The sequence below is a fragment of the Periophthalmus magnuspinnatus genome, chromosome 21 (assembly GCF_009829125.3).
Source record: "Periophthalmus magnuspinnatus isolate fPerMag1 chromosome 21, fPerMag1.2.pri, whole genome shotgun sequence".
NCBI lineage: Eukaryota > Metazoa > Chordata > Actinopteri > Gobiiformes > Gobiidae > Periophthalmus > Periophthalmus magnuspinnatus.
Window position 1 is genome coordinate 4,549,292 of NC_047146.1, and position 136,574 is coordinate 4,685,865.

At 43.4% G+C, this 136,574-nt stretch overlaps 5 protein-coding genes and 1 long non-coding RNA gene across 7 annotated transcripts; 2 read left to right on the top strand and 4 right to left on the bottom strand.

Annotated features, from left to right (window-relative positions):
* Positions 1-1,822: 1,822 nt before the first annotated feature.
* On the bottom strand, positions 1,823-17,837 carry rif1 (replication timing regulatory factor 1). 2 transcript variants are annotated; one of them, XM_055230571.1, is made up of 35 exons: positions 17,603-17,837; positions 15,892-16,036; positions 15,715-15,793; positions 15,540-15,636; positions 15,327-15,457; positions 15,151-15,245; positions 14,327-14,516; positions 14,162-14,254; positions 13,811-13,949; positions 13,572-13,723; positions 12,256-12,370; positions 11,991-12,167; positions 11,070-11,180; positions 10,732-10,794; positions 10,267-10,370; positions 9,630-9,716; positions 9,482-9,555; positions 9,231-9,411; positions 9,056-9,163; positions 8,836-8,985; positions 8,651-8,750; positions 8,294-8,583; positions 8,018-8,220; positions 7,858-7,951; positions 7,551-7,682; positions 7,297-7,439; positions 7,144-7,230; positions 7,007-7,067; positions 4,817-6,799; positions 4,613-4,747; positions 4,449-4,535; positions 4,255-4,370; positions 3,160-3,310; positions 2,961-3,090; positions 1,823-2,647 (listed from the first exon to the last, which is right to left on the bottom strand). In XM_055230571.1, exons 2-35 carry the CDS (start codon positions 16,005-16,007, stop codon positions 2,307-2,309), a joined length of 6,315 nt encoding a protein of 2,104 aa, XP_055086546.1. In that variant the 5' UTR covers positions 16,008-16,036; positions 17,603-17,837; the 3' UTR covers positions 1,823-2,306. The 2 variants fall into 2 exon arrangements, with proteins under 2 accessions (XP_055086546.1, XP_055086545.1); XM_055230570.1 differs by having other exon boundaries at positions 11,991-12,170.
* A 1,627-nt stretch (positions 17,838-19,464) lies between these two features.
* tnfaip6 (tumor necrosis factor, alpha-induced protein 6) lies at positions 19,465-26,705 on the bottom strand. The gene is made up of 6 exons (XM_055230613.1): positions 26,588-26,705; positions 24,551-24,688; positions 22,898-23,059; positions 20,786-21,014; positions 19,886-19,926; positions 19,465-19,628 (listed from the first exon to the last, which is right to left on the bottom strand). Exons 1-6 carry the CDS (start codon positions 26,697-26,699, stop codon positions 19,510-19,512), a joined length of 801 nt encoding a protein of 266 aa, XP_055086588.1. The 5' UTR covers positions 26,700-26,705; the 3' UTR covers positions 19,465-19,509.
* Positions 26,706-41,561: 14,856 nt separating this feature from the next.
* Positions 41,562-75,560, top strand: LOC117389502 (scavenger receptor cysteine-rich type 1 protein M160-like). The gene is made up of 12 exons (XM_055230718.1): positions 41,562-41,844; positions 42,417-42,695; positions 42,789-43,085; positions 44,377-44,655; positions 44,750-45,046; positions 45,626-45,904; positions 69,095-69,391; positions 69,979-70,257; positions 70,351-70,647; positions 74,416-74,742; positions 74,995-75,083; positions 75,495-75,560. Exons 1-12 carry the CDS (start codon positions 41,625-41,627, stop codon positions 75,558-75,560), a joined length of 3,006 nt encoding a protein of 1,001 aa, XP_055086693.1. The 5' UTR covers positions 41,562-41,624.
* Positions 46,968-47,633, top strand: LOC129457303 (uncharacterized). The gene is made up of 3 exons (XR_008649186.1): positions 46,968-47,058; positions 47,272-47,360; positions 47,590-47,633. It is a non-coding gene; the product is annotated as an uncharacterized LOC129457303 (long non-coding RNA).
* A 10,292-nt stretch (positions 75,561-85,852) lies between the features above and the next one.
* On the bottom strand, positions 85,853-130,220 carry itgb5 (integrin, beta 5). Its single transcript, XM_055230450.1, has 16 exons — positions 129,725-130,220; positions 129,382-129,467; positions 129,010-129,217; positions 128,686-128,935; positions 128,026-128,194; positions 126,015-126,176; positions 123,337-123,432; positions 123,165-123,254; positions 121,579-121,713; positions 118,713-118,887; positions 117,691-117,945; positions 98,401-98,623; positions 95,811-95,911; positions 92,350-92,469; positions 90,635-90,801; positions 85,853-89,756 (listed from the first exon to the last, which is right to left on the bottom strand). The coding sequence occupies exons 1-16, from the start codon at positions 129,795-129,797 to the stop codon at positions 89,658-89,660; spliced, it is 2,409 nt and encodes an 802-aa protein (XP_055086425.1). The 5' UTR covers positions 129,798-130,220; the 3' UTR covers positions 85,853-89,657.
* Positions 130,221-132,053: 1,833 nt separating this feature from the next.
* Positions 132,054-133,802, bottom strand: LOC117389503 (uncharacterized). Its single transcript, XM_055230723.1, has 8 exons — positions 133,752-133,802; positions 133,500-133,642; positions 132,802-133,120; positions 132,668-132,726; positions 132,411-132,561; positions 132,310-132,341; positions 132,139-132,215; positions 132,054-132,070 (listed from the first exon to the last, which is right to left on the bottom strand). The coding sequence occupies exons 1-8, from the start codon at positions 133,800-133,802 to the stop codon at positions 132,054-132,056; spliced, it is 849 nt and encodes a 282-aa protein (XP_055086698.1).
* Positions 133,803-136,574: the final 2,772 nt, after the last annotated feature.

A 136,574-nucleotide genomic window follows, 5' to 3' on the forward strand; every position in this document is an offset into this window, starting at 1 on the left:
CAGCCACATCGTCTCAATGTTTTATTTTTACTCCTTTCTACATTTTAAAAAACAGAAGACATCAAATATATGAAGTAAAACATGTAGAATTATGTAGTAATGGAAAAAATTAAAGTATCCACCCTTTGCTTTATCGAGTTATTTGAGGATTTAAACATAAAATATAAAAAAAAATACATAGATATTTAGAGTTACTTAAGTTGTTTTCATAATTCTATATTTCTTACTTGTATATTTGATGTCTTCTGTGTCCAAACATTTGCCTGGTCGTGTATTTTATTATAAACAGCACAAACGTGTACAAAGACGGGTAACGTGTCTTGCCAAAGGACACAACAACAGAATGAACCGTGCAGAGCTGGAATCAAACCACCAACCTGCAGTTCGTGTTTTCCTTTTCCACAAGTCTTGACGTACAGTTTAGCATTTTGTGAACACGGTAACACCAGGACTAAGTTTTTTCTAGAATGTGCTCGGGTTATATTTAGGCTGAGCTCTTCTTTAAAACACAAAAACACTCCATTCCACCTTGTGATGTCATCATGTGGTGATACAGGAAGTGCTCCACTGTGTTTTTTAACTGCAAACGCCTTCACTAGAGTCATCTGGATATTTATATTTCAGCTCTGGAAATGTCAATCTACAACTGAACTAAAGGTAAAAAAAAAAAAGGAGCTGTTCATTCTGAAAACGACCACTTCATGACATCACAAGGTGGAACGCAACGTTTTGAGCTTTGCAGATGGATGTTTTTGATCAGATAACAGCATAAAAACATAGATTAAAGCTCAAAGAGTCAATTTTGCGTGATATTGGACCTTTAAACTAACAGAACACGCATGTACAGAGCAGGAAACATTAGTAAAAAGATCCATTTTGTACATTATATATTTAAACGTGTGCTTTCTTACCTCGGACGTCCCTCCACAGAGCCGCTGACCGGTCCCTGCAGTGGCTGCTGGCGGTCCTGGTCCAGTCCCGTCCAAAGTGCTGGGCTTGCACACTCTGCCAACGCTAACTTCTCTGTGGAAAAGCAGCGCAGTGGCTGGCAGCTCTCTGCAGAAATAATCAGATAATTACCTTTACACTGAGCCAAACAGAAGCGCCAGGCTGAGAGACGAGACACTGGAATAAGTCAAGTAATCTGCTCCTACTGTACTTCCATTAAACCACAGGCACGAGGCCAAAAAAATAAATAAATAAATAAACCCATACCCTCCACCTTCTGCTGTCCAAACCAGCTTTAAAATTAAATACGTTTGTTTAGTTTCGACCCAAGAGGAAGGCTTACTTTAAGACGAGCATCTGACAGTCCAATGAAAAACTGATCGATACAGCTCAGGTCATCAATCAATCAACGATCCGTCACCGAAGACCCGGATGTGAGCGCGGCGTGGGACTGGGCGCAAACACAAACCCAAAGCTCCAGGGTTTAATTACACTAAGTACAGGAAATCTGCAAAAGCCAGCGGGATTTACATCGTGAGAACAAAGAAAGTGACAAGGACTGAGGAAGGTTTAATGAACATGAGCTCGTCAAGACGTCGGGATTTACCAAATATTAATGTTTTAGTGGTGAGTGGGTCATGGTCGGCGCGTTTTCACCTTCAAGACTCAAAGCGATTTTCACACAGATTCATACACAGACACTGGGGAGAGGGGGTTAAGTGTTTGGCCCAATAACACAACGACAGCGTTCATCTGTGGGACGGAAAACCTTCAGATCAGTGGACAAACAAACACTCGACCAACTGAGCCACTGTCGCCTGGACGTTTGTAGTAAAAATAATGAAAAATGAAAGTTTTTTTACAACATGGATTTGAAAAGTCAAGTAACAAACAACATCTTTTATTGAAATATTTAATAGTTTAAAATCCTGAAGCAGCAAATCTACAGCTGTGACAGTAAAAGGGCAATCAGGTTTATAAGAGCAGACATTTACATTCATACAGACAGCGGCGTGTGTGTTCACATGTAAAAACACACGTAAACACACACGTAAACGCACAGGGAGCAGGTCATTATTTACAGGAGTTTGAACAGTTATTCTATCATTCATTTGTGGTTTGTCTTATAAAATGTCACTGTTCAAATTTGTATTAAAATATCCAAGACAATCAGCTGTGCTTCAATTCTTTTCTAAAAAAATATTCATCTTTTTTTTAGCCAAATAAAAATTCAATCTTACCTAAAAAAAAAAAAAAAAAGATTAAAATGAGCAGTTCCTAATGAGCTGGAAATAGAAAATGGATAAAGGACAGATGTGCCTCAGTGATTGTTTGAATAAAAGTCCTTTAGATGAGTCTTATTGTGAGTGGCTGTTGGACAGACGCGAGTGCATCTCCAGCACCACGGCCTTCATCATGTCACCGAGCCGCTGGTGAACGACGAGGAGCTGCTGAGGAGAGCAGCGGCTCAGAGCCTCCAGGCTGCTCCTGCTCTGGAGGAGCTCCAACCCAGTCACAAGGTCCACACCGGGAACCAGGTCTCCAGAGGTCAGAGGGTCAGGAGGAGGGTGCGTGTGGTTGGGCTCCAACTCCGACACGAGGCCTGGGTCTGCAGAGGTCTGAGGGGCCGGGGGGGCGGGCACCGAAGAGTCCTGCTCCATCTTCTCAGCGGAAACGGCGTCAAACACCAGCTCTGTGGCTACAGGAGAGACACAGGTTTGAAATGAGTCCAACTTGAACGTCACACGATCACATTCTTAAACCCATTTCAAATTACTCCAGCAGAAAGCCTTGTCCAGCTCCCATCATCTGTAAATATGATGTTTTATAGTTCGTAACATTAACCTGGGCGTCTGCAGATGGAAACGAGCCCAAGACCATAACCTGGCATTTGTCTAAACATTCATTGACAAACTCTTCCCATTTTCACAGTTTATTTAAAAAGTGTGTCATAGGAGTCGTTTTCTTCATCCTGATTCAGACCAAATAAAACATTTCTATCTCAAACAAACCTAACGCATCTGAGGCGAGAGTTTTCTGGTCCTCGTCCTGGTTTTGGGCAGCGCTGGTCTCGTCCACCTCTGAGGTCATCAGCTCCGTCTCATCAAAACTCTTCAGCTCATCTCCACCTCTGCCTTTGCGCTACATAAGAACAGCCGGACGTCAGACAAATCACTGGATATATTTTAACGTGCGCCTTCGTTTACAAACCTGCTGCTCGTAGATTTTCAGAGCCTTCTTCACGTTGGAGATTTTTGGCGATCGAATGGGCAGAACTTTGACTTCGGTCGGTGTAAGTGCGCTGAGGTCACCAACGGTTTTGATGTTTCTGGCTCTAACTATTTGTCCAAAACCTCTGGACCTGAAAAATAAACAGATTCCCTGGGTTTTTAACAAAATAAATCCACATGGGTGAGCACAGAGTAAAACGATAAACTCTGTAAAGAAGTGGACATGTGACAGAAGTGTTTTTTGTTTTTATTTAACCTTTAGTAATCTCAATGGGACTTTCCTGGTTAAACAATTTCTTTTTCAAAGGAGTCCTGGCCAAGACAGCAGCACAGTTACAGCTACATCACACACACACACACACATTTCAACACATCATAAAATGGATTCTTAAAAGCAATTATAAAACAGACTTTATTTCCAAACTTTTCAACATAGATTAAACTGAACTATTGAAGTCAGTTCTTGTAATTTCAAGACTTTTTGTAAATTATTCCATGTTGAAGGAGCAGAATATTGAAATGCCACTTTACCAGTCTCTGTGCGGACACTCGGGACAGAAAGAAGCTGCAGTTTTGTGATGGCAGAGCAGATGCGGAGCAGACCCATAATCCCTTTATAAATGAACATGTACCAGTGACTTGGCCTGAGTGTCCAGTGCTGCCAACATGTCTGTACAGTTCACAGTGGTGTGTCTTACAGTTTGTGATAAATCGCAGAGAGACATGATGGTAAACGGGGTCGGGGCATTCATATAAATAACATCTCCACAATCTAGAATGGGTAAAAACGTTGCAACAAGTCTCTTCTTTGCATTAAAATAGAAAAATAACTTTGTTCCTAAAATAAAAGCCAATTTTCAGTCTTAGTCTTTCTTTTAAAACACACGTTGAACAATTGATTAAAAAGCTAAGTATTTAAATGATTTCACTGCTTCTATTTTTGTCCCTTGAAGAGCAACAACAGGAGGAATGTTCTGAGAATTATTAGTGTGAGGTGAGCGTGTCCATGATCACTTTGTATTATAAATGGACATAGCTATAGCCGCTACGCTCCAAATACAGTCTATGCACTCACCACACGGTCGAGGCGATCCGAGGCAGCACCGCCTCCACAGGAGCCGTGCAGCCGACCAGCGCGGGGTAAATACAGTCTTTAGACACAGGACGAGGCTCTTGACCCATTTCAGAAATCTAAAAATGAAAACAGACAAATGTCACCGGGTTTGTGCTGATAAAGTGCGTGAATCTTAAAGTCACGTGGGTAATTACCAGGCACTTCTTGGAGCTCTTGTATCCTGGACTATTCAGATTTCTTGGACTCAAAGTGATTAAGCCTTTCGTAGGTGTAGTGACAAACTGAAAGACAGAAAGAAACCATTTTGAAAATCAAGTCTTTTTCTTTGTTAATACAGGACACGTCAGCTGTTTTTTACTTTAGGCTGAGGGATGCTGCCGATGCCCATCCTGGTTCTTCTTGGGGAGCTGGTTCTGAGAGCAGGACTGCGGCGGTCGATGTCATCGGCCAGCTCCTGATGCTGGATCGGATCAGCAAACGACACTCTCCTGGACTAAAAAGCAATATATAGTTAGTTTATTTAATTGAAAAATGATATTCTACACAAAATGGAGGAATTTACCTTGACCAGGGGTGAGGGAGTTTCCACCTCTAGCGCCCTCTTCTGGGCTTTCTTGAGAATACTGGTGGATGGCGATGCCGTGGGAGACCATGTTCCTTTGGTCAGGCTGCTCGGGCTCTGTCCCGCCTCTGGCCCCGCGGGTGTCTCCGGGTCCATCTGCTTCACGGGGGAGGCCGGGAGCGCGTCGTCTTCAGCTGTAGCGCACGCCTCCCCTTCAGCATCTGTTTCTGTTACTTTAAGCTCCTCCGACGGGTGAACCACATGGTCTTCGGGCTTCTCCTCACCCTCCATCACCTCGGCATTGTCTTCAGAGATGTCGTGAATGGCTGTAGCACCTTCACTGGCCTCTAGGGGTTGGTCCTGTGGCTCTTCTGTTGTTTTGGTCTCCTCCTCCTCTGACAGTCCATCTGCAGTGGGGTCAGAGGGCGACTCCAAAGGTTCAGTTATTTGCATCTGCGTTTCTGCATCTTGAGGCTCATTTTGGGCACTGCAACTTTGAGAATCGACTTGCGGTTCGGAGACATCACCGACCGCATCCTCCTGATTTACATCGAGAACATTAGCGTCTTCAGCTTGCGTACAATCAGGCGGACATTTTTCAAGTTCTTTTTCAAGCTCAACTTTGACCTCAGATAAAACGCTGCTATCTGGTGTGGCACTGGGGCTCGGCTGTAATTCGCCGTCTATTTTTTTCAAGACGACCACGGCCTGTGAGTCTGGTGATGACTGAAGGGAAGACGTGACGGAACCGTTTGAATTTGGTTCATCCTTTGCCATTTCAGTTTTTTCCTTCACTTCATCCTTCTCCTTTTCAGGTGTTACTTTGCTTTTACGCGGAGGTCTTCCCACCGGCCGACTTTCCTTCTCAGACTGTGACTCCGAGTCGCTTTGCCTAGTCTCCCTCAAACTCCTCCTCCGTCCAGGTTTCTCTACGAAGTCCTGAGAACCACTGAAGCGTCTCCTCCTTTTCCCAGAGCCAGTTTGACTCGACTCCTCCTTCTCCGCTTGAGATCTTGTCCTCCGCCTGTCTTTGGTACCGTCTTCCTCCGCACATTTGCTTCTTGTGTAATGTTTAACTTGAACTTCTTCTTTGACATCTTCGGCGGTGCGTCTTCTTTTGAGCTGTGCAAATTTCTCATCGCGCTCTCCGGGATCTTCTCCGGGAAGCAGGGGGCGGACCCTCTGACGGCTGGATCGTCTCGGCTCTCCCTGAGATAACTGAGAGTCGACATCTGATTCTTCCGAGTGTTTTGAGGACTGGCTTTCCTGAGAGCTGGATTCTTCTTTAGTTGGAGTATCAGCTGCTGTTTCCGTTGGTGTTTCAGTTGGAGTATCAGCTGCTGTTTCAGTTGGAGTATCAGTTGGAGTATCAGATGGCATTTCGGTTTGTGTTTTCTTTTCTGTTGGGGTTTCAGCTTGCGTTTCTGTTTGCGTGTCCGGGATCATGTCCTCATCCTCGGTGGTGTCACTAGGAAGTCTGTCAGTCAGCTTCACTCCTTTTAGTTCTTTCCCGTCTTTCGGCAAACGAGGAGACTCTGGTGTCGTATCAACTGAGGTCGTTGGCTTCTCCGTTTGAGAGCTTTGGGAGTTCAAACTGTCCGCTGTAGAAGGAGTAGAGGGAGAAATCTTTTGGCTATTTGACGTTTTAACCTTTGACCCGGTGAATACACTGCTGGGGCTCGAGGGTTTGCCATCTCCATACTGCTCCAGAGTGATGAAGGGCTGACGTCTGCTTTTCTGCGGTGTACCCGATGCCACCTGTGACGTATTTGGACTGACATTAGCTTGTGAGTTCGTGTCTTTATTCGTTTCCTCATTCTGGACCTCCTCCTCCATAGACACATCCGTGGAGTCCGGGACAACCTCGTCCTGCTGGTCACATGACTTCTGCTCTTCTGCTCTTGGACTAACAAAGTCTTGGGTCTCCTCTGGCACAGCTTCAGTTGTTTTCCCAGCTCCATCTGTCGCCTCAGGTGCAGAAGTCTACGAAACACAAGGAAACCATCAGAGGCTGAGTACAGGAAATTCTTGGAAAATGCCCACCCCCCACATGACCCCGTCCAGTCCGACCCAAACAAGCTGGAACCATTAAACAGAAAACACCAAAATGGGCTTTACTCTCAGCACTGTCAATACACAACAACTGGAGGGGGAAAAATGACAAAACACAAAAATATTAGTGCCAAAAACCTTGACAGACGCCTCCTCTTCTTTGGTAACTTCACCCTTTTGCTCTGACGGCAACATGTCCCTGAAAACAACAGAACTCATTGAATGTCATGAGATTTTTATAAGAATCCAGATGAATGTGAAGAGCTTCATCTTACGCTGAGTCCTGGCTCTGTGTGTACTGTGTGAACGCTGTGCTGTCCAAAGACGCGTCCAGGTTGTTGTACATGGCGGGAATGTCCACCCTGGAATTTATAAAATGACATTGAAAAACTAGGTTTCATTTGTGTGAATGAACAGTGAAATCTGACCTTTTAGTTCGCTTCACTTCCTTTTGATGTTCAGTCAAAACTCGCTCTTTTGTCTCTGGAGGAATAAACACAAAGTCCACAGACGCCTCCTCCTCCAGGACGCTTCGGCAAGGAGCTTTGGGAGAGCCAAAGTCCAGCTTTGTCTGAGAGGAAACAAGAAAGGTTAATAAATGATGAAGGTTACAGACGACAGATTGAAACCCTTTTGTAAAACGATCACAGATCAGAACCTGGGGAAATGGTTTAGGACTCACAGAAACGAGTTTTGATGTTTTGCTGGAGGTCCGATCCTTTGCCTCAGGTGTCTTTCCCAAAAGTGAATCCCTCTTTCCCAAAGAGGAGATGGGAATGCCACTGAGCTTTGTTTCTAGCTGAGAGCATTCAGACTGGAAAATCAAAATGACAAATTAAAGCCACAAGCGGCGATGATGACCCTCGCCATGAGCACATCCCTCCCATGTGCCTGACACGGACTCGTGCCCACTCGGTCACTTCTTTACTGGCTCGGGCCAATTAGTCCAAAATTTTGATGCAAGAAAACATTGCGAGTAACAGACTTACCAAATCCTGTCCACTGAGGTCATCAGGGACACTGACCACTTCAAAACCAGGAAGGATGATGGGAGTTTTCTGCTTCACCTGACTCAGAATAGGCCTGTAACATCATCACAGATGAGCATCTCTCAAAGTCTTTTAACTTCACCTGCACAAGTTCACTCACCTGAGCTCCTCCGGGTAAACGAGGCTGATGGAGTTTGCAAAGGAAGCGTTCCAGAAGTGTGTGACAGTGGTTCTGAGCTGCTTGTTTTTGTGAGAGAAGAGGACACAGAGCAGAGGACACAGCAGCTCCAGCAGCTCAGAGTTAAAGGCCAAAGTGGAGCGAGACTGTAGGGAGCTCAGGGCCTCAGAGATGAACTTCTCCAACTGAACAGAATGAAAAGTGTAAACTTTAAAATCTGTTACTTAATAGATCAAAGCTCCTGAACGTGAGACTTACTTTAGTCACAAACTGTGAGCTGAACGTGGCTGGTTCAGTAGCAGTCTGTCTGTAGAGCCGTGTGAGCGGCTGGACCACAGTGGACAGCAGCTCTTGCACTGCACTGGCCAGAACCAGATTTGAGAAGAGAGTGGACAGGACGGACACGAGAGCGACGCCCGGGGCCTCAGATGAGGCGCCACATTCGTCCAAAAACACGTTTAGACACTGAACCACCAGAGACTGAAACGTCGACAGGTTCCCCAAAACCTTGTTCCTCTTTTTCATCCAGTTCACTGGAGTGTGAGGAGCTGAACACACAAAACAAAAAATAAAATACACATTTTATGACAAACATCTTTAACTTTAAACACTTACATTTAACCTTCTGCTGAAAATGGGGCGTGTAGGGCGTGAAGTCCACACTATCAACAAGCACTTGGAGAATGTTCGAAACCACATTTAATGTTGAAGGAACCTGACACAGACAGATCACAAATAATCCAAACTGATTCCGACAAATATGTGGCTATGCAGAACATTAACAGTGTCCTCCATTTTACCAGGAGAGCGTCCTTGTCCACTGCAGCGGCCATCTTGGCACAGAGCTCCTCACAGCAGATGTTCTCCTCTGCCGTGATCACCAGAGCAGAGCAGCGGGCGAAGACCTTGTACAGCTTGGACCATGTGGACAACAGTGACTTTTGTGACGCCTGCACAAGAAGTGAAAAAGGTTCAGATCAGTTTAGTTGAAAGGCTGACGTTCCCTCCGATTGGTCAGACCTGTTGGAGGGGCGGGGCCTGTAGGAGGTGGGTCATCGGAAACATCAGAGCGGAGTACATGGCGCTGAAGTTGTGCTCCAAAGCATCTCCTTGGTTGACCTCATTCGACTGTAAAAGGGTTTTATTTTAACAAAGCCACTTGAAATTCTATAGAACCAGTTTAAACAAAACATACGTGTGTGACCGTGTCCGTTAGGCAGCTGACCACGACGCTCCACATCTTCCACAGCTGCTCTTTGTTCTGAACGGTCCCCGAGCTGCGTTTGATGGCGCTCATCACGGCCTCTGCAAACGCCAGAGGGGAGGCGGGCCCGGACAGACCACAGCTCACCAGAGTCTGAAGGCACTGCACAAATCTACAAACCATTTCAGTTACAATATGAGACGATACCGTGTCATTAAAGTTTGTCAATCTAACAAACCCACCTCTCATCTTCAACATACGCAGACAACATGCTGCTGTCATAGAGGAGTTGAATGAGAAACAGAGCTGGTGTTCCCTGTGAAAAGACGTACGAAATTACATTTAATATTGACAGACACATTAATGTTTCACTACAAAGACGACGCTCACGTTCAAAACATCCATTTTCCCGACTTGATACGAGGCGGAGGCAAGAACTCTCGGAGGAATGGCCTTTACAGTCGCCTCAATCAAAAACTGCGGGAGAACACGTAGAAAAGTGTATTAAAAACATTTCAAAAGTAATACAGGGCGTCCATACAGTGTCTTATCAACGGCCTTTGTAATGAGATTTGTTCTGTTGTACTCGGTGGTTACAAAAGTTTTTAATCACGTTGCATTTTTGTATTTCATCCTGTTGATTAAAGAGGCATCGTTTTGAATGAAGCTCTAAGAAATGGCTCCTCCTCAAGAGAAGCGACAGCGCGGATCATGGGTTTTATGGGGCTGTGTTAAAGATATTGTATATGGAACAAAAGAAACTGAACTAAAGCAAAAGATACAGATGAGACTGAACCGTTGATGAAGCTCTGTTAAAAAGAAAATAGTGAGAAAATCCAGTCCTGTCTTCATGATTGAGCCTAAATAGAGACACTTTGGAAACCACTGAGTACAATAGAGCAAGTCTGATTAAGATATCTGACCAACTGCCTTTATAATTTTTTTTGTTTTGTTTTTTTAATTGTAGAGACTGTTCGGACGCCCTGTATGATGCAAAGTAAAGTTAAAAAGCTCCACGGCGTCTTACCAGGACTCGTTTTGACGGTAAAGCTTCAGACAGGACAACACTCTGAAGCGCCTGAAGAGTGAGGCCTAGCACTTCACAACCCTGACGGTCTTTTTTAGAACCAACTGAATGAAAAATAAACAGAAACAATCATCATAACACACTTCAGGAAATTATGAACAAGAAATATTACCACACAGCCAGAAAAGCATCATCGGGGACAGGCCCCTCAGACTTTCACGTCGTCACAAAGTCCATCAGAACACGGACTCTCGGACTTAAACTGATGATAACGATGTCAGTGGCGGCTCGTCGGATGAGGATGAGGTCTTAATTGATCTTCATCTCGGACAAGAGCGCACTGTGAATGCTCTAGGTGGCGCTGCCAGGCAGGACTCAGGGTTTCGAGAGGCTACACACGCAGCAGGAGCCACACCGCGATACTTAAAGAGTAAATACGCAGGTAATAAAAAAAAAAAGACTCACCCGATTCGATGGAGACGTTAACAAACCGGAGAAGATTAGCCCATAAAAGTGTAAGAAGAGGCTCTGTGGGGCGAAACAAAAGGTTGAGTCGAGTCCCGCTCTAAACATAATCATCACTATAAAAAAAAACAAAAAAACAAATCTGGCCTTTGACGCTGTTTGAGACGTTGGCGTTTTACCAAAGTGAAGAAGTGCAAAAGTATAAATGTATAAATAAAAGCTGCTGATTATGAACACATCCAAACAGCAGTTCCCAGAGCACTAAATCCAGGCTTCATTAGCTAAAGTGATTTCGATTTGAGTTTCTACGTATATATATAAAAGTCAAAAGAATTTACCAGGCGCGTCTTTGCCGATCCCGATCAGTCCATCTCTGACACATGTGATGAGCACAGCAGCGTGTTTAGTAAAGGAAGAAGCGCCAGACAGAAACGGGGTCTTCAGGGGCTCTGGGAAAATAAACATTCAAGAGTTTAATCAAAGATCTAGACATTTTCTTCTGCTTCTCCAGGGCCAGGGCTAAACGGGGACTCACAGACACCTCCCCCATCCCAGACACAACAACAACACCACAAAGCTTTGACTAGTATCTATCCTGCTCTGTGTGTGTGTGTGTGTATTTATTGTATTTATTCTGTTGTGTGTGTATCATAATCTGTATAAAGAAGTGGACTGAGTGAGTGCGACGTCACCCACGCCGTTCGGCTCCAGTCAAATGAAGCTCATCGAGTCCAGAGCAGTTACGGCGGCGAATTTGGAGCAGAGTTGCCATTTGGAAATCCATCCACGAGTACCATAGCAACCAAAGAGCCAATCCAGAGTGAGGCTGTCGAAGGCAACGCCCTCTTCAACACCCTTAGCAACGATGTCAGTCAAACCTGCTCCTAACGTGAGCGGGAGCAACCTCAGGAAAAGAAAACGCCTGATTTGTCTGTTTTTAATGTTCATATCTTGATTTACAGACACAATAGTGAAATAAAAAACCCCAGGATCATGTAGAGCGGGTTAATACGAACATTTTAAGACCAAACCAGCAGTTATAGAGAGAGGACACAGTTTTTTCAATAGAAAGTGAATTGAAGCCAGAGTCGATGGAGCTGGAAATGCACTAATGATCACTTCTTATTTAGAACGTGGTGACTAGCAGGTTGGCCATGTCCGTTTATAAATACAGTCAATGGTGTGTACGTGTATACATTTACCCTGTTCTGTACCTGTATATATTTATTTTACTCTGTCTTGTGTATTTATTCTCGTACCAAGGCTGAGTTTGAGCTTGTTTTGTGCTGCAGCAGCCACAACCTCAGGCCCCATGAAGTAGTGGAGGAGCATTTCCAGGCCGAGCAGCTGGATGGAGGGGAAGCTGGAGGAGACGCTGACGCTGGAGTTTAGGTTCATGCGGGGAGTGGCCAGGGAGGCGTTCAGCGCGGCGCCACCTGCTGCAGCACACAGGCAGTACCTTAGTCTCAGACGCTACAGCTTACACGAACGTAAATCTTTAAATGTCGTTATAGGAGTTCAAACCGTTCTTGGGAGTGCCGGGTGCGTGCCCTCCGTTTTGAATTCCGCCTCTAGAGGGCGTTCCAGGGACTGACACGGATTCACAGCCGATGGTGCTTTGGAGAAGAGGAACGGAAACCTGCAAATTCAATGTACAACATACCTTTTTAAGCACGGACAACATGTAACTTTTCTGACCTGCTTCAAGTTGCCGCCTTACCAGGAATGTTCCACAGTACGGTATTAAGATGAAAATTCTAACTTGCATTTATTGAATTGTGAGAAATATGAATGCTCAGGGCGAGTGGATTCACCTCTCCACAAATCGGACTCTTAACGTGGCCTAAAGGCGTCTCCGCGGTGATATATATACACACACACGTTTAATGCCGTTCGATGAAACATTCCAGGCAGAGCAATAACATCTCCATGGAAACTAGTAGGTGGTGAACCCTGCACCAGAAAAGTTATATAGTGGAAGTTTAAAGATACAAACTATTTTAAATCAAGAACAAACGCGTCCATTGCAGTTCATCTGGTTTCTGTGAATTATTTTATTTTATTATTTTTCCAGACCAAGGTTTAGTTTGTTTTCATACCTGGATTAAAAAGGGCGATTAAAATACAGAAACATGCCCACGGGACTTTAAACCGGGACGAGGGGGCCTTAGTTACTCTCACACACCTGGGATACTGTCCTGAAGAAGTCGGACTGCAGATGGCGCCGTCGTCCTGCCTCCACCGGTAGGAAGACGGCGCCAAAATATGTTTAAATCAGCTGACAAATAACATCACAGCAACATCACGTGACCACTCTGAGGCGCTAGTGAGCAGTCTAAACTGTCAGGGATGAAGACAAACTGAACTTTGGTCTGGAAAAAGAATCTATTAAAATAAAATACAAGAATAAACCAGTCTAGATAAAAATGTAATGAAATAAAAGCAGTAAAGTACTGTACTGTATACTTTTACTTCACTACATTTGAGAGCAGTATCTGTACTTTCTACTTCAAATTATGAACATGTGAAAAATAAACTCTCAGCCTTTTCAGTCTAGTTCAAAAATATAGTGAACAAAACTAAAATATAAAAATAAAAACAGCTAGAAAAAAGCTGCTCGTTTCTGCTGAACAAAAAATCAGCTCAAATCTTTCTCAAAATCACCACATTTGAAGCTTTAAAAGACATTAAAATCCACATTTAATACTTTTACTCAAGTAGGTTTTTTCATGTGATACTTTTACTCAAGTATTTTTTTCTCCAGTATCAGTACTTTTACGTAACAAAACTTCTTCCACTACTGAGTAAAAAACAGCCATTGTAGTGCAGATATTACTGACCACATCAAAGTTCGGAGCCAAGTTTGGACCAAGCTGCACCACCAGGTACCACCAGACCTCCACCTTGGTGAGCAGCAGCGGCTCCGTCCGGACGTTGATGGATGAGAGCGGCTGCATGAGGAGCTTCATACGCTTTGAGCTGCACAGAATATCTTAAGATTTTGAGAAATAGGTTAAAACCCGTAAGAATAATGTGTATTAAATATAATAATCTGCCCTTTCAAAACTTTATCTCACACCTGGATTAAGGGCAAAGTTGTCAATCAAACTCTTCCAGGCGAGGAAAGCTATTTTCTTGATGGTCGGAGATGAGCTACGGAAGCCCTGCTCCTCCAAATGTAACAATGAGTTTATAAAAGGACCTCCTTTATGTAAAAGCTGAAAACAGAGTAAAGAGAAAGTTTAATTAAATGCTCCAAGTAACAATGGTCTGTGTAATCCCTCAGTCCAGGTCTGGTCCATAGTAAAAGAAAAATTTAAATCTGTAACTGGACTAAAAGTTGTAGGAGTGAAGACGTTTCACCGCTCATCCAGTTCTGAAGAATTAATTATTATTCATTAACATTATTACAAACGAAAACCAGGCTTACCTTTCCAAGTAATCTCACAAATAAAGGCCAAAGTTTTAGAACATTCGTTTCATTCTTGGTCATGAAAAGCTTCTGCAGCTCTGGGATCAATTTCTATAAAAAAACAAAAATCAAACATGTTGGGTAATAGGACAAAATATAAATGTTTCCATGTGTGAGTCGTACAGTGGACATCATCGGCTCTATTATAGCAGCCACTTCTGTCTGTTTCTCCAGCAGCAGAGACAGGCCCATCTCCAGAGCAGCTGCTGCCCTGAGCCGCACTTTAGAGGCAGAATGCACCACCAGAGGCAGGACCAGCTTGGCCCAGCGCACTGCCCCCTCGCCCATCTGAGCGGGCACCTGCTCCAGCAGCCTGAACACACAAGGTGAGGTTTAAGGTGAGACGCTGCAGGTGAACGGGAACAAATCTTACATTTAGAAATATAAATTCTAAACTTCTGATGTAGTTTACGCAAAGACAAATGTGAAAAAAGTTTTCCCATTATATAAAGGTCAAAATTTACTATTTTTGTTGTCATATTAAATATTAAAAATATACTATAAGGGATTTTAGGATCTTATTTAGTATTTCAATAAACTATACCTGACTGAAAATATGCCAAAAAAATTCTAACGTTGCCAAAATTTTTGGGAGTTAAAGCTTTAATAAATCAGACTTGAAATTAGATTTCAAAAAGTCCTTCTGTAAGATTCTTCAAAACCGTGTTAAATCCAAGATTGTAAAGTTAGGTTTTAAAGTAGCACCGACCCACACCAGATTTTTATGTCCCTGTGGGGAGAAATGCATTTGGAGAAAAGAGCCTTTCAAGTCACAATGCCCCATTTACTCTATGGAGACAGGTTTATTTAATTCAATATTAAAACCTCTTTTGGTGCAGAGTGGATCATTTTGGTGTTTCCACGTGAAAGCTTATATGCCACGGGGTTAAAACATCTACCCGTTGTATGTAAATAATGATTTTAAGGCAAGACACACACCCACTGACCTGATGACAACATTGAGAGCTTCGTGCTCCATTACCACAGACTGGATGTCGTCTCTGCTCCAAACACTTTCCAACGCACTTAACACTGACGGTACCTACAGAGCAAAGTCACACCACTACATGTTAAACTCAAGATAACAGATTACTACATTACACTCATCAAAACACACACTTACTTTTGCTGCTACTATTTTTGAAGGGAAGTTCTGTTTGGAGATTACCCATAATGCTCTGGTGCATGTATTCTTGTCTGTCGACTTCACCACCAACGAGCAAAGTGCTGAGAGTATTTCTTCTGCTAAGGTTTCTGGAAATCAAAAACAGTACAACATTTAGATGCATTTGACATTTCAAAAGATAAATAGATCAAATATGTTTATATAAAAGACCTGAGGCTCCCGAGGCGACGTTGGAGTGATAGACGCAGAAGCCCAGAGCCTGAAGTGCAGCTTGGCTTAACTCCACATTTGTACTGGTTATATGAGCCTTGAAAACAGAAAAAAAACATTAGAAATATTCAAAATCCACTCCTGCTTAAATGTGTAAATAAAACGTGATGCTTACCAAAATAATTTTACCCAAACGGGAAAAGTGCTTTTCAACAGCAGGCAGAAAATGACGCCCTTCATCTCCACTCAGTCGACTAAAATAAAAACATCAAAATCAGTTGAAACGTTTGGTAAACAGTTTGTGACGTTTTCTGACAGATCTGGGGGGGGGGGGGGGGGGGGGAGGTCGTACTTGGCGATGGTGAGGTAGGCGTCGGTCTGACCGGACGTCCCCGCGGCGCCGTCCTCCAGAGACTCAAGGAGAGGCAGGAAACTGGAGCTACCTGGAGGGACCGCTGTCGCCATCATTATGCCCGTATGCCCGCTCTCACCTCACCCTGGACAAGAATAAACGGTTTGGGTCAATAGACAAAATACAGTTATGTGTGTAATCCCTGGGGAGGTGTTCCGGGTGTGTCCCACTGGGAGGAGGCGCCGGGGACACACTGGAGGGACACGCTGGAGTGACTGTGTCTCTCAGCTGGCCTGGGAACGCCTTGGGGTCCCAAGTGTCTGGGGTGTGGGTAGTCTGGGTTGTCCCCGCTTACACTGCTGCCCCCACAACCCAGCCCAGGATAGGGATGCGATTTAATACATTTTCTTCTCACCACTCCTTTTCGAGCTTAAATAAGAAAAGAAAATAGTGGAAAAATAGCTTAAAATAAATAATTGAAAAAAAAAAAGAAAAATAAAAAAGGATAAGTGGAAGAAAATGGATGAATTTTGTTATGTAATTGCATTTCATAAAACAAGTAACAATAACGGACAGACAGAAGGCAGCATAAATTGACTATTGTTTTGTGATGATGCCAATGTAAATAGTTCAGGAACCCAATTCAGAAAACGGGTAAACAAGCGACGAGACTGAAGACATTTGTTGAGCATTTTTAACAAAGCAAAAAAAATACACAACAAAACAATATTACTCTTTCGCACAAGTGAAATGATCCACAGGAGTTGAATGAAAAGAAAAGTCCTAGTTTCCTATGAGCTAACTGGAGGACATGTCTGGGGTGAGAGAAGTCTGGGAGTCCCTGCTTAGACTGCTGCCCTCAGGATAAGCACAAGAAAAGAGATGGATGGACTGATGCTGTTATGTCATTGCATTTGATGAAACAAGTAACAACAATGGACACACAGAAAATAGGATAAATTACATAAAATGGCTATTGTTTTGTGACTCTTGCCCCCTGGATAAGCAGAAGAAAATGGATGGATGCATGGATTGATAGATGGATGGATTCTGTTATGTCACTGCATTTCATGAAACAATTAACAATAATGGACACACAGATGACAGCATAAAATTGGTATAAACTGTCTATTGTTTTATGATTTGGCCAATGGTGCCAATGTAAATAGAAGTTCAGGAATCCATTTCAGAAAAGTTTGTAAACAAGAGAGGAGACTGAAGAGTTAGATCAGCATTTGTTTAACATTTAGCAACAATTTTAACCAAAAAAAAAACAAGTGAAACGACGCAGACGGGCTGACTGAAAAGAAAAGGCCACATCACATGGAGCAGACTGTGGCCTGAGAGCAGCTAGTGCAAACACCACAAACATCACCATCAACACAAGTTTCCTTCGAGCCAACTGCGGTTTAAGACTCGTGTGGCATCGGCATGAATCTCTGGGTGATATTCGCTGCAGACTGATCCATAAAAGCTCGGTAAAGTTACATGATGCGTCCTGTTCTGTGTGTAGCTCTGTGTGTAGCAGCGTTAGCAGCTTCAGCCCTGGTTTCAGCGATCAACACCGTCTCTGTGAAGCTTCTACACGTCCACAGCTCACCTCGGGAGTGTTTTCTAAAGCTTCTGCACTTTGTTTATTTGCAGTAAAGTTGTATATAGAGCCAAACAGCAGCAAAAGGCGGTGATGTGATGGCGCATGCGCGGTACTTACACGAGCTGTTTTGGGAACACTACATACGACGCAGCTTCCCCCGAGTCTAAAAGCTCAAACAGCGCAGCTCCACGTCCGGTAAAACTCACGGAGAATCTGCTTTGGATAAATTAAGTTTCGTGGTGTTTTGCGTCTTTCTGTGGCGTCTTTTCGCCTCCTTCTCTTGATCCCCGCGAAACCTCTGGCGCCAAAGCAGCACGCCGACGTACAAAATGACCTCTGACCCCCGTGCGTCAAAACGGGCCCGCCCACTTTACCTTATATGGTGCTTAGAGACCGCCCACTTCCCTCCGATCCCGGAAGTAAATTTCAATTTCTTTTAATTTCATTTTATTTTATATATTTGATTTATTTTAGGTTAGTTTATTATTATTATTTATTTATTTTATTTTAGTTTAATTTATTATTTTATTTTAGCTTAGTTTATTATTTTAGTTTAGTTTAGTACTTTTAGTTTGGTTTAATTTAGTTTAGTATTTTAGTTTAGTACTTTATTTTATTTTATTTTATTATTTTTAGTTTAGTTTAGGTTATTATTTTAGTTTGGGTTAGTTTAGTTTATTATTTTAGTTTAGTTGAGTATAGTTTAGTTAAACGTTATCGTTACAAAATCTTGTGGTAATGACATATAAACAAAAAATATCGGAATCACAGCTTTTGTAAGGCATAAAAAAGGAGCACATAAAACCAAAATTAAAACAAAAGGACTCACTTTTCCATAGACTTCACACAAAAAAAAAGTATATTAAAAGTGGAAAGCTCAGGGTTAATCAGCTCCGTTCTATAAATAACCACAAGAACTATAATTTTATTTCAAATCTGTTTCTGAAACTTTATTAATTGCTGAGATATTAAAGCATTTCATAGAATTTTGTGTTTTAAATGTACTTTTTTTGAGTTACTTCTGGAACCAGAGCTCTCAACATAAACATCATTGGTTGAGCGGTCAAGTCCACTGACCCATAGGTTGGCGGTGTGATTCCAGCTCCCACAGATGAATGTTGTTGTTGTGTCCTTGGGCAAGAAACTTAATCCACTTTGTCTGTGTACACCGGTGTGTGTGTGTGTGTATGTGTGTATGGGTGAGTGGTGTCTTGAAAGGTAGAAAAGTGCTGTATAAAAATGTGAACATCATGACCCATGTCCAGAAAGAAAACACTGCTGATGTACGAAGCACATTTCTGCAGAAAGTTCTAGTGATATTTTAGCATCCATTTTCAATCATATAGTTTACCATTTGCCTCTTGTTTATCCTGGAGCCCAATGAGAGCACTCAGACTCTTTTTCATGGCCACCCTGTTTAAAACGCATAACAAACATAAAAACAGTATACAAGTCCATATAAAGTCAAGTCTCTCCATGGCCCAGCCCCAAAGTACATCTCAGACATGTTAGTGCCACGTGAACCACGGACTCACTCACGGACTTCAGGGACCGGCCTCCTGCTGGTCCCAGAGTCAGGACTAAACATATGAAATCAGCGTTTGTTTTATGCAGCTAAAAGCTGGAACATTCTTCCTGAAGATGTGAGACAGGCCTCTACTTTGACAATGTTTAAATCCAGGCTCAAACGGTTGTTTAGCTGTGAATATGACTAAAAGGGTTTTATTCTGCACTTTACTCCTTTAATTTGATGATTATGTTTTGATTTGTTGTACCGTATTGTGATTTTAATATCCTTCTTATTTTATAAAGCACTTTGAATTACCTTGTGTACAAATTGTGCTATACAAATAAACTTGCCTTGTCTAAATATATTGTGATATTCTGTTTACATAACCTAAATGATAAGGAAGATTTTTTTTTGCAAATAGGTCTTTATTATTAAAGCACCAAACCAACCATCTGCATTATAAATAGGTTTTAAACAGATAAAACAGTACAGTAAGCTGCATATTCAAACAGTATCAGTTAAAATAATCCTTGTTGTGTGAAACCATTGATGCATTGACAGCTTTGTACAGCAGCTGGAAGCCTCCTCCAGTGACTGAAGCATCGGACAGAAACTTCAGTGTCATCACGTTTCCTAAAAATATACAAAAAAATAGAACAATATGGTTGAATTGGAAAAAAAAATATTATTATTATTATTATATTTACTATTTTTTACCAGATTATGAACATTTGTTACCAAAGCAGAAGACATTTGAACTCATTAAGAGGTAAAAGGGTTCAGTGTGTCACATACGGCTGGAAGTGTGTGGTTATATAAGATAATGTAATGTAATATAGACCTACTCTGTCTGTGATGTTACTAATAATTATGTCAAACTGGAAACTCACCTGTGCTTAAAATATCATATGGCAGATAATCCCCACAGAATCTGAAAGCAGAGCAGAATTAAATAGTTTGAAGATATACTGTGTAACATTTTTTATGGCAGTGCTTGGATGGAATGTTCCCCCCGTATGTCCTAAAATGTATTTATCTGTATTCAGTCCTAGTTTTTTATCGCTAAAAATGCCTTTAAAAAACAGCGTTCTTCCTGTGAGCGGGTTGCCCTTGGCCTCATCTCCATGGAGATATTTAATCTTAATGCTAAACGTTGGTCACCTGCCCATCCAGAACCACACGCCGTGGACAAAACTACACAAAGACGAGCGGGTCTGGAGCCGTATCACGTCTCCCCGATTTCAGAGGGCGTGACTGACAGGCGGAGTAACCAATCGGAGAGACGTGTGCTCCGTTCGTGTCAAAAAACAAACACGGCTGTTTACCGGAGGCAGCACCGTGGAGGGGTTTTGAGGGGGCACCCACTTTCATAGCACATCCAATCTTGATTAAAATGTTTAAAATGAGACTCCAGTAAAAACAGAATTCCATAGTAGCTCTATAAATCGTTACAGGGGATAATTATATTTAAACATGGTGGGGAGTGGGAGGACGCTCCACTGTAAAAGGCCATAAATTAACATGTTAAGTGAGCCCCCACACTGAAGACCTTAGCCCCGCCTTAGCTCCTCCAACCGAAAATATCTGGCGCCGCCCCTGCTGCTCACACATAAAAAACGGATACACACATAAAAAAGGGGAACACTCTGTAACATTCCAGGCAAAGCTATAACATGAGACACATGAGAACGTGCCGTACCGTCGCCAGAAAAATCACATAAAATCTGTATATTTGTATGTTTTTTTGTTTGATTTTTGGTTTTGATGTCTGTACCGTCTTCCTCACTGACCTGCCAACAAATCCAGTCACGTCGTCATAGCTGTCGTAGATCTCGAGATAGTCGGCCAGGCAGTCTGTGTCGTCCTCCACGTCAAACTCGAGGAAGCGAACGTGAATCCTCTGCCCCAGTTTGACCCGAATGTGCCAGTAACAGATCTGCTCATCCTGGTACTCCTCGGGGAAACCGGGGGACTGGATCACCCTCTCCGGCTCGGTCAGGACGCCTCCGCACTCTTTGGCTGCAACAAAACATGACATCAGACCCCAGGAGACCAACTAAACAAAGAAGCTGTTGATGACTGTGAAACGCTGCTAGCATTTAAGTATCTCAGATTAAGGTCTATTGATACTTTGCAGCTGATTTCATCGATATTCCCCAGGGGTGTGATGCTAACTAAAGGCACAACTGTGTCTGAAGCTTTCTTGCTCCAATTTGACTTTAACCTAAGCTTTGTTTCAACATAATCTGACCATAAAAAATGACTTATCTGAACTACAACAGGCGAGATGATTTGTGCTGTTAAACCCTAAACAGGACCATGAATGCTCAGATTGACCACAGGCTCCTGAAAACGTGCTCTTTAAATCCATTTTGTATTTTTTCTAGATGATCTTGAGACTTTTTTGGCAGTGTTTGCTAATGAGTGCATTGTGTCTCCAGTGTGTAGAGATAGACGTAGAACCCCCCCCCCAGTGTGACGTCAATAGTTGTTTTTTTGTACAGATCGGATCCAGATTTACAACTGTACGACAGCTATGAGAATTCAACATGTGTCTTGGATTATTTCTTCTTGACAAACACTTGCGATTTATGCGTTGTTGTAATCTCTGGACTTGTCCTGTTTACGTCCAACTCTCTGGAGTCGGACTGCGGGGGGTGAACTGAATTATCTGGAATTCTGCAGGATTTATTTAAACTTCTATGAAAGACTCTGCTGTTTTTATCAAATCGAAGACATATGGAGAATTAAAAAACGATTGTGTTAAAAAGAACTGGTCAGAAGGGAACACCTGCTCTGAATTATGGGCTCAACACACGAGGAGCGACTAACGACAGCGTGCAGCGACACTCATCGCATGGGCTTTAAAATCGAACACACGGGCAGCGACTAGCGGCAGCTTGTCACGTCACGCTCTGTTCCAGAGCGGATCGCGAGCCTCCGAATTTTGAGGTTGCAATAGCGGTAGATGGGAAAAAGATGCTAAAATGAAATCTCAGAAAGTTTTACTTCATTTGAGATTTCAGTTGTATTTGATTTGCAGCAGTGAGCGGTGCATCTGACCTCTGACCTCTCTTTAGCTGAAGATTGAGAGTTTGTGGTACATTTGTTCAGTTTTACTAATAACAGCCAGGAGTTTTTCTTTGTTTATACAGGGAGAGCCCCGTGTTTGTTAGCACTACACAGCACAAACAGCTGTTTGTTCAACTTTTTTTGAACATCTGCCGTCAAAGCTGATCTGATCTAAAATAATAATAAAAAAAAAGGACCATGATCCATTCACTTGGTTATATACATTTTCTTTGTGGAGCAGAGCGGTGTAAAGGCCCGGGACCCCCCGCCTCTGTCTCCTTAGTCTTATCCTCTCTGTGGCTCTGGTTTTATTTTGGGTCCAAGATATGGGACTGGGAGGAACTTTGGTTACAACTTCACAACAAGAATCCTGGTCCATCCAACACAAGCTCTCATCCTCCTTAAATGTATAAAATGAGCCATATTTACAAGTCCATTTCTATTTGTATATTCAACGCTAAAGTACTTAAGTAAAAGTACACACATAAAATAGTACTGCAACCTACACGACCAGTCAAAAGTTTGGACACACCCTCCCATTCAGTGTTTTATCTTTATTTTTACTACTTTATACATTTTATATACACACAGAAGATGCCAAATATGAAGCAAGAAAAAAAGTCAAATAACTAAAAGTCAATTACATAAATAAATACATTTAATAAATTAAAAAAACACTGAATGGAAGGGCGTGTCCAAACTTTTGACTGGTTGTGTACCACTCTGCCAAACGACCCTTAAAAGAATGTCTTTTTCTGGAGTTGATAAACTAAAGGACATTTTTAAGTTTCATCTCAAACCTAAACCCAAATCCCTTTTCAAACCCTCACCGTCGGGGTTGTAGCAGTACACGTCCCATCTCTCGCTCTTGTTCAGCCTGTATCCGTAGTCGATGATGCCGATTTTCCCAAATCCACAGTTTGCTCCGGCCTTGACTATGGGATATCCGACTCTGCCTTTATCGAACCATCCAGCTGAGCACACATGGAAACCTGCACCGGAGAGGAAGCATTCTGTCACTGGGTTTGTGTAATAATGTTTCAAACTGGTCAAATAAATACTTCAGGTATGTTTCTATCTAAAACCTGTCTACTGTCTAAACCAGACTTGGAGAGACTTATCTCCAAGTGAACAACTCCTGTGATATTTTCCAGTCAGGTTTTAGACCCACCACAGCACTGAGACTGCTCTTATCAAGGTGACTAATGACATCCGCCTGAACACTGACGCAGGCAAAGTCTTGATCCTGTTAGATCTGAGTTCTGCCTTAGACACTGTGGATCACGGGAGCCTCTTACAGAGACTGGTAGGGCATTTCTGGCACTGCACTAAACAGGTTCAAGTCCTATCTAGAAGATCGGGTAGGCAGTACTTTGTTGAAAATGAGAGACATGTCTCAGATAAAATGTCCTGTGGGGTGCCCCAGGGGTCAATCCTGGGACCCCTGTTTTTTCAATCTCTACATGCTGCTGTTAGACCAGTTAATACTTAGCAATAATGTGTCCCACCTGAATATGGACCAGTGGACTCACTCTGCCACTGCATCCAACAGATCAGTGTGTGGAGGCAAAACAACTTTCTCCAGCTAAACTCAGTCAAGGCTGAAGTCATAGTCTTTGGCCCACAGACACAGAGAAAGTGTCAGCAGTCACCTCCAGTCTCTCTAAAACCTTCAAATCAGGCTAGAAATCTAGGGGTAATAATGGACTCAGACTTGAACTTTAACAGCCACATCAAATCAATAACATCTGCAGCTTTTTACCATCTAAAAACATGTTCAAAAAAAAATCAAAGGTAAACTGTCAAAACCAGACTTAGAGAGACTTATCCTGCATTTGTCTCCTGTAGGTTAGACGACTGTAATGTCCTGCTCACTGGCCTCTCCAAACGAGCCTTAACACAGAACAGTACATCCAGAACATTGCTGCTCGGGTCAGGACTAGAACCAGGACGTACGAGCACATAGGTCCTGTGCTCAGGTCTCTGCACGGTTCTGTTTAGCTGTGCATATGACTTTTAATGTTAATTTTATGATGATTATTTATGTTTTGATTTGCTGTATGGTGATTTTAACATCTTTCTTATTCTGTAAACACTTTGAATTACTTTGTGATTGTGCTGTACAGATAAACTTGCCTTGTCTGTCTGCCAGTTTAAAGAGTTTTTTCTCTTTTTTTTCCTTGTTCTCATGTCTTAACCAGAGCAGGCCTGTTACAAGTCTGACTCGTCCACTTTAACCTGCCCACAGCGTGATGTAACACACTTGTGGAAAGACGTTTTACAGTCTGCTTTACAGTGACCTTTGACCTTAGGACTCCAGAAACTCTCCCTGAAAGCATTCCACACCTGAACACATGTATTAATTAGAACGCTGCAGTAAAACATGAAACGAGGTCGAATCTATAATCATCTAAAATCTAAAAACACAGAAGAAATAATCAACCACCAAACGTTCTGTCGTGTGCCGCTGTGTGAGTCCAGACCTATCTGTCGCGCTGCCTCCAGCTGGTCGTAAGTGGCCAGTGCGCCCCCCTCGTATTTGCACACGGCGATGGCTTCTTTATACGTCAGCTGGTACCTCCCTTTGCGTGACTCTCGATGGTAGACTCCAGCTGCCTGCTCTGTCCAAACACACAGAACACGTTACTATAAAAGAGGGAGAGAACACGACAGAGAGAACAGGACGGAGAGAACAAGAGGGAGAGAACAAAAAGAGAGAACAGGAGGGAGAGAAAAGGACAGAGAGAGCAAAAAGACAACAGGAGGGAGAGAACAGGAGGAAGAGAACAGGACAGAGAGAACAGGATGGGGAGAACAAGAGGGAGAGAACAGGATGGAGAGAACAGGACAGAGAGAACAGAACAGAGAGAACAGGAGGGAGAGAACAAAAAGAGAACAGGAGGGAGAGAACAGGACGGAGAGAACAGGATGGAGAGAACAGGAGGAAGAGAACAAAAAGAGAGAACAGGAGGGAGAGAAAAGGACAGAGAGAGCAAAAAGACAACAGGAGGGAGAGAACAGGAGGAAGAGAACAGGACAGAGAGAACAGGATGGGGAGAGCAAGAGGGAGAGAACAGGATGGAGAGAACAGGACAGAGAGAACAGAACAGAGAGAACAGGAGGGAGAGAACAAAAAGAGAACAGGAGGGAGAGAACAGGACGGAGAGAACAGGATGGAGAGAACAGGAGGAAGAGAACAGGACGGAGAGAACAAGAGGGAGAGAGAACAGAAAGAGAGAACAGGAGGAAGAGAACAGAAGGAAGAGAACAGAAGGAAGAGAACAGGACAGAGAGAGCAAAAAGAGAACAGGACAGAGAGAACAAGAGGGAGAGAGAACAAAAAGAGAACAGGACAGAGAGAACAGGAGGGAGAGAACAGGAGGGAGAGAACAGGAGGAAGAGAACAGGACGGAGACAACAAGAGGGAGAGAACAAAAAGAGAGAACAGGAGGAAGAAAACAGGACGGAGAGAACAAGAGAGAGAGAACAAAAAGAGAGAACAGGAGGAAGAGAACAGGGCAGAGAGCAAAAAGAGAACAGGACGGAGAGAACAGGAGGGAGAGAACAGGAGGAAGAGAACATGACGGAAAAAAACAGTACGGAGAGAACAGGATGGAGAGAGAACAAAAAGAGAGAACAGGAGGAAGAGAATACGACAGAGAGAGCAAAAAGAGAACAGGAGGGAGAGAACAGGAGGAAGAGAACAGGACAGAGAACAGGATGGGGAGAACAAGAGGGAGAGAACAGGATGGAGAGAACAGGATGGAGAGAACAAGAGGGAGAGAACAAGACAGAGAGAGCAAAAAGAAAACAGGATGGAGAGAACAGGGGGAAGACAACAAGAGGGAGAAAACAGGATGGAGAGAACAAGAGGGAGAGAACAAGACAGAGAGAGCAAAAAGAAAACAGGATGGAGAGAACCGGGGGAGAGAACAAGAGGGAGAGAAGAGAAGGAGGAAAGAAAGAAAGAACAGGAGGGAGAGAACAGAAGAGAGGCTGGTCTATTCACTGTAGCTTTATTTGTCTATAGGGGTTTAAACTTAGACGATATTCCTCTAGAGAAAACACCTACTGCAAAGCCCACGTGTTAATAATCAAAAGGCTGTAGGACAAACGGACAAACCTCGAAATTTAAAATATTGTGTTTTTCCTTTTGTATTTGAGACTCGTGAACAGCAGAAGATCAGACAGAAGAGCACACACAGCTCGTATCATCTCAATACAACAGTTTAATTAAATGGTAGAAGTAAAACAGTCAAGTCATTCCCTTTTACTGGCACCTCTCACATTAGGACTCAGAAACGAGCTGCTGGGCACAAGACACAGCTGGACTCGTGTTTAGACGATTAAAGACCCTGTAATGAGTGTATAAATAAACCCGTCCTGCAGACACGTGTGCACATCAGGTCTAAACCAACGCTAACGACAACGGGAGGTAGTTATGAGCCCTTTATCCTAAAATACAAGAACTGAGGGAACTATCTCGGCGTAAAGTTAAAAGTAAAAATAAGTGTACTCACCTAACCAGATGGAGTTGTGGAATATGCCGTTTTGGTAGCTCCAGGTCTGGACCTCCTTCAGCAGCAGCCCCAGAGTCCACAGCAGCGTCCACAGCAGAGTCCAGACCCTCATGACGTCGTCCACAGCTGTGCTCTGCAGATGTGTGAGACGCTCTGTTATATACTCAGCCCCCACAGAGGAGGCACACACACTCTATACACACACACACTCTATACACACACACAGAGGAGGCACACACACTCTATACACACACACACACACCCCCACCCCATACACACACACACACACACAGAGGAGGCACACACACTCTATACACACACACAGAGGCACACACACACACACACACCCACAGGAGTCACGCACACACTCTATACATACACACACACACACAAATTAAATTTATTTTTGTAAAGCCCAAAATCACAACAGCCGTTGCCCTTAACATGAGAATTTAACCAACAGAATGTTAGAAAATCAAATGAAAGAGAAACAGACAAATTAATCAACAGAAAACAAGCAAATGGAGAACACACACACTATACACACACTATACAAAAACATAGGACATTTATAGTAGTTCTGATTCCATCGTGTTTGTATGTTTAATGTTTCAGTGATTTACTTTGTGTGACTTTGTATTAAAGCTAAATCTGTTTATAAAGTCGTCTTGTGTCTCACAGCGCGGAGAATGTTTTAAACCCACAGCCTGTCACTGTCAGTGATGGAACGGAAGTACCAATGTTTATGCAGCTGTACTTCAGTACATTTAATATATATAATAAAGTATACTTTTTACTTCTACTTCAGTACATTTGAGAGCAGTATCTGTACTTTCTACTCCACTACATTTTGAACTGGACTGAAAAGTAAAAGTATTTTTTTTATTATAGTTTGAGACCTGCTGAAAAGGCTGGTCTCCTCCCGGAAAACACAAACTGTTTAAGCAACAAAAATATACAGATAGTTTAGCCTTTATTTAAGGGACCATGTACAGAGACATTAAGCATAAAACAGAGATGTTCTGCACCAGATTAAAGCTAAGTAGCTAATTTCCATCTGCAGTCCCTGGTTTACAGAGACAAAATACACTAGATAAAAAGAGCTGGGGGAAAGAAACTGATTCAGCTGTTTCTGCTGATCAAAATTCAGCTCAAATCACCACATTTGAAGCTTTATAAGACTTAAAATCTGTGTGAAATACTTTTACTTTTTACTCTTTCAGTACATTTTTATACAGGTACTATTATACTTTTACTACTACTACTTTTTACTTTATTAGTAGATTTTTTCACCCCTGTATCTATACTGTTACTTAAGTAACAAAATGAAGTACTTCTTCCACACGGGACTTTGTGGAAGTTGTTCATGTTTAAAGTACAAAAGTATCTGTCCTTTACTTTTAAAAACTGGATTCAGGTCAAATCTGAACCTGGACTGAGGGATCACACAGACACATGTGGAGCTGCACAAAATACTTTCTCTCCAAGTACATTTTTTCATGTCATACTTTTAATTGAGTCCAGTATCTGTTCTTTTACTTCAGTAACAAACTTGACGTTGTTCACTCATGTTCTGTTTCCTTCAGATAAAATTGAGCTCAACCCTCATTTGAAGTAATCTAAAGTAATCTGAAGTAATCTAAAGTAATCTTTCCCCCTGATGACACGAGGTGTATTTAAAACACCTGATATCTTCTGCTGTAGATTGTAAGTCTCGCAGAGGAGCCATATCGTTCACTTGTTTGGCTCCTGCTGCGGCTCCAGTCTGTTACATCACAGACCACAGCAGAGCCGGTGATTCCCAAAGAACAGTAGGCTTCAGTCCTGAGCCAAAACAAGTTTTTTCCAGATGTTTCAAATCCCCTCGAAGCTCAGTGTACAAACACACAAGAAACAGGGGCCATGCACCACTTTTCAGAGCAGCTCCGCACAAGGACGAGGGGAATATACGAGATCATCTGAAATGTGAGGTCAGGGTGGACACGCGGAGAAGAAAAGGCTGCTGGGTAAAAACTGGGGTGAATTGGTTCCAGACGCAGTGATGAGGTCTTAGGTCTCATTGATATTTAACACACGGAAAGTGCCGCCCGTGAGACGCTTTAAAGACGCGCCTGGTCCGCTTTAAAGACGCGCCTGGTCCGCTTTAAAGACGCGCCTGGTCCGCTTTAAAGACGCGCCTGGTCCGCTTTAAAGACGCGCCTGGTCCGCTTTAAAGACGCGCCTGGTCCGATTCGCATGCGCTGGGAGTCTGTGATAATGAGGGCGCAGGGTGGAGTAGGAGGTTGGTAGCACGATTACACAGATACAAGTGAGATCATGTCTGTTGAACGAGTCACTTTTCATACAGTGGTCTTTGTTAAACTGATGAAGCGCGAGTTACTGGAAGCGCGGGCTGAACTGCTGCCTGTAATTATCTCAGTAATGGTGACACATTTACCACTTACCACAATTACAAATGTTTTGTTTTTGAGCATTTATGTTTTTTCCCAGGTCGCCCAGGCCACTGTGACTCAGTGCGTTTGGAAGCACAGTCAAACACACGTCATATTATCCCCAGGGCCGGCCCTACTCTTTAAGGGGCCCTGAGCTGAATTTGGGGCCCTTGTCACTTCAGTGCCATGTATTCATATTTAACAATATCAAGACCTCATCACAACCAGTTGTAAAAAGGCTGAAAATGATAGAGGCTCACAACAGCAAAAAACACAAATATAACAGTATAAAATATGTAAGGAGGGGGTCTGTCAGAAAAATGAAACTGGTGCATTTTAATGTGTTCTAGTTGACTAAAGTGGACTTACATTTATCAATACTTTATGTCGTAAAATGCTGAAATTAGACAGAGTAAACAAAAGATGTACTTAAGCAAGAGTACACTTACTTCAAAATCATATCACTCAAGAAGTACAAAGTAGTGATCCAAGTTAAGAGAAACATCCTGGACAGAACATCAGATTTATAATCATCAGATCATTTGGACTGAACATTGAATAAGAGGATTTTAGGATCACATCATTGTTGTTTGTCAGGCTTTGAATGCAGAGTTGAGTTACGAGACATAAATTTGGATACAAATTAGCGGAGATTTCACGTAAATGTGCATATTAATAATTAGGGGATGCTCAGATATCAATACCAGTACCGGGTGCCAGTACTAATACTCGTCAATGTGCTGCCGATTCCAAGAGACGATACCACTGTATCTGAGCTGAGCACTGAGCCGAGGTGACCATATAGACGCACATTAACTGTTCTGCTAGCAATTTGTACAAGATGGAGCAGTGATTAGGTTCAGAAGGAGGGTTACAAAGGCAAAGAGCCAAAAAAGTACTGGAGCCACAGGTAAAGCTTAGGTGAAATGTATTGAAAATAACATTAAGAGTAACATTCACTCACAAAACAAAACTAAATATACCCTTGTATCTCTATCTGAGCTCAGTTTATATAAAGTCCTGCCGGCTTAGTAGTCAGTTATTAGTTAGTCAAGTCAAAACTCCTTTGATGCAGCGTGGCACAATCCTACCACACTTCAATTGTCCGTAGTGGTGGGAGAACAGGCTGCTCTCTCTGAAGCAAACTTTGGTTTGGTTCAGCTCATTTCAGGCTCGCCATCCTCCTCGTCAGGGAGAAATCCAGTTCCAAAGTCCCCTCTAAAAACCTCCTCCTGTATGGAGAACAGAGCTGTTACAATAGAGTTCGTATTTCTAGCTTATTATTATGGCCATAGTATTAATGCAAGTAGTTTAAAACTAACACTTTAACATTAACAATTATTTCTAACAATTCTGTTCTTCAAATAGGTCTTCTCAGTGTAGCTTATAATCATGAGATGTAAACAATATATCTCATAAAAGCATATTCAAACATCAAAACTTTCATTTTAAACAATTAAACATGTTTAAACCAAACTATGGTAAACTCTACTTTTATAGTACAGCAGCTTTAAAAATGTACTGAAAACCATTGTAATAAACCATTACTCTGAATCCTGCAAAATAACATTTACATTTCTTTGCAATATAATACATTTGTATTTGCAATATAACCAAATAAAAATAAACACCTCAATCTGTGTTTTTACAGTGCAATATTAGCAAATGACGACAACATAACAGAAGAAAAATTAAATCTCTTTATATTATTGAACTAGCTTAGCTTCAATGGTGTATTTTATTGTTCTCAGGTTCTTATTTTCCATAATACTAAATTCTCCATAATCACACATTTTAGACGTGCCCGTGCGACACGTAACAGCTCGGGGGGAGACCCCGAGCATTTTTCCCCATGGCCAAAACATTTAGCTTAGCTTTAGCTGCTAAGTTAGCCGCTAATTAGCACACACTCCAGCTCTGTACAAAGTCACTCACCGAGACGTCGATGGTATATTTCATTGACAGTCCAGTTCCCTGCACATCTAAAACAGTGGATTTGTTTTTAGCTTAACATTTAACTTAACATTAGCATGTTAGCTCTCCAGTTAGCGCTTTGTTTCCACTCACCAGGTTGATTCAAATCCACAGTGGTTACAGAGATGGGTCAGGTCATTTCCTCTGATCTCTCGATTCTCAGTTCAATATTGATGTGTTTAGATTTAGTACATTGGTTCTAGCTCAGGTTCTAGTTGTGTGTGTGCTCTGCGGCGTGTCCCAATTCGCCAAATACACCGTTCTAAAGTTCCTTTCGAAGCACCGGGCCGAGAATGTGTCCTCCTCAGTGCAGCCGCCATCTTGTCCAAATGGGACAGGCCTAAACCACGGGCCGCACTTCCACCGCTATGATACGAACATTACGTACGTTATTTTTAATTATTTATTATTTAATAGAAGAAAAGTCAAGGTGTCGTCGTCACAGCCGTTTATTTCTGTTTAGACTGAATATCAATAGGAAAATATAACGTTCGAGGTGATTTTTTACCCCCAATTGTTACTTCATTACTTTAACAAAATAAACCTTGTGAAAATGTAATAACAGAGACGGAGGTAACAGTGTCATTTTACATTCATAGTCTATAAACCACAGAACATTGATTATTTGTACATAAAGTGGGATATTGCAGTTTAACATTTCAGTATTTGGGCCAAGTTTAATTTGATCTGTGGGTAAATCCCTTTTATACCAGTAGAGGGCGCTGTTTACCTTCTATGCCATGTGCCAGTTCATTCCATCTTATTATTATAAAGTATTTTCTAGCAGTGCAGCACTAAACTGTTGTCTTGATTGACTAACACTGAGGTAAATGACACGTGCCAACAGGGGGGTGCGGACCAATGGAATGAACCTGAGCTCATAAAGATGTTACTCGACTCATAAAAGCTGTCACAGTCACATCTCAGGACTCTCTTCTGTCCTTTCCCGAGTCTGTTGCTTCATTGTTCACTTTACCCATGGAACTCATGAAACCTTCTGACTTTATGTTTCAGTCTTTTGGTTCTTACATTATTCTTATTATTGCAGTAATAATTTCTAATGATAAAAATGTCTCTTATTGTCTAGGAATAACTGCACATTCCTTTATTCCATGTAACTTCCCTCTTTTTTAGTCATCAAACACACTGTACAGATCTTTATTCAGATTTAACAGTTTCATGTCGCTCTGTTGTAGATGAGATAAACCAGTACAAACATTTGAGCGTGTACTGCGCAGCGGACTCCATTTTCTTCTCTTTTTTGCGTGTCCTACCACAACTCTGCAGATGACACTCAGATCTATGTCTCACTGCAGCAGGTGAATATGACCAGTGTGTGGATTCAAAACTGCTTTCTCCAGCTAAACTCAGAAAGACTCAAGTCATCATCTTTGGCCCTGTGAACAATATACAAATATAGTACAGAGCTTACAAAATGTTCTGTTTCCCACAAAACAGTGTCATTTCTTGTCATCACAGAAAACTCAGACATAACGTTACATTTTGGCCAAGCTCACATTTCGCACTTCTTCACAATAGCTTCTTTCTCTGGGATGATTTAAAACACTGGTGTAATCTCAAATTGTTGGACTCTGCATAGACTTTGCATTTGATTCTGCTTTGAATTTTGCTGTACGCTGCTTTTAATCCGACTGTACAATAAAGATCTGCAGAACGATTCCCGAGCCTCTGCGCCTGTTCTTTATACAACAGAACAGAAACTGACAGGGCCTCAGACATAATTCCTCCCCCTGCTTAAACCCAATCTTCAGATCCAATAAAACAACAGGAGGGTCACACATACAAGTAAAAGTGGCCATGGATAATGTATATGACACGTGAAAATAGATGGTTAACATCAGACATCTGAGGAAATAGAAAGTCGTCTTAAAGAGGTGTAAACAAATGATTGTGTCAATAAAATGTCAAGGACAAGTAGGACGGGCTTGAGACATAATAATAAAAATATATATATTTACATCAGTGGATCTGCAGAGAAAACAGTGACGCTGGACGTGTAGAATTCTGCACAGGACACACCTCAGAGGGACAGAGGACACACCTCAGAGGGACAGAGGACAGAGAGGACACACCTCAGAGGGACAGAGGACACACCTCAGAGGGACAGAGGACAGAGAGGACACACCTCAGAGGGACAGAGGACACACCTCAGAGGGACAGAGGACAGCAGGTGAGTCTGTTTATTACATTGGCTGTTTTTGGTTGTGGCTCGTCCTTTTGTGGTAATTTATTTAGACAAACATCTGGATTTAATATTTCCCACTTCCTCTTTGCTCCGTGCTAACTGCTAACGCGCTAACTGCTAACGCGCTAAGTGTTAAGAGCCACTGTTAGCATAACAGTGACTGTTGTGTTACTTTTACCAAGGCCACACTTTCACACTTACGTTCATGCTGTTCGTCTTTTAAAAGCTCCGACTCTGTTCAGTCGCTAAATGTGTTTGTTAAGTTCAGTAAGTTACAACGTATGTACAAGCAAATAATCACCAGCGCTACTGTACTATTACTACTATTGTAAACACAGCATTGTGCTGATGTCCTCTGTGAAATATAAAAACCTGTTAGAATCCTGAATATTTATATATTTCATGTGTCACAGCTGAGTTTAATGTGCAAAACAGTGAATGTGCAGCTTTATGTCCAGAGCGGCTCTGTGGAGAGATGAGCCGTGAGCCTCAAACAAGAGCCGCACCGACACAGTGGTATCGGCTCTTGGTATCAGCAGTCCATTGACGAGTATGAGTACTGGCACCTGATACTGGTATCAGTATCTGTGCATCTCTACTCATTAATATGTGAATTTAGGCAAAATCACAGCATCCAAATCCTGACAATAAACATAAAAATGATGTGATCCTAAAATCCTCTTATTTAATGTTCAGTCCAAATGATCTGATGATTATAAATCTGATGTTCTGTCCAGGCTGTTTCTCTTAACTTGGATCACTACTTTGTATTTCTCAGTCCCTCTGAGGTGTGTCCTGTCTGTATGACCGGAGCAGGAGCTGTGTTCGCATTGCCGGCAGTAAGTCAGACCTGTTCCCGGTGCATGTTGGACTCCACCAGGGCTGCCCTTTGTCACTGGTTCTGTTCATTATATTTATGGACAGAATTTCTAGGCACAGCCAGGGGCCGGAGGGGGTCCGGTTCGGGATCCACAGGATTTCATCTCTGCTGTTTGCAGATGATGTTGTCCTGATGCTTCATCGAGCCAGGACCTGCAGCACTGGGGCAGTTTGCAGCCGAGTGTGAAGCGGCTGGGATGAGAATCAGCTCCTCCAAATCCGAGGCCATGGTTCTCGACCGGAAAAAGGTGGTTTGCTCTCTCCGGGTGGTGGACAGTCTCTGCCTCAAGTGGAGGAGTTTAAGTATCTTGGGGTCTTGTTCACGAGTGAGGGAAGGATGGAGCGGGAGATTGACAGGAGGAGCTGATTCTCATCCCAGCCGCTTCACACTCGGCTGCAAACTGCCCCAGTGCTGCAGGTCCTGATTCGATGAAGCCATCAGGACAACATCATCTGCAAACAGCAGAGATGAGATCCTGTGGTCCCCAAACCGGACCCCCTCCGGCCCCTGGCTGAACCTAGAAATTCTGTCCATAAATATAATGAACAGTACGTGATCGAGGACAGTGTGGATGTTTGTAAAACTTAAACTAGAGGCATCTCTGACCTGGAGCGGTTCGTGCCAGAGTAAAATCCCTCAGAGGACTCAGGAGGAGAGGACATTATGTTTTGATGGATTGGGTGCTGTTCTCGATCGGTAAGTGTGGTTTATTTGTAGGTTAAATATATCGTATGTAATCATTAGCTTTGCTTCTGTGCACATAGTGCTCATTCGGACCATGCTCTGGCACATTTGTGTATCTGTATGAATTAGACATCGTGTTGTTTTATTCTGCAGTTTGCATTATTGTAGGTAAAAATATAAGATGTGCACACATTAGCATCTCATCTGTGCACATGGGGGAGGCTCTGGCACGTTCCTGTGGAGAGTTACGGATCAGACTTTATTTATTGTTGATATCTGGCAGAATATAGTTCAGACAGAGATAAGCACAGAAGCTACAAGTGTCATTGCTATTGTATTGTATAGTGTATTGCTATCTCTATTTCTGTCCATTTTAAAAAGCTTTGGTGACTAAAATTCATAATATTGTGTCAGTTATGGACTGTACCACCAAACTACATCACTTACAAGATGTGTGTCAGAAGGACCTGGGCATGATCATTACTGATATTCACTGGACAAAAGCTCCAGAGAATGAGCACTCCTCCTCTGTTTGTATTTGACTCAATCTTATTCAGTTTAAAGTGTTGCATAGACTGCATCTATCAAAACTCACACTGTCCTTTATGTGACACATGTAAACAGCAGTCAGCCTCATTAGCTCACATGTTTTGGAACTGTTCTAGTATTATATTTTACTGGAAAAGCCTATTTGATATTTTGTCCAAAACTCTTAAAAAAACACTGAAGTTGCTCCAATAGTTTCTCTTTGGAGTGAAGTCGGCAGCTGTCGAACTATCAAACCCTCAAGTCTGTGGTGCATTTTGTGATACTTTTAAATTAATAAACTGGAAACAAAAAACACCCCCATCTCATTTGATCTTAATGAAACACGTCATGAAACATCTACAATTACAAAAAATAAGGTTTAACTCAACTGAACTGAACAGATAATATTGGATGAATCCTCTTGTTGTTCACTCTTCACTTTTTGTTTTGTTTTATTTATTTTTTTATAACCTATTCTATATTGTATAATCTATATATTTGCTTGACTTATGGAAAAACACAGTAAGAGTGTGAAATATGAGAGCGTGATACTGGCTGATAGTGAGTTTCCTTCACTCTGATAAAATGGGCCTTTGTGGTTCAATTCTCAGAACAGCAGCTCTGAGCTGCACACGCTTCAAAACATGTCAGATCTCAAACTGATTTCAACTGCAGACCATGTTCTGTAAAAATGTTAAATGGCCCCTGTTTTCATATTTATGACCAACTCAAGACGACATCACTGCTGCACATAATGCTCCTCATTAACGAGCGGACGAACCTTAACCCTAACGAGCAGACTTCAGAGCACACGGAGCACACGGCCCTCGTGCTACAGTCACACCACAAAAATATTATATTGTTAAACCTTTGGCCAATGGGCCGGATTTGGCCCGCGGGCCGCCTATTGATGACCCCTGTCATATCAGCTCTCCCTGAATAGAAACAGGCCACTGTGTGTGAGCACAGGCCTATTCTACACTACAGGACTCCAACTCCTGTTATAGTCCTGGTCTGGACCTGGTCTGGACCTGGTCTGGTCCTGGTCTGGTCCTGGTCTGGTCCTGGTCTGGTCCTGGTCTGGTCCTGGTCTGGACCTGGTCTGGTCCTGGCCTGGTCCTGGTCTGGTCCTGGTCTGGTCCTGGTCTGGTCCTGGTTTGGTTATTTTATGATCTATGTTATAATGTTCTTCTTCTCTCTCACAGAAAACACTCTGTTCCACTCTGTGATGTCATGTGGTAAAACAGGAAGTGCTCTGCTGTGTTTTTAAACTTTCACTTGAATCATTTGGATAATTTCAGACCTGGATTTGTCGATCTCTACAGAACTAAAGGTAAAAGGAGCTGTTCACTTGACAACTACCACTTCATGACATCACAAGGTGGAACAGAGCATTTTGAGCTTTGGAGATGTAACAGACTAATAATAAAGTGTTACTCAAACATGTGTGAATGAAACAAAACACAACTCCAGGTCTGTTTTTGATGAAAAAACAACATCCTAACACGTCTTACAGCTCACATGAATCCATTTTGTGTAATATAGGACCTTTAATCACATCAGCAAATGGTCCAAACGCAGAGACTGACCGTGGGGGACATCTGGACACAGACACACTGGACATCGCTCCTCACTGGTTTAGTTTAGTCACAGTTTTAAAAAAGTGAACATTCAAACACATATTTGAATTATAAAAAACATCAGATTATGACGATGTTATTTAGTTTTACCAAGAAAACCCACAAACGATGAAGAGACAAGAATGTGTTTGAAACAGGAAACTCTTAAAGACACGTCTCAGTGCTGGTTTAGACCTGGTTTAGACCTGGTTCAGTCCTGGTTCAGTCCTGGTTCAGTCCTGGTTCAGTTCTTGTTTAGTCCTGGTTCGGTCCTGGTTCAGTCCTGGTTCGGTCCTGGTTCAGTCCTGGTTCAGTCCTGGTTCGTTCCTGGTTATGGCTCTGGGAGCACTGGTCCTGGTCTGGTTCGTCTACACTTTGGGTAAGTGAGACTTGTTTGTCTTTGATTTATTTCCAAAAATATAAAACGACATGAACAGTGTCATAAAGTGAAACATACGAGACATGAATGAAACGGAGGAGAAAGAGCCGTTTGGTTTCATATGTTTCTTAAATCTCATTATTGTTGTGGATCCTGGTCTTTGTCCAGATGACTCTGTAGCACCTTAAAGTGTTAACTACTGGGGAATAACAAGTAAATTATGCAAAACTCTTCTATGGAGCTGTGAATTTGGGTTAGATTCGACTACTGGAGAAATTGTTCTCGAACTCGAGCAATAAGAAGAACCACAGACCAGTGAAATAAGTTTAAATTTTCGTCTTATATTGAACAGTTTGTAAATGGACAAATACATGGACAGACATTAACGTTAAACATACAATTATTCAATTCTTAAACCCTTTACTTTAAACCTTTCTTTTGATTTAAAGATTCTAAATTAATCCGTTGCAACCTTTTTAGTTAGTTCTAGTTTAAGTTTCTCTTATCTGTTTTATTGTTACGACGGAGTATAAGGATCAGTTAAATAAAATAAATTATGCAGGCGCTACAAGAATAAAGCATTTCAACATTAAAGACGTAATTTTACGAGAATAAACTCATAGTACTACGAGAATAACGTTGTATTTTTATTAGAATAAAGTTGTATTTTTATTAGAATAACGTTGTATTTTTATTTGAGTACAGTCTGCTGTGCGTGAATGAGTGACCAGTGCGTTATGAAGAATTTGGAGCATTTTGTTCAGATAAAGCATTTTCTTCCAAATCTGTCTGGTTCCTCCGACTAAACAAACTCAAACTCTTGCAGTGTCCCTTCAAAGTACTTATACTGATGATAGTGCGGTGATGGTGGACTAAAAGACACAGTATTTCATCCTGCGTAAACCCCAGTTGAAAGTTTATCTGAACAAAATGCTCCAAATTCTCCATAAGACACAACGCACTGGTCACTCACTCACACACAGCAGCCTGTATTATCATAAAAATATGACTTTATTCTCGTAATATTACGACTTTTTCAGGCTTCAACTCGTAAAATTACGACGTTAATGTCGAAATGCTTCGACTTTATTCTCGTAGCGCTCGCATAATTTATTTTATTTAAGTGACCCTCATACTCCATGTATACTGTCGAGTTAATTCTGTTTAATTTAAATCATCTTTAGTTCTTTTCTATTCTGTTCAAAATTACCCTTTAAGTCTAAACCATTTTGTTTTGTTGTTTACGACCAAGAATAACCATCATTGTAAAATTCCCTTTCACAACCGTTCGTTATGGTCAGACAAATAAAAAGGTAAAATTGTACAAAACTAAAATGAATTCAGCAAAAGGCTGAATCACTCTGTATTGCACAGAATAAAGTCTCTTTCTCCTACGTATTAATCCAGTGTCCGTTGTGCAGGAGTTTGGGTAAATCCTCCCAGTTCTGATGAAAACTCTGCAGTGTCCAGTAGAAAGCACAGGGTTCCTGGCGCATGCACAGCTCAGAAGGTCCGTGGGAGACTCTCCATCTTGTTTCACACATGTGGTTCCCAAAGTTATTATTTAGCTGGATTCTTTCAAACCATACTTTAAAATCCTGTCATAGACAACATAAAATATGTGTAAGCTCTCACACAGCTACGTGAATTTCAAAATAAAAGTCTAAAGACAAATAAATTAACATATTTTTAACTTTGTAACATACTTTAGCATGAAATGAAGTATTATACACTTTTTTAATTAATTTGAACCATATCACAGATTTATTGACTTTTTAATCAAAGCATTTATTACTGTTTTTATCAACATTCTTTTACTTTGAAGATCACTATGTTAACCTGGGTTACAACTCCATAAATGAACTCCTTTCACTGTTTCGTTCCATATTCTTGGTTCTGAATCTGTTTGAACACTTTTGTTCGTTTTTGGCTGTAGTAACTTGTTCTTATCTCAGAGTCTTTGAATGTTTACAGGTGATACATGGCACTTTGCTTTATACATGACTTTAGGATACTTAAATCAACAATATCATGACCTTAGTGTTTGACAAAGGGTTAGATGGCTCTCTATAAAGAGAGAGAGCCATTTCATGTGATACTTTTACTCGAGTATTTCTTTGCTCTGGTGTCTGTACTTTTACTTAATTAAAAAGAAAGTACTTCTTCCACCACTGTTTCTTTGTCAAAGTGTCTTTTGGCCTCACTCTGCAGCTACTTCAGTCTTAGGGGAACTGGCTCGTGTGTGTCTGAAACTGTCTCAGAACATGTGAAAATAAATGTACATTTATTTAATAAAAAAGTGTTTCTAAACTCAAACACAGCCTGATCAGACCAGGCCTGTTTCCTGTTTCCATCAGACGTATGAAACCAGCCTGTGGCTTTAATGAGCCCAACAGCCGCCATTTTGTGTGAAGCTCTGTGTCATGTGACCAACAACCGCCATTTTGTGACATGACTTTTGTGTGTGCAGGGCTCCTGGCAGAAGACAACAGCTCAGGTAAAGACACTCACACACCAGGATAACCACTCTGCCACAGTAACACAGGGAGAACATGCACACTCCACTCAGATCAGGAGTCTAACCCACAACCTCCTGGTGAGAGGGAGGATAACCACTCTGCCACAGAGTCTGTGTGATCCCTCAGTCGTCCAGGTGGGATCCAGGGCAAAAGAAAAATTCAATTCTGTCACTGGACAAAAAGTTTTGAGTGAAGACGTTTGGCTGCTCGTCCAAGCTGCTTCTTCAGTTGTGGTCAGATTTCTGGTGGACACTGCCTTATATGTGTCTGAAGGGAGGAGCTAACTACTGTTTCAGGGGAGTTAGCTCCTCCCTCAGGGAGGCTCAAAGTATTTTCTACATAAAAATAGGTAACACGCTAGCGACCACGTTCCAGACAGGGAGTGATCATGGGCGTACTTCTGGCTCCATCACTTTACATTGAAAAACTGTGTCCCCTCTCTCTGCACCTGCTGCTGTCAGACTCGTCATTTTGGTTTTATAATATTCGTATTAACCCGCTCTACATGATCCTGGGGTTTTTTATTTGACTATTGTGTCTGTAAATCCAGAAATATTAATAACAGATAAATGAGGCGTCTTCTTTCCCCGACGTCTCTCTCACTAGCGTTAGCAACAGGTTTGATTGACAGTGTTGCTAAGCGCCTGCTCCCTGTTACGCTGTGGTGCAGACAGGAAGGGGCGTTACCTTCAACAGCCTCATTTCTGATTGGCTCTTTGGTTGCTATGATACTCACAGTCGTAATTCCCAATACGGAACATGGCTCCAAATTGGCCCCTATAACTGCAGGCCTCGATGAGCTTCATTTGACTGGAGCTGGTGATGTGACATTTCTTTTTAATTTATATGGATTTTTACACTGATGCTGAACCGACACAAGAATCAGAACAGAATCAGAGCGACACGAGCGAGAGACTTGTGCAGAAAAACAGATCATCATATGAACAGTAACAGATTCTTCGTTATTATTAATATTGTAGTCCAACATTTAGTTTAGATGTTCATAATTCCAAAGTGTAAACTCTCCCACTCTCAGTTTGAACCGTCTTAAACACATCTGAGCCTTGGTCTCACTTTTCTCTGTCATTAGTTTGTATAAAATGAGTTCTCACATTGGCTTCTGTCATAGAAATAAATAATAAAAGAGCCAGTCTTTTGAACGGCTCTTTGAAATGAACAGATCCAAAAGATTCAGATCCCATGAAAGAGCCAAAAGTCCCATCACTAAGTGGAGCCAAACGCTGTGGGTGACGTCACACACATTTAGTCTATTTCTTTATACAGTCTGTGGTTTCTCTGCAAACAAATATATGATTTAAAAATGAGGAAATCCACAGGACTGTCCTCCTTCCATCTCCTGACAGTCTTTTCACGACAAAACTGAATCAAAACAGATCATTTTTAAAATCTCAGAGCCCCCTTGTGGCCTAAATTAGAGCCCCTGGAGGGCCTAGTTTGGCTCGTGGGCCCCACTTTGCCACAACTGCACTAAAGCTTTTGTTCAGGTGACAGAAGTGAAACTTTTGTTTTGCTCTGCCCCAGTAACAAAGAAAGATATACTCAGGTAAAGGGGCGGGGCCACGATGCTCAGGTAAAGGGGCGGGGTTTCACTGCTCAGGTAGAGGGGCGGGGCCTCACCTGCTCAGTTAAAGGGGCGGGGTCTCACCTGCTCAGGTAAAGGGGCGGGGCTCACTGCTCAGGTAAAGGGGCGGGGCTCACTCTGTCTCTTGTCTGTTCAGAGCCGCTCAGGCTGGTGGGAGGGGCCAGTCGCTGTGCTGGGACTGTGGAGGTGAGACACAGAGGAGAGTGGAGACGGATGGAGCCCTATGGACCCTGGCTCCAGGAGGACACAGCTGCTGTGTGCAGAGACCTGGACTGTGGCTCTGCTGTTTATGGAGAACAGAGAAAGGATTTTCCACAGAGTCCAGTGTGGAGAGTCTCACCTGACTGTGTGGAGAAGTCTGCAGTGAGACACTGTGTCTATGATTCTTCCTCCTCTTCCTCCTCTTCCTGGGGTCTGGAGGTGAAGTGTTCAGGTAAAAGTCTGATCTTACATTTTTATGTTCCTCAGATGTTTTTTCTCGTCTTATTCTTATTTATTTCTTTGTAAAGGGACAGCTCATATTAATGAACATTTAAAAATGTAAATATGTAAAGATTAAAGCCAACGTGGAACATTTCCATCTTCAGTCCCTCGACAGCTTGATGTAAAATAGTCGACAACAGAGAAAAGAACAACAACAATCACACAAAAGCAAATGTAACACACAACACACTCACTACACACACACACACACACACACAGTTTAGACTGGTGTCTGTCATGTTTACTGTGAAAACTACAGAGATTCACTTCTCACGTGTTTAGTAACAAGTGAACCAGGACTGAATTGGGACTAAACCAGGACTGAACCAGGACTAAACCAGGACTAAACAAGGACTCAACCAGGACTCAACCAGAACTGAACCAGGACTGAACCAGGACTAAAGAGGACGACGTCTCTCAGATGAATGCAGCATGTGTCCTATTGGCTCAGAGCAGTGATGTCACAGCCCTGTGTGTGTCCTATTGGCTCAGAGCGGTGATGTCACACATGTGTGTCCACAGACTCGGTGCGTCTGGTCTCGGGGCCCAGTCTGTGCTCAGGATCAGTGCAGATCTGGGACCAGTCCTGGACCTGGGTCTGTGAAGGGGCCTTGGACCAGCAGGGGGCAGAGGTGCTGTGCAGGGAGCTGGGCTGTGGGGCTCCTTCTCTCCTCCAGGGGGCGCTCTCTCCTCTGGAGCAGACGTTCCACTGTGAGGGCCATGAGTCTGCTCTGATGGACTGTCCCCGCTCCGGCTCAGAGACCTGCTCCTCTGGAGCCGCTGTCAACCTCACCTGCTCAGGTAAAGGGGCGGGGCTTTACTGCTCAGGTAAAGGGGCGGGGCCTCACTGCTCAGGTAAAGGGGCGGGGCTCACTCTGTCTCTTGTCTGTTCAGAGCCGCTCAGGCTGGTGGGAGGGGCCAGTCGCTGTGCTGGGACTGTGGAGGTGAGACACAGAGGAGAGTGGAGACAGATGGAGATCTATACAATCTATGGACCCTGGGTCCTGGAGGACACAGCTGTTGTGTGCAGAGACCTGGACTGTGGCTCTGCTGTTTATGGAGAAAAGAGAAAGGATTTTCCACAGAGTCCAATGTGGGGAGTCTCATCTGACTGTGTGAAGAAGTCTGCAGTGAGAGACTGTGTCTATGGTTTATCCTCCTCTTCCTCGGGTCTGGAGGTGAAGTGTTCAGGTAAAAGTCTGATCTTACTTTTTTTTTTATTAATTTATTTATTCAATGTTTAACCAGGTGGGTCAATTGAGAACAACTTCTCATTTACAATGACGACCTGGATAGGCAGCAACAATGAAACAGATAAAACACAAACACAATTCACAAATCAAAGAATAAAACATTAAAAGGGGAGGGTAAAATAGTGGTTAAAAACATGTGCAATGATCTTTTAAAATTAAACAGATTGAGCTTTTAAAAACAGAGAGAGAAACAAAAGAACCAAGTTTTAAATCCTGCTGTAGATGGTTCCAGTCACTTGCTGCAGAGAACTGAAATGAGTTTTTGCCTAAGGCTGTGCGAGCTTTTGGTACTGACAGCTGTATGTATCTGTTGGAGCGGAGTGCACGACTGGAGCTGTGGATATTTAGCAGTGAACTGAGATATGAGGGGGTCATACCCACTAAAACTTTGTAAATGAAAATGAACCAGTGAGTTTGTCTGCGGGTGTGAAGAGATGGCCACTTGAGCAGAGAGTAAAGCCGACAGTGGTGAATGTTAAATGCTGCACCAGTAACAAAACGAATGGCTGAATGATAAAGAACATCCAGCTTGTGGAGCAAAGTTTTTGATGCTGATCTATAAAGTATGTCACCATAATCTAAAATAGGAAGGACTGTAGCTTTAACTAGCAGCTCTTTAGCAGAGTGTGTGAAGGATTTTTATGTTCCTCAGATGTTTTTTCTCGTCTTATTCTTATTTATTTCTTTGTAAAGGGACAGCTCATATTAAATGTAAATATGTAAAGATTAAAGCTAACGTGGAACATTTCCATCTTCAGTCCCTCGACAGCTTGATGTAAAATAGTCGACAACAGAGAAAAGAACAACAATCACATAAAAGCAAATGTAACACACACACACACACGCACAGTTTAGACTGGTGTCTGTCATGTTTACTGTGAAAACTACAGAGAGATTCACTTCACACGTGTTTAGTAACAAGTGAACCAGGACTAAACCAGGACTAAACCAGGACTAAACCAGGACTGAATTGGGACTAAACCAGGACTAAACCAGGACTGAACCAGGACTGAACCAGGACTAAACCAGGACTAAACCAGGACTAAACCAGGACTAAACCAGGACTCAAGAGGAGGACGTCTCTCAGATGAATGCAGCATGTGTCCTATTGGCTCAGAGCGGTGATGTCACAGCCCTGTGTGTGTCCTATTGGCTCAGAGCGGTGATGTCACAGCCCTGTGTGTGTCCTATTGGCTCAGAGCGGTGATGTCACACATGTGTGTCCACAGACTCGGTGCGTCTGGTCTCGGGGCCCAGTCTGTGCTCAGGATCAGTGCAGATCTGGGACCAGTCCTGGACCTGGGTCTGTGAAGGGGCCTTGGACCAGCAGGGGGCAGAGGTGCTGTGCAGGGAGCTGGGCTGTGGGGCTCCTTCTCTCCTCCAGGGGGCGCTCTCTCCTCTGGAGCAGACGTTCCACTGTGAGGGCCATGAGTCTGCTCTGATGGACTGTCCCCGCTCCGGCTCAGAGACCTGCTCCTCTGGAGCCGCTGTCAACCTCACCTGCTCAGGTAAAGGGGCGGGGTTTCACTGCTCAGGTAAAGGGGCGGAGCCACACTACTCAGATAAAAGGGCGGGGCTTCACTCTGTCTCTTGTCTGTTCAGAGCCGCTCAGGCTGGTGGGAGGGGCCAGTCGCTGTGCTGGGACTGTGGAGATGAGACACAGAGGAGAGTGGAGACGAATGAGGCCCTTTGAATATAATAGAGACTGGCTCCTGGAGCACACAGCTGCTGTGTGCAGAGACCTGGACTGTGGCTCTGCTGTTTATGGAGAAAAGAGAGAGGATTTTCCACAGAGTCCAGTGTGGAGAGTCTCACCTGACTGTGTGGAGAAGTCTGCAGTGAGAGACTGTGTCTATGATTCTTCCTCCTCTTCCTCGGGTCTGGAGGTGAAGTGTTCAGGTAAAAGTCTGATCTTACATTTTTATGTTCCTCAGATGTTTTTTCTCGTCTTATTCTTATTTATTTCTTTGTAAAGGGACAGCTCATATTAATGAACATTTAAAAATGTAAATATGTAAAGATTAAAGCCAACGTGGAACATTTCCATCTTCAGTCCCTCGACAGCTTGATGTAAAATAGTCGACAACAGAGAAAAGAACAACAATCACACAAAAGCAAATGTAACACACAACACACTCACTACACACACACACACACAGTTTAGACTGGTGTCTGTCATGTTTACTGTGAAAACTACAGAGAGATTCACTTCTCACGTGTTTAGTAACAAGTGAACCAGGACTGAACCAGGACTAAACCAGGACTGAACCAGGACTGAACCAGGACTAAACCAGGACTAAACCAGGATTAAACCAGGACTAAACCAGGACTAAACCAGGACTGAACCATGACTGAACCAGGACTAAACCAGGACTGAACAAGGACTAAACCAGAACTAAAGAGGAGGACGTCTCTCAGATGAATGCAGCATGTGTCCTATTGGCTCAGAGCGGTGATGTCACACATGTGTGTCCACAGACTCGGTGCGTCTGGTCTCGGGGCCCAGTCTGTGCTCAGGATCAGTGCAGATCTGGGACCAGTCCTGGACCTGGGTCTGTGAAGGGGCCTTGGACCAGCAGGGGGCAGAGGTGCTGTGCAGGGAGCTGGGCTGTGGGGCTCCTTCTCTCCTCCAGGGGGCGCTCTCTCCTCTGGAGCAGACATTCCACTGTGAGGGCCATGAGTCTGCTCTGATGGACTGTCCCCGCTCTGGCTCAGAGACCTGCTCCTCTGGAGCCACTGTCAACCTCACCTGCTCAGGTAAAGGGGCGGAGCTTCAGTGCTCAGATAAAGGGGCAGGGCCTCACTCTGTCTCTTGTCTGTTCAGAGCCGCTCAGGCTGGAGGGAGGGGCCAGTCGCTGTGCTGGGACTGTGGAGGTGAGACACAGAGGAGAGTGGAGACGGGTGCAGCCCTATGAATATAAGAGACTCTGGCTCCTGGAGCACATATCTGCTGTGTGCAGAGACCTGGACTGTGGCTCTGCTGTTTATGGAGAAAACAGAGAGGATTTTCCACAGAGTCCAGTGTGGAGAGTCACATCTTACTGTGTGAAGAAGTCTGCAGTGAGAGACTGTGTCTTTGATTCTTCCTCCTCTTCCTCCTCTTCCTCGGGTCTGGAGGTGAAGTGTTCAGGTAAAAGTCTGATCTTACATTTTTATGTTTCTCAGATGTTTTTTCTCGTCTTATTTTAATTTATTTCTTTGTAAAGGGACAGCTCATATTAATGAACATTTACATTACATTTCTCCTCAGATGTTTTTGCTACAGAGGAGTGTCGGGTGTAAAATGTGTATCACACACACTCGTCTGCGTCGCGCACACTCGTCTGCGTCGCGCACACTCGTCTGCGTCGCGCACACTCGTCTGCGTCGCGCACACTCGCCTGCGTCGCGCACACTCCTCTGCGTCACACACACTCCTCTGCGTCACACACACACTTCTCTGCGTCACACACACACTTCTCTGCGTCACACACACACTTCTCTGCGTCACACACACACTCCTCTGCGTCACACACACTCCTCTCCGTCACACACACTCCTCTCCGTCACACTCCTCTTCACTGTCCAATCATCTCTCTCCACAGACTTACTGAATCGTCCGATCATCTCTCTGTCTGTGTCTGACGGGGTTTCCGAGGCCCTGCCGCAGGGGGTCCGGGTGCTGCTGGGGTCAAAGTTCAGGGTCAAATGCTCTGTGGAGCCACAGTACCCGGGAGGCTCCTTCCAGCTCCTCTCTCCCACGGCGCCCCTCGGTCAGAACCACACCCTGCCCGCTGTCAATCACTCCGCACACTTCCTGTTCTCTGACACTGGCCCCGCCCACAAAGGAAACTACACCTGTGTTTACCACCTGCATGTGTTCAACCACAACTTCTCCTCTCAGAGCCCCAGCCTCCAGCTCTCTCTGGGAGGTACGTCCAGCAACAACCTCATGTGAGGGTCAAGGGTCACACAGGGTCATGTGAGGGTCAAGTCATCACACAAACTTATCCTGCTTTTGATCCTGATTCTTGGTCCTGGTTCTTGGTCCTGGTTCTTGTTCTGGTCCTGGTCCTGGTCTTGGTCCTGGTCTTGGTCCTGGTCTTGGTCCTGGTCTGGACTGATCTGGGTCTTTTGTGTTGCAGCTTCAGACTCAGCCCTGATCTTCAGAGTCCTGCTCATTCTACTGTTGAAGCTCCTCTACATCCTTCCAATGCTCTACTACTACTGCAAGGTACTGGACCTTTAGACCTGGTTTAGACCAGGTTTAGTCCTGGTTTAGTCCTGGTTTAGTCCTGGTTTAGTCCTGGTTCAAACCTGGTTCAGACCTGGTTTCAAGTTGGTGTAGTACTGGTTTAGAGCTGGTTAAGTCCTGGTTTAGTCCTGGTTAAGGTTTACGGTCTGGTTTAAAATCTGGTTTACACTTTTGTGACCTGTGGATGTGCTGTTTCCTGTTGTTTCAGGTCCGGGCCAGAGGGGGCGCTAGAGAGAGGACCTCATAGGACCTTAGACTGGTTCAGATCCACATGAGACCTGGACTTAGACCGGTCCAGATGTGAGCTCCTGGTGCTCAGGACATTTGTGTAAATACAGAGTGACTTCTGGGAAGTGAGAAGTGAAAGTGAGAATTCTTTTGCTTGTGTTTATTTTTGTATAGGACACTTTAGCAGATTTTTGATAAACTTTTTAATCCTCATCCTTTTGTGAATTTAAACTTGTCCTGAGTTGCTCTGTACTTTGGTTAAACCGGCCTGGTACGTGTGTGTTCTATACAGATATTACATATACATGTGTCCATATTATCCTTATAACTCCATGAATAAGAATAACTCCAATGTTTATTAAATGTGTAGTAAACGTCTGTATCACACAAACCTGTGGATTTTCAAAATAAATGAGTTGTAAAACAAATAAAACATTTAAATATGGCATTTGAACTTCTGTGTGTGTCGTTCTTTGCTCCAGCAGCAGGGGGCATAAATGTATTATAAAGGCTAGACAGATTTCTTTTTTTTTTTTTTTTTTTTTTTAAGATAACTCTGTGAAATACTGTGATTATGACAATTTTTCATGTTTATTTATTTTATAATCTTGTTCTAATGTTTTATCTAATGTGGAAACTCATGTGAAGAAATATTGAACAATTATAAATATTTCCTTTTAGGTCAAAAATGTTATAAATATGTCATCTACATACCCTGGGAGTGAGATGCTAACTGTAAGCACTGCTCTGTCTGAGGCTTGTTTAGACTTTAATCTGAATTGCTAGCATTAGCTAGCTACCATGAGCCAACAGTTTTTCACTTTTTTCACTTTGTCACAAGCACCTAGCATTAGCCAACAGGACTTGCCCATGTGGGTAATGACATTGACACCTGGAGGGGTGTGATTGGGAAGAATGGCCTCCCTGATCTGAACCCAAGTGTTGTTTTGTTATTGGACTTCTGTGCTAGTCACAGTTGAGGTGTCAACTGGATCCACTGGTGGAGGAGGAAGCCAGACAGACCTGGCAGTGTAAGTGTATTGTGAGGGTCTGCTGGGAACATCTGGCAGAGCCCTCTGTCAGGGGGGTCCAGGAGAGCTTCTTCCTGATCCCGGGGGAGGCTGGGGACATGGACTGCGAGTGGGCCATGTTCTCCACCTCTATTGTCGATGCGGCTGCTCGTAGCTGTGGTTGTAAGGTCTGCGGTGCTTGTCGCAGTAGCAACCCCTGAACCTGGTGGAGGACACCGGAAGTAAGGGATGCCGTCAGGCTGAAGAAGGAGTCGGGCCTTGTTGGCTTGTGGGACTCCTGAGGTAGGCCAAGTGTGCCACGGCTTGTGGGGTCGCAGAGGCAAAAACTCGGGGTTGGGAAGAGTTCGGAGAGGTCATGGAGGAGGACTATCAAATGGCCTCAAAGAGATTTTGGCAAACTGTCCGACGCCTCAGGAGGGGGAAGCAGTGCTTCACAAACACTGTTTACAGTGCGGGTTGAGAGCTGTTGAACTGGACTGGGAATGTTGTCGGGCGGTGGAAGGAATACGTTGAGGATCTCCTCAACCCCACTGTCACGTCTTCTGAGGAGGAATCAGAGACTGGGGACTCGTCCATCACCCTGGCTGAAGTCACTGAGGTGATTGGTAAGCTCCTCTGTGGCAAGGCTCTAGGGGTGGACTAGATCCGTCGCGAGTAACTCAAGTCTCTGGGTGTTGTGGGGCTGTCTTGGCTTGTCTTGATCTGGAGAAGGCATTCAACCGTCTCCCTCGTGGTGTCCTTTGGGGGGTGCTCCGTGAGTATGGGGTCCGGGGCCCTTTGCTAAGGGCTGTCCAGTCCTGGTATGACCGGAGCAGGAGCTGCGTTCATTGCCGGCAGTAAGTCAGACCTGTTCCCGGTGCATGTTGGACTCCACCAGCGCTGCCCTTTGTCACCGGTTCTGTTCATCATATTTATGGACAGAATTTCTAGGTACAGCTAGGGGCCGGAGGGGGTCCAGTTCGGGGACCACAGGATTTCATCTCTGCTGTTTGCAGATGATGTTGTCCTGATGGCTTCATCGAGACAGGACCTGCAGCACTGGGGCGGTTTGCAGCCGAGTGTGAAGCGGCTGGGATGAGAATCAGCTCCTCCAAATCCGAGGCCATGGTTCTCGACCAGAAAAAGATGGTTTGCCCTCTCCGGGTGGTGGACAGTCTCTGCCTGAAGTGGAGGAGTTCAAGTATCTTGGGGTCTTGTTCACGAGTGAGGGAAGGATGGAGCATGAGATTGACAGTTGGATCGGTGCAGCGTCTGCAGTGATGCAGTCTCTGTATTGGTCTGTTGTGGTGAAGAAGGAGCTGAGTGTAACCCACGTGACCTAGATTGCCCCCACCCATTAACGCACCGGTGAGCGTTTAAGTACCTGGCACGCCCCTGTCACTTCCTGCTCTGGTGCTCTTGCTGTGTGCTCACTGTGGCTCGTGCTGGTCCTGCTCTGGAGTCGGCGTGCTCATCATTCGTCGTTCAAAATCCGAATCAGCTGCTTGCATTCTACGCATTCAACCATCCGCTCAGCGGTGAGTCTTGCTCTTGTTTTAACCGCTGTTCAATTGAGAAAAAAACGCGCTCTAGTACTACGCTAAGCTGTGACGAACCCCCATAGAGGTACGCTAAACACGCAAATGCTAGCGCGTATGACGAGTGCAACCTGATTTGCGTCAGTATTGATTAAATACAAACTAAATCAAGTTTTTACTTATGCCGAATTAAAGGCCAAACCTTTAACGTCAAAGGACACTTTTAGTTTTCTGAGTCACCCCCGTTTTGATGTTTATTTGTTATTTTGATATGGGTGATTTGTTGGCCAATGTAGCTACGTTTTGTTTGTTTGTTGTGCAACTTTAAAGAACTTTGATACATTTCATTTCAGTTAATAGCCTAAAACAGAGGAAGTTAACTTAAAGGTGCACTATGTTTTTGGAAATGTGAAATATTATCTAATGAATAATTTATAATATTTTGATATGAATAATATTGCAATTCATACTAATTGTAACTGTATGTATTATTGTTTAGCTTATAGCCTGTAAGCTACATAATGCGAGTTTAATTTGGGTTTTTCCTTTTTGACCATGTACAGGTCAGGTTTTTTTTCACCCCTTCAGTCTGATGATTCTAACTTCACCTGTGATGGCGAGCTGCCCATACACCACTCTGTGGTAGGAAATTGAACTCTTCTTCTCTATCGCTGGATTTTATACAAACTTTGAAACTTGGTCTGAAAGACTTTGCTCACCCACACACACAAACTCATGGACTAAATATTCACATGAACAATCGGATTTCACGGGTCTGAAGTTGTCATTCATTTATTTTCTTTATTTTGATTGATCAGATTGATCACATCACTATTGTATACCTGTTTAATATAAATGTTGATTATTATAAGTATTATTGAATTTCTGACTATATATAGAAAAAAATATATATTAATACAATCATTCCTATAATCAACTTTATTTTTGACTTTGTTCTTTCACTTACTGGCTCCCTACCGAATCTAGTCTGAGACGTCTTTTGCAGTCAGTCCACCTAGCCTACAACGGGTTACATGAGTCTAAAGGCAAAGCTCTCGATTTACTAGTCAATCTACTTTCCTGCCCTCACCTATGGTCATGAGCTCTGGGTAATGACCAAAAGGACAAGATTGCGGCTACAAGCGGCCGAAATGGGATTCCTCCGTAGGGTGGCTGGGCGCACCCGTAGGGATAGGATGAGGAGCTCGGTCACACGGGAGGGGCTCGGAGTAGAGCCGGTGCTCCTACACGTCGAGAGGAACCAGTTGAGGCTCGGACATCATCTCTCTGGCCTAGGAACACCTTGGGGTCCCAACGGAGGAGCTGGAGGACGTGTCTGGGATGAGGGAAGTCTGGAAGTCCCTGCTTAGACTGCTGCCCCCGTGACCCAGCCCCAGATAAGTGGAAGAAAATGGATGGATGGATGGAATGTTAATGGAAAAACATTCCTTTAACATTCCATCCATCCAGACTCAGAGTAGTATTTAATGAACAACTAACAGAAACAAAAGTACAGGGTTTACAATTACACAAAACAAATCAGTCTCAGAGCTAATTCAAAGGACCCAATATACCAAGGCACAAAGACTAAAAAGGCACAGGGGGCAGGTCCTTTAAAGGCGTTGCTGCCGCAGGTGAAGGCCCAGGATTGGCCAAGCTCTAGGGCGTTGCACCAACACAGGGTCCAGGAGCCAATCAGGTGTCAGCTTGTGAGCAAAAGCTCCAATCAGGAGAGAGCTCTGTCAGATCAAAGCTTCCACAAAGAAGCAGGGATCAGCTGCAGGGACTTGATGTATATGACACTAGGAGCTAGAACAGTCTTGAATCAAAGAGTCTGATTTATTAAAGCCACAAAGAGCCACCTGTCCCTGAGCTGTGTCAGTGTCAGGACATACAACATATTTATACGACACAGATGAGAATCACATGAACCACAAAACCAGTTTAGAGCCGATAAAGGAGCAACAAGGTCAAAACACTTCTCAGGACATAAACACTAAGACAGTAGACACAGAGCACAGCACTGGATCAAAGGTCAAATAGATAAGATACATATGAACTAAGAGTTAGGAAGAAACTAAGAGATCTGCAAACCAGTAAGCACGGAAAGTTTATTTGTACAGCACAGTTCATACCCAAAGTAATTAAAAAGGGATTTACAGAAAAAGAAATACATTAAAATCACAATACAACAAATCAAAACATAAAAATGATCATAAAATAAACATTAAAAGAGAAGAGGAGAGTAAAAGCCTTTCAGTCAGATCTGTTTGAGCCTGGATTTAAACATTGTCAAAGTCGAGGTCTGTCTCACATCTTCAGGAAGAATGTTTCAGGTTTTAGCTGCAGAAAACTCAAACGCTGATTCCCCATGTTTAGTCCTGGTTTACTCCTGACTCTGGGACCAGCAGAAGACTAAACCGGGACTAAACCAGGACTAAACATGGGGAATCAGTGTTTCAGTTTTCTGCAGTTAAAACCTGGAACATTCTTCCTGAAGATGTGAGACTTTGAGCCTCGACTTTGACAATATTTAAATCCAGGCTCTCAACAGTTCTTTTTAGATGTGCATATGACTAAAAGGGTTTTATTCTGCACTTTTCTCCTTTAATATTAATTTTATGATGATTATTTGTGACTATTTATGTGTCAGTTTGTTGTACTGAGATTTTAATGTGTTTATTATTCTGTAAAGCACTTTGAATTACCTCGTGTAAAGTGTAAAAATACGTAAAAAGTAGGAAAAAAAGATTCAGTTCTTTTAAAAAAATGATACGATTCCAACAGTTCAACATTAAGGAACCGTTCAAAAGAGCAGACTCGTTCTTGAACGTCACATCACCAGTTTAAACTGATTCTTTTGCCAATCAGGAAGAACAAATCAGGATTTGGTTTGTCATTGTCAAGAATAAGAATATTAAAAACAGAATCACTGAAATAAAAGTATTTCCAGTGAAAAACACTGAGGTAAACTGGAGGGAAGGCAGTGACTTTTTCTAACCACTGGATGGCGCCATCGCAGTGTGAAAAGTCCAAGCACTGACCTCTTTCCCCTGTAAATAATACTGTTGTCATGTGGTGTCCTGCAGGGGGCGCTAATGTTCTAATATGTTTAACCCTGTGGACCTGCAGGGGGCGCTCATGTTCTAATGTGTTTGACCCTGTGGACCTGCAGGGGGCGCTCTTGTTCCAGCGGTTGGACCTTCATCCTGGTGTTTGTGGATCTGTTTCTTTTGACTCTGGAGAAAAGGCGCCTTATTCCAAATGTTTCATCAGAAACGTCAAAGTGCAGCAGTTTGTTTTAAGTCTCAGCACCACGTCACAGCTCGAGCTTTGAATCACATCAGGATGTGTGTTTTACACCGGATGCTCCGCCGAGCCGCAGAGGCACCGTGTGAGGCGCGTTTGATTAAACACGTGACAATAGGCGCATTGAGCAGCCGGGGTCATAGGTCAAAGCACACAGACTTTTTGACAAAGTGCTCACACAGGCAGGTGGAGCTTTAGTGATGCAGATCCTCCTGAATGTGCTGCAGTGGAGCAGTGTGTGGGGTCAGGGTGGAGGAGCCGCTGTCACCGGTTTAGACCAAACGCCCAAAAGCATCAAAAACGACCCTGCTCCACCACCGCAGCAGCGTCTGCACAAAATATGAACATTTTAGACTTACAAGACAAAAGCTCCATCAGCTCCATCAGCCCCATCAGCCCCTGCTCCATCAGCCCCTGCTCCATCAGCCCCTGCTCCATCAGCCCCTGCTCCATCAGCCTGAGCTCCATCAGCCCCTGCTCCATCAGCCCCCAGAGCGTTAAGTGAAATGGAACCAATTGTGTCCTTTTATCCCACACGTGTCAAACTCAAGACCCTCCACATCATTTTATGTGGCCCTCGACAGGGTAAATTTAAAAAAAAGTTTTTAAAATGTCAATGTATCAGGAGATATGCAGTTACACATCCATATTTTTACATCTAGGCCAGTGGTTCTTAACCTGGGTTAGATCGAACCCTAGGGGTTCAGTGAGTCAGTCTCAGGGGTTCGGCGCAGGTCAAGACACGCACCCGACTCATATGATTCACAGACTGAACGTCTCCAGACTCTGGCCGTGTCCCAATTCGACAAATGCACCTTTGATGTGCCTATCGAAGTACCTGCCCGACTTAAATGAGCCGTTCGAACGGCATAAAAACATAAAACGACATAAAAACGAAGAAAAGGAACAGACTTTGCGCTGAAAATGACATGAGAGTGGCCAAGGTGAAGCCATGTGTTTCTGACCTGGTCTCTCAAAGGAAACAGCAGAAGTCACTGATTTGCAGTAAATATTCATTATTATTCAAGCCTGATGGAAATTAGGTGATGGGTGTGTGTTAAAATGTTAAAAATAATAAATAGCATAAATACATTAAGTTCATTATTGGAATACATAAGGTTAAAAATTTAAAAATAAATAATTTATTTGTGGTAGAATTAAAAAAGGTCATGTCTGTAAAAAGGTATGTATGTAATTTGTTGTGAGTTCATGTATTGTACTGGTTTTATTCTTTGAACACAGTGATGTTAATGCACGGTTCATTTTGTGCACCAGTAAAACAAACATATGTCTTGAATATGAAAAGAAAAATATTTTATTTTTCAATAAAGAAGGGTTCGGTGCAAATGAAACCGTTGGGGTTCAGCACCTCCAACAAGATTAAGAGCCACTGATCCAGGCAAATGCGTATGCAATATTTGTAATTTGCATAAGTAATAAATACAGAAACAGTTAATGAAAAAGTTAAAAAACTAGTTAATTTATTTTACATCTGGCCCTTTGAGAGCAGTCATTTTGCTGATGTGGCCCTTGGTGAAAATGCGTTTGACTCCCCTGTTTTATCCTAAAGGCTCCACATGTGACACAGGGAATCTGAGCTTTTAACTTTTGTTGACAGTTGATGCTGGAAACGTCACTCTGGATAAAGACCATAGTCTGTGGCTGTAGTGGACACACCCGCGCGTGGACAGGACAGGTCTGGTCCCCGGACGGAGCAGCCGCTGCTGAACATTTGAACATGTCACAAACACATGAAGCAGTGACACTGACTGCACTGTTGCATTGTGGGTATTTTAGGACCCTGCCAGATGCAGTTTAACATAGAAAAGGTTTAAACACATTATTTAAAATCTGTCACATTAAACACAGCTCTGTGTCTGCAGCTTCACTTCCTCCTGTTTGACTCCAATTCATCACAAACACACGGGAAACACACAGGAAACACACACAGCACACAGACACACACAGCACACACTCAGCGCACACACACACTCAGCACACACACACAGCGCGCACACACACAGTGCACACTCAGCACACACACATTCAGTACACACATACACTCAGCACACACACACACTCAGCACACACATACACACATACACACACACCCCGCACACACGCACACACTCTCAGCACACACATACACACCCCCACACCCCTACAAACACACTCAGCACACACACACCCCCACACAGCACACACACAACACACACACACTCAGTACACACACACACACACTCAGCACACACACACAGCACACACACACACACACACACACACCCCGTACACACATACACACACACACAGCACACACACACACTCAGCACACACACCCCCACACACTCAGTACACACATACACACTCAGTACACACATACAAACACACTCAGCACACACACACACACACAGTACGAGCTCATGTGATCATCAACATCAAGTCACATTATGAGCTCTTTAAGGTTGCCGTTTTTAACCAGGGCTCGTAGTATAATATCACATCTGGGATTATTGTTCTGACAATGCAATAAGCCACAGTATGTTAACATATGTCTCAAATATTCCTCGGCAATTGACATATGGAAAGTTTATGCATACTCCTTTTAGTCAATAACTATTACTTGGGACGCTACTAGCGATAGTAGTAATAATAAGCTCTGATACTGGAGCACAGTTCAAAGGGACAATATGCACTTATTTCCACAGACAACTTGTGTCACAACTGGCTCTGCATCTTCACAATTGGCACTACTTCTTTGTCAAATCAGCGGGACAGATGGTTGGCTGTCCTCTTCAGTACACATTACACACACAGTGGAGGCACCCAGAATTATTCTCATATTTCATTTCAAAAACAAGTGTCTTTATTCAGAGACTGCACTCTCATTATCAAGGCAGGGTGACTGAATCTCGCTTGGTCTAAGCATATTAGTCAGACCCGCTGTGTGCAGGAGCCCACCAATCTGAGATTTTAGATCCAGACCAGGCTGCCCTGCAATGGCGTGTCATGTATGGATTTCGACCAATAAGATCGGAGGGCAACTGCTTCGTGGGAGCCAAGTTTCACATTAATAGATCGTGCCCCATGACAATACCCTATTTATATTTATAGATGTAGTTTATGTTATTTTAATGTTAGTATTTTGGTTTGCATAGAACGATGTAGTCTATGCTGTTAGATATTAATTTTAGGTTACATTGATGTAGTTTTGCTGTTTTAATGTTGATATTAGGTTACATTGCTGTAGTAATATTGTAATTGCTAAAGTTGGTTTATATTAAAGTAGTTGTGTGGTTTAATATTAATATTAGTTATTGATGTAGTTTATGTTATCATATTAGGTTAATATGATGTAGTTTATGCTGTTAATGTTATATTAATAGACGCACTCATGTTATTTACAGTTAATGTTGGTTATACTTGGAAAGGCCATACCAGTTGCTGGCATTAGGATAGATTTTGCAACTATCTTGGAGTTGTCATTGTACGAGACACACACAATATCGTCACTCCAAACGCTGGAGCGCGCATGCAGGAGAAAAGCACGAGCAGCGAGATCCTGCAAAGGCATGGAGGCAGTGCACAAGATACCGCCAAGTAAGTTTATATCATAGTGTTGCTTATTTATTGTTGAGTTGCTTCACTGAATACTTATGTAAGGATGCAACCTGTGAATCAATTTGCTGCAATCAAGTCACGGGAACGCGCAACTGCTCCGACGCTTGGAGCTCAGGCCACGGGAGACAAACACGCCTCCCGCCAAGAAGCGCCACCACTGGAACCTCACTTCCAACTGCCCTGCACGCCAGGCGTACGGACCAAAGGTAAGCAAACACATTTTCATTTCAAAACATCACAATTAGGCATTTTACTACAAGAGCCTAATAATACTCTCCGTTCAGAAGCGCCTCAACTCAGACGTCCGCTTCCCACCACTCCGCAGGTTAATACATTACTATTTAAAGCACATATCACTATAATACCTCACATAACTAAGACAACACCTACCTGAAGATGTGAGGCACTTATAAGCACCAGCCTCAAAGTCAAACTCTTTTTACATGTCATTATTCATACGAGAACGCGCATTTGCTCCGACGCCTGGAGCTCAGACAGCGAGGAGCCCAAACACTCTATCCGCTCAGCAGCGCCACAACTCGGACACCCACCCCCAACCACTCCGTACGCTCACGGAGGTCAAATATCACTTTTAAAGTATAGTAATTCACATTTCACTATAATACATCAAATAATTAAACGTAAACCTACCTGAAGATGAGAGGCACTTACAAAACGTCCGCCTCAAGGTCAAACCAATTTTACATGTTATTATTCACATTTCGACCGAGACATTTCAATATATCCACACAAACCTAAACACATTGACATTTTCACACTTAATACTTAATCTTTTTGCATTTTAGTCACATATATTCATGTATATACACATATTAAACCCGTGCCGCTGAACTTACCCACAGTTACACTAACCGTTGGCCGTCAATTAGTTACTAATTAAGCTAAACACCAAATTTACCCCTTTTACCCCACACAGACCCCCTTTACAATAAAACACATTGACATTTTCACACTTAATACTTTATCTTTTTGCATTTTAGTTACACATATTCATGTATATACACATATTAAACCCGTGCCGTGCCTTTGAAATTACCGTTACACTAACCGTTGCGCTAACAGTAACTAGCTACGAGTTAAGCTAAACACTAAATTCACCCCTTTTACCCCACACAGACCCACTTTATAATAAAATACAGTCAGATATTACTCACAGTTCAGACGGGCAGACCACCACTGGAGGAGAAGACACCTACCGCCACCGGACACTCGGACAAACAGGGCTCCACCGCCGCCGAACACCGCAGGGACGCACCGCGCACCCTCCCAGGCCACACAGCTCGGTCCTCAGGTCCCGCAGCTCGGTCCTCTTCATGGACATCCCGTGGAAGCGCTTACATTCATTCACCAACGGATAACAAAAACTCTATTTGTCTTCTCCTCCTCAAAAACTTCACGCAACTCAAAAACTACACGGAACTCCAGACGCAACTTCAGACGAAACTCCACGGAGCCACCATCTTCACCAAATTGGATTTACGGAACGCCTATCACCTGGTGCGCATTAGGGAGGGGGACGAGTGGAAGACCGCTTTCAAAACCTCTCTAGCCTCCTGAGACCCGGCCCATTCATTTGTGTCCTTTACAATGGACATTTTGTTCACCTGTATCTTTCTTAAGTATTTTGAGTAACTCTCCCAAGTCCTACGGTATTCTGTAGGGGACATCTTGGGCTTTCTAGTGATATGTCATGTGATGGGTTTGCATGCTGGGAACTTTACTGTTTTCCTCTATCAAGATGGCTGCCATACCAACAACCACATTTTATGGAAAGAGGAGAGGTAAGTTAAATATTCTTTATCTATTGCTATTTTTACCATGATAATTATATATTTTCTTGTTCATAAACATGTTAAGAACAACATTTTTACATCTGAAAACAGTTTCATTATTTCTGTTTTGAAATAACAGACATTTAATGAATGTCAACTGTAATGGACACCAGGACCATTTTAATGTATTTAATGACTGCACATTGTTGCAGGTGAAAGAAGTGAAGCAGAGAGGATTCTATACCCGATAGTAGAGGGAGATTCAGATTTGGAGCTTTCAGATGAGGAAAAGGATGAGAATGAGGAGTATCAGCCTGTGATAGGTGAAGATGATGATGAAGGAGAGGAAGAAGATGCAGGAGAATCTGATGAGACAGAGTCAGAGGCAGAGAGGGAGCAGCAAAGTCGTCATGCTCTGTGGGCCAGGAGTAACTTGTATGTTTTATTTAGTTTCAGGCTAATGTATTATATTTTATGATCATGCTAGATGATTGTAGTATTTGTAATAGGTGTAAATGCTGTTAAATATATGCAAGTTACCTAAAAATATGCTTATAAAGTTTGTTGGTCAATAGGGAGTCATATCACATCCATGACACTGAAATTACTGCATTAATCCAAATTGATATGAAAAAATAACTCCTTTTATTGACTTGTTTTTTCCCCCATCATAACAGATTCACACCTGTGCTACCTGGGCTTCCTGCCTATCAAGATGACCCTACAATCCGTGAATACTGGAGTCCAATTCAGTACTTTTCACAGTACATCGATAACAGAATCTATGAGGATCTGGCAGCTTTTACAAATCAAAGACAGCTGCAAACTACAGGAGTGTCACTGAATACTACTGCCCAAGAAATTAAGATTTTTTCGGCATATCAGTACATATGGCCTGCCTTGGCTATCCCAGAGTCAAAATGTTTTGGGCTAAAAAGACTAAAGTGCCAGTTATTTGCAGGAAAATGACAAGCGATAGGTTCTACAAGCTGAGGAGATCACTCAAGATTGTCAGTAACCTGGATGTAACTGAAGAGGCAAAGGAGTCAGACATTCTTTGGAGAGTCAGACCATTGCTTGACCGTGTGAGGCAAGGTTGTCTCAGCCTTTCAAGGAGTGACAAGGTGTGCGCTGACGAGCAAATCATCCCATTCCCAGGCCGCTGCCCAGTTAGGCAGTATATGCCAGGAAAGCCAAACCCTACTGGCCTAAAGGTTTTTGTGCTTGCCTCTCCAAACGGTTTAGTCCTGGATTTCGAGGTCTATCAGGGCAAGAACACCTTTATGGGCCAAAGACTGGGAGTTGGAGCTGCCAGGAGATAAGCAGCTGAGAAAAGAAGGGAGAGGGGCTTCAGTGACATTGGTCCGGAGGGGACCTGAGCTGGCAGTGACAAAATGGTTTGATAATAAACCAGTTTTGATGGCCTCCACTGTCTATGGTAAAGATCCAGAGAATATCTGCAGCAGATGGTCCAACAAAGACAAAGGTCATGTACAGGTGAGACGGCCAGGAGTAGTCAGGGAATATAATAACAACATGGGTGGCGTAGACCTCTGTGACCGAATGCTGAGCTTCTACCGCATCTCAACCAGGACCAAGAAGTGGACGTCACATGTGATGACACATTTCTTTGATGTTGCCATCACAAACACTTGGATCCAGTACAAGTCTGACAGCAAAGCACTGAATCGAGCAGCTAAGAACACACAGCAGTACCTGGACTTCAAATTGCACCTGGCTGAAGAGCAGTGAAGGCAGTGAGGAAGAGTATCAGCCACCAACAAAAACAAGGATCCCACAACCAGAGCCATCTGTACGCAGGCTAGGAGCCAGACACATGCCAGAGATGTTGGATATCAAACATGCAGAAAGATGCTGGAACAAGGGTTGCAATGGTAAGACATACATCAGGTGCTCCAAATGCAAGATGTTCCTCTGCATAACCAAAAAGAAAGCATGCTTCAACGATAACCACAGCTAAAATATCCAGAAGAAGAAAAGCAGAACTACTATGTTCTATGTCTTATAGTTCACTGTTGAACTGAATACATATTTTACATTATACTGTAATGTATTATTACAAACATTTTGTTCTTGCAAGCAACAGCTAACAGAAGAGTGTTACAGTTTTATTGTTTTTGTTCAAATTGAATTTGTTCTTGAGAGAATATCACTCTAAAGATTTAATCTGCTCTTTTTTTCTCATTTTGTAAATTCACTTCTATTTTCACATAGATATCGTCCTGTTGTACTCTACAGTGGACATGCTGTGAAATTAAAATAAAAAATATTTTGAAAAAAATTTAAATTGTAAGGTGTTTTTTTAGGCTCAAATAGATAGGAAATCACACAAAAACAGTAATTTTAGGACACTTTTTTCCCTTGGTTCTCAGGAGGCTAGGCCATTTTGAATATCTGATAATGCCTTTTGGTCTGACTAACACTCCCGCAGTTTTCCAGGCGTTAATTAATGACGTCCTTCGGGACTTCCTGAACCGTTTTGTGTTTGTTTACCTAGATGACATTCTTATTTTCTCCCAGTCTCCGCAGGACCACCAGCACCATGTCCGTTTGGTTCTCCAACGCCTCCTCGAGAATAAACTGTATGTAAAAGCAGTGAGTTCCATGCTGAGGAGGTTAGCTTTTTGGGGTTTATTGTAGGGCGGGGCCAGGTGAGAGCAGACCTGGAAAAGATTAAGGTGGTTACCAATTGGCCCACTCCTACTTAACCGTAAACGGCTCCAACGGTTTATTTGGTTCACCAACTTTTATAGGAGGTTCATCTGGGATTTTAGCCGAGTTATTTCACCCCTCACTAAACTCACTTCTCCTTCCCAGCAGTTTATCTGGTCCCCTGAAGCCCAATCAGCCATTGATCGTCTGAAGAGCCTGTTCACTTCCACCCCCATCCTGCACCAGCCCGACCCCTCTCGCCAGTTCATCGTGGAGGTAGACGCATCGGACACCGGCGTGGGAGCCATCCTCTCCCAGAGGTTTGAACCTAAAAACTGCCTTTTTCCATGTGCCTTCTTTTCTCGTTGTTTATCCCCGGCAGAAAGCAATTACGACGTGGGGGATCGTGAACTGCTAGTGGTTAAACTCGTCTTGGAGGAATGGCACCACTGGCTGGAGGGGGTGGAGCAACCTTTTTTGGTATTGACAGACCATAAAAATCTCTCGTACATTCAGTCGCCTAAACGTCTTAACTCTCACCAAGCCCGTTGGTCCCTGTTCTTCAGTTGATTTGATTTTACCCTCACTTACCGCCCGGGGACTCGCAATGTGAAGCCCGACGCCCTGTCCTGTCAGTTCGCCCAGGAGGAGAGTTCCACCGCCCTGGAGCCCATCATTCCGTCCTCCCGAGTCGTAGCGGCCGTCCGGTGGGAGATTGAGGACCTGGTCCGGAAGGCCCAACGGAATGACCCCGACCCAGGTAATGGCCCACCTGGCACATTATTTGTCCCTGATCCTGTGCGTTCCCAGGTCCTGGAATTGATCCACTGCTCCCGGTTCGCCTGTCACCCCGGAACCAACCGCACACACACCCTGTTGAAACGACACTTCTGGTGGCCCACCGTCGACAAGGATACTAGGGCCTACGTTTCCGCATGCCAGGTGTGCGCCAGGGGTAAGGCCTCCCATTCCCATGTCCGACCGAGGCATGCAATTCACCTCCCAGGTGTGGCGGGCCTTCTGCGAGGGCCTGGGCGCGTCCGTGAGACTCACGTCGGGGTTTCATCCCCAGTGCAACGGGCAGAACAAGCGAGCCAACCAGGACCTGGAGACGGCCTTATGGTGTGTGGTGTCCTCCAACCCTTCAGCCTGGAACTCTTTCCTGCCCTGGATAGAGTACGCCCACAACTCCCTTGTCAGTTCGGCTAAAGGCATGTCACCATTTGAGGCCTCCCTTGGCTACCAGCCCCCGCTCTTCCCGTCAGAAGAGAAAGACCTGGCTGTCCCCTCAGTTCAGCACCACTTCCAGCACTGCTGCAGGGTCTGGGGGAAAACTAGAGCTGCACTGCTCCGAACCGGGATACGCACCAAGATGGCAACAGGCCGATATCCCTGCTCCCAGTTACCAATCTGGTCAGTTGGTGTGGCTGTCTTCTAAGACCATTCCCCTCAAGACGGACTCCCGTAAACTTTCTCCCTGCTTCCTAGGTCCTTTCCCCATCACGAAAATTATCAACCTGTCTGCGGTGCAGCTCCAGCTTCCCCCTTCTCTCTGCATCCACCCGACCTTCCATGTCTCCCAGATTAAGCCTGTCCGCAACAGTGACCACCCCCATCTCATTAGATCTTAATGAAAGACGTCATGAAACATCTACAATTAGAAAAAATAAGGTTTAACTCAAGGGAAATTTAAGAACATTTTCTTCTACTGGGCAACAGTTTATAGATTCTGTAACTTCACAAATGTGTAGAAAATGAACTGAACAGATAATATTGGATGTTCACTCTTCACTTTTTGTTTTATTTTATTTATTTATTTTTTTATAACCTATTCTATATTGTATAATCTATATATTTGCTTGACTTATGGAAAAACACAGTAAGAGTGTGAAATATGAGAGCGTGATACTGGCTGATAGTGAGTTTCCTTCACTCTGATAAAATGTACCTTTGTGCATCAATTCTCAGAACAGCAGCTCTGAGCTGCACACGCTTCAAAACATGTCAGATCTCAAACTGATTTCAACTGCAGACCATGTTCTGTAAAAATGTTAAATGGCCCCTGTTTTCATATTTATGACCAACTCAAGACGACATCACTGCTGCACATAATGCTCCTCATTAACGAGCGGACGAACCTTAACCCTAACGAGCAGACTTCAGAGCACACGGAGCACACGGCCCTCGTGCTACAGTCACACCACAAAAATATTATATTGTTAAACCTTTGGCCATGGGCCGGATTTGGCCCGCGGGCCGCCTATTGATGACCCCTGTCATATCAGCTCTCCCTGAATAGAAACAGGCCACTGTGTGTGAGCACAGGCCTATTCTACACTACAGGACTCCAACTCCTGTTATAGTCCTGGTCTGGACCTGGTCTGAACCTGGTCTGGACCTGGTCTGGACCTGGTCTGGACCTGGTCTGGTCCTGGTCTGGACCTGGTCTGGTCCTGGTCTGGACATGGTCTGGACATGGTCTGGTTATTTTATGATCTATGTTATAATGTTCTTCTTCTCTCACAGAAAACACTCTGTTCCACTCTGTGATGTCATGTGGTAAAACAGGAAGTGCTCTGCTGTGTTTTTAAACTTTCACTTGAATCATTTGGATCATTTCAGACCTGGATTTGTCGATCTCTACAGAACTAAAGGTAAAAGGAGCTGTTCACTTGACAACTACCACTTCATGACATCACAAGGTGGAACAGAGCATTTTGAGCTTTGGAGATGTAACAGACTAATAATAAAGTGTTACTCAAACATGTGTGAATGAAACAAAACACAACTCCAGGTCTGTTTTTGATGAAAAAACAACATCCTAACACGTCTTACAGCTCACATGAATCCATTTTGTGTAATATAGGACCTTTAATCACATCAGCAAATGGTCCAAACGCAGAGACTGACCGTGGGGGACATCTGGACACAGACACACTGGACATCGCTCCTCACTGGTTTAGTTTAGTCACAGTTTTAAAAAAGTGAACATTCAAACACATGTTTGAATTATAAAAAACATCAGATTATGACGATGTTATTTAGTTTTACCAAGAAAACCCACAAACGATGAAGAGATAAGAATGTGTTTAAAACAGGAAACTCTTAAAGACACGTCTCAGTTCTTGTTTAGTCCTGGTTCGGTCCTGGTTCGGTCCTGTTTCAGTCCTGGTTCAATCCTGGTTCGGTCCTGGTTCAGTCCTGGTTCAGTGCTGGTTCAGTCCTGGTTCAGTCCTGGTTCAGTCCTGGTTCGTTCCTGGTTATGGCTCTGGGAGCACTGGTCCTGGTCTGGTTCGTCTACACTTTGGGTAAGTGAGACTTGTTTGTCTTTGATTTATTTCCAAAAATATAAAACGACATGAACAGTGTCATAAAGTGAAACATACGAGACATGAATGAAACGGAGGAGAAAGAGCCGTTTGGTTTCATATGTTTCTTAAATCTCATTATTGTTGTGGATCCTGGTCTTTGTCCAGATGACTCTGTAGCACCTTAAAGTGTTAACTACTGGGGAATAACAAGTAAATTATGCAAAACTCTTCTATGGAGCTGTGAATTTGGGTTAGATTCGACTACTGGAGAAATTGTTGAAAGAACTCGAGCAATAAGAAGAACCACAGACCAGTGAAATAAGTTTAAATTTTCGTCTTATATTGAACAGTTTGTAAATGGACAAATACATGGACAGACATTAACGTTAAACATACAATTATTCAATTCTTACACCCTTTTTTACTTTAAACCTTTCTTTTGATTTAAAGATTCTAAATTAATCCGTTGCAACCTTTTTAGTTAGTTCTAGTTTAAGTTTCTCTTATCTGTTTTATTGTTACGACGGAGTATAAGGACCAGTTAAATAAAATAAATTATGCAGGCGCTACAAGAATAAAGCATTTCAACATTAAAGACGTAATTTTACGAGAATAAACTCATAGTACTACGAGAATAACGTTGTATTTTTATTAGAATAAAGTTGTATTTTTATTAGAATAACGTTGTATTTTTATTTGAGTACAGTCTGCTGTGCGTGAATGAGTGACCAGTGCGTTATGAAGAATTTGGAGCATTTTGTTCAGATAAAGCATTTTCTTCCAAATCTGTCTGGTTCCTCCGACTAAACAAACTCAAACTCTTGCAGTGTCCCTTCAAAGTACTTATACTGATGATAGTGCGGTGATGGTGGACTAAAAGACACAGTATTTCATCCTGCGTAAACCCCAGTTGAAAGTTTATCTGAACAAAATGCTCCAAATTCTCCATAAGACACAACGCACTGGTCACTCACTCACACACAGCAGCCTATAGTCTCATAAAAATATGACTTTATTCTCGTAAAATTACGACCTTAATGTCGAAATGCTACGACTTTATTCTCGTAGCGCTCGCATAATTTATTTTATTTAAGTGACCCTCATACTCCATGTATACTGTCGAGTTAATTCTGTTTAATTTAAATCATCTTTAGTTCTTTTCTATTCTGTTCAAAATTACCCTTTAAGTCTAAACCATTTTGTTTTGTTGTTTACGACCAAGAATAACCATCATTGTAAAATTCCCTTTCACAACCGTTCGTTATGGTCAGACAAATAAAAAGGTAAAATTGTACAAAACTAAAATGAATTCAGCAAAAGGCTGAATCACTCTGTATTGCACAGAATAAAGTCTCTTTCTCCTACGTATTAATCCAGTGTCCGTTGTGCAGGAGTTTGGGTAAATCCTCCCAGTTCTGATGAAAACTCTGCAGTGTCCAGTAGAAAGCACAGGGTTCCTGGCGCATGCACAGCTCAGAAGGTCCGTGGGAGACTCTCCATCTTGTTTCACACATGTGGTTCCCAAAGTTATTATTTAGCTGGATTCTTTCAAACCATACTTTAAAATCCTGTCATAGACAACATAAAATATGTGTAAGCTCTCACACAGCTACGTGAATTTCAAAATAAAAGTCTAAAGACAAATAAATTAACATATTTTTAACTTTGTAACATACTTTAGCATGAAATGAAGTATTATACACTTTTTAAATTAATTTGAACCATATCACAGATTTATTGACTTTTTAATCAAAGCATTTATTACTGTTTTTATCAACATTCTTTTACTTTGAAGATCACTATGTTAACCTGGGTTACAACTCCATAAATGAACTCCTTTCACTGTTTCGTTCCATATTCTTGGTTCTGAATCTGTTTGAACACTTTTGTTCGTTTTTGGCTGTAGTAACTTGTTCTTATCTCAGAGTCTTTGAATGTTTACAGGTGATACATGGCACTTTGCTTTATACATGACTTTAGGATACTTAAATCAACAATATCATGACCTTAGTGTTTGACAAAGGGTTAGATGGCTCTCTATAAAGAGAGAGAGCCATTTCATGTGATACTTTTACTTTTACTTGAGTATTTCTTTGCTCTGGTGTCTGTACTTTTACTTAATTAAAAGAAAGTACTTCTTCCACCACTGTTTCTTTGTCAAAGTGTCTTTTGGCCTCACTCTGCAGCTACTTCAGTCTTAGGGGAACTGGCTCGTGTGTGTCTGAAACTGTCTCAGAACATGTGAAAATAAATGTACATTTATTTAATAAAAAAGTGTTTCTAAACTCAAACACAGCCTGATCAGACCAGGCCTGTTTCCTGTTTCCATCAGACGTATGAAACCAGCCTGTGGCTTTAATGAGCCCGACAGCCGCCATTTTGTGTGAAGCTCTGTGTCATGTGACCAACAACCGCCATTTTGTGACATGACTTTTGTGTGTGCAGGGCTCCTGGCAGAAGACAACAGCTCAGGTAAAGACACTCACACACCAGGATAACCACTCTGTCACAGTAACACAGAGAGAACATGCACACTCCACTCAGATCAGGAGTCTAACCCACAACCTCCTGGTGAGAGGGAGGATAACCACTCTGCCACAGAGTCTGTGTGATCCCTCAGTCGTCCAGGTGGGATCCAGGGCAAAAGAAAAATTCAATTCTGTCACTGGACAAAAAGTTTTGAGTGAAGACGTTTGGCTGCTCGTCCAAGCTGCTTCTTCAGTTGTGGTCAGATTTCTGGTGGACACTGCCTTATATGTGTCTGAAGGGAGGAGCTAACTACTGTTTCAGGGGAGTTAGCTCCTCCCTCAGGGAGGCTCAAAGTATTTTCTACATAAAAATAGGTAACACGCTAGCGACCACGTTCCAGACAGGGAGTGATCATGGGCGTACTTCTGGCTCCATCACTTTACATTGAAAAACTGTGTCCCCTCTCTCTGCACCTGCTGCTGTCAGACTCGTCATTTTGGTTTTATAATATTCGTATTAACCCGCTCTACATGATCCTGGGGTTTTTTATTTGACTATTGTGTCTGTAAATCCAGAAATATTAATAACAGATAAATGAGGCGTCTTCTTTCCCCGACGTCTCTCTCACTAGCGTTAGCAACAGGTTTGATTGACAGTGTTGCTAAGCGCCTGCTCCCTGTTACGCTGTGGTGCAGACAGGAAGGGGCGTTACCTTCAACAGCCTCATTTCTGATTGGCTCTTTGGTTGCTATGATACTCACAGTCGTAATTCCCAATACGGAACATGGCTCCAAATTGGCCCCTATATCTGCAGGCCTCAATGAGCTTCATTTGACTGGAGCTGGTGATGTGACATTTCTTTTTAATTTATATGGATTTTTACACTGATGCTGAACCGACACAAGAATCAGAACAGAATCAGAGCGACACGAGCGAGAGACTTGTGCAGAAAAACAGATCATCATATGAACAGTAACAGATTCTTCGTTATTATTAATATTGTAGTCCAACATTTAGTTTAGATGTTCATAATTCCAAAGTGTAAACTCTCCCACTCTCAGTTTGAACCGTCTTAAACACATCTGAGCCTTGGTCTCACTTTTCTCTGTCATTAGTTTGTATAAAATGAGTTCTCACATTGGCTTCTGTCATAGAAATAAATAATAAAAGAGCCAGTCTTTTGAACGGCTCTTTGAAATGAACAGATCCAAAAGATTCAGATCCCATGAAAGAGCCAAAAGTCCCATCACTAAGTGGAGCCAAACGCTGTGGGTGACGTCACACACATTTAGTCTATTTCTTTATACAGTCTGTGCTTTCTCTGCAAACAAATATATGATTTAAAAATGAGGAAATCCACAGGACTGTCCTCCTTCCATCTCCTGACAGTCTTTTCACGACAAAACTGAATCAAAACAGATCATTTTTAAAATCTCAGAGCCCCCTTGTGGCCTAAATTAGAGCCCCTGGAGGGCCTAGTTTGGCTCGTGGGCCCCACTTTGCCACAACTGCACTAAAGCTTTTGTTCAGGTGACAGAAGTGAAACTTTTGTTTTGCTCTGCCCCAGTAACAAAGAAAGATATACTCAGGTAAAGGGGCGGGGCCACGATGCTCAGGTAAAGGGGCGGGGTTTCACTGCTCAGGTAGAGGGGCGGGGCCTCACCTGCTCAGTTAAAGGGGCGGGGTCTCACCTGCTCAGGTAAAGGGGCGGGGCTCACTGCTCAGGTAAAGGGGCGGGGCTCACTCTGTCTCTTGTCTGTTCAGAGCCGCTCAGGCTGGTGGGAGGGGCCAGTCGCTGTGCTGGGACTGTGGAGGTGAGACACAGAGGAGAGTGGAGACGGATGGAGCCCAATGGACCCTGGCTCCAGGAGGACACAGCTGCTGTGTGCAGAGACCTGGACTGTGGCTCTGCTGTTTATGGAGAACAGAGAAAGGATTTTCCACAGAGTCCAGTGTGGAGAGTCTCACCTGACTGTGTGGAGAAGTCTGCAGTGAGACACTGTGTCTATGATTCTTCCTCCTCTTCCTCCTCTTCCTGGGGTCTGGAGGTGAAGTGTTCAGGTAAAAGTCTGATCTTACATTTTTATGTTCCTCAGATGTTTTTTCTCGTCTTATTCTTATTTATTTCTTTGTAAAGGGACAGCTCATATTAATGAACATTTAAAAATGTAAATATGTAAAGATTAAAGCCAACGTGGAACATTTCCATCTTCAGTCCCTCGACAGCTTGATGTAAAATAGTCGACAACAGAGAAAAGAACAACAACAATCACACAAAAGCAAATGTAACACACAACACACTCACTACACACACACACACACACACACACACAGTTTAGACTGGTGTCTGTCATGTTTACTGTGAAAACTACAGAGATTCACTTCTCACGTGTTTAGTAACAAGTGAACCAGGACTGAATTGGGACTAAACCAGGACTGAACCAGGACTAAACCAGGACTAAACAAGGACTCAACCAGGACTCAACCAGAACTGAACCAGGACTGAACCAGGACTGAACCAGGACTAAAGAGGACGACGTCTCTCAGATGAATGCAGCATGTGTCCTATTGGCTCAGAGCAGTGATGTCACAGCCCTGTGTGTGTCCTATTGGCTCAGAGCGGTGATGTCACACATGTGTGTCCACAGACTCGGTGCGTCTGGTCTCGGGGCCCAGTCTGTGCTCAGGATCAGTGCAGATCTGGGACCAGTCCTGGACCTGGGTCTGTGAAGGGGCCTTGGACCAGCAGGGGGCAGAGGTGCTGTGCAGGGAGCTGGGCTGTGGGGCTCCTTCTCTCCTCCAGGGGGCGCTCTCTCCTCTGGAGCAGACGTTCCACTGTGAGGGCCATGAGTCTGCTCTGATGGACTGTCCCCGCTCCGGCTCAGAGACCTGCTCCTCTGGAGCCGCTGTCAACCTCACCTGCTCAGGTAAAGGGGCGGGGCTTTACTGCTCAGGTAAAGGGGCGGGGCCTCACTGCTCAGGTAAAGGGGCGGGGCTCACTCTGTCTCTTGTCTGTTCAGAGCCGCTCAGGCTGGTGGGAGGGGCCAGTCGCTGTGCTGGGACTGTGGAGGTGAGACACAGAGGAGAGTGGAGACAGATGGAGATCTATACAATCTATGGACCCTGGGTCCTGGAGGACACAGCTGTTGTGTGCAGAGACCTGGACTGTGGCTCTGCTGTTTATGGAGAAAAGAGAAAGGATTTTCCACAGAGTCCAATGTGGGGAGTCTCATCTGACTGTGTGAAGAAGTCTGCAGTGAGAGACTGTGTCTATGGTTTATCCTCCTCTTCCTCGGGTCTGGAGGTGAAGTGTTCAGGTAAAAGTCTGATCTTACTTTTTTTTTTATTAATTTATTTATTCAATGTTTAACCAGGTGGGTCAATTGAGAACAACTTCTCATTTACAATGACGACCTGGATAGGCAGCAACAATGAAACAGATAAAACACAAACACAATTCACAAATCAAAGAATAAAACATTAAAAGGGGAGGGTAAAATAGTGGTTAAAAACATGTGCAATGATCTTTTAAAATTAAACAGATTGAGCTTTTAAAAACAGAGAGAGAAACAAAAGAACCAAGTTTTAAATCCTGCTGTAGATGGTTCCAGTCACTTGCTGCAGAGAACTGAAATGAGTTTTTGCCTAAGGCTGTGCGAGCTTTTGGTACTGACAGCTGTATGTATCTGTTGGAGCGGAGTGCACGACTGGAGCTGTGGATATTTAGCAGTGAACTGAGATATGAGGGGGTCATACCCACTAAAACTTTGTAAATGAAAATGAACCAGTGAGTTTGTCTGCGGGTGTGAAGAGATGGCCACTTGAGCAGAGAGTAAAGCCGACAGTGGTGAATGTTAAATGCTGCACCAGTAACAAAACGAATGGCTGAATGATAAAGAACATCCAGCTTGTGGAGCAAAGTTTTTGATGCTGATCTATAAAGTATGTCACCATAATCTAAAATAGGAAGGACTGTAGCTTTAACTAGCAGCTCTTTAGCAGAGTGTGTGAAGGATTTTTATGTTCCTCAGATGTTTTTTCTCGTCTTATTCTTATTTATTTCTTTGTAAAGGGACAGCTCATATTAAATGTAAATATGTAAAGATTAAAGCTAACGTGGAACATTTCCATCTTCAGTCCCTCGACAGCTTGATGTAAAATAGTCGACAACAGAGAAAAGAACAACAATCACATAAAAGCAAATGTAACACACACACACACACACGCACAGTTTAGACTGGTGTCTGTCATGTTTACTGTGAAAACTACAGAGAGATTCACTTCACACGTGTTTAGTAACAAGTGAACCAGGACTAAACCAGGACTAAACCAGGACTAAACCAGGACTGAATTGGGACTAAACCAGGACTAAACCAGGACTGAACCAGGACTGAACCAGGACTAAACCAGGACTAAACCAGGACTAAACCAGGACTAAACCAGGACTCAAGAGGAGGACGTCTCTCAGATGAATGCAGCATGTGTCCTATTGGCTCAGAGCGGTGATGTCACAGCCCTGTGTGTGTCCTATTGGCTCAGAGCGGTGATGTCACAGCCCTGTGTGTGTCCTATTGGCTCAGAGCGGTGATGTCACACATGTGTGTCCACAGACTCGGTGCGTCTGGTCTCGGGGCCCAGTCTGTGCTCAGGATCAGTTCAGATCTGGGACCAGTCCTGGACCTGGGTCTGTGAAGGGGCCTTGGACCAGCAGGGGGCAGAGGTGCTGTGCAGGGAGCTGGGCTGTGGGGCTCCTTCTCTCCTCCAGGGGGCGCTCTCTCCTCTGGAGCAGACGTTCCACTGTGAGGGCCATGAGTCTGCTCTGATGGACTGTCCCCGCTCCGGCTCAGAGACCTGCTCCTCTGGAGCCGCTGTCAACCTCACCTGCTCAGGTAAAGGGGCGGGGTTTCACTGCTCAGGTAAAGGGGCGGAGCCACACTACTCAGATAAAAGGGCGGGGCTTCACTCTGTCTCTTGTCTGTTCAGAGCCGCTCAGGCTGGTGGGAGGGGCCAGTCGCTGTGCTGGGACTGTGGAGATGAGACACAGAGGAGAGTGGAGACGAATGAGGCCCTTTGAATATAATAGAGACTGGCTCCTGGAGCACACAGCTGCTGTGTGCAGAGACCTGGACTGTGGCTCTGCTGTTTATGGAGAAAAGAGAGAGGATTTTCCACAGAGTCCAGTGTGGAGAGTCTCACCTGACTGTGTGGAGAAGTCTGCAGTGAGAGACTGTGTCTATGATTCTTCCTCCTCTTCCTCGGGTCTGGAGGTGAAGTGTTCAGGTAAAAGTCTGATCTTACATTTTTATGTTCCTCAGATGTTTTTTCTCGTCTTATTCTTATTTATTTCTTTGTAAAGGGACAGCTCATATTAATGAACATTTAAAAATGTAAATATGTAAAGATTAAAGCCAACGTGGAACATTTCCATCTTCAGTCCCTCGACAGCTTGATGTAAAATAGTCGACAACAGAGAAAAGAACAACAATCACACAAAAGCAAATGTAACACACAACACACTCACTACACACACACACACACAGTTTAGACTGGTGTCTGTCATGTTTACTGTGAAAACTACAGAGAGATTCACTTCTCACGTGTTTAGTAACAAGTGAACCAGGACTGAACCAGGACTAAACCAGGACTGAACCAGGACTGAACCAGGACTAAACCAGGACTAAACCAGGATTAAACCAGGACTAAACCAGGACTAAACCAGGACTGAACCAGGACTGAACCAGGACTAAACCAGGACTGAACAAGGACTAAACCAGAACTAAAGAGGAGGACGTCTCTCAGATGAATGCAGCATGTGTCCTATTGGCTCAGAGCGGTGATGTCACACATGTGTGTCCACAGACTCGGTGCGTCTGGTCTCGGGGCCCAGTCTGTGCTCAGGATCAGTGCAGATCTGGGACCAGTCCTGGACCTGGGTCTGTGAAGGGGCCTTGGACCAGCAGGGGGCAGAGGTGCTGTGCAGGGAGCTGGGCTGTGGGGCTCCTTCTCTCCTCCAGGGGGCGCTCTCTCCTCTGGAGCAGACGTTCCACTGTGAGGGCCATGAGTCTGCTCTGATGGACTGTCCCCGCTCCGGCTCAGAGACCTGCTCCTCTGGAGCCACTGTCAACCTCACCTGCTCAGGTAAAGGGGCGGAGCTTCAGTGCTCAGATAAAGGGGCAGGGCCTCACTGCTCAGATAAAGGGGCGGAGCTTCACTGCTCAGGTAAAGGGGCGGGGCTTCACTGCTCAGGTAAAGGGGCGGGGCTCACTCTGTCTCTTGTCTGTTCAGAGCCGCTCAGGCTGGAGGGAGGGGCCAGTCGCTGTGCTGGGACTGTGGAGGTGAGACACAGAGGAGAGTGGAGACGGGTGTTGCTCTATACATTCTATAAACCCTGGCTCCTGGAGCACATATCTGCTGTGTGCAGAGACCTGGACTGTGGCTCTGCTGTTTATGGAGAAAACAGAGAGGATTTTCCACAGAGTCCAGTGTGGAGAGTCACATCTTACTGTGTGAAGAAGTCTGCAGTGAGAGACTGTGTCTTTGATTCTTCCTCCTCTTCCTCCTCTTCCTCGGGTCTGGAGGTGAAGTGTTCAGGTAAAAGTCTGATCTTACATTTTTATGTTTCTCAGATGTTTTTTCTCGTCTTATTTTAATTTATTTCTTTGTAAAGGGACAGCTCATATTAATGAACATTTACATTACATTTCTCCTCAGATGTTTTTGCTACAGAGGAGTGTCGGGTGTAAAATGTGTATCACACACACTCGTCTGCGTCGCGCACACTCGTCTGCGTCGCGCACACTCGTCTGCGTCGCGCACACTCGTCTGCGTCGCGCACACTCGTCTGCGTCGCGCACACTCGCCTGCGTCGCGCACACTCCTCTGCGTCACACACACTCCTCTGCGTCACACACACACTTCTCTGCGTCACACACACACTTCTCTGCGTCACACACACACTTCTCTGCGTCACACACACACTCCTCTGCGTCACACACACACTCCTCTGCGTCACACACACTCCTCTCCGTCACACACACTCCTCTCCGTCACACTCCTCTTCACTGTCCAATCATCTCTCTCCACAGACTTACTGAATCGTCCGGTCATCTCTCTGTCTGTGTCTGACGGGGTTTCCGAGGCCCTGCCGCAGGGGGTCCGGGTGCTGCTGGGGTCAAAGTTCAGGGTCAAATGCTCTGTGGAGCCACAGTACCCGGGAGGCTCCTTCCAGCTCCTCTCTCCCACGGCGCCCCTCGGTCAGAACCACACCCTGCCCGCTGTCAATCACTCCGCACACTTCCTGTTCTCTGACACTGGCCCCGCCCACAAAGGAAACTACACCTGTGTTTACCACCTGCATGTGTTCAACCACAACCTCTCCTCTCAGAGCCCCAGCCTCCAGCTCTCTCTGGGAGGTACGTCCAGCAACAGCCTCATGTGAGGGTCAAGTCGTCACACAAACTTATCCTGCTTTTGATCCTGGTTCTTGGTCCTGGTTCTTGGTCCTGGTCTTTGTCTTGGTCTTGGTCTTGGTCCTGGTCTTGGTCCTTGTCCTGGTTCTTGGTCCTGGTTCTTGTTCTGGTCCTGATCCTTGTCCTGGTCTTGGTCCTCGTCTTGGTCCTGGTCTTGGTCCTGGTCTGGACTGATCTGGGTCTTTTGTGTTGCAGCTTCAGACTCAGCCCTGATCATCAGAGTCCTGCTCATTCTACTGTTGAAGCTCCTCTACATCCTTCCAATGCTCTACTACTACTGCAAGGTACTGGACCTTTAGACCTGGTTTAGACCTAGTTTTGACCAGGTTTAGTCCTGTTTTACTCCTGGTTTAGTCCTGGTTTAGTCCTGGTTTAGACCCGGTTTGGTCATGGTTTAGACCTGGTTTAGACCTGGTTTAGACCTGGTTTAGACCTGGTTTAGTCCTGGTTTAGTCCTGGTTAGGGTCTGGTTTAAGGTCAGTTTTAATATCTGGTTTAGACCTGGTTCAGATATTGTTTAAACCTGGTTTCAACTTGGTGTAGTACTGGTTTAGAGCTGGTTTAGTCCTGGTTTAGTGTTTGTTTAGTCCTGGTTAAGTCCTGGTTTGGTCCTGGTTAAGGTTTAAGGTCTGGTTTAAAATCTGGTTTACACTTTGTTTTGTGACCTGTGGATGTGCTGTTTCCTGTTGTTTCAGGTCCGGGCCAGAGGGGGCGCTAGAGAGAGGATCTCATTGGACTTAGACCAGTTCAGATCCACGTGAGACCTGGACTTAGACCGGTCCAGATGTGAGCTCCTGGTGCTCAGGACATTTGGAGTGACTTCTGGGAAGTGAGAAGTGAGAATTCTTTTGCTTGTGTTTATTTTTGTATAGGACACTTTAGCAGATTTTTGATAAACTTTTTGAATCCTCATCCTTTTGTGAATTTAAACTTGTCCTGAGTTGCTCTGTACTTTGGTTAAACCGGCCTGGTACGTGTGTGTTCTATACAGATATTACATATACATGTGTCCATATTATCCTTATAACTCCATGAATAAGAATAACTCCAATGTTTATTAAATGTGTAGTAAACGTCTGTATCACACAAACCTGTGGATTTTCAAAATAAATGAGTTGTAAAACAAATAAAACATTTAAATATGGCATTTGAACTTCTGTGTGTGTCGTTCTTTGCTCCAGCAGCAGGGGGCATAAATGTATTATAAAGGCTAGACAGATTATCGCCGTGGTAACCAGAATAACCTAAATCCAGTCTCTTCGGCCATGTGGTGACTTCAGTATTCTATAAAGAACTCACTCAAACCAACAGAGTTTTAAGAGTTTTTTTTTTAAAGATAACTCTGTGAAATACTGTGATTATGTGACTTTTTCATGTTTATTTATTTTATAATCTTGTTCTAATGTTTTATCTAATGTGAAAACTCATGTGAAGAAATATTGAACAATTATAAATATTTCCTTTTAGGTCAAAAATGTTATAAATATGTCATTTACATTCCCTGGGAGTGAGATGCTAACTGTAAGCACTGCTCTGTCTGAGGCTTGTTTAGACTTTAATCTAAATTGCTAGCATTAGCTAGCTACCATGAGCCAACAGTTTTTCACTTTTTTCACTTTGTCACAAGCACCTAGCATTAGCCAACAGGACTTGCCCATGTGGGTAATGACATTGACACCTGGAGGGGCGTGATTGGGAAGAATGGCCTCCCTGATCTGAACCCAAGTGTTGTTTTGTTATTGGACTTCTGTGCTAGTCACAGTTGAGCTGTCAACTGGATCCACTGGCAGAGGAGGAAGCCAAACAGACCTGGCAGGCCTAAGTGTATCGTGAGGGTCTGCTGGGGACATCTGGCAGAGCCCTCTGTCAGGGGGTCCAGGAGAACTTCTGCCTGATCCCGGGGGAGGCTGGGGACATGGACTCTGAGTGGGCCATGTTCTCCACCTCTATTGTCGATTCCGCTGCTCAAAGCTGTGGTTGTAAGGTCTACGGTGCTTGTCGCAGTAGCAACCCCTGAACCCGGTGGAGGACATCGGAAGTAAGGGATGTCGTCAGGCTGAAGAAGGAGTCGGGCCTTGTTGGCTCGTGGGACTCCTGAGGTAGGCCAAGTGTGCCACGGCTCGTGGGGTCGCAGAGGCAAAAACTCGGGGTTGGGAAGAGTTCGGAGAGGTCATGGAGGAGGACTATCAAACGGCCTCAAAGAGATTTTGGCAAACTGTCCGACGCCTCAGGAGGGGGAAGCAGTGCTTCACAAACACTGTTTACAGTGCGGGTTGAGAGCTGTTGAACTGGACTGGGAATGTTGTCGGGCGGTGGAAGGAATACGTTGAGGATCTCCTCAATCCCACTGTCACGTCTTCTGAGGAGGAATCAGAGACTGGGGACTCGTCCATCACCCTGGCTGAAGTCACTGAGGTGATTGGCAAGCTCCTCTGAGGCGAGGCTCTAGGGGTGGACTAGATCCGTCGCGAGTAACTCAAGTCTCTGGGTGTTGTGGGGCTGTCTTGGCTTGTCTTGATCTGGAGAAGGCATTCAACCGTCTCCCTCGTGGTGTCCTTTGGGGGGTGGTCTGGGGCCCTTTGCTAAGGGCTGTCCGGTCCCTGTATGACCGGAGCAGGAGCTGCATTCATTGCCGGCAGTAAGTCAGACCTGTTCCCGGTGCATGTTGGACTCCACCAGGGCTGCCCTTTGTCACTGGTTCTTTTCATTATATTTATGGACAGAATTTCTAGGCACAGCCAGGGGCCGGAGGGGGTCCGGTTCAGGATCCACAGGATCTCATCTCTGCTGTTTGCAGATGATGTTGTCCTGATGCTTCATCGAACCAGGACATGCAGCACTGGGGCAGTTTGCAGCCGAGTGTGAAGCGGCTGGGATGAGAATCAGCTCCTCCAAATCCGAGGCCATGGTTCTCGACCGGAAAAAGGTGGTTTGCCCTCTCCGGGTGGTGGACAGTCTCTCCCTGAATTGGAGGAGTTCAAGTATCTCGGGGTCTTGTTCATGAGTGAGGGAAGGATGGAGCGTGAGATTGACAGGTGGATCGGTGCAGCGTCTGCAGTGATGCAGTCTCTGTTTTGGTCCGTTGTGGTAAAGAAGGAGCGGAGTCTAAAGGCAAAGCTCTCGATTTACCGTCAATCTACTTTCCTGCCCTCACCTATGGTCATGAGCTCTGGGTAATTTATCTTTATTTATACAGGGGGACCCAATGAGAGCACTTGGGCTCTCTTTTTCATGGGTGCCCTGTTTAAAATACAACACAAACTGAAAAAACAATCAAAACAAATAAGTCCATAAAAAACATCAATAACAAGTGCAGGTGTGTGTATAAAAGTTTGTTATCAGATTATTAAATTGCAATTGTGTCACCAACGTGTCCAGTTTTGCTTTTCCTTGGAGCATATTCCATTTTTGTGAAGCAAAACAGCCAAAAGCCCTCTTTCCCATCTCAGTTCTGGTGTGGCTCGTCCTTAGCCTTATGCATCATGTGATCTGGTGTTAAATGTTCCGGTATCAATAATTAACAAGCAGGTGAGATATTCTGGCAGTTTTTGAAGTAATCCCTTATAGATAAACTTAATGCAGTGCTGTTCTCTTCTAACAGACAGTGATGGCCAACCTACTTTTTCATAGAGCGTACAGTGATCAGTTTCAAATCCATCACCTGTAACAAAGTACAAAAACACAAAAATTACAAAAACAAAGGTAATGACCAAAAGGACAAGATCGCGGCTACAAGCGGCCGAAATGGGTTTCCTCCGCACGGTGGCCGGGCGCACACTTAGGGATAGGATGAGGAGCTCGGTCACACAGGAGGAGCTCGGAGTAGAGCCGGTGCTCCTACACGTCGAGAGGAACCAGTTGAGGCTCGGGCATCATCTCTCTGGACTGGGAACATCTTGGGGTCCCAACGGAGGAGCTGGAGGACGTGTCTGGGATGAGGGAAGTCTGGGAGTCCCTGCTTAGACTGCTGCCCCCGTGACCCAGCCCCAGATAAGTGGAAGAAAATGGATGGATGGGTGGAATGTTAAAGGAAAAACATTCCTTTAACATTCCATCCATCCAGACTCAGGGTCGTATTTAATGAACAACTAACAGAAACAAAAGTACAGGGTTTACAATTACACAAACCAAATCAGTCTCAGAGCTAATTCGAAGGACCCAATATACAAAGGCACAAAGACTAAAAAGGCACAGGGGGCAGGTCCTTTAAAGGTGTGGCTGCCGCAGGTGAAGGCCCACGATTGGCCGAGCTCTAGGGCGTCGCACCAACACAGGGTCCAGGAGCCAATCAGGTGCCAGCTTGTGAGCAAAAGCTCCAATCAGGAGAGAGCTCTGTCAGATCAAAGCTTCCACAAAGAAGCAGGGATCAGCTGCAGGGACTTGATGTATATGACACTAGGAGCTAGAACAGTCTTGAATCAAAGAGTCTGATTTATTAAAGCCACAAAGAGCCACCTGTCCCTGAGCTGTGTCAGTGTCAGGACATACAACATATTTATACGACACAGATGAGAATCACATGAACCACAAAACCAGTTTAGAGCCGATAAAGGAGCAACAAGGTCAAAACACTTCTCAGGACATAAACACTAAGACAGTAGACACAGAGCACAGCACTGGATCAAAGGTCAAATAGATAAGATACATTTGAACTAAGAGTTAGGAAGAAACTAAGATCTGCAAACCAGTAAGCACGGAAAGTTTATTTGTACAGCACAGTTCATACTCAAAGTAATTAAAAAGGGTTTTACAGAAAAAGAAAGACATTAAAATCACAATACAACAAATCAAAACATAAAAATGATCATAAAATAAACATTAAAAGAGAAGAGGAGAGTAAAAGCCTTTCAGTCAGATCCGTTTGAGCCTGGATTTAAACATTGTCAAAGTCGAGGTCTGTCTCACATCTTCAGGAAGAATGTTTCAGGTTTTAGCTGCAAAAAACTGAAACACTGATTCCCCATGTTTAGTCCTGGCTTAGTCCTGACTCTGGGACCAGCAGAAGACTAAACCGGGACTAAACCGGGACTAAACCGGGACTAAACCGGGACTAAACCGGGACTAAACCAGGACTAAACACGGGGAATCAGTGTTTCAGTTTTCTGCAGTTAAAACCTGAAACATTCTTCCTGAAGATGTGAGACTTTGAGCCTCGACTTTGACAATATTTAAATCCAGGCTCTCAACAGTTCTTTTTAGATGTGCATATGACTAAAAGGGTTTTATTCTGCACTTTTCTCCTTTAATATTAATTTTATGATGATTATTTGTGACCATTTATGTGTCAGTTTGTTGTATTGAGATTTTAATGTGTTTATTATTCTGTAAAGCACTTTGAATTACCTCGTGTAAAGTGTAAAAATACATAAAAAGTAGGAAAAAAAGATTCAGTTCTTTTTAAAAAAAAAAAAGATCCGATTCCAACAGTTCAACATTAAGGAACCGTTCAAAAGAGCAGACTCGTTCTTGAACGTCACATCACCAGTTTAAACTGATTTTTTTGGAAGAACAAATCAGGATTTGGTTTGTTATTGTCAAGAATAAGAATATTAAAAACAGAATCACTGAAATAGAAGTATTTCCAGTGAAAAACACTGAGGTAAACTGGAGGGAAGGCAGTGACTTTTTCTGACCACTGGATGGCGCCATCGCAGTGTGAAAAGTCCAAGCACTGACCTCTTTCCCCTGTAAATAATACTGTTGTCATGTGGTGTCCTGCAGGGGGCGCTCATGTTCTAATGTGTTTGACCCTGTGGACCTGCAGGGGGCGCTCATGTTCCAGCGGTTGGACCTTCATCCTGGTGTTTGTGGATCTGTTTCTTTTGACTCTGGAGAAAAGGCGCCTTATTCCAAATGTTTCATCAGAAAAGTCAAAGTGCAGCAGTTTGTTTAAAGTCTCAGCACCACGTCACAGCTCGAGCTTTGAATCACATCAGGATGTGTGTTTTACACCGGATGCCCCGCCGAGCCGCAGAGGCACCGTGTGAGGCGCGTTTGATTAAACACGTGACAATAGGCGCATTGAGCAGCCGGGGTCATAGGTCAAAGCACACAGACTTTTTAACAAAGTGCTCACACAGGCAGGTGGAGCTTTAGTGATGCAGATCCTCCTGAATGTGCTGCAGTGGAGCAGTGTGTGGGGTCAGGGTGGAGGAGCCGCTGTCACCGGTTTAGACCAAACGCCCAAAAGCATCAAAAACGACCCTGCTCCACCACCGCAGCAGCGTCTGCACAAAATATGAACATTTTAGACTTACAAGACAAAAGCTCCATCAGCTCCATCAGCCTCTGCTCCATCAGCCTGAGCTCCATCAGCCTCTGCTCCATCAGCCTCTGCTCCATCAGCCCCTGCTCCATCAGCCCCTGCTCCATCAGCCCCTGCTCCATCAGCCTCTGCTCCATCAGCCCCTGCTCCATCAGCCTCTGCTCCATCAGCCTCTGCTCCATCAGCCCCTGCTCCATCAGCCCCCAGAGCGTGAAGTGAAATGGAACCAATTGTGTCCTTTTATCCCACACGTGTCAAACTCAAGACCCTCCACATCATTTTATGTGGCCCTCGACAGGGTAAATTTAAAAAAAAGTTTTTAAAATGTCAATTTATCAGGAGATATGCAGTTACACATCCATATTTTTACATCTAGGCCAGTGGTTCTTAACCTGGGTTAGATCGAACCCTAGGGGTTCAGTGAGTCAGTCTCAGGGGTTCGGCGCAGGTCAAGACACGCACCCGACTCATATGATTCACAGACTGAACGTCTCCAGACTCTGGCCGTGTCCCAATTCGACAAATGCACCTTTGATGTGCCTATCGAAGTACCTGCCCGACTTAAATGAGCCGTTCGAACGGCATAAAAACATAAAACGACATAAAAACGAAGAAAAGGAACAGACTTTACTGTGAAAATGACATGAGAGTGGCCAAGGTGAAGCCATGTGTTTCTGACCTGGTCTCTCAAAGGAAACAGCAGAAGTCACTGATTTGCAGTAAATATTCATTATTATTCAAGCCTGATGGAAATTAGGTGATGGGTGTTAAAATGTTAAAAATAATAAATAGCATAAATACATTAAGTCCATTATTGGAATACATAAGGTTAAAAATTTAAAAATAAATAATTTCTTTGTGGTAGAATTAAAAAGGTCATGTCTGTAAAAACGTATGTATGTAATTTGTTGTGAGTTCATGTATTGTACTGGTTTTATTCTTTGAACACAGTGATGTTAATGCACCAGTAAAACAAACATATGTCTTGAATATGAAAAAAAATAAATAAATTTATTTTTCAATAAAGAAGGGTTCGGTGCAAATAAAACCGGTGGGGTTCAGTACCTCCAACTGCGCGCTTCATCTGGAGGGATTCCAGCTCCTCCGCGCGGACAGACAACGGGGACTCTCCGGGGGAAGGATGAAAGGTGGAGGTGTCTGTTTCTACATCAACAACGCCTGGTGTACGGATGTGACTGTGATCTCCCAACACTGCTCTCCCGCCGTGGAATATCTGTTCATTAACTGTAGGCCTTTCTATTCTCCACGTGAGTTCACTTCATTCATTCTGGCCGCTGTTTACATCCCTCCGTGCGCGGACACGCACGAGGCCCAGCGCGTGCTCGCAGAGCAGATTCTGAATATGGAGCGAACCTTCCCGGACTCTTTACTGATCATCCTGGGGGATTTTAATAAAGGAAATCTGAGCCAGGAACTGCCCAAATATAAACAGTTTATTAAATGCCCGACGAGAGAGCAGAAGACGCTGGATCACTGTTACACAACAGTCAGTGGAGCCTACAGAGCCGTGACCTGCGCTGCTCTGGGATTCTCTGATCCCGTCATGGTTCACCTCATCCCTGCTTACAAACAACGGCTGAAACCCTCCAAACCTGCTGTGAGGACTTGTGGACCAGTGAGGCTGTGGAGGAGCTTCGCACGTGTTTGGACACTACAGACTGGGATGTGTTCAAGGCCACAGACAGTTTGGATGAGTACACAGACACTGTGACGTCATACATTCAGTTCTGTGAGGACAGCATCGTTCCATCATGTACCAGGGTGACTTTTAACGACAAACCCTGGTTCACACCCAGACAGAGACATCTGAGGAGGGAAAAGGAGATGGCTTTCAGGGCAGGAGATCATGAAGGCTACAGGCGTTGCAAGTATGCTTTTAGCAAAGAGGTGGAAAAGGCTAAAGCAAAGTACAATACACGTCTGGAGCAGCATTTCTCCTCCAACGACTCTGCTTCTGTCTGGAGAGGGCTTGGGCAAATCACCAACTACAGGCCCAAAGCCCCTCCCGCTGTGGACAACAAACAACTAGCAGAAAAGTTAAACGGCTTTTATGCGAGGTTTGAAGTCTCACACCCCTCCCCCTCCTCCCCCACCATCATGGACATTACTTCCAAACCCACCTCGGACCCCCCCTCCTCCCCCACTGCCCTCACAGTTGTGGAGCAGGACGTGACTAAGCTTTTCAGGAAGCAGAATCCCCGTAAGGCCGCGGGCCCAGACGGTGTCTCTCCTTCCACCCTTAGACACTGTGCTGAGGAACTGGCTCCTGTCTTCACGGACATTTTTAACACCTCCCTGGAGTCATGTCCCGTCCCAGCCTGCTTCAAGCTATCCACCATCGTGCCTGTCCCCAAGAAGCCCAGGATCACTGGACTTAATGACTACAGACCTGTGGCGCTGACGTCTGTTGTCATGAAGTCATTTGAGCGCCTGGTCCTGCACCACCTCAAGTCCTTCACCTCCCCCCTCCTGGACCGTCTGCAGTTTGCCTACAGAGCCAATCGGTCTGTGGACGACGCCATTAACCTGGCCCTTCACTTCATCCTCCAGCATCTGGACTCCCCGGGAACCTACGCCAGGATCCTGTTTGTGGACTTCAGCTCTGCATTCAACACTATTCTCCCTGCTCTGCTCCAGGACAAGCTCGCTCAGCTCAACGTGCCTGACTCCACCTGCAGGTGGATCACTGACTTCCTGACAGACAGGAGACAGCGCGTGCGGCTGGGGAAGAATGTCTCGGACACTCGGACTATCAGCACAGGATCTCCACAAGGCTGTGTACTTTCTCCCCTGCTCTTCTCCCTGTACACCAACTGCTGCACCTCCAGCCACGACTCCGTCAAACTGGTTAAGTTTGCGGATGACACCACCCTCATTGGACTCATCTCGGACAGCGATGAGTCTGCCTACAGGAGGGAGGTGGACCGGCTGGTGTCCTGGTGCAGCAGCAACAACCTGGAGCTTAACGCCCAGAAGACGGTGGAGATGATTGTGGACTTCAGGAAAGTCACAGCCCCCCTGCCTCCCCTCATCCTGATGGACTCCACCATCACCACTGTGGACTCTTTCCGCTTCCTGGGAACCTGCATCACCCAGGATCTCAAGTGGGAGCCGACCATCAGCTCCCTCATCAAGAAAGCCCAGCAGAGGATGTTCCACCTGCGGCAGCTGAGGAAACTCAAGCTGCCGGTCCAGATGATGGTGCAGTTTTACACTTCCATCATTGAGTCCATCCTCACCTCCTCCATCACTGTGTGGTTCGCTGGGGCCACTGCCAGGGACAGACAGAGACTGCAGCGCATTGTGCGCTCTGCTGAGAAGGTGATTGGCTGCTCCTTCCATCTCTACAGGGCCTGTATGTCTCCAGGACTCGGGGGCGAGCAGGCCGTATAGCAGCTGACACCTCTCACCCTGGACATGGACTATTTGAGCCACTTCCCTCTGGCAGGAGGCTACGGTCCATTGGGACCAGAACCTCTCGCCATAAGAACAGTTTCTTCCCCTCTGCTGTTTGTCTCATGAACACTTTATAATATCTGCACTAAACTGGACACTTTATAACACCGGTCACTTTAATAAGCCACTTTGCACTGTTGTTCTGATGATGCTGTTGTACATATTTTCTACCTTTAAGTATTTTATTTGATTTTTAAGCATTATTTTTTTTACTTCGTGCATGCCCTTATTTGTATTTATTCAGTGTGTTTTTATGTTTCATGTTGCACTTTATCACCAAAATAAGCTCCTAGTTTGTGAACTGTGTTCACAAACAATGGCAATAAAAGGATTCTGATTCTGAACAAGATTAAGAACCACTGATCCAGGCAAATGCGTATGCAATATTTGTAATTTGCATAAGTAATAAATACAGAAACAGTTAATGAACAAGTTAAAAAACTAGTTAGATTTATTTTACATCTAGCCCTTTGAGAGCAGTCATTTTGCTGATGTGGCCCTTGGTGAAAATGCGTTTGACTCCCCTGTTTTATCCTAAAGGCTCCACATGTGACACAGGGAATCTGAGCTTTTAACTTTTGTTGACAGTTGATGCTGGAAACGTCACTCTGGATAAAGACCATAGTCTGTGGCTGTAGTGGACACACCCGCGCGTGGACAGGACAGGTCTGGTCCCTGGACGGAGCAGCCGCTGCTGAACATTTGAACATGTCACAAACACATGAAGCAGTGACACTGACTGCACTGTTGCATTGTGGGTATTTTAGGACCCTGCCAGATGCAGTTTAACATAGAAAAGGTTTAAACACATTATTTAAAATCTGTCACATTAAACACAGCTCTGTGTCTGCAGCTTCACTTCCTCCTGTTTGACTCACACACTGACACACACACGGGACACACACACACAGACAGTGCACACTCGGCACACACATACACACACACACACACACACACACACACACACCACTTCTATAACACCACGTGACTCTGGAGACTTGAAACTCGCTGCTGTGACACTTTATATTTGAGGGAGTATTTCAAACGGAAGTGAAAATGAAACTCTCCCAGTCCTGAGGGAAAGGCTCTGAAAGTCTGAGTCTGTATGTTTGTGTTTGTGGACTTTATGGGAAGCTCTTTGCTTCAGCTCAAGTGTTTTAAATGTGGCACAAAATAAATACATTAAACTCAACTGAACTAAAGTGTCAGTCCGACAAAAGCAGCTCAAATATCAAGATTTTAACTACTACAAACAGATACAGAGGTACAAAGTTACTCAAGTAAAAGAACAAGTGTCAGATGAAAAAAGCACCTGTTTAAAAATTTACTTTAAGAGTAAAAAGTACAAGTATTTCACAAAAGTGTTATTCGTTTGTTAAAGTGTAAATGTAGAGCTATTTGATTAAACATGATATTTTGTTCACAGTAATAATACGATCAGTGTTTTTCTCATGAATTTTGTGTATTTTTGTTTTACTCAAAGCTGAAACTTGACTCAAAACCTTTAGTCAAGATGCTAAAAACAACCCCTCAAATCACATGTTCTGTGCAGTTTTGTTTTCAGAACGTAATGAATAAACTGAATAACTTTACACAATGATGCGTTTATTGTCGTCTTGTTACATCAAAATGGCGGCGGATGGTTTGAATAAGTGACCTGTACAGACGCCGACACTGAACTAGTGAAATACTTTTGGAAAAATCTGCCAAATCTCACAGCAACACGTCCCCCTTTCATTTCTGTACACAGTGCACATTATAAACACTCACACTCGAGAACAACTCCGAGTCCCTCAGAGCTGTCAGAGAATCGCACTAGTGACGCGACGCGTGTGAACGAGTCGGCTCTTTCTTTTCAACGGTTGGATCCGGATCTCATTTTTTGCATGCATTTGTATAATGATCAACACTGAACTGACAAGAATCAAAACAGAGCAGAGCGACACGAGTGGGAGATCCGTGCACGAAAAACATATTTGGCATCATAATAACAACTTAAAAATTATTGTTTGTATTTCGATCATGTATAATTTGAAAACACACTCCCGCTCTCAGTTTAAACCACAGACTGTATAAAGAAGTGAGAGTAACGTCACCCACAGCAACCAAAGAGCCAATCAGAAGTGAGGCTGTTGAAGATGACGCCCCTTCCCGCCCACAGCACTGATTTAACAGGGAGCGGGTGCTTAGCAACGCTGTCAATCAAACCTGTTGCTAACACCATCGACTCCAGGGAAAGAAGACGCCTGATTCGTCTGTTATTAATGTTCATATCTTGATTTACAGACACAACAGTGAAATAAAACTGGCTCCATGTCCATGATCACTTCCTGTTTGGGACGCGGCGGCTAGCAGGTTAGCTACGTCCATTTATATATATACAGTCCATGGTTTAAACACGTTCAAGCCTCGGCCGTTTCTCTCTGCGATTAGTTTGTAAATGAGTTCTCACATTGGATTCTGTCATAAACAAACAGTAAAAGAGCCAATGTTTTGAATGGCTCTTTGAAATAAATGGCTCCAAAAGATTCGGATCCCTTAAAAAAAAAAAAAAAGAGCTGAAAGTCCCATCACTAGATCACACTCGTGTCGGCTCCTCCCACAGCTGCACACCCATCAAACAGTCCACATTTAGACTGTTCATATAAATACTCTAGAGCCCCATGCACCACAGCGCCCTCTGCAGTGAGGAGTGTGATTTCAGACTCACACGGGGTTAATAACGTAGCAGCCATGTTTAGATTTTGAATAAAAGGCAGATTTGAACACATCACAGGTTCGTTTTGTTTTATTCTACTTTTCTTTCCTGCCGATATTTGCATTTACAATTTTCGGGTTAGCACCAAATTGTATTAAAATGAAATTAATATGAAGTTACGCCGTTTCAGCACCAGGTGTATTTTAATTAGCTCAAAATGTTATTGCTGGTTTGATTAAAACGCTGCCTGAAAATACCTCGTCAGTGATGGACCTGGGACCTTGTTGTGTTTTTGGCTCCATTTGCTTTAATGTGTTTTGGACAGTGGTGGAAGAAGTAACTAAGTAGTAACTAATGTTGTTACTTAAGTAAAAGTACAGATACAGAGGTAAAAAGTTACTCAGGTAAAAGTAAAAGTATGTAAGTACCCGATGAGAGCGCCATCTGCAGTCCGACTTCTTCAAGACAGTATCCGAGGTGTGCGAGTAAAAAAGCCCCTCGTCCCGGTTTGAGTGGAGGAGTCGGCCTGCAGATGGCGCTGTCGTTTAAATCAGCTGACCAATCACGTCACAGCGACATCATGTGACCACTCTGAGGCGCTAGTGAGCAGTCCAAACTGTCAGGGATGAAAACAAACTAAACCTTGGTTAAATTAAATATTTAAGTACCTGTTTAAATATGTACTTTAAGAGTAAAAGTATTAAGTATTAAAGCTGCACTATGTAACTTTTCTTGTCTTCTTTCTCTCGTCTCCATGGAGATGTCATTACTTTGACTGAAATGTTCCAATAAGCAGAGAACTTATCTATCTGGTTGAAAACTAAAAAAAAACCTGCATTCTTACTGTGTGGGGATGCCTCTCCACTGATCTGACTTATAACTTGCTTTGGTGGCATCATGAAGATTACTGCGTTTAATGCCATACTGTGGAACATTCCAGGCAAAATAACATCCCCACGAAGACAAGCAGCATGTGTTGGACCCGTAGACTGTATAAAGAAGTGAGTGTGACGTCACCCACGGCGTTCGGCTCCAAATAAAACTCACTGAGGCTAACAGTTATAGCGGCTAATTTGGAGCAGAGTTGCATATTTGGAATTCCGACCGCGAGTATCATAGCAACCAAAGAGCCAATCCAGAGCGAGGCTGTTGAAGGTAACGCCCCTTTCCCACCCACACGGCTGGTTTAGCAGGGAGCAGGCGCTTAGCAACGCTGTCAATCAAACCTGTTGCTAACGCTAGTGAGAGCGACCTCTGGGAAAGAAGGCGTCTGATTTGTCTGTTATTAATGTTCATATCTTGATTTACTGACACAAAAGTGAAACAAAAACCCCAGGATCATGTAGAGCGGGTTAATACGAACATTTAAGAGCAAAATGACGAGTCTGACAGCAGCAGATACAGAGAGAGGGGAAGTGAATTGGAGCCAGAGTCGATGGAGCTGGAAGTGCGCTCATGATCACTTCCCATTTGGAACGGTTAGCAGGTTAGCTACGCCCATTTATATATACAGTCTATGGTTGGACACTCCACCAGAAAAGTTACACAGTGCAGCTTTAAGTACAGTACTTTCCCACGTGTACTTCGTTACCTTCCACCACCGGTTTTGGCGATTTTAGCATTTAGCTTCTCTTCACGATGTTATGGACAGATGGTGACTCCGTGTTTTAGCCCTTGGACAGTGTTTTTAGTGCAAATCAGAAAAAAAGCTTCTCAGATAAAAAGGGTGAAGCTAAACACGTCATGTCTCGTGTTTTATAAGGACACACTGACAGTATTAAAAAGTAGATTAAACTCGTGAACCCGAGGCTGGGGGAGCGGTGGAGACGCTAATCCGATTTTAAAACAGGACTGCGATTGGAGCTCATGATAATAACACATTCACACAATATAAAAACACTATTAAATCTTTACAAGACTATTCTGTGCAAAATGGCGGCTGGTTCGTTTATAATTGTTAGTAGTACCACGACTCTCCGACGCCCCCTTTCTGCAGTATGTGCTTCGTTAAGAATATTATAGTGACACGTGTTCAACGAGCTCCCATTAAATCCATATTTACTCAAAAAGGCATTGAGGGTTTATAAAAATATACACATTTGGGCCTGTACAAGGTGGTGGAATACGACGGGACAAAATCTCAAGTTCTTTCCCAAAAAGTCTGTTGCGGTTGCTGCTGGCCGCCTTCGCCGACACGCAAATACAAAGAAAACCCAGCTCCCCATAAGCGTGCGACTCCTCTGCTCAAAAGATGCCTCAGAAGTCCAGCTCTGGTCAGTGTGGTCCCGTGTGGCTGCACCAGGGTAAAAGGAGGGGAAGAGTTTGTCCCCGGCTCTGGTTTCTGGACCGGTCCTGCCGCGCCCTGTGCTGAGGGTCAGAGGGAGGAGAGCAGCGCAGAGGAGAGAGCGTGCAGACGGATCAGAGCAGGCCGCCGTTGTTGTAGGACTTTCCAAACACGTTGAAGTCGGTCTCCACGGAGTGTGTGGTGACCGGCTGCTTGTACAGAGGGTTGGACGCCTGAAGGTGAGAAACGCAGAGTTAGAGACGCTTTAGAAAGAAGAGTTAAGGTTCTGGAAGGAAAAGCCTCATTAAATTTTCCAAACGTTTCAAAAAAAAAAAAAAAGTAAATATTTCATTCACCAACACAACAGAGGCTGGTGAGCAAAGGGTTAACAAGAGGTCATAGGTCATAGACTGTATAAAGAAGTGGACTAAGTGTGACGTCACCCATAGCAACGCTGTCAATCAAACTGGTTACTAACGCTAGCGGAAGTGAGCTCAGGGAAAGAAGGCGCCCGATTTGTCTGTTATTCATGTTCATATCTTGATTTACAGACGCAATAGTCAAATAAAAACCCCAGGATCATGTTAATACGAACATTTAAAAAAACTAAAATGACGAGTTTAAAAGCAGAAAAAGCCCGAGTCGATGGAGCTGGAAGCGCGTCCACAATCACCGAAAGCGTGATTTGTGTTTTATTTGTTTTACTCTTAAATTTTGAGTTGAATACTGCGTCTTAAACATTGAGGTGAACCTGTTTCTCAGTAAGAATGTGACACTGGAATCTGCAACTTTGGTCACGTGACTTCAGGTTGTAATTCATCTTTTAGTGACGTATTCTGCCTTAGTGTAAACAGCTAACGGTATTTCCATTTATGACCTTGTACGGACAGTTAGTCGTTATAAAGACCAGCCTTCTATAGAAAAACTCCCCTGAATGTAACGCATGCGCTGCCGTCTGTAACTTCTTTCAACCCTCTACTTTGTCTGCGATCTCTTCCTTCACATTTACAATCACTTCCTGTTTCCCATGTCTATTTATATATACACACACAATCTACGGTTATTCCAGTTTGGTCAGTTCAGAAAACCCTGACCGTCTTTGCGCGCTCACCATTTCGTATCTGGCTCGCGATCGTGCATTTTGAAACCTCGTGAACTCCCGCCGGTCGTGGATGGTGATGACGAGCTTCCACGCGGCGAGCAGCACCACACCGACCAACAGTATACTGCCCACCACCGCCAACAGGACCGTGAGGGCATCTGGGCCGCTCGCACACTCTGGAGCAGGAACAGACACGTACACACAACATTACACAAGAGTTTATTTTTGTCTGACTTGATGATTGTTTTCTGTCGTTTATGAACTTGTTGGGACTGACTTTTTAGGATCAATGTTTTTATAGAACACTGAAAATGTTTCCAAATGTACAGGACGTCCGTCAAGCCTCGTTATAATTTTGAATTTCAATTTTAACCTCCTGAGACCCGAGCTCTTGCAGGACTTTATTTGCAAAAACTATTAAGTGCTTGAACACAGACATTTTGTGTAAAAAACAAAATGAGAAACAATTGTGCCTCTAGGAACAATGTGTCTCATTTGTGCTGCTGACAGGTGCAGGAAGACATGTGACTTTAAATAAAATTAAAATAAAAAAAATACAATAAAAAAATAAAATAATAAAACAATAATTAAATAAATAAATAAAACAATTAAAAAAATAATTAAAAAATAAAATAAAATAAAAAAAATAAATATTCAAAACTCTTAGAAATATTCAAAATTGAACATGTTCTTGCTGCTGTTTTAAAAATTTGCACTGTGGCCTAAACAACCCAAAATGTGTTGTCCACAGATGAGGACACCAGGTCTCAGGAGGTTAAAGGCAGTTGATAAGATAAATGTATTAGACGTGTTCTATTGTACTCAGGGGTTATAAAAGTTTTTAATCACACCCATTTATTTCCAGATTCAGATTCAGACCTTTTGTCTGAATGTGTCACACCACGACTGCAGGAAATTCATCTAACCACCATTCTCCAGCAGATGGCGCCCCACCACACTGGGGTCTGCATGTTTGTGAGTTCCTCAAACATTTCCACACGGCTGGATTGGAAAGAATGGATCAATTCTGTGTCCACCAGGTTCACCAGATCTCACGCTTCTGGATTTTTCGTTTCTTTGGGGCTGTGTTAAAGATGTTATGAATAGAACAAAGATACGGGACATTACTGAACTAAAGCCAAAGACACGGATGCGACTGCAAACATTGATGAGGCTCCGCTACAGCGAACATGGCAAAGAAATCCAGCACCGTCTTGATGTGCTTCATGAGACTAATGCAGCCTGTATAGAGGTGTGTTAAATGGGGTAAAATACTTAAGTACAGTAGAACAAGTCTGAGTAAGATATCTGATCAGTTTAAAAAATGTATTACAAATCGCAGTTGATAAGAGACTTTATGGTTTGAAGAAGTATATTCTCAACACAACTAAACCTAAAGCACATTTTGTATTGCAGAAAATACAATATAAGTGTAATCGACACATTGCCCGGCGCATATACATAATCTCCGAGTAAATGTGTTGTATACAGATTAATCCTCGCTGGGCTGGTCATGTGTTTGGGCTTCGTTTGAGTTAAAGAGTCACTGCTTTGGACTCCTGGCTCTGAGGCAGAAACCACAATGGAAAAACAACATTGAGGTTCAGTGCGAGGACAAAACCGATCAGGAGGTGTTCCTTAAACTGAAGGTCATGTATGTGGCCTTCAGACTAAATCATGAAAACAAAGGCAGAGCTAAACGCGCCGTTGCTAAGCACACTGACCCGGCTCCTTCAGGGCGGTGAGGATGGACTGGCCGCTGGCGTGCTCCGAATACGTGAATTTCATGACACAATCGTTGTCTGTTTTATAGAGACAAAGCACAGCACCAGGATCGTCCGTTTCTGAGGAAAAACAAGAACGATGACGATTAGAAAAAACAATGGTCAGAAAACAAACAGTTGAATAAAGACGTTGAACAGTGGCAGTTTAAATTTGAGACAGAGGCTTTGCTAATGGGCGCTGTGCTAATTTTTAGGTGGAGGATAATCGTATAAACGTGTAGATCTGTTATTTATTGTGGAATATTCAAGACAAAACAAGAACCTTTTGTGTTGTCAGTTTTATCACAGCAGTTCAAAAGCATAAGAAAATAAAAAACTCATCTCTTTTATCCAACCAAAAGAGAGAGAGAGTGTGGTTTTGTGAAAAAAAAGGTCAATGAGATGCACAGTCACTAAATATCGACGTTGTTCTCGATGGCGTTTCCGTTTTGCTGTTGTTTTCAATCGATATCCATCACCCAAAGACACGAGGGAGGCTGAGGTCAGGCTGCTTCCTCTCCCCTCCTGTCCTCTCTTCTCCCGCCCCCCTCTCTCTCTGTCCTGTCTCTCCTCCCTCCTCTGTCTCTGTCCTCCCTCTCCCCTTCTCCATCCCTCTCCCCTCCCTCCTCTCTCTCTCTTCCCTGTCTATTTCCTCCCACATTCTCTCCTCCCTTTCCTCTCTCTCTGCCCGAAGCTCTCCTCACCCCTCTCTCTCTCCTCCCTTTCTCCCCTCCTCTCCCTCTCTCTCTATTTCATGCTCCAAGTATGTGAGTTCTCCATGTGGACTTGATTAGGAGCAGTCAGATGTTAAACTAGTGAGGAATGCAGTGAAAAACGTCAGATCTGATCCAGAGTGAGCCTCCTCCTTCAGACCTGATCCAGAGTGAGGCTCCTCCTTCAGACCTGATCCAGAGTGAGCCTCCTCCTTCAGACCTGATCCAGAGTGAGCCTCCTCCTTCAGACCTGATCCAGAGTGAGCCTCCTCCTTCAGACCTGATCCAGAGTGAGCCTCCTTCAGACCTGATCCAGAGTGAGCCTCCTTCAGACCTGATCCAGAGTGAGCCTCCTCCTTCAGACCTGATCCAGAGTGAGCCTCCTCCTTCAGATCTGATCCAGAGTGAGGCTCCTCCTTCAGACCTGATCCAGAGTGAGGCTCCTCCTTCAGACCTGATCCAGAGTGAGGCTCCTCCTTCAGATCTGATCCAGAGTGAGGCTCCTCCTTCAGATCTGATCCAGAGTGAGGCTCCTCCTTCAGATCTGATCCAGAGTGAGGCTCCTCCTTCAGATCTGATCCAGAGTGAGGCTCCTCCTTCAGATCTGATCCAGAGTGAGGCTCCTCCTTCAGATCTGATCCAGAGTGAGGCTCCTCCTTCAGATCTGATCCAGAGTGAGGCTCCTCCTTCAGATCTGATCTAGAGTGAGGCTCCTCCTTCAGATCTGATCTAGAGTGAGGCTCCTCCTTCAGATCTGATCCAGAGTGAGGCTCCTTCTTCAGATCTGATCCAGAGTGAGGCTCCTTCTTCAGACCTGATCCAGAGTGAGGCTCCTCCTTCAGACCTGATCCAGAGTGAGGCTCTTTCAGACCTGATCCAGAGTGAGCCTCCTCCTTCAGACCTGATCCAGTGAGGCTCTTTCACATCTGATCCACAGTGAGGCTCTTTCTGATGTTTTACCAGTCACTTTAACAGTAATGGAGCGTCTTCTTCTACCTCTCGTGTGAGCAGCAGCCTGACGACAGATTTAAGGTGCTCGTAAACCCCACTGTCCTTGAACATGTGCCGCCAGATTAGGAGTGACAGTTTATAGTGTGATGGACGTGGAAAACCTTTAAAAACGCAAGAATTTGTCTGGAAAATCTGGGAAAAATCTGGTGGATAAACTCTGAAACAGGCCAGATGTGCTGCGTGTTGACTGCAGTGGTTCCACATCATTATAGTAAAAACGTCAAGGAAAATATTCAAATCATAGACTGTTTATATAAATGGACATAACTAACCTGCGAGCCGCTGTGTCCCAAACAGGAAGTGATTATGTGCGCGCTTCTGGCTCCATCGACTCTGGCTCCAATTCACTTTACATTGAAAAACTGGGGCCCCTCTCTCTGTAACTGCCGTTGTCAGACTCGTCATTTTGGTCTTAAAATGTTCGTATTAACCCGCTCTGCACGATACTGTTGTTTTTATTTCACTATTATGTCTGTAAATCAAGATATGAACATTAAAAACAAACAAATCAGGCACCTTCTTTCCCCGAGGTCTCTTCCACTAGCGTTAGCAATAGGTTTGATTGACAGTGTTGCTAAAATCCCGCTCTCTGCTAAACCAGCCGTGCGGGCGGGAAGGGGCGTTAACCTTCACTCACGCTGGATTGGCTCTTTGGTTGCTACGATACTCGCAGCCGGAATTCCAAATATGGAACTGCTCCCACTTGGCCTCCATAACTGCTCTAGCCTCGATGAGCTGTGGGTGACGTCACACTCAGTCACTTGTTTACACAGGCTCTGGTTTTATTAGAGTGTTTATTTATGTGCTGTTTCCAGTCAGTGAGTGGTTTGGTAAATTTGATGTGTGATACATAGTCACGTGCATGAGAGGATTATAAAACGTTTAAACGAGACTGAGGAAACTGTCTCGGCATCTACTTTGACCATCTCTCCGTGAATCAAAACCAGAGGCAAGATGAGTTTAGTCAAGAAGCAGTTTTAAAGTAGAATATCCAAATGAGTGCAAAGTATTTTCAGTTGTCATGGTGAAGTGTGCAGATATTAAGTACTGTTAGTGGCATTAGTAGCAGCAGCAGATGCAGTTTAATGGTAAAAAAAAAAAAAAAATCTAGTTATAATTTTGACAAGATGAGTTTGAATCATAGACTGGACTGTGTAAAGAAGCAGATAAGTGAGTGTGACGTCACCCACAGCGTTCAGCTCCAGTCGAATGAAGCTCATCGAGGCCAGAGCAGTTATAGTTTTGGAGACTAGCTTCACATTTCGAATTCTGACCGTGAGTATTATAGCAAGAGCCAATCCAGAGCGAGGCTGTTGAAGGTAAACCCCAAAAAAATCATGTAGAGCAGGTTAATATGAACATTTTAAGACCAAAATGACGAGTCTGACGGCAGCAATTACAGAGAGAGGCCACAGTTTTTCAATGTAAAGTGAATTGGAGCCAGAAGCGCGCCCATGAGCACTTCCTGTTTGTAATGTGGCGGCTAGCAGATTAGCCACGCCCATTTATACAAACAGTCTATGCTAGCAGATTAGCCATGCCCATTTGTATAAACAGTCTATGCTAGCAGGTTAGCTATGTCCATTTACAGATACAGTCTATGTTGTGATGTGCGGATTTGCAGCAGATGTGACACATGTAAATATGTTTGTGCCAGGACTGTGGGCGCATGTTTGAGTTGGCTCTGTGTTTACTCACTCAGCGTTTCCACGGTGATGATCTCATCCTTACACAGACGTTGGCAGGTCTGATTGTCGGCCAGACGCCCCGAGCTGAAGAGACGGCACTCGATACATTCCCTGGACAAAGGATAAGTTAACTCATAATTTGGGAAAAAGGCTCGACCAACCTGACTCCAACGAGCAGGATATTTCATGTATTACCACCAAACGTCATAAATCAAACTTAAATCAGTCCAATTGTGCGTGTGTGTCTATAGTTCTCATCTCTGACCGCTGTGGATCATTGTGTTACAAGTTAAACATTTTAAATCACAATACTCGTCTAAAACAACTGAATAAAAGAAACAAATTCGCTGACTTCCTCGTAAGAAAACTCTGGCGTCCAATGGGAGCTGACGTCACCGTAAACGTCATGATAATAAAGAGACGCATCCTGTCGGCGCCCCCTATGGACAGATGCACATCACACTAGCGAACAGTGGGTTAAAAAAAATAAAAAAGTACCAAAATGACTACGCGACGCTGCCAAATCCTACGAGTATCACTGATTAAGAAACTAAATCTGGAGAAGGAAGTGCGTATGTCAGTGGGCGTGTCACAGGTGGACGTTAAACGGGAGTAGATCGGCAAAATGGCGCCTCGAAAATAAGAGATTAATTATTCAAACATGAAGCACTCCAAATACAACTTCAGAGGCTCAAGGAAAAACGACTGAAACATGGTTAAAGATCTGAAAAGTCCAGAATTAGTCAGTTTTAAGTTTTTACAATTAGATGGTCCCATGCACTCCAGACCAACTTTCATTTAGATAATAGATTTTATGCTCATTTTAACCTAGCTTCACACATGACCAGTCACATGACCAGACAGACGGCGGCTCCATCTTCTCTGCGTCACTTAAGGGAAAAAACACATTTGTGCATAGCTCACCATTCAAAAGATTGATTTTATTGCCATGGAAACGGTCATAACGTTTCATCATTCTGAAATCAAATGAAGAGCTTGCTGACCCCCTCTCCTACGCCAACACTCTGCAGGGGTCAGAGGTCACTCCATTTAGACGGCTCTTGCCTCGGAAACGTGGCCCATGTGCACGTAAGGACGTCAAGTGAGGAGACGGAGCGCTCTTCAGTTTACAAGAGAGTGGGGCGTTTAACCCTCACCTCCGCTTCAAACGGAGAGAGCGAGCGGACGCTTCAAACAGAGCCGTGCGAGCGTCTGTTTGAAGCGGCCTCTCTCAGTTTGAAGGGTCATGAATGGCATGTACATTATCTGCCTCTCTCTCGCAAGACTGCCATCGAGCCGGAGATAAGTTAACTCGAGGAGACGGGGGCATTTGGAGAGTTTTCAAATTGCAAACATTACTGTAGATCATTGGGTTTATGATCATTTGTCACGTTTATAAGGCTCTTAACATTACCCTTTTACTTGAATTATTCCTTTTTAACAAGCAGCACATGAAGGAAGTATGTTCCTTTCACAGAGTTGATAGTGATCCAGGACCCAGAACAACACAAAAATACTGTCACTGGAAAAAAACGTTCTAGAGTGAAGACATCTGGCTGTTCATCCATGAGGCTTCTTCAGCTCAGGACCTCAATCTGCTGTACCCCTCCATCTCAAAGACACTAACCACTCGTTTCAAGATGGTGAGCTTCAGATCTTGGATAAAGAAAAGGTTTGAGAGGGGAGTTAAAGACAATCCATCTTTGAAAAGGAATGGGGGGCCTCAGACATCATCTAACCTCCATCTATAACTCCATCCTCAAACCTACATCTAACAAGAAAAACAACAGTGCTAGCCTGTATGCTAATAGCCAGTATGCTAATAGTTGTGAGAGCACCCATCAGGGGCCTGAATGATTATGCCAAATATGATTCAGGCACAGTTCATACTCGGTGTAGCTCATTAGACCAGGCCAACAAACAAACTCTAAACAAACTGAAACTGTAAGCAAACAAACTGTAAACAAACAAACTCTAAACACACCTGTTTGTTTACAGTTTCAGTGTAGTTAGCCCCTCCTTTCAGACAGATATAAGGCAGTGTCCAGCAGTAATCTGACCACAACTGAAGAAGCCTCTTGGACAAGCAGCCAAATGTCTTCAATCTAAAACTTTTGTCCAGTGATAGAATTGAATTTTTCTGTTGCTTTGGATTCTGGACGACTGCTATCAACACTGAAGGGAACATACTTCCTTCATGTGCTGCTTGTTATCCCGTAAGAATTCAAGTAAAAGGATAATGTTCAAAGCCTTAAGCCCCAGCCCTGCACGACTGAGGGAACACACGAACATTTCAGTTTTGACTCTCTAAAAAGTCATATTTACAATGATTCGTGTTTCGCTCACTGATTCTGCAATGCTTCTCAGTATTCTGGCTTTTAAAAATAAACCGTTTGTTTTAAGACAACCAGACCATCTATTTCTGTGATTGGCGTATCCACCTGTCAATCATCACCATCTGAACTCAGGAACTCAGTCTGTAAATCTTTGTAATACTGGCAAAGCGTGTCATTTCAGACCTGGGAACTTTTATTTTCATCTATGGTTGTTGTTTTGCTGATAATAATTAAATAAACTCTTGAAAGTGTCAGTAGCCTCACCTCTTGGTCCCGCAGGCGTCGGGGCAGGTGGGGCACTTCTCGCAGGTGTCTCCGAAGGCGCCGGGCTCGGAGCACTGGCAGCGCCCGCACACGCAGCTGCCCCGCCCACTGCACATCTGTCCATCATCAGACACGCACGAGCTCGTCTCCGTGGAGCAGTTACAGTTGTCGCCGATGTATCCGGCGTGGCACTTGCACTCGCCGCAGTGGCACTCCCCATGACCTGAGACACACGGGCACAACGTTTACGTCAGTGTGAGCCACAGACTGTATATATAAATGGACATAATTAGGCGACTTCTTTCCCCAAAGTCATGACCCACTAGCGTTAGCAACAGGTTTGATTGACAAACCAGCGGGAAGAGGCGTTACCTTCAACAGCCTCGCTCCAGATCGGCTCTTTAATACTCTGATACTCACGGTCGGATTTCCAAATACTGAACTCTGCTCCAAATTGGCCACTATAACTGCTGTGGCCTCGATGAGCTTCATTTGGAGCTGAACGCTGAGGGTGACGTCGCACTCACTCAGTCCACTTCTTTACACGGTCTGTGGTGTGAACACTCACTTTGGATTCATCAGGGTTTCAAGAACAGGCATTTTTCATATTCCTCTCACTGCCTTTTGACAGTTTGCCAACTTTAAAGCCCCAAAGAACAAGTTTCTGCCAAAAATACACTGAACTGAAGTTTTTTTTTGGTTTGTTTTTTTTCATTTTGGATGTGTTTACAGCACTGAAAATGTAGAAAAACACACGTCCTTACTCTGAGACCGCTTGCATTTACACAGACCTGACTCTCACTTGACCTGGAGGTGAACCTACTTCTGCTTGTCTCCATGGAAATGTTCCTTTAACTATAATATCCCAGGGTATGGCATTAAGCATATCTATCCTCATGGAAAATGCTTCAAAGTTTGGTTTTCAGTGACTTAAGTTGTTTCCACGTGATCAGGCAGACGACGTCCCACCTCTGGACGGTTAGTGATGCTATGGAATGATTTACTTAAATTAATGCATCCATTTGGGAATTTAAAATCATGGGAATTTCCAGGGCATGGAGATTGAAGAACACGTTTTGTTTACCATATGGGCTTTATCAAAACTACAGAAATAAAAACATTTTAGGAATTAGGAAAATGTACCAACAAGTTCTAAACACGGATAAAAGTGAATAGAGGTTGGCCGTCCTTGGATGACAACAATGAAAACCTTTATGTTACGAGACTGAACGAGTAAGTAATTTCCCGTTCCATTTGACCTTGAGTGAACAACTGTAGCAGCTGGAGCGGCCTCACCAGCTGCGGCTTTACCCCCCAAACGACACGGCAACACCTCATTAATCTGTGTTTAGCACCACACTCGTGAATCTGTGCGTGGCACCGGCTCATTCCGATCGTAAAGCCTGCTGATAAAGGCTCGCTCGGCTCAGATTAGCGTTGGCTGTGGCCACAACAAAACAAGACTGATTCTTACAGCTGTTTTAATGGACGGAACATTACAATGAACGAGGTTGTTTCACAGCAGCACAAGGCCCTGCACAAAGACCCCAGTCATAAAAGTCACTGATGGATGAGACAGAAGCAAAACTAATCAATACTACAACAATACAACGTGGGCCTCACTAAAGCTACTGCTGTAAGATATATCTCAGCGAAAAGCACTAAACTCAGAGCCAAGAAATGTGAAGGGTTCAACAGGGTGAACAGACTCTGAAGTGACCCCATAGTCTGTGTGAAGACGTGGACTAAGTGAGCGTTTGGCTTCAGTCAAATGAAGCTCATCGAGGCCAGAGCAGTTATAGCGGCCAATTTGGAGCAAAGTTCAATATTTGGAATTCCGACCACAAGTATAGCAACCAAAAAGCCAATCTGAAGCGAGGCTGTTGACAGTAACGCCCCTTCCCGCCCGCACCGCTGATTTAACAGGGAGCGGGCGATTAGCAACGCTGTCAATCAAACCTGTTGCTAACGCTAGCGGGAGTGACCACGAGGAAAGAAGGCATCTAATTTGTCTGTTATTAATGTTCGTATCTTGATTTACAGACACAAGAGTGGAATAAAAACCCCAGGATCGAACATTTTAAGAACAAAATGACGAGTCTGACAGCAGCAGTTACAGAGACGGGGCACAGTTTTTACATAAAGTGAACTGGAGCCAGAGTCGATGGAGTCGGAAGCTTACCCATGATCACTTTCTGTTTGAAACGCGGCGGCTAGCAGGTTAGCTACGTCCATTTATATATACACCGGCTATGATTTAACCTGGCACCTTCTCGTTCAGGGGGGGGAAAAGTACACGCTATTGTACAGAGCCTCTTAATAGTGAGTTATAAATCAGCTTTACCCAAACAGATTTTTGGTCCGGAGTTTCAACCCACTAACAAGAAATGACAGACAGACACAGGCACGTTTGGTTTAAAGGTTCTCTGTCGTCCCTATGTTGGTGGACCCCTACCAGAAACGTTACATAGTGCATCTTTAATGGACACTTCTGGAAATATTTTTGAAAGCATGCATAAACTAAAACAACATAATCTGATCAAAGTAAAATAGGTCACATGTAAATGATTGTGCTGCTCATTTGAGGATCCTTAATGACTCCAGCAGACACAGGCATTTGGAGCCTCCAGCTTCAAATACAAACATCGATGAGACAACGCAGACTCTCCACAGGTCAGTCACTTCCCCGAGTCTGGCCTGCACGCTCTCCCGTCTGTCGTGTGGTTGGCATTATGCAACCTCCAGATGACAGACGAGGCAGGCGATCTTTCCTAATTTTATATAAACACAAAAAAAACACACACAAAACTTTCCATTTTCCAAGTTGCAGTGGAAAATTCTGATCAAAGATGGAGTGGAGCGAGGCGGCAGCCATGATGGGCGCTGTGTGTGGACATGTGAGGCTGAGTCATGGTGCCAGGGCTGTGGAGACATACCCCAAAATGACACAAACTGGGAGGAAACTGGGCGGAAATTGGGATTGGGTAGGGCGGGTAGGACTGGGAGAGTAAAATGAAGGGCAACAGAAGCTAGTTTAATCTTGGTCAAGTCTGAAAACAACGGTAAAGATTCATGTTTTAACGAATTCAAACTTGACAACTTAAACAAAATCACTAGAGCCAACTCATTACTTCTGCAGTAGCCAATAATTAAAATAAATAAACTGGCTCCCGTTTCATATCGGGTCAATTCAAAAATGTTCTTGTGTTTAAAATATCTACACTCTATGGGTCCTCTTTATTTGAGGGAGTTACTGCAGCTCTATACTCCACCCAGAGCGCAACTGATCAGCTCCTGTGCCCAAAGTCTGTCTCAAGACCAGAGGTGATGGAGCCTTTCCTGTGGCAGACGAGACTGAAAACCCACCTCTTCTCCCTGGAATTAAACCACTAAACCCACCTCTTCTCCCTGGAATTAAACCACTAGACCCACCTCTTCTCCCTGGCATTTAACACTAGACAGGAAAAGAACAAAACACCAAGACATCCTGCGTATCATCTTATCTGTATGTTTGTTTTGTATTTACTTTTATGTGAGTCACTTTGGTTCAGCTGAGGTAGTTTTAAATGTGATATAGAAATAAACTTGAACTGAATTGAAATTATTTTGAGGGTAAATGCCCCAAGGATCATCACCACTCTGGATATGCTAAAAAAGGATTTCAAACATTTGTTTTCAGTTTTAACTTTGGCCCTTTTCTGCAATAATAAAGGCACTTTTAATAACTCTTGAAGAAAAAATATTCCAGACTCGAGTTCCAGTTTAGACCATTTCCTCCACTGATTTATTAAACGTAGCTTTTTAAACTGAGAAGAAATGAAAAAAATAATTAAATTGTACAGCCAGAACCTAAACCGTTTATATAAATGGACATAGCTACCCTGCTAGCCGCTACGTTCCAAATAGAAGGCGAGCATGGGTGCACTTCCGTTTTTATTTCGCCATTGTGTTTGTAAATCAAGATATAGATAAAGAAAATACAAAAACAGTCAATGTTCTAACTTGTTTCGAGTCATAAATCCTCAATTTTTACTGAAGGTCAGAGGTTAGACTTCTACAGAGGCCGTATTCATAGTTCCTGTTTTTTTATCGTGACCCTGATGCCCCGTCTCGTGTCTACGGCCTGAGGTAATTACACTTGTGAAAACATCTCCAAAAAGAACAGTATTTCTTTGTGTATCTCACACTGACAGCGAGCGGCTAACCACAAATCACTGCTTCTGAGACGAGCTGAATCCACTCGCACAAACTCGGCCACATTCAACACTAAGGCGCTTCGAGGTGCGGAGGGAACATCGGCTCAAACACATGTATGCTAGCTCCCCCTTTGCGCCGCTGTGCTAATGTTGGCTAAGTACAAACGTGTCATGAGGGACAATGGCACGCTCCAAAAGCTCCGTTTTGTTTTGTCAATCCTCACCTTAAGTCTTCATCTGGACGATTACACTTCTGACAAATAAAACATAAAAAGGTGCACTGTGCAAGTTTGTATGTTTTTGTATTGATCTCCATGGAGAGTCTGTGGAAAGGCGAGCCCGCACACAGTAAGAACAAGAACGTTTTTCAAGGCATAAAAACAAAATTAAAGAACCACAAGATGGACACGTTTAATCCTGCTGTAAAACGTTCCAGGCAAAACATAAACATCTCAGCTGCGTCTCAATCCCCGGTCAAACGTGATCGTCCAATCGGATCCGTTTATTTCAGTGACACATGTGAAACGAAGGAGCTCACTGGTCTCCTGTGATTTACAAATAAAATCACATTTCTCTCACCTCAGATTAACAGAGTTTAAAGCTTTGCTCTTTGGTTCTGCAGAAATCCGCCATGTTTTTCAGCCTTGTGAGATTTTTCTTTGCCCTTTTTTTTTGCCGACCACGCCTGTCCCTGATTGGATAATCCACCTGTAAATCGCGTCCATCTGAAAACGGGAGACGGTGACCAGACTCACATCTTTGGAAAGTTTTGAAGAGTGTGCTCTGGTATCGGTCAGTATTGGGATCCAAAACAGACACTGACATAACTTATTTCCTTTAAACAATTATAAAACACATTTGGATTGTTGTTTACCATTTGTGTTAAAGTAATGACAGAAGTTTTGAAAATATTACCAGGCTTTTTGGGGCAACATCATCCAGTAAATCGTCTCTAAACTAAAATGGGATATCAACCGAACTGATAGGACAGAGATTTTGCCTGAAAGTAAAATCGACATTTTTTTGTCTAAATTTTGATTTTTTATTTGATTTTGTTTGTTCCCCCCCCCCCCCCCGTCTCCTCTAAAAACATTCTGGAAACTACAGAAAATGGTCAAAACTGAAAAGATTTTGTTCAGGGCCCATAATGAACCCACTGAGGAAAACTTATGAGATGAAACAAACTATTGCATTACACATTTAGTTTGATGTCACTGATTTGAGGGTCAGTGCTGCGTGACCCTGTGCCAAACTTTCAATCCAATTTCCAATGGAAGAAAATGGGGAAAATAAATCTATTTTTTTTCCAAACAAATCAATTTCAACTTCAATTGGGATTTTTTTTTGCCCGGCTCCAAGAACTGATATTCATTCATCAAAACTTTCAATATCGATGCCAATATCCAACAGCAGTATCGTCACAACCTCCCAACAGTAAAGTTACACAGTGCATCTTTAAGTCTTTACGGCAAGAATGTACTTTTGTTACCAGGACCAGAGATTTTCTCCAAAGCACGTCGTCATGATCCTATTAAGACGCAGCCAAAAGTTTCAAATTCTGAAATGTGGCTGAAAACCACAGGATATGAGTTGCCTAATATTTTCAGTTCAGTGTTCTCCAGCTGCTCCTGCCCCCTGCTCCTGCCCTCGCCCTCTGCTCCTGCCCTCGCCCTCTGCTCCTGCCCTCGCCCTCTGCTCCTGCCCTCGCCCTCTGCTCCTGCCCCTCACCCCTGTCCTCTGCCCCTGCCCCTCACCCCTGTTCTCTGCTCCTGCCCTCGCCCTCTGCTCCTGCTTCCTGCCCCCTGCTCCTGCCCCTCACCAGCCTCAGTATCTGGAGTTTAGAGCCACACTGTTATTATTAAGACTACATGACACAAACTCTGAAGGTCTGACCTACTTAAGTTCGAGCCTGAAGTGAGCGGAGCCTCCATCTGCACAAGTTGTTCTTAGGCAAATATTTACGTAGAATATAGAGGAAATGAGGGTGGGAGTTATTTTTAGACCCAGATCTCGTGTGTGTAAAACAGACAGAAAGGCATTTTAAACAAACGTTCAGCTAATGCGGCGTCTTCAGAGAGGGGACATGTGGGAATACACCAAATATGCCAGAAAAAAGGGAACATGGCGGACATCTGTGGACCGGTCCAGCTGTGACATCATCGTCTGCCCATGAAGCGCGAGGCAGATGTAAACCTCACAACAAACTGAGTCACTGCAGCAGTTTGAGTCTCAGTAAAGTACAGGAATTACGCCATTTGATTGGGATTTGGGACTACTCCTGTCACCATAATCACTATATCTGTATTTTGGGGTCAATGTCAGGCCTGGGACGATACTGAAATTCGGCGTCACAATTATTACGGCCAAGATAAGTGCGATTAACGATTATATCATGATAATTATTCAATCTTATATTACACAAAACTGACTCTTGTAGATTTAAATCATGTTCTAATGCTGTTAACGCATCAAAAAACAGACCTGGAGTTGTGTTTTGTTTCATTCACACATGTTACAGACTAATAATAAAGTGTTACTCAAAAGGTCAAAACGCTCTGTTCCACCTTGTGATGTCATCAAGTGGCAGTTTTCACGTTAACAGCTCATTTTACCTTTAGTTCAGTAGTAGATTGGCAATTTCAGAGTTGACATCATCCAAATGATTCTAGCGCAGGTGTGTGGAGATTAAAAACACAGTGGAGCACTTCCTGTATTACCACTTGATGACATCACAAGGTGGAACTGAGTGTTTTAAGTTTGAGAGAAGAACTGAAGCCTAAAAATGCAGGACTGTGTGTTAAACATGTGTGAATGAAACAAAAAAACAACAACTCCAGGCCTGTTTGTGATGAGGAAACATTAAAACACAGATCAGAAAACAGTATAATACGTGCGCTTTAAGGCTGAATAATTATAATATTATGAAGAGGTTCTGTATTTAAACCACTGTGAAAGTGAAAACAACAGTCCCAAAATCTGAAAACATGAACACGAAGTCGGTTTGAAACATTTTTGTATTAATGTTAAAAGAACCTGGAAACGACAACATTGATATTCATGTGAAAGTTATTAAATAAACTAACGGATATGAGGATTGTCTGCTTCCCACAAACAGAACGAGGCCAAGCAACACCCCAGAACATTCTGCGTTTCATTTGAGAGTCTGACTCATAAGTGGGTCAATGTGAGAACACTTCCCTCTTCCACTCCAGAGCTTTAGTCTGCATGAGGTGTTCATCTATTATTTGTCACAATAAATGGTCAAATCAGGCTGTATATATGAATGGACATAGCTAACCTGCTAGCTGCTGTGTTCCAAACAGGAAGTGATCATGGGCGCACTTCCGGCTCCATCGACTCTGGCTCCAATTCACTTCCTTTTGAAAAACTGTGGTTCCTCTCTGGAACTGCTTCGTTTTAACCCGCTCTACATGATCTTAGGTTTTTTTATTTCACTTTTGTGTCTGTAAATCAAGATATGAACATGAATAACAGACAAATCAGGCGCCGTCTTTCTGTGAGGTTGCTCCTTCAACAGCCTCGCTCTGGATTGGCTCTCTGGTTGCTATGATACTCGTGGTCAGACTTCCAAACGTGAAACTCTGCTCCAAATTTCCCGCTATAACTGCTCTAGCCTCGATGAGCTTCATTTGACTGGAGTCGAACGCCGTGGGTGACGTCGCACTCACTTAAGTCACTTCTTTATACAGACTATGGGTAAAATGAAAATGGGTTTTCCGCACCAGACAGCAGGACCATAAATAATAAAGAGGAAGAACTATCGGCACGCTCCCAGTGAAACTCAAGAGACCAGACTGAGAATAGAACACTCTTCTGTTCCCTTTTTTTTTTTGCAAATACTTGGATTCTCCGGTATATTTTTGTTAATCATCACCGGGAATACGCTATGACACGAAGGCCAAAAAGGTTCATCTTAGCTGGTCTCCAACTGATCGCCGTGGAAACAGTTTCACAAGAACGGCCTTCGGACACAAACGCAGCGAGTGTAGTTCATCTCCGCAGTTATCCCCAGAACTCACTGACCCCTGTTCATGTGCACGGTTATGACGCTGCAGTCGGGAGCGCGCAGAAAACACGCCGCCCTTTTCCTCATGTTGACAGAAGGAGGGAGCCACTTCCTGCTGCGGTCAAAGAGCCGTCTGTGATGCGTTCGTGGACGTTCGGAAAAAAAAAAACGCGGACTTTAACCTTTTGGTCTCTCCGGTTACAGTGTGAGGCCTGAGTGATTTTCCTGTTTGTTTTTGTGTGTAGGCAGCACGGTGGCTGAGTGGCTCATGGCTCACAGAGGGTTTGGTTCGATCCCAGGTCTTTCTGTGTGGAGTTTTTCATGTTTCTCCCCGTGTCTGGATGGGTTTCCTCCGGGTACTCCGATTTCCCCCATCAACCAAAACATGAACGCCCTTCGAGACAACTGTTGTTGTGATTTTGGGCGTTACAAAAATAAAATGAATTGAATTAAATTGAGTTTAACCTTTGACCTCTCCAGTTACAGCGTGAGGAGTTTCAGCTGATGAGGCGTTTCACTGAATACTTTAAATACTTGTGGTGCTCCATTTTAAGTCTGTCTCTGGGGAACAGGAAAAAAGGCATTTCCTCCTAAATACAACTCCAGTCACTCTGCGGCTCGGCCAGGTGAAGGTTTAAACTGAACTCAACTTCTACAGGTGTTGACTTCCAGAGTAAAAGTACTGTACTCAAGTACAGATACCTCAAATGTATACTAAAGTCAAATGTACTTGACTACATTTGAGAGCAGTATCTGTACTTTCTACTTCCCGACATTTTTTGGTTGCTGAAAAGGCTGAAGTTTGATTTTTGTTTTGCTCAAATTATGAAAATGTTAAAAATAAACCAATAAAACAAGGAACAAATTCTATTCAATCAACAAAATTTAGCTCAAAACTGCCAAAATCAAATTAAAGCTTTATTACATCTGAAAATCTGCTAAATAGTTGTACTTTTCACTCTTTAACGGGTACTTTAATACTTTTACTTACGTAGATTTGAGTATTTTTTGCTCCAGTATGTGCATCTAAACTGAGTACCACCTGTTACACACCATGTCCACATTATGAAGACGTCACATTAACTGCATTTTCACAGCTCTAGTTCAGTTTATGTTCTAGAAAATTGAAAGTGTTAAAACACAAGAGACATAGTTACATCATTATTTACATTTGCCAGCATTCCTGACTTAAAAATACCACAAAGAGCAGCTTGTAATGAGCCATTTCACACAACATCAGCTCGTCAAAATGTTGGGAACGCCAGAGCCATAAATCAAACGTGAACCCGAATGAGTAACTCTGATGAAATGAAAGATCGCAAACAGTTTAAACAATGACCAGACCACATTAAATCATAACTAGAGATATTTGTGCTCACTTCAGGACGAGCGGGAGTGCGGTTGGTTTAATTGTTCCTGTATGAAAATAATCATTACTAACCCTAACAAGAGCATCTGGTTTGTACATAACATGTTTTATATCGTTTGGTTCTGTGTCAAACTGCTCATCGAGTACATTTTTTGGTTCAGAGCACGACAATATCCATGAGAGCTGGATTCGAAACCGCCAACCTTTGGATCAGTGGACAAACGCTCGACCCCAAAAATATAGTTCCATCTTCATATATAGGTTAATTTTTAAAATCGTGTTACTTTTTCTTTGCTCTACTGGGACATTTTTGCTCATTTTTTATCCATATAATCAGATTTAAGCAGTAAAAGTTTGAATAAATAACTTGTCTGACTCATTACAGACGCAAACTAATGACTAAACTGTTTCCATCTGGTGTTTGTTTATTGCAGCTCATGATTTTTAACAATATTGTAGATTTATAATAGTTTTTGTGGTTTAAATTTCTTGGGTTTTCGTGTGAGTTTCAGTATCGTGTTTACTGATATTATCGTGACAGGCCTAGTCACTCCACTCTCACAAGATCACAAAAGAAAGTATGCATTTGTATGTATTTCTGTGTATAATGTTTGTGGATTTGGAGAGGCCCGTCCTGGCTGCGGTGTTAGACTGTGATGTTTTCAGACGGGAGCAGTAGAGTGGAATCCCTCTAAGTATATGCTCAGTCAAAGCTCCAGGGGCACGTCAGCTTCTGTGAGTCTGCAGCGAGCAGTGCTGACGAGGCTCTATGGTCTCGTATGTCTGGAGCTTAAAATGTCGCTACGGCAAACCGCGCCAGAAGAGAAGACTGCGAAGAATGTATTTGAATGTGCAGATGTGGGATTTTGAGTGGATTTTATTTCCATTTTTAGCCAATAGGACTCAGGGGATGTAGTAACAGACTTTAAAAGGCCTCATATTAAACCATTTTCTGATCTGTTATAATGTTATTTCCTCACAAATAAACATGTACGAATGAAACAAAACACAACTCGAGGTCTGACACACAAATCCTGCAAATTTAGGCTGCGTTTTTCTCTCAAACTGAAAACACTCCACTGTGTTTTTAAACTCCGCACACCTTCACTAGGATCATTTGGATGATTATAACCCTAGAATTGCAAACGTCTACTGAACTAAAAAGGTTAAAAGGAGCTGTTAACTTGAAAACTACCACTTCATGACATCACAAAGTAGAACAGAGCATGCAAAATACTAACAGAAACATTGCAGTGGCGGTAATACTTGTCTTTCAGTTCATTTATATGGAAAAGTTGCTTCGTTTCCTTCTGTGTGAACAGCCATTTCTAAACTGCATCTTCTCAACTCTAGTAAAACTTTTATGTGCAAATGGTTCAAAATAGAGCAAAAACATCCCAAAAATGTGCTGTTTAAGAAGCTCAAGTAACAACACGTTTGTTCTTGTAGCTGAGCCAAGCCGTCTGTTTTCTTGTTCTTCTGTGTCTCGTCTCGATGTCAAACAGAAAGAGTTCAGTTTGAGACGACGTGGTAGTAAGTCAAAGTCAAAATAAGTACATTAAACAGACCTCTGCAGCAGAACACACAGGACAACAGCTCTGAAGCTAATAACAGGCTGCGTTAGCGGTGTTAGCATTGTTAGCTCTACAGCGCATCACCACAGGCCTGACAGACAACAGTCATTAGCCTCCACGAAAACAGTGTTTACTCTGAGCTTCTCCCCGTCACAAAATGCCTCGGCGTCCGAAGGCTTTAGTCATGTTTAGAAAAAAAAAGAACAAAACTCTGAAGATGAATAGAAATGATCACCTCCAAAGGCATAAACCTAGAGTCAGCTGCTGTTTGCAGAGTCAGCATAAGTACACGTTAAACATATACTGGGATTTCCACGTCTCTTGAGGACTATAGTTACACGTAGAAAGGGTTAAACGCAGAAAACCAAAACTCAGAAAAGTTGTTTTGGTTATGGTAGACAATAGACACACTGTAGAAAATATATTTGAATAAGCAATAGGCTCGGTGCACAGTAGGACGCTAGCTAGCTCACGGTGTTTCAAAGCTCAGTCACTTTTATGAAAATCAGAAAACAAAAAAAACAATTTAAATAAAGACTGCCAAATTATTTTCATATGTAGAATACTTCAGTTTGCTGTGTTTATTTATTATGCCTCAAAATTAGCAGTAAGACACAAACGTGTCTTTCTAAAAATAAGTGTCTCTGCTGAAGTATTCATTTCATTTCTGTAGCGTTTAACATGTTGTCAGTGACATCCACCTGCAGCTCCCTGTCCACTGTCTGACCCTAACCCCCTAACCTCTGACCCCCCCGAAGCTCCCTGTCCACTTCCTGACCTTTAAATACGTATTTTTTAACATGACCCAGCTAAAACCTCAGAGGTAAAATTGGACAGGAAGTAGTAACACTAACAGGAAGTGGTAAGGCTAACAGGAAGTAGTGACACTAACAGTCAGGTTGCCGGCCTATTAACAAATGCCATAATTTCTTGTACAAAATGGGAGTGCAGTTTATCAGTTCATATTTCAGTCTCTCTCTCAAATATTAATGTTTATGGAGGCGTTCACAATCTGAACAGGAGTCTACTCTTAAAACTTTACTGTAAAAGTCAGAGTCACAGCCATAATCTCAAAACAAAGATGCTAAAAAGATAAAATGTGATAAAATTCACAAAACAAACAGCCGTAGTTTTACCTCAAACGCTCTCAGGGACTCATCAAACACATAAAACTTTGAAACATCAAGTTCTCATCTGGTTTACATGTGCTGGGGTTCATTTATGGACACCTGACCTTAAGCGTCCTCCACGTTTTACCTCAACGCAAACAAAAAACCCATAGACTCAGATACAAGACATATTTATTACTGAAATCCTTCAAAATCAAAAAAGCAATAAAAACTGTTCCTGTAGCTAAGGCAGACCCTAAATACTCTCAAAATTGTTCCCGTAGCTACAATAGACCCTAAATACTCCTGAAACTGTTCCTGCAGCGACAAGAATTCCAGAGTGTTTTGAAATTCGATCCTCCTCAAGTTCGGAAGCCTTTTGTTTATTTGGATTATTAGCTCTGTGTCGGCTTCTGCAGACGCCACGACTTCCACAGCTGGGCCCCGTCCCCGGTCCCACTGGAACAATTACAGTCAGCTGTGCGCCTCTCCACAGATCTGAATCCAGCGGCAGAGAACAGAGAGAGAGAGGAGGGGAAGAGGGAAAGACGGGGGAGGGAGAAAGAGCAGGAGAGAGAGGGAGGGAGCGGGAGAGAGAAGGGGAGGGGGAGAGACAGAGTTGTGCGCCTCTCCACAGATCTGAATCCAGCGGCAGAGAACACAGAGAGAGGAGGGGAAGAGGGAGGGAGGGGGGGGGGGGGCAAAGAAGAGGAGAGAGGATGGGAGAGGAGGAGAGAGAGGGAGAGAGAGAGAGAGGGAGAGAGAAAGGGAGGGGGAGAGACAGAGCTGTGCGCCTCTCCACAGATCTGAATCCAGCGGTGGACAACAGAGAGAGAGGACAGAGGGAGAGAGGAGGGGAAGAGGGAAAGACAGGGGAGGGAGAAAGAGGAGGAGAGAGGGAGGGAGAGGGAGAGAGAGAGAGAAGGGGAGGGGGAGAGACAGAGCTGTGCCCCTCTCCACAGATCTGCATCCAGCGGCAGAGAACAGAGAGAGAGGACAGAGGGAGAGAGGAGGAGAGAGGGAGAGAGAAAAGGAGGGGGAGAGACAGAGCTGTGCACCTCTCCACAGATCTGAATCCAGCGGTGAAGAACACAGAGAGGAGGAGGAGGGAGGGAGAGAGGGAGGGAGACAGCTGTACGCCTCTCCACAGATCTGAATCCAGTGGCAATGAACACAGAGTGAAGGGGAGAGAGAAAACAGAGACAGAGAGCGATAGAGAGAGGGAGAGCGATAGAGCGATAGAGAGAGGGAGGATGGCTCACAAAACAGAGAGAAGAGGAAAAAAACAAGCTCGAGAAGGGAGCGAGAGAGAGGGGGGTTTAGGGGCTGTAAGCCTTTACCCTGGAAACAGCTGCTCCAAGAAATCAAACTGCAACTCTGCACATTTCTCAGGCCGATTTAGACACAGGACTGAAGCCAAATCAAACACAACGTTATTGTCGTTGGACTTAAAAAAATCTCTACCGATCTAACGCCGGCCCAAAGTGAAGAGACACGAAAATATCTGACACAGTTCATATGAAGAAGAAACACAGAAGAATAACTGGTGACGAGGAGTATACGACTTATGGAGCCTGCAGCTGATGTCGTCAACATTCCCTGGCGGTGTGAGGCTAACTTGAGGCACTGCTCTGTCTGAGATTTACAACTTAAAACAAAGCTCAGATTAAACACAATCTGACCATAAAGAGCCGATTTACCTGAACTAGCTCCTCCAGCGTGATGCCACTGCTTGGATACAGTCTATGGTTGAATGAAGATTGGTAATAAATCTCATGTTTTTTTCAGAATCCTCAAACTGTTTTGGACTTGACCTGGGCATTTTTGAGATGTGCTGCTGCCTTCCTTCTGTTTACATTTACCAAATCATGTCTTTTTTTTTTTTGAATAGTTTGCACAATAAAACTGAGCTAAACACATTAATCATCTGTGGGAAGCTGGAAATTTCCAACACTTTCTAAAGACATTAAAAGAGCAGGTAAACACTGGTAGGCGTGGACAGCTCATACTGAACTACTGTGAGCCCAGATCTTTGTTTGGTCAAGTTGAGTCAGGTCCCAAAGCCCAGAGCAGAGGGCGGAGTCGTCCTCTGTTAGTTCTGCTCAGTGTTCGAGGCAGGTGCACTTCAGGCAGGGCTAACAAGGCCTACTTTTGTCATAACAATCCGTACTATTGAAAAGCCCCGCGTTTGATGTTTGTGGGATTCTGTTGTTAATGAAGTGAACTTGTCTGACAGCCACCCGCCGCTACAGGACTGCAGTAGTGCGTTAGTAAAACCAGAAAAGGCAAATTGGAGCGTGTTGAAGTAGCACATAAAATGTAATGAGAACCACAGACAGGGACTCAAACAGACCTCAGCAAAGAGACGACAAAATCTCTCCTCCTGTGACTGTAAATGAAGACTAATTCCTCCGTCACAATCACTTCAGTTAAAAACGTACTGCCACGGTGCTAGTGCTACTACGCAGTGCGCCTCCAACAGGTCTACCCCTGCTATTACCACTACTATCACCCTACATAGTCCAAATGCTCCGACTGACCTGACGACGGCTCATAGACTGTATATATAAATGGACATGGCTAATCTGCTAGCTGTCGCGTTACAAACAGGAAGTGATCATGAGCGCACTTCCAGCTCTATCGACTCTGGCTCAAATTCACTTTCTATTGAAAAAACATGGCTCCTCTCTCTGTATCTGCTGCTGTTGGACTCGTCATTTTGGTCTTAAACGTTCGTATTAACCCTCTACATGATCCTGGGGTTTTTATTATTTATTTCCCTATTGTGTCTGTAAAATCAAGATATGAACAATAATAACAGACATGGTCCATATGCTCCTACTGACCTCTGACCTGACTACAGTTACGACTAGGCCACTGCTGAGCCTTAAACATTTCTCCAAAAGCCTCTCAGGTAAATGTTGTTGATCAATAGTTACTGAAACCCTAAAATGTATGCAACCGATCCGATACCATGGATCTATAAACCATCTGGATCGGGTCCTGCTGCTTCAGGCTTTTTTGAGTTGTAGAAGCAATGAGTGGCCACTAATCTGACAAAAAAAAAGCCCAGAAAGGATTTTTTTTCAGAGTGCAGTGTAATCACAAACTGCTCGTGTTCGGCAGACGGGGACAGACGGGGACAGCCGGGGACATACAGGTCTCCTACAGCTTACACAAAGGTCGAATTATGTGCCGATTTTTACCCATTTCCAGATCATAAACTTTTTCTCAGCTCAAAATCTGTCTGTTGACTTAAAAAAACTGCCTTTTAATCATTAGCTACACAACACATTTGTATCAGTTTTGTCTTATTTTATTTTTGTTTTCAGTCTCTCTTGCTCTGGTGTCCATTGATCCGATTATTGGCAGATACTTAAAGCCGTGGTGTTGAAATCAGAATCTGAGCTGAGGAAGCTGGATCGGTGCGTCCTTAACCATTTTCATATGTAAGCATGAAAACACAGGCTCGTTCATCATGTGCAGATGTTGGCACACATGTTTTTATTTATGAAGTAAAAAAAAAAAAAAAAAGTTTGTGCTGGAAATAAAGCCATGCTATTTCTGGCAGCGGAGGCGGTTAGATCATTATTTAAAAGGAGCCGCACGTCAGCACTGAAGATGTGGGTCAGGGGGGCAAGAGAAGCAGGAAGTCAACTCATGTCCAAAACAGACACAGAGTCAGAGGGATAGCTTTTCTAACGCAAAAATGAACAATAATAAACAAACAAATAAGCCAAGAAATATAAAATGGGGTCTCTCTCACACACACACACAGGTACATAGTGTCTTTTCAGTGCAGACGTGTTCACTTCACCTTGGAGATAGTGAACTGTGTCAGAGCGTACACAGAGACACAGAGGCTGACCTTCACAGATACTGGGGATAAGATTACCACAACATTTAGTCTGGGCCCAGCTAAAGCCACATCTCTTCAGACAACCTGCTTAAAAACAACTCAAACAAACATGAAACTGCCCATATTAAATGAACGGAGGTAAAAAAAAAAAATCCAAATATGGTGATATGGTCGTCAAAAGTCTCATAATATGTGGAATGACAAGTGTCTGATTAAAACTGCTGTTATACTGCGGCAACAGCTAAAACAGGGAACTACATAGACCATGATCCTTTGCTGTTTCAGTGCAGATTAAATGAAGAAATAAATCTTAGCTATGTTCATTTATATACACAGTCTATTTTTATAATCTAAAGATCTAATGCACTAGCCGGCACGTTTAAAATAGGACGTGATCATGTATTTTCTTAGAGCGATATTATATTTTTGTTGATATTTTTGAGGCTGAGAGTTTGGTGACGTTACATCTTTAGCTCAATGTGACTTTATCCTTTTAATTAATTTAGAACACGATTTTTGAAATCTCCTTCTGCTGGAGATTTAAGGCAGATCGACCTCACATAAACCAACCAATATGTCATCTGTCTCTAGCACTGGACCAATCAAAACGCACCAGACCAAGTCACATGGGCTCACAAACACAATAGTGCAGGGGCCACAACCTTCAAATGTTACAAACCACCGACTTTCTTCACACAACTCAAACAAAGGCAATTCTCTAACAGTTACAAAACAGTTTAAGCTTTGGCAAAAAAACAACAAAAAAAACACATTTTTCACTGATTAAATTACTGCACAAAGAACTCAAGATTGGAAGATAATTTTCTTGTTACAGCCGAGCACAGAGAAGGCCCACAATAGACACACAGGCCCACAATAGAGACAGAGCAGAGGCCCACAATAGACACACAGGCCCACAATAGACACACAGGCCCACAATAGAGACACAGGCCCACAATAGAGACACAGGCCCACAATAGAGACAGAGCAGAGGCCCACAATAGAGACAGAGCAGAGGCCCACAATAGAGACAGAGCAGAGGCCCACAATAGATACAGAGCAGAGGCCCACAATAGATACAGACACGACTCGTTCTGCTGTTTATTTCTTGCAGCTCATGATTTTTTAACAATATTGTAGATTTAAAATAGTTTTTGTGGTTTAAATCTGCTCTTGGGTTTTTGTGTCGGTGGCAGAAAGTTTCAATATTATCGTTATTGTCTATATTTACTTCAGCGATGTGTCAGACTTCTAAGTGTGATGAACCAGGCCTGTCATAATAACAGATATTTCCAGCATTCTCTGGATTCTCCATTATAATGAACACAGAGTGGGAGTGTTAGAGGCGTACTGTTTGGCATCTTTAGAAACTCATTATGAGCTTAGTTTTGGAGTTCTACTGAGCGGAGACGACAGGACCAAAAGTACTGGAGTGTTAACATTTAATGACTTATGGATTATTGGCACAAACAGACAGTGTTTCTGTGTGGATCCAGTGTGTTCCTCATAAACCAAAGACTTGTGTTTCCAGACTTCAGATAAATAGAGGCGGGTATTGTGTTTGCAGATCGCGCCAAAGCTGGGCCCACTGTCACAAAGCGCTCACTGTGATGGCTCTGGAACAAGCGCTGGTTTGGGGATGAGCCAAGGGGCCTCGCTCCAGCCAGGGGGCCTCGCTCCAGCCAGAGGCCCGAACCAGAACTCATTTCTGGACCGAATGTTCTGGGAACAACCACGGCCTATTTAGACCCACTTGTATATAAGATGTACCTTTATATAGAGTAAGCAAAGACTGTATAAAGAAGTGACTGAGTGTGACGTCAGCCACAGCGTTCGGCTCCAAATGAAGCTCATCGAGGCCAGAGCAGTTATAGGGGTCAATTTGGAGCAGAGTTCCAGATTTGGATTCCGACCATGAGTATCATAGCAACAAAAGAGCCAATCCAGAGAGAGGCTGTTGATGAGACTCACTGCCGCAGTTACAGAGAGGGAGGCCACAGTTTTCTAATGTAAAGTGAATTGGAGCCAGAGTTGATGGAGCCAGAAACGCGCCCATGCTCACTTCCTGTTTCAAACACGGCAGTTGGAGGGTTGGTCATGTCCATTTATATATACAGTCTGAGAGCAAGTCACACTTTCCTCTACGTGAGACTAAACACACGTGATACTACATCAGCACATGGCTGTGTGAGGCCACAGCAGATACGTTAAGTCCATTCATTAAATATTTTACAAACTTGACTGTAAATCAAACCAAACAAGCACAACTACACCAAAGGAAATGTAAAAACAAGACTAACTACTCAGACTAACCCCTGGAAACAGACCAAGGCCCTGCAGCTCTTACTCCTTAAGTTGATTTGTGATTCAGAGCTGATTCAAAGACACAAAGACACGCCCTGCACAGGTATGAACTCAACACTAAATGAGATTCTGCTTCATATGTGAAAAACATCCATCAGGCTGGAATGAACAGGCTGTGTATCACATGTATTAATGGTAGAATAGGCCTGTACCAACAACAAACTTTGAAGCACGAGCTACTGATACAGAGAAATACTGCGATAAACGATAATATTTAAATTACTTTATGCTACTGACACAAATAAGAAGATAATCCACATCAACAATCTACATAATTAAAAAGCCGAATGAGGCAATAATGAGCCAAAGAAGTGAGATTTTTATTATTTCTGTTGTAATACAATAATCTAGAGATGGTTAAAATCGTCAATTTTGCAAAGAAAAAGTACTCATGATAAATAGAGTTGCAAACAAATTGTATCTATAAATGGACAAAGCTTAACCTGCTAGCTGCCGTGTTACAAACAAGAAGTGATCATGCACTCCATCGACTCAATGTAAAGTGAATTGGAGCCAAAGTTACAGAGAGAAGGGACAGACTCATCATTTTGGTCTTAAAATGTTCATATTAACCTGTTATACATGATCCTGGGTTTTTCATTTCACTATTGTGTGTGTAAATCAAGATCTGAACATTAAAAACAGACAACACACAAATCAGCCGCCTTCTTTCCCCGAGAAAAGTGTTAGGAACGCTGTCAATCAAACCTGCCTTGAGCCAAACGCTGTGGGTGGGTCAATAGTGATGGTCGTGACAAGTCAAGAGTAACGCCGTAAAAGGTTTGTGCCTACCAGAGCAGAGGATGCCTTTGTGGCGGGCGCAGGAGAAGTCGTCACATTCGCAGAAACGCCCGTAGATTTTTCCAAACTCCGACTCGTAGCAGAGGCACTGGTTACAGCTGCACTCGCCGCGCCCGCTGCACACCTGTTTGCCCTCGGCCTCTCTGCACGCGCTCAGATACATGCTGCCCGTCTCACCCTCCTGGCACTCACAGCGGGCGCCCAGGTACCCCGACTCACACCGACAAGTCCCACAGGTGTACGTCCCTGAGCAGAGGAAACATCATTTACATCTAAGGTTTCCCTAAAGACTGTGGAGCTTAAAGCCACGTTCTGATGCTTTTACCTCCCCAAAAACAGACCTGGAGTTTTGTTCTGTTTCATTCACACATGTTTGAGTAGCACTTTATTATTAGTCTGTCTCCATCTCCAAAGCTCAAAACGCTCTGTTCCACCTTGTGATGTCATGAAGTGGTAATTTTCAAGTAAACACCTCGTTTTAACTTTGGATCATTTCAACTGTGGAATTGCCAATCGCTACTGAACTAAACGATTTTAGTGAAGGTGTATGGAACTTAAAAACACAATGGAGCACTTCCTGTATTAACACTTGACGACATCACAAGGTGGAATAGAGTGTTTTCTGTTTGAGAGAAGAACCCAGCCTAAATATGCAGGTTTGTTTGTGTGATAAACGTGTGAATGAAAAGACAAAACAAGTCCAGGTCTGTTTGTGATGAAGAAACAGCATTATAACAGATCAGAAAATTGCGTAATATGGGCTCTTTAAATGTAAAAAAAAAATAAAGTTAGAAGACTAAACATTCCTGGTTTGAATGCATGTTTTATATCTTGGGAAACAACGGCAATTTCCATGGATTTTAAAGTTATTATTAGCATTTTAGTCGAAAACAGACACACAAAACTGGGCCAGGAGAAGTAGCTTATGTGATGAACGCAGAATAATAAAAATAACGTGTACTTTTTGCTATAAACACTAGAAAAAAGAAAAAAAAAAAAAACAGCAGCCTCACCGACAGAGTGGCACATGCTGCTGTTGGCCTGAGCTCTCTGCGTACACCTGCAGTCGCACCGATAGTCCACAGTCACCTCCAGACGATCTTTGAATCCCACAGGTTTGATGGTGAAGGTTTGGTCTGTGCCTCGGGCAGGACAACTCCGGGCCTCTACGCTCACGTTAAACGACACCTACAAAACACAAAAACACTTTCAAATAGATGGAGACGATGCAACTTCCTGTTTGGTTTCAAGGTCCAAACATCCAAACCTGACCCCATTGTATCAGAGTGTATTTTCAACACTTAAAATTCTTGGGAGTCCATAGACGATCTACACTTGACCTTATGTTTTTGAAGACTGCAGATTAATGGCTTTTCCTCAGCTTTTCCTACTAGGGCGTGCGTTTGTGCACTGATCCGAAAGTTGGTGGTTCAAATCCCGTTCCTGAGCTAAACGACTCCAACTCCCACAGATAAATGTCGTTGTTGTGTCCTTGGGCAAGACACTAGGGGTTATGAATGTGTGTGTGAAAGGGTGAGTGGCTCCTTGATGTGAAGCGCTTTGATTCGTAAACGGTCACAATTTTATACAGCGCTTTTCCGCCTTCGAGACAAAAAGGGGCTGGACTTTCACCAATTTAAAACAAAAGTAAATTTATGCCCAACTTTGAAATCATAACATGAAATATTTTAACCATTTTTCAAGTGTCTCTTCAGTTAAATCAGGTGATAATTTACAAGCACAAGTTAAAAAGCCAAATATATAGATTAAAGTCATTCGTCCTGACCTAAAGTTAAACATTACAAACATAGACTGTATATATAAACAGACATAGCTAACCTGATAGCCACTGCGTTCAAAAAAAGAAGTGACTCCAATTCACTTTCTATTGAAAAACTGTGTCCTCTCTCTGTACCTGCTGCCGTCAGACTCGTCATTTTGGTCTTAAATGTTCGTATTAACCCGCTCTACATGATCCTGGGGTTTTTATTTCACTGTTGTGTCTGTAAATCAAGATATGAACATTAATAAAGAGACAAATCAGCCTCGATGAGCTTCGTTTGACTGGAGCCGAACTCATGTAGTCCACTTCTTTATACAGTCTATGATTATAAAGTACAGCTGTTGATGTTATTGTAGGTGTCGAGTGCAGTAATGAGCGGCCATTTTGTAAAACGGCTCCTAAAATTACAATGCACCAGCAGCACAAACGGTTGAGGTCACTCGTCTTATTGAGCGATCTGAATCCGGATGTTCCAGTGTCATGAGCCTCCGGTCCAGCCCTTTTGTTTTTTCTTTTTTTTTTTTACGCGGGAGCTTAATTAAATTGTGCCTCTCGTTAAGTCGTTAACTGTAAATACGAGGCACGAGGAGCCGCTGCTGCATCATGTGGTTTTAAAACGACTGCGTGGGGTCAATGAGAGACAGGAAGACGCAGATGGAATGCAGAGGGTCAAGTCACTCTCGGTCCAGAGTAAAACGGCATCGTCTCACGTTTTGGCAGCTAGACTGTATGTCCCTCTATTCAAACAGCTCCTGTGTGTTTGAACAAAGCGAGCCCATGGTATGTTACTGCTAATGCCGTCCTATTCATCTACATGGCACTTTCATTATCTTTGCAGCCACAAGCACATGGTGTAAATGCCCCCTCAGTGCCATCTCCGCTCTCCCTCTCTTTCCCCCTTCTCCCTCTCTTGTGTATGAGGTCATTGGCATGCAGGAGGAGTGACACCTGCAGCACATGTCGTTAGCACAGAGAGGAGCAGCCCGACAAACACAGTCCACTCCACAGAGAAGAACGGCCTTTTCAGAGCCACATTCACCACGGGTATACGCTCTACTTCAGCCTCCAGCGGGACTAAAGAAGAGGAAGAGCAGAGGGAGAGGGAAGACAAGGGGGAAGAGGGAGCGAGAGGAAGAGCAGAATGCCGGAAGCTTTAGGCAAGACTGACTGGGTGTAACTCCCTGAGCCTGAGTGTTTTTGGCTGCTCCAGACCAGCCATCAAAATGTCCCATATTCAGTATCACCCATAATGAAGTCTGGAAACTGGACTTTTCACATCTTTAACCATTTTATATTTCTTATGTTCTATTTCTCTCTAGTTTTTATTCATTTACACTCTCAGTTGTATTTGAGTAATCTTAAAACCCATTTTTCACTACAGCTCCAGTTTTATTTTCTTAAATCAGTGATACTTGTAGAATTGAGCCACAACATTCATAAATACTTTTACTTTGTACTTCCGCAGTCTCCAAACAAAAACAGGACTAGGCCTAAAAACAGGACTAGGCTCTAATCTTGATTTTTGGAAGAAAAACACAATAAAATCTCATAAAACCGCATCTGTTCAACATGACTCAAACTGCAACCTTAAAATGAAAACGAGTTTCATGTAAAAGCCACAGGGACGGACCCTCCACTCTCACGGGGCCGGAGCACTTTCTCCACCATCATAGTCACACTGGGCCGAAGCACCATCTCTACCCTCAGGAGGCCGTCTCCACCCTCATAGGGCCTGAGCACTTTCTCCACCCTCATTTCCTGATTCTATTCATCAGGAAATCCCTCATAGAACCCAAAAGATCAGAGGACTTTCTCCACAGGCTCACACTAAAGTAACACTTGAGTCTTAATAGTTAAACCTAAATATATTTATACAACAATATTTCCAAAAGCATCATTATCCAAAGATTCCATGATGCGGTGTCGTCTGAAACAGCCAGAGTGACGGATCTCAACATTCCACAGGCCAGTGTAACGGGGCAGTTGGAAGCAGGGAAAAATGTTCAAGTGAGAGAGGAAGAGCCAGGGAGAGTGAGGGAGAGCGAGGAAGAGAGAGAACTCTAATAATATAAACAGAAGTAGTAAACTTCACTCACAGTGTCTCCGATCTTGAGGTCAGCGCACTTCCTGAGTCCCGGCAGAGGCTTTCCGTCCTGACAGGTGGCAGTGAAAGAGAGACTCAGGTCCTCGGGGTGGTCCCAGACTGACAGCTCCACTTTGGACCGGATATTCTGAAAACGACATGTGGTAGAGACATCGAGTGAGGCAGAGGCAGGTCTGAGACATTATGGTCAACTATTTAAAAAGGTATAAGACCATTCACTTTTTGACAGCCCTGGAACGAGCCTTCACATAACTTAACGTTTCCCACAATAAAAGTTTCAGAGAAACCACCCCAGCGCTCCGTGCCAGGAGAGTGGAAAAGAGTGGAACATCGGGAATGCATTGGCTCGTTTGCGTGCGGTTGTGGTCGGGTTTACATTCAAAATGTGCCAAACTCCAAGCACAAATGCAGGTTGTGTAGATCTGAATACCACAGCTGTTTGCGATGCCATGTGGTGCCAAAGTCATTTACATTTACTACGTCACAATAACACATTTGGAAGCTCAATATATCACTACAGAGAAATACTGTGATAAACAATAACATTGAAACTACTTGATGTCACCAATTAACACTTAAATAAAGCAAAATAATCCCACTAAACCATTTTTAAATAGACTGTTTAATAGACCATCTACAGACGATCCTGAATCTGCTGGGCTAACCGCCGAGACATCCATTTACATCACTAATACATATCATTATCATGCACCATTGTTGTGGCGTAAAGCAAGAAATTTAAACCTGGCTCCATTTATTTTTGAGTTTCATGTGTCCCAAAAATCAGCATTTTATGTGTAAAAACTGACATTTTTATATGAAAATGTAACAAGGTGAAAAACTTGTAATACATTTCTTTTACATGAGCAAACGACAGGAGTTTCAAATTGATATTTCTAAATGTATTTTCATATTCACCTGCAGCGTCTCAGAGAATAGATTTTAAAGCAGCTCTGTGTGAACAAGTCTCTCTATGGACCAGCACCAAAGAACATCTCCCACATGAGCCACATGAACCATCTCACATGAGGACTTCAGGGACCTGCCTCCTGGTCGAGTCCCGGTCCCAGATTGAGGACCAAACATGGGGAATCAGCGTTTGAGTTTTGTGCAGCTAAAACCTGGAACAGTCTTCCTGAAGATGTGAGACAGGCCTCGACTTTGAGCCTGGATTTCTCAAAGTGAGCATTGTCAAACGATTCTGTTTATCTGTGCATCTGACTGAAAGGGTTTTATTCTGCCTCTTCTCTTTTAATGTTACTTTTATGATGATTATTTATGTTTTGATTTGTCGTATTGTGACTTTAATGCCTTTCTTATTCTGTAAAGCACTTTAAATTACTTCATGTACCAGCTGAGTTATACAAATAAACTTGCCAGTGTGTCTCTTTAATGTGGCAGATCGAGCACATCAGACAAAAGAGCTTCTCGCCCTCGTTCACCTTCGGTCCCGTTACTCACATGAGCACAACAGCTAAACGACAAAACCAGAGTGCGTTTGGTGTTAAACGGTGGCGTCTCTCACTCCTGTTTTACTCCCACACAAACAGGAAATGCCTCTCCAGATTTTGAACTCACGTTGTACGCGTTCACGATGAGCTGGATCACATTTTTTGAGTCCTGGTCCAAGATTTCCACAGTCGTGCCAGGTATTAGTGCCGTAAAATTCTAAAAATGGACGATACACAGCAAATATGACTTCCAGTTCTTTGCATCATCATTATTATCATTATAAAAGCTGAATAATTACCTTATAAATGACGTAGAGTCGTTTAGTGACAGCAAAGATGAGGAAGATGTTGTTTTCGGCCAGTTTTTCTCCCAGCAAAGCCAGAGAGGGATAGTCCTGTGAAGACACAAACTTAAGTGCGAACACTCGAGTGACCCAGTGTTTGTTTACATCGCCCTGTGAGCCTTTTGAAATCAGCTGGAGCCTGCGCTACAAAACATGGGCTTATTTACTTTTGGTAGCACGAGCACAACTGTAAAAACATTTACACAGGACTCGCTAATGGACCTGTCACGATCATCACTGTATCGACTTAACGTTCAGTACATGACAGATGGAAAGACTGTTTATTTAGGGGCTCAATATGGATCGTGGGGAGTTTTTCTTTGCAGAAGTGGGGAGATTTTGGCATTTTAGTTGAAATGCGATAAGATCTGAGCTGTGGAGGAGAGAAAAAGTCACTTCTGTGGCTGATTATTGCTTCATTCTGCGGTTTATTTGCTGTAATGAAAGTGTCTATTTAATAATGGTTCACTGGGATCATCTTGCATTATTGTCATTGTGTCAGAAGCTTAAAGTAGTTTCAATATTATCGTTTACTGCAGTATTTCTCTGTACTGACATAAGTTTGTTATTATGACAGATCTACAAACATAATTCAAATGCTGATAATTATCAAAACATTTCAGTAATCTGAGCAGTGGTGAAAAGTAACAAAGGAGTGAAGTAGGAGTAGTAAAACGGTAAGGAAGGTACTTGTACTTTACTTGAGTACATTTTACAGCGTATACTTTTACTTTACACCTGAGAGCAGTATTTTCAGTATCTGTAGTTTCTACTTCCACTACATTTTTGAACAGGACTGAAAAAAAAAAAAATCACCACATTTGAAACTTTATTCTCAAAACTTTTACTTTTTACTCATCAAGTACATTCTTAAACAAGTAAAAGTATCAAAGTACCTGAGTATTTTCTGCTCCGGTATCTGTACTTTTACTTAAAACTTTTACTTAAACTTGAGCACCACTGAATTTGAGTCATTTGAAATCAGGGAATATGTGATTTCTAATGGGGTTTTCATAAATAAAACCAACAGACGGTAGGACGTCTTTAAACATGTCCTGAGCTGCATGTGTTCAGTTTATCTCAAACTCTGAAGCAACAATATCATTTTGAGACTGTTTGGTTTAGTCGCTCGACCTGTCACCAAAACAAACGACTGCAAAAATAAATATGAGTTATTCCGTTGTGAATGAAAACTAAACATTGAATGGCAGAATTCAGTTCACATGAAAACTATAAAAGTGCATTTCTGCCGGAGATGAGTTTTAAGTAATTATGCCAATGAAAGGGCGTCTTTGTGGTGGATCTAATGAAAGAATGAAACTTAACTCCACTCGCCCCAGATTAACAGATTTATGTGGAGAAAGTCTTTTTTTAAAACTTGAAATATATGTTTTTAGCCTCAGCTGAAACCAGAAGTTTACATACGCTATATAAAAAGACACTTTTTTTTTCCCTCACTGTCTGACATGAAATCAGACTAAACTTTTCCTGTTTTCGGTCCATTAGGATTAACAAAATTATTTCTATTTGCTAAATGCCAGAAAACTGTACTGAAAAAAGTACTGAAAATTGTCAAAATCCTCTCAAAGTCAGATGTTTAAATGCATAATAATCGTACTGTGTAAACAATTTGGGAAAAAATCCAGATGATGTCATGTCTTTGGAAGCTTCTGATTGGTCAATTGACAACATTTGAGTTAATTAGAGACAAACCTGTGGATGAATTTGAAGACACATCTGAAACACACATGTCCTGTGGTCTGATGAAACTAAAATTAAACTGTTTGGCCATAATGTGCATCATTACGTTTGGAGAAAAAAAAAAAAAAAAAAAGGAAGTTTGCAACACCAAAAAAAACCCTGAAATACGGGGGTGGCAGCATCATGTCGTGGTTTTTTTTTTGCTGCAGGACAGACTGGTGCACGTCACAAAATAGATGCATCGTGAGGAAAGAACATTATGTGGAAATACTGAAGCAACATCTCAAGACTTCAGCCAGGAAGTTAAAGCTTGGGCGCAAATGGGTCTTCCAAATGGACAAAGACCTGACGCATACTGCCAAAGTGGTGACAAAGTGGCTTAAGGATAACAAAGTCCTGTTGAAAATGTTTGAACAGACCTGAAAAGGCATGTGCGAGCAAGACGGCCACAAACCTGACTCAGTTACACCAGTTCTGTCAGGAGGAATGGGCCAGAATTAAGCCAACTATTGTGAGAAGCTCGTGGAAGGAAAGTCATACAATTTAAAGGCAATGGTAACAAATACTAATGAAATGTATGTAAACTTCTGACTGAAGAAAGCCTGGAAATGTTGCCTAAAAAAAAAAAAAAATCCTTCTCTCATTATTCTGGCATTTAACAAATAGAAATAATTTTGTTAATCGTAACTGAGCTAAAACAGGAAAAGTTTATTCTGATTTCATGTCAGACAGTGAGGGAAAAAAAAGCGTACGTGTCTTTTTATATAATGTATGTAAACTTCTGGTTCAGCTGTACGTGTAAAGGCTCAAATATGTCATGCCCTTTTAAGCTGCATTATAGTAAACATCAGATCTGGGTCAGTCGGGCGTGTGACTCCATGAGGCAGTGACAGGAGGAAACATCAGGTTTAAATGAAATAACAGACTGGTACCATCTGTGTTGACGCGCTGTACTCGTTCTTCTCATTGAGGTGACACTGTCCATCGTGAGGCTGGACCAGTCCCCCCAGTCTGCCGTCCAGGGCCAGGTGAGGAACATCATCTGTAGCAAATACTAAGAGGTGATAGGCCTCTTTCCTCCAGCCGATCTCCTCCTACGAGCGTGGAAGAGACAGAATTAAAGGATAAAAATATATGCAAAACTGACTCTAAACCACATTTGGCTGTAGATCTGTTCATTAAGAAGACTCTCGCATGTGTATAAAATTAAATGCCAAAGCGATATGACTAGGCCCGTCTCAATAACATTCTGAAGTTCGATATATTGCTGACGTAAATATACACAATAAAGATAATAGTGACTCGTTTATGCCACTGACACAAAAACCCAAGAGCAGATTTAAACCACAAAAGCTATTCTAAATCTACAATATTGTCAAAAATTATGAGGTGCAAGACATAAACAGCAGAATGAGACACTTAAGTTGTTAAATATTGACCCCAAACAAATATACTTCTGTCTTCCATATGTGTAGCTCAGGGATCGTTCATTGTGATAAAAAGGGTCAAATATAAATCGATCATGGGACATTTTATTTAATCGTGAGAATCGCAAACAAAAATAATCGTCATTACGTCAACAGAATGAGCAGAACAAACTTCTCCTGATGAACTCTTCTAGATTGTTCAATTCACACTGAACCAGACATTCTGTGTCTTAAAAAGATTGAACAGTAAAAAAATAAAAATAAATACATTGAAAGTTATAAAGTAAACGGACATGAACGCCAATGTACAGAACTGCAGCCGTTTAAAAATGTTCTGGATGATTTTAATATTATGAACAGGTTCCATTTTTAAACTGTCAGTGACTTTGATCATTATCGTGATATAATCGTGGTTATTTTGGCCGTGAGAATCGTGGCGCCAAATGTCATTATCGTCCCATGTCTGAACGATGGACTTGACGGTCCAGTCCCCCGGTCACGACTAAACATGGGGAATCAGCGTTTCAGTTTTGTGCAGCTTTGAACTTTGAATTTCTTTTTGGACCAGTTGTGCCACACAGATAAACCTGCTTTGTCTAGAGATGACACAGACTTAAAGCCCAGACAACTTGGAGCAGTTCTTAAAAAATATATATATAAAAAAATTAATGACACTGTGGCGAAGATTTCAAATGCAGATTCAGTATTTAAAAACCCTCATGGTAAATATCTTAAAATGTAATTACTTAGATCACCATGAGGTCAGTGTTATTAATGCTCTAACCCTTAATAACTGCCCTGGAAATAGCCTGGCTCACATCGATTAGACCTTTGGACAGTCCCAGCCCAGTTTGGAACCACAAGTGTTTGAAATAGAAGCAGTCGAGTAAATTACAAGGCAAGAGGCTCCAGGAGGAAGAGATTCACTTCCTGTAGAAAACAATTGAACAGGGAAACGCGACTCGTCTTCATGTTTGGGCAGCTGCAGACGACACTTCCTGTCTATCCCCTCTGGTGCTTTTAATTAACAAGCAAATAGGACAAGTACTCGTCATGGGGGGCCAGCAGCTTTCCCTTAAGTCTCAAGTCAACAGTGTGTTCCCGAGAAATGCAAATGGGTCAAATTTTGTCACTAAATCTTTTTCATTTTGCCATTAAAAACTTCCAGTGTGCTCAAAACAGCATTTAACACATATCAAGCAATTAGAAGTATTTTTTTCTTGCATTTTGTTGCGTCCACAGACTGTGTAAAGCAGCGGACCAAGTGAGTGTGACGTCACCCACAGCGTTCAGCTCCAGTCAAATGAAGCTCAATGAGGCCAACAGTTATAGGGACCAATTTGGAGCTAGAAGGTTAGCCATGTCCATTTATATATACAGTCTAAGGTTGCATCCGGTTAATAAATAGGTGTTGTTTATAATGAAATGTTGTCCCATGGGATATGAGCTCAACATTAGTCTAACAGAGTCGATATGGGATTTGTGTTTGAATGCTGAGACAGTAAAAACACATTACCTTACAAACTGCCGCCTGCAGGATGGCGTCAAAGCCTCCCTCCGGGGCATCCCTGTTGCGAGACACCATCTGCTTCTGCACCTCCTGGTTGAAGCGGTCCACCTTGTCCGTCAGCGACAGGATGTGGCGAAATCCAAAGGTCGGGACGCAGTTTGGAAAGAGTTTGTACCTAAAAAAACAAGAGGCAGAGTTTAGTCTTGTGTTTGTGTCAGTGATCAGATTCAAACACAGGGGGGATGTTGACAGCTGAACCTGAAGGGCTCACGTCCACCACAGTCTGGTCTGACCATAGACTGTCAGGTCTGTGGCTCTAACCCAGATGTTTAGTGATGCGCAAACGAGCAGTGCAGCTTCCGCTTCAGGGCAGACGTTCTGTGTCACAGCTTCATCCATTCTGCTCCTTTCAGTTTGTTCACACCAACAACAAAACCGACTGGTCAAAGAGGGGCCATTTAAATATTTTTTTATTTAAATATGAAAAAGCCATTATTTTTGCATAAACTACCTGGCGATTAATGATTCATGACAGGGTAAAAATAGTGATTGTGGCTGAAGTACTCGTAGGAAATTATTCAGTCCAAAGGCCTTATTCTCTTTAGTTTTACTTCAGGTCTCATACGATCAACATGAAGGTAATGACTCACTGACATCAGTACTCACCCGTTACATGGATTTTCCTGGTATTTTGGCGATGTGTATGAAAAAGGAGACATGTTTTTGTCCACAAAAGAACCAAAGCCAAGCCTGAAGTTGCTGGTGAGTTTTCCCATTTCATGTGCCAAAGTTGTACCCAAGTTCCGGATCGTGTCCAGATCATCTTTCATAGAAAGAGACAGGTCCATCAAGTAGTACAGGTCCACGGGGTAGTCCTCCACCTGCCGCACGTGCAGCTCAAACCAGGTCTGGTCTCCTGTGTGAACAAAGTGCTGATGCTTTAGTGACAGATGATCTGGATGAAAGAGGATGTGAGTAACTGCTGCGTACCTGGACGTAAGCTGAGCGAGATCTTCTGAGGCATGATCTGGACCACATTACTATGAGTCCATCCAGAGCCCTTTGAGCTCAGAGGTTCATTTTCAAGCACAGAAACACTGCTCCTTGGAGACTCGATGTACCGCGTGTCACAGCCTCTTTTCACCAGATTTGAACTAAAATCACAACGAGACGGCAGCGTGCGTCCAATTCCAAAATCCTATACAAAAAAAAGGAGAAAAAAATCATTATTTCAGAGTAAAGGCTGCATGTGTGGTCACCTCAATGAGAAATACTGACTGTATATACACATTCTGTGGTTTAGTTTAAGGAAATGGCATTAAAATCAGTCTATGCACCACATCAACCAGAGTAGAGCCTCACCTCCTGTGCACACCAGGCGCAGCTCGGATGAATCAGGAGACATTCTTCACAGGAGCTGGCACTCCCGCTCATGCACATGTTCAGACCTGAGGAGGATCACATCAAATACGTGTGTGAGTGAGATTTAAACACATAAACAGTCATTTTCCTGCGAAGATAAACTAAAACCCTGACAGTCAGCCCTCTGTCAGCTCATGTGGAACCGCAGGCGTTCATCAGTATTATGAGGAACTGGACATTTAAACAGTCTCAGATCAGCTGCACAGTGATAAATCGACCTGTACACCGCCCTGTTTATGAGCTGCATACACACAGACACGTACAGAACCTTGCACGGTCTTACCCAGCGCGTTGTACATGCAGGTTTGCAGGAGCACGCAGCACAGAGCCGCTCTGTGCATCCACGTCCTCCACATGGCTCCACGGGCCGGGCTCAGGCGCCTGGATGAGAAGGGTTTTAGTAGATTTACGCAGTGCAATGGCTCAGTGTGACACCACCAGAGCGCGCATGAGTATCTGCCTCTGCGATACGTGCAAAACAAACGCGTTTAATCCATCCCAGCCCCAACCACAGCCCCAGTCCCAGGTCAAGGCTCGTGACAGGTCTCCATTGTCTGGGAGAACTGTTGATCTTCTGAGGTCCACACGTTTCTTTTCGGAGGTTTATATTCCTCCACGTCTCAGCTCCTTCACCCGGAGACAACACGCCACGAGCCTGTCCATCCTGAGCCCACGCGCGCGCTCTGTCAGGCTTAAAATGTCTCTCCAAACGAACAAAACAAACGCACAAAACAGACGCGCTGTTTGACGTGATTTTCCTTTCACCAACTCCGCTTTTCTAGACGGTTTGTCCGGTTTGAGTCCCACACTCCGCCCATTCTCCACACGGATTATTTTAACCCATTCGCTGCTCCAGGACACGGGCTGCAGCGGAATAACACTGTGCACACGTGGACAGCGATGCCCTCTAGCGGCGCAGGCTGTATTCATGTTTTAATCAAAGTCTGCATAGCAACTGCTGAGAAAAACATTTATTATTTAACTGAAGCAGGTCCTGTGACAAACTAGAGAGGACTGGAAAAACTTAACATATGAAACTGTTACAAAACAAAGTCAACTGAGAAGCATCTACACAGAACATGTGTGAACAAACAAAACTAAGGATGCATTAGATTTTAGGGGCTGTTGGGCCCGGTCAGGAGGTCAGAGGTCATGTCTCGGATGGTCCTAAGGGGCAGACCGCTGAGCACCCCTTTGTATTTGGCCCTCAGCTCCAGGAGGGCGCCTATGATCCTGTGGCGGCTCATGTTCGGGTGACGCAGTGTCAGCTCTGACATGAGGATATCAAAACTACCCATGGTGCCATAGTGCTGAGGCACAAACGTGCCCTGAGCCGTGGGAGACACACACACCACCTTCCTCTTTGAACTGCACGATGTTGGCAACTAGTGAAGAGATTCAAAATAAATACAATGCTGATGACAGAATAATGAGTCTGTGTGAGTCTCACCTGAATCTGGGTCAGGGTCTGGGCCTGGGTCAGGGTCAGGGTCTGGGCCTGGGTCAGGGGCTGGGTTAGGGGCTCGGGCTGGGTTAGGGGCTCGGGCTGGGTTAGGGGCTCGGGCTGGGTTAGGGGCTCGGGCTGGGTTAGGGGCTCGGGCTGGGTCAGCTTCTGGCTCAGGTCGTTCGAGCTGTGAGGGTCACTGCCGCAGGTGGAGGAGTGACCCTGACCCTCTGACCTCATGGCTTTAATGTGTTCTACTTGTAAAGTGTGTCCGTTTATGCTCAGGCCATTGAGCTCCTTCACTGCAGCTTGAGCAGAGAGCGCAGTCTCCACCTTCACGATGGCAACACTAGAACGAGAAAACAACAGGAACTCGTCTCTCTGCATCCGAGAGGCTTCAGACTGATGCAGATGGTGCTGTCTACTAAAGCCAATACCTCAGATCTTTTTTGCGGAAGATGTGAATCCCTGAGACGTGGTATTTTTGAAACAACATCATCAAGTCGTTCTGAAACACATATTTATGATTATACTGCCCCCTGCTGTATACTGCACTAACTACATACACACAAATGTGAAGCACTTACCTCAGAGACATCAGAGGGTAGACCAGAAACACACAGCCCTGCGCTCATAACTGTAGGTTTGACTGTAAATATATGTGAACATGGTATTAACTTAAAAAAAAATTCGTATTAACATTATATACACACACATCCATGTTTAGAAGCCCATTTAAATTACTGTAAGGCCAGTGCTTTTCTAACCATGGATTACATGAGTTTTAAAGCACAGTCCAGAGACTAAAACATTTTATGTTTTGTTTTTTTGACATTAAACACAAAAATAAGATGTTTCTGGAGGCTTGTTCTCACTTGTTTCCACAGGTTCCTCTTTGAGTTGCTCTGCACTTCTATCAGACGACAGCTCTTCCTCTGCATCAAACCAGACCTCACTCACGAATGAAGCTTTCAAACCGAGAAGCCGAGACCCAGAAAAACAGACAGACGAACAGACAAAAAGATAAATAAACAGACAGAAAGACAGAGAGAGTGATAAATATACACCCTGAATTAGAATGTTACAGTTGAAACTACCTGAAGAGTTTCCATCTTCTCTTTGGTCTGTGGTTCTGTCCTTTGGGACTCGGATCACAGACGTCTTGGCTTCACTGGACTCTTTCTCCTGTTTTCACATCAGTTTTATCAGGAGAGTTAATAAGTTTTAGATCATATATTAAATATACAGTAAACGTGCCTGAGAGTCGTCCTCGTCGTCACCAGTGTGGGCGGGTCGGTCACTTGTCATGTTCTCATGCTGCTGAGGTGAGCTGCGTACAACAAGAATAATAGAAGACGACAACGGGATAAAATTCACACTAATTCAGAGAAGATAAACTGAACAAAACTGAGAATATGACAAACCAAACAGACGTCTCCACAGGCGCAGTGACTCCCTGAAAACAAAACACATCATTACATTAGTCTGGATCATTTATGTTTTTATTCCAATAACTCATCCTCACTGGGGAAACTGTTGAGCCTCCAGCTGTGTCTTTGTCCAGAGGCTTCAGGTCCTGAAGAGAAACGCCAGCCAGGACTTTCTCTCTCAGTTTGTTATAATCATCCTCTAGAGTTTTTAGGTCGGTCACAATCTTTGCCAAACGAGAAGTGATTCTGAAACAACACAAAAGATCAACAAAAGGTCAGTTACATTTATATATAAAAAAAGAAAAAATAGATTTATTAAAGTTGGATTTTATAAACTTCTGTTGTGTGTTACCTCTGCGTCTTGACCTGCTCCAGTAGTTGATCTCTCTGGGTTTTGATTGTGATGAAGTCCTGTCAGAGAACATTATTGTGATGTATAGATGCGTCCGTCCCATTAACTCTGATCATTTACACATTTACACTTACATTGGTGAGACAGTCCAGGTCTAACATGTAAACCTCTGTGTTGAGATGTTTATCTGCAGTTTGCGGTGGCTCAGTTTGGCTTAGCGCAGACACCATCACAGTCTGCTCGGTGCCGACTGCAGCGTCACAGGTGTGGACAGGGGTCATGGTGTGGACAGGGGTCATGGGGGAGGTGGACATATCCTCAGTGTTTCTAATGGACTCAATGTTTGAAGTATCTGGACTTTGACTTGGGACACACAGCACGATGCTTGTATCTGCTTCCCATAACAAGGCATCGCGGCGGCTGCAGTGAAGATTAGGACTATTGAGCAGACCCCTGTCAGAATGGTGCATCTTATAACCACAGACTGTATAAAGAAGTGACTGAGTGAGTGTGACATCGCCCACAGCGTTCAGCTCCAAATGAAGCTCATCGAGAATAGCAGTTATAGCAGCCAATTTGGAGCCAAGTTCCACATTAGGAATTCCGACCGCGAGTATCATAACAACCAAAGAGTCAATCTGGAGCAAGACTGTTGACTGTAACAGCCCTTCCCACACCACTGGTTTAGCAGGGAGCGGGCGCTTAGCAACTCTGTCACTCAAACCTGTTGCTAATGCACCTTAGCCATGTCGACTTATATATACAGTCTGTGATTAGAAGGCACATCTACTCAACAGTGAAAGCAGTGTGGTTAAACGTGAACTATACTTACGCAGTCGAGCTTTGAGGATTCACTCCTTGTATTTGCCGTTCCAGTTCCATGTCCAGAGACATGTTTGCAAACTGTTCTTTTGAGTTCTTAGATCCATGATTACTGTTGCTAGCGTTCGCCATCGGCCAGGTCAGTTTACTCAGCTACAAAATGAGCAAAAGGGCTTTTAAGACTGTGTGTGGACTCAAATATGTAGATTATTATTATATAAATGAAACAAGCTCATGTGTTGCTCTACAGCAGTAAACTTACCTGTCGTATTTCGGACTCCACTCTTTGTGATGCAGGGCTGCTGTAGTTCATGTGGAGATAGCCCTGATGCTCGTTGTAATTGTTGTTATGTGAGGGGAGGTTTCCTGTGGACTCTTCAGTAACACAGTCTGGAAAAAAGACACGACACTTAATCCCCCTCACCCCCAGTGTCCGCGTACGCTGGTGTATGAATGTGTGTGTGAATGGGTGAGTAGTTTCTTGACGTAAAGAGCTTTGAGCCTTAAAAGGTGGAAAAGCGTTAGATCTGTCACTGTAACACATTTTGAAGTTCAATATATCACTGAAGGAAATATAGAAGATAAACGATATCACTGAAACTCAATTTTACCACTGACACAACAACCAAAGAGCAGATTTAAACCACAAAAACTATCTACAATAAAATCTACAGTATTGTTTTAAATCATGAGCTGCAAGAAATAAACAGCAGAATGAAGCACTTTAGTCGTTAGTTTCAGTCTGTAATGAGTCAGACAACTTATTAATTAAAACTTTCACGGCTTAAATCTGATCATATAGACACAAAATAACAAAAAATGTCCCACTAAAGCAAAGAAAATATACCCCAAAAAATACAATCCTAAAAGGCGATATGTGGAGATGAGGATTCTCAACATACAGATGCAGATGTGGATTATTCTGTACTGTGTTACTGATGAGAGCCATAAATTAATAGTGATGATGTAATAGTATACAAACATGTCGTACTTTTCACATAAACATGATGCTTCGATAACTCTAAGGCCGGATGTTTTCTTAGAAACCGGTGAAATCCTCCGTCGTCTGGAAAACAGAGCAGCACACATCGACATCACGTGATCGATAAAAACGTCTGTGGCTATAGAAACAAAATAAAATCAATACTTCTAAAATTTACAAAATAATAACATACCTTGAATAATCTTTCGATCCTCCAGAGAGAGCGCGAGGTACCAGCCCAGGAGCTTAGAGTCCGTCAGAGCCAGGTAGATGTTTTCATAAATCAAAGTGAACACAGACCTCCTCAGAAAAAGAGCTCGATTTGCACAGGGAACGTCTGTTTACGACACAAACAATTACAACTGTGCAGAAGAAGTATTCAAGTATGTCGCTGAAGTAAAAGTACAGATATAGGAGCAAAAAATACTCAAGTAAAAGTATCACGAGTATTAAAGTACTCATTTGGAAGTAATTCACACAGATTGAGATTTAATAAAGCTTCAAATGTGGTGATTTTGATCCAGATTTGAGTTGAATTTTGATCAACACAAACAACTGAATCAATCTTTTTTTTCTATATGTTTTTATTTGTATATTTTTGTTTGTTCAAATTATCAATGTGTTAAAAATAAACCCTCAGCAGGTCTCACACAGTAATAAAAAAAAAATTCAGTTCAAAACATAGTGGAGTAGAAAGTACAGATACTGCTATCATATGTACTGATGTAAAAAAATATCCACTTTAAATGAAACTTAAGTAAACATTTTAGGTGTCTGTATTTCACTTAAGTACAGTTCTTTACTACTTTTACTTTGTTACGTTCCACCACTGGAGCCATGTTTGGAGGATCAATCTTTAAATAGTGGTATAGTTTTGGTGCAGTTTTAGTTTAGTCGGGCCTCATCATGACACATTCTGCTTCTCTAACTTACGTGACTGACCAAACATCCCTGTTGACCCGGGACAGTTCCAGTTTTGAGCCCTGTGTCCACTGTCCCAGCGGATCCATCCCAAACCATTGATTTGTCCCACTTTTATAGAAACTGTGTACATGCCCCAGATTTCTGACCGATCTGATCCCAGCCAATAGCAAAGGATGGAAGAGATTGACATTTGTTTAGCTAAAATACAGAAAACTGTGCTTGAAAATGATCAAACTGACAGAACTCCCTCAGATTCTGACACAAGTGCGTGGAGAATGGATGTCACACTACAATTTTATTGATACCAAATGCCTGTGTGTCCCAGTTTTTACACCACAGTAAACTAGTGATGGGACTTTCAGCTCTTTTATGGAATCCAAATCTTTTAGATCCATTCATTTCAAAGAGCTGTTCAAAAGACTGGCTCTTTTACTGTTTGGCTTCTGTTATATAAACAATGTGAGAACTATTTTTATCTACAAACTGATCATAGAGAGACATGACCATAGGCTCGGATGTGTTTAAAATGGTTCAAACTGAGAGTGAGAGCATGTTTACCCTTTCAGATTATGCACAGTTGAAATAAAACAATAATAATCATTTTAAAAGTAACTGTTCATATGATGCCAAATGTTTTGTTTATGCACAAGTCTCTCACTTGTGTCGGTTCAGTGTTAATCAGTATAAAAAATGCAGACAAATAAAAAAGGAAAACATTTGACTCTTTTAAAAACTGAGATCCAGACCCAACTCATGTTAAGGAACAGACTCCTTCACAAACGTCACATCACTACCCTAAACGTAAGTGGAGCTTCACTGACCACCCCGGGGCTGTTGAGGGGGGATTGGAGCAGGCGCTGGAACCACACAGATCCTTTGGTGGTCATTTAGGTGCACCTGTGCCTACCTGCACTTAAGGCTTGGTTCACGATGGTGCAATGGAAGCAGGAGTCCACTGTCTGAAAAGTTCAAATGAAAAGTAAACATTAGTGGACATTCGCGACTCCTTCCACACTCATAACTCATGGCTCTGATTATTGAGCATAATTCAGTTTGAAAAGGACAAGTGCAACCCTTACACGAACACGTGGAGAAACAAAAGTATTTAAATTACAAATATAGCAACACCACAGAGTTGTTATTGTGTACTTTACCTGTGGATGCATGGTTGGGACCGTG

Bases quoted from the DNA above. Each gene is read 5' to 3' on its own strand.
- tnfaip6 (XM_055230613.1), bottom strand. From the start codon at position 26,699: ATGAGGGTCTGGACTCTGCTGTGGACGCTGCTGTGGACTCTGGGGCTG. The intron at 24,689-26,587 runs GTGAGTACACTT...GTGTTTGGACAG, and splicing joins CCACAACTCCATCTGGTTAG to AGCAGGCAGCTGGAGTCTAC. The intron at 21,015-22,897 runs GTGAGGGTTTGA...GTTTTGTTGCAG, and splicing joins GTACTGCTACAACCCCGACG to CCAAAGAGTGCGGAGGCGTC.
- rif1 (XM_055230570.1), bottom strand. From the start codon at position 16,007: ATGATGGCGACAGCGGTCCCTCCAGGTAGCTCCAGTTTCCTGCCTCTC. The intron at 15,246-15,326 runs GTAAGTGTGTGT...TTTGCTCTGTAG, and splicing joins CAAAAATAGTAGCAGCAAAA to GTACCGTCAGTGTTAAGTGC. The intron at 4,371-4,448 runs GTAATTACCCAC...TTTCATTTTTAG, and splicing joins AGAGCTCCAAGAAGTGCCTG to ATTTCTGAAATGGGTCAAGA.
- LOC117389502 (XM_055230718.1), top strand. From the start codon at position 41,625: ATGGAGCCCTATGGACCCTGGCTCCAGGAGGACACAGCTGCTGTGTGC. The intron at 45,047-45,625 runs GTAAAAGTCTGA...GTGTGTCCACAG, and splicing joins TCTGGAGGTGAAGTGTTCAG to ACTCGGTGCGTCTGGTCTCG. The intron at 70,648-74,415 runs GTAAAAGTCTGA...CTCTCTCCACAG, and splicing joins TCTGGAGGTGAAGTGTTCAG to ACTTACTGAATCGTCCGGTC.
- itgb5 (XM_055230450.1), bottom strand. From the start codon at position 129,797: ATGTGGAGGACGTGGATGCACAGAGCGGCTCTGTGCTGCGTGCTCCTG. The intron at 123,433-126,014 runs GTACCAGTCTGT...GTGTCTTCACAG, and splicing joins ACAGCGCGTCAACACAGATG to GACTATCCCTCTCTGGCTTT. The intron at 117,946-118,712 runs GTGAGGCTGCTG...TCCTCTGCTCAG, and splicing joins CAGCATGTGCCACTCTGTCG to GGACGTACACCTGTGGGACT.
- LOC117389503 (XM_055230723.1), bottom strand. From the start codon at position 133,802: ATGAACTACAGCAGCCCTGCATCACAAAGAGTGGAGTCCGAAATACGA. The intron at 133,643-133,751 runs GTAAGTTTACTG...CTCATTTTGTAG, and splicing joins TGGAGTCCGAAATACGACAG to CTGAGTAAACTGACCTGGCC. The intron at 133,121-133,499 runs GTAAGTATAGTT...CCATTCTGACAG, and splicing joins AATCCTCAAAGCTCGACTGC to GGGTCTGCTCAATAGTCCTA.